The sequence below is a fragment of the Styela clava genome, chromosome 11 (assembly GCF_964204865.1).
Source record: "Styela clava chromosome 11, kaStyClav1.hap1.2, whole genome shotgun sequence".
Lineage (NCBI taxonomy): Eukaryota > Metazoa > Chordata > Ascidiacea > Stolidobranchia > Styelidae > Styela > Styela clava.
Genome location: NC_135260.1, coordinates 12707156 through 12838053, shown reverse-complemented (window position 1 = coordinate 12838053; position 130898 = coordinate 12707156). Strand labels below are relative to the sequence as shown.

At 34.6% G+C, this 130898-nt stretch overlaps 13 protein-coding genes, 2 long non-coding RNA genes and 1 pseudogene across 17 annotated transcripts; 10 read left to right on the top strand and 6 right to left on the bottom strand.

Moving 5' to 3' along the window:
- Positions 1-22182: 22182 nt before the first annotated feature.
- Positions 22183-25793, bottom strand: LOC120347910 (uncharacterized). Its single transcript, XM_039418022.2, has 4 exons — positions 25464-25793; positions 24687-24828; positions 23929-24041; positions 22183-23448 (listed from the first exon to the last, which is right to left on the bottom strand). Exons 1-4 carry the CDS (start codon positions 25713-25715, stop codon positions 23203-23205), a joined length of 753 nt encoding a protein of 250 aa, XP_039273956.2. The 5' UTR covers positions 25716-25793; the 3' UTR covers positions 22183-23202.
- A 3407-nt stretch (positions 25794-29200) lies between these two features.
- Positions 29201-31858, bottom strand: LOC120347612 (uncharacterized). Its single transcript, XR_013479044.1, has 5 exons — positions 31840-31858; positions 31340-31454; positions 30951-30976; positions 30212-30345; positions 29201-29668 (listed from the first exon to the last, which is right to left on the bottom strand). It is a non-coding gene; the product is annotated as an uncharacterized LOC120347612 (long non-coding RNA).
- A 5022-nt stretch (positions 31859-36880) lies between these two features.
- Positions 36881-39846, top strand: LOC120347495 (putative G-protein coupled receptor No18). The gene is made up of 3 exons (XM_039417504.2): positions 36881-37553; positions 37696-37832; positions 38322-39846. Exons 1-3 carry the CDS (start codon positions 37089-37091, stop codon positions 39325-39327), a joined length of 1608 nt encoding a protein of 535 aa, XP_039273438.2. The 5' UTR covers positions 36881-37088; the 3' UTR covers positions 39328-39846.
- A 1105-nt stretch (positions 39847-40951) lies between these two features.
- Positions 40952-44846, top strand: LOC120348015 (uncharacterized). The gene is made up of 4 exons (XM_039418127.2): positions 40952-41238; positions 42677-42821; positions 43158-43267; positions 44222-44846. The coding sequence occupies exons 1-4, from the start codon at positions 40987-40989 to the stop codon at positions 44471-44473; spliced, it is 759 nt and encodes a 252-aa protein (XP_039274061.2). The 5' UTR covers positions 40952-40986; the 3' UTR covers positions 44474-44846.
- A 2713-nt stretch (positions 44847-47559) lies between these two features.
- LOC120347959 (uncharacterized) lies at positions 47560-60006 on the bottom strand. The gene is made up of 4 exons (XM_039418071.2): positions 59721-60006; positions 57880-58027; positions 57265-57374; positions 47560-47854 (listed from the first exon to the last, which is right to left on the bottom strand). Exons 1-4 carry the CDS (start codon positions 59970-59972, stop codon positions 47609-47611), a joined length of 756 nt encoding a protein of 251 aa, XP_039274005.2. The 5' UTR covers positions 59973-60006; the 3' UTR covers positions 47560-47608.
- On the top strand, positions 48185-49054 carry LOC120346269 (uncharacterized). The gene is made up of 3 exons (XR_005569973.2): positions 48185-48610; positions 48759-48815; positions 48896-49054. It is a non-coding gene; the product is annotated as an uncharacterized LOC120346269 (long non-coding RNA).
- On the top strand, positions 49494-56378 carry LOC120334515 (uncharacterized). Its single transcript, XM_078117962.1, has 2 exons — positions 49494-56162; positions 56311-56378. The coding sequence occupies exon 1, from the start codon at positions 49494-49496 to the stop codon at positions 55122-55124; it is 5631 nt and encodes a 1876-aa protein (XP_077974088.1). The 3' UTR covers positions 55125-56162; positions 56311-56378.
- Positions 60007-62881: 2875 nt separating the features above from the next.
- On the top strand, positions 62882-65426 carry LOC120348116 (uncharacterized). Its single transcript, XM_039418239.2, has 4 exons — positions 62882-63170; positions 63623-63770; positions 64052-64161; positions 65000-65426. Exons 1-4 carry the CDS (start codon positions 62919-62921, stop codon positions 65276-65278), a joined length of 789 nt encoding a protein of 262 aa, XP_039274173.2. The 5' UTR covers positions 62882-62918; the 3' UTR covers positions 65279-65426.
- Positions 65427-69727: 4301 nt separating this feature from the next.
- LOC120347515 (uncharacterized) lies at positions 69728-73843 on the top strand. The gene is made up of 4 exons (XM_039417533.2): positions 69728-69982; positions 71155-71302; positions 72135-72253; positions 72543-73843. The coding sequence occupies exons 1-4, from the start codon at positions 69731-69733 to the stop codon at positions 72795-72797; spliced, it is 774 nt and encodes a 257-aa protein (XP_039273467.2). The 5' UTR covers positions 69728-69730; the 3' UTR covers positions 72798-73843.
- Positions 73844-79362: 5519 nt separating this feature from the next.
- On the top strand, positions 79363-82207 carry LOC120347912 (carbohydrate sulfotransferase 10-like). Its single transcript, XM_078118038.1, has 4 exons — positions 79363-79487; positions 80385-80463; positions 80530-80669; positions 81512-82207. Exons 1-4 carry the CDS (start codon positions 79395-79397, stop codon positions 82205-82207), a joined length of 1008 nt encoding a protein of 335 aa, XP_077974164.1. The 5' UTR covers positions 79363-79394.
- A 949-nt stretch (positions 82208-83156) lies between these two features.
- LOC120347890 (uncharacterized) lies at positions 83157-94555 on the bottom strand. The gene is made up of 11 exons (XM_039418004.2): positions 94167-94555; positions 93603-93750; positions 93296-93411; positions 92800-92911; positions 86770-86912; positions 86264-86395; positions 86000-86151; positions 85520-85638; positions 84793-84994; positions 84479-84658; positions 83157-83976 (listed from the first exon to the last, which is right to left on the bottom strand). Exons 1-11 carry the CDS (start codon positions 94416-94418, stop codon positions 83778-83780), a joined length of 1755 nt encoding a protein of 584 aa, XP_039273938.2. The 5' UTR covers positions 94419-94555; the 3' UTR covers positions 83157-83777.
- Positions 94556-94754: 199 nt separating this feature from the next.
- On the bottom strand, positions 94755-97689 carry LOC120347915 (uncharacterized). The gene is made up of 4 exons (XM_078117994.1): positions 97267-97689; positions 96336-96483; positions 96027-96142; positions 94755-95655 (listed from the first exon to the last, which is right to left on the bottom strand). The coding sequence occupies exons 1-4, from the start codon at positions 97516-97518 to the stop codon at positions 95413-95415; spliced, it is 759 nt and encodes a 252-aa protein (XP_077974120.1). The 5' UTR covers positions 97519-97689; the 3' UTR covers positions 94755-95412.
- A 5434-nt stretch (positions 97690-103123) lies between these two features.
- LOC120347916 (carbohydrate sulfotransferase 10-like) lies at positions 103124-108456 on the bottom strand. Of its 2 annotated transcripts, none has more exons than XM_039418027.2 (4): positions 106526-108456; positions 105819-105897; positions 105611-105750; positions 103124-104755 (listed from the first exon to the last, which is right to left on the bottom strand). In XM_039418027.2, exons 1-4 carry the CDS (start codon positions 106616-106618, stop codon positions 104060-104062), a joined length of 1008 nt encoding a protein of 335 aa, XP_039273961.2. In that variant the 5' UTR covers positions 106619-108456; the 3' UTR covers positions 103124-104059. The 2 variants fall into 2 exon arrangements, with proteins under 2 accessions (XP_039273961.2, XP_077974060.1); XM_078117934.1 differs by having other exon boundaries at positions 106535-108456.
- Positions 108457-113402: 4946 nt separating this feature from the next.
- Positions 113403-115792, top strand: LOC120346910 (uncharacterized). The gene is made up of 3 exons (XM_078117893.1): positions 113403-113710; positions 114387-114471; positions 115066-115792. Exons 1-3 carry the CDS (start codon positions 113558-113560, stop codon positions 115719-115721), a joined length of 894 nt encoding a protein of 297 aa, XP_077974019.1. The 5' UTR covers positions 113403-113557; the 3' UTR covers positions 115722-115792.
- Positions 115793-117550: 1758 nt separating this feature from the next.
- Positions 117551-127334, top strand: LOC120347917 (uncharacterized). The gene is made up of 17 exons (XM_039418028.2): positions 117551-117983; positions 118559-118725; positions 119116-119234; positions 119664-119932; positions 120433-120664; positions 121051-121185; positions 121590-121745; positions 122274-122534; positions 122954-123412; positions 123491-123554; positions 123826-124047; positions 124474-124622; positions 124864-125750; positions 125829-126240; positions 126317-126358; positions 126475-126652; positions 127076-127334. The coding sequence occupies exons 1-17, from the start codon at positions 117837-117839 to the stop codon at positions 127143-127145; spliced, it is 3969 nt and encodes a 1322-aa protein (XP_039273962.2). The 5' UTR covers positions 117551-117836; the 3' UTR covers positions 127146-127334.
- Positions 127335-128193: 859 nt separating this feature from the next.
- Positions 128194-130605, top strand: LOC120347514 (ethanolamine-phosphate cytidylyltransferase pseudogene; annotated as a pseudogene). The gene is made up of 2 exons (XR_013478969.1): positions 128194-128729; positions 129288-130605. The product of XR_013478969.1 is annotated as an ethanolamine-phosphate cytidylyltransferase pseudogene (transcript).
- The last annotated feature ends 293 nt before the right edge of the window (positions 130606-130898 follow it).

Sequence of the window (130898 nt, the reverse complement as noted above, 5' to 3'; positions counted from 1 at the left end):
CAACCAATTAATAATCTCATGCAGAAGCATGCAAAGTTATTTAGCTCAAATAATACCACCCACATCGGCTAACTGGGTGGAAATTCGTCTAATATCTCAAACCGAACACCGCATTTTGAGTAATTATATCCATGAACGGCAGCAGATGAAGTTACATGGATTGAACAAAGCTGAAACCTATTGCGGGGTGCCAGCATGGTTTGTGGTTTGTTACATTGAAATGTAAAATAAAAGTAATGAATTGAATTTCAAACGCTACACTTTCGTTAAAGATTAAAATTTTGAAACACAAAAAATGCGCAATTATAGACAATCGCTTTTACAAGAACCCACAGGTTGTATGCCCATAAACTTACACACGCACATTTTGCACAATTATTTTCTCATACAATATAAATATTAACAAACATTTCACTTCTACAAGATGTGCAATTGGTACACTTTCTTCTTTTTTAGTATAGATGCGTATACATCTAAGTAACTATCTCAAACTTGTCCATTGTCGAGTATATCCAGGTCTACAATGTGAGAGAGTAAACTTTTAACACCGCTCTGCTATTCTAGGTCGCGTGCCTGCGACAAATACTTCCAAGTAACAAACAGCTTCTACTTATATATAGAGCGAATGTGTGCACATAATCGAAGATATATTTAGCGTGCCTGAAACGTACGTCAGATATTTATGCCGATAAAAATCATCATGCAACCCTAACGATTCCTCCTACGCATTTTCGACTGAAAGGGCATCAAACTAAAAAACTACCTGGGGCGGTGTATTTTGATGCTTTTCCAGCGAAATTGTGGTATTTTGCCACTGGTGCCCGGTTTCAATTCAGCGCCACATCAAGATAAAGGAGCCATAGAAAGTGAGGTCACGTCTTTTGTTCGCTCTGATCAAATGGGCGTTATTATAGACATTTCGGCAGGTAGTAAGTTATTAACCAGTCACCGCCTCCACGCTGACTTTTACCACGTAAATACCTGCTAAATTTAAATTACAAATTGATAATGTCATAATAGAATCGTTTGTCAATCAAAAGTGTTTACGAGGGGTAAAATACTCTGGCTGTTAGATTTCTAAGATAAGAGAATTCAAATCGGTTTATTGAGCATACGCAAATAACAAACCGCCTATTTTCATTGCCTTTTATTTGGGTGACTTGGGGATAGCCTGAAATTCTGTATCTTCGGTTATTCTGTAAATTTATACATATTAAGATAAGTTTTTACAATGTTTGATCCTCTCGATTTTATTGTCATCTATTTTGGGATAGTTTGGTGGAACAGAACATTTTAATTAAGCCGAAACTTTCTCAGCAGCCATGAATTAAATAAAAACTCTTACTCCATACGTGAAAAAATATTAATATTTTGAACATATTTTCCCATAATATTACTTGTAGGTATTTGTCGTGACTTAACAATACATACCCAATTCAATGCGGTGGTAATAACTGATGTTCATGAATTTAAACACATCATGGATTATTTGACATACAGAATTAGAATGTCGAGATCGATGCCTTGACCACCATACTATTACTACCAACCGCGAAATATTTTGTGCATAATTATACTTGACCCGGTTTCTCGATTAGATCTTTTGTTTAGTTATCATGACAATTTCTGTCTATCTTCTGATGTTATCTGTAGTTCAATCATACTCTAAATTATAAATTATTGCGCTGAATTTCTACAAATTTTATGAATAAAAATGGTACCTCTGTAGAATGTGAACCAAGATGACGGACACCGAAACTTAGTATGTGTACCAGGTTAGGGTTAGGCCATAATTTTATTCCAATTTTCCTTATTCTAGCTCTATTACGAGTTCGAGGACTAGCCAAGTGACTCCCGTGGTATTTGCACTTGAAATTATGGCCTAATCTTAACCTGGTACACATACTACGTTGCGGTATCCGCCATCTTAGTTCACATACTACGGGAGTGCCATAAAAATTTTGCTTGCTTCTATGTTTTTGAGTTATAAATGATCAAAATCGCAATCTCAATTAACCTTCACTATAGTTTGCGATGATTTTCATGACATTATTGATTCAAGAAAGATTACTGAAAGGTTACATATTTTCAAAAAAAATACAAAAATTCTACTTCTGAAATTGCAATTATCTTGAATAAAAACATTCGGTAAACGTGTTGTGCTCAACATTCCAGACACAAAGGCGTGTAACCTTGTCAAATATGAAGTAACCATATTGATATGAAGAATGATAATATAAACAAATATTAAATGAACATGGTAAAGCAACCCAGTTCATCTTCATCTGTGGCTTGATAATTACATAGGATTTTACCAAATGAGGTAAGAACTCCCGAGTTATAATTTGGATTGCGAGGCTCTGAGTTTTATCTTTATAAATATCAAAATGGCTATGGCATGTTTGTAATTGATATAAGATTCTTGTCATATTGTTAAACAATGAAACATGTATAAAAACTATACAAATGCTATCTCAACTGAACTTTGTAGTTTCAACGGGTTAGTAATGATTTAAAAATTTGAATTTTCAGCGCCATCTGTATTCTTAACCCTAGCCCTAACTGGAAAATCACTGATTTCTTTTTTAATTTTTAATCGGTGCCTTGTATGTTTTTTTATTTTTAGCGGGGGCTTTCTACAAAATATTCCAAAATTTAATGAAAGACAAGCAACCCGTTCAGAATTTCACTATGAATGACCGCTGCTAAATATATATATATCATGCATCAAACCAAGGACAAAGTAATTTAACCAGTAAAAGCTGTAATACAGCGAGTCAGTACAAATCTAAATCTAAATCTCAATCTAAGAGCATTTAATTTAGAAATTATGAAATTATGATTCATGTGCATTATCGAAACTAGTTTTACATTTGCCGGTCATTCTGCATTAATGGTACCGACCGCTCATCGATCGAGTCGATTGGCTGTTAAAAACCGCATGTTCGAGTTTGTTTCGTTGTGAAGTCACTCTGATTTATAGTCAGCGAGCGACTTTGTAAGCCGTTTGCATCCTTTCATTGATAGATTGCAGAGTATAATTGAAACCATGGGTGTTGAGATACCGTATTTAAAATAAAAAAAAGTGTAAACGTGTGACATGCGTGTATATTCATAATGAATTTGCCACCAAATAAAGATAAATTTAATATGTGTATGACATTGACCCGGAAATTGGGTTTAACGACTTCCGCATAAGGTCATTTGAACATGACCCAATTCAAAAGTTATTTTTCAATCACATATAAAACCGACAAAAGATGACTAATATGACTCGCGCGATCAGGGTACATTGCTTTTAATTCATAATGTTTTTGAATCGCGGATTATCTGTGGCTTGTGTTTGATATAATATCAATTTCTACTTTACCTTTCTCATCATAGTTTGATGATTATTACAATGTCGGAAATGCCATTTTAAACAGTGGCCGAAAAACTTTAGTCATAATTGGGAGAAGAGCAATAAAATAACGTTACCTGCATTTAAAATATTTTCATACTGCTACAAAAACAACAAAATGAATACTGAATAACTACTATGAAGGTCTAACCAATATGAACAAATCTGAAACAGCCCAGGAATAGCGTACAATTCAAAGTATTAGACGTATAGAAGTAAAGTACTAGCCTAAAAAGAACGATCTAACAAATAGTACAGAATATCTTTCTACGCGTTCTGACCTAGTAATTACGCTCTACAATGGCCTGATGGTGGTCTCATCGCCACAAACTCAAACTGACTACTGACTTAGAGGGTCCCCGTACAGCCTTGTATAAAATTGTTTTGTTTTATTTTCTGAACGCTTGAAAGTTCCCATATATTCTGTTCATTGTTTACAGTTTAGTTCTCGAGTTCCAGGGTATTGAATTAATGAAGATTCGTAGCACGAGTCTATGTATGTACGATCTGTTTGTTCTTTTTATTAGGTAGCGACGAATAACAACTGTCCTTACCCTTCAAAGGAAAATGCCGTGCTGTTTGCTGGGTGAAAATAACTTACTGTGATGGACGGCGAAAGTTGTATTGAGTGGATTTTAGACAATGTCGATTAAATAAACACGATAGCTCATGGCTTTGTGAGGCCTATCCGAAAGCGGACATTCCGTTAGATGAAAACACCAACGGAACTAGTGAACAAGTCATCACACAAAACTATTAACACATCAACATACCAAAGAACAAAATCACCACGCCCAATTAAGATACGTCATTAAATCAATTCGGTAGCAGCTCGTTTATCTATTACGTTTCAAAAATCGAATAATACCTGCCTTTCGATTTGAATTATCAAACATTTTATACATGTAATTAGAGTGAATTTGCAATGCTAAATTTCGACGAACTGTCCAACACTTAAACTGATATCACCAGTACCATTTTGGTTGGGTACTTATTAGACCAAATTGCGTGGTGCATTGCGAAATATATGTACAGTCATAATCTCAGTGTTAGAACTTTTCACTGAAGCTAATGCATAGGACACCTTATTGGAAACCGGCATAATACGAAAACAACGTTAATATTACCACAATGCAAGTCTCTGCCTGCTCGAAAACGGCGGTAAATGAGGGTTTACTACTTCATACTCGAACATGTAAAATTTGTAAATTATTGAAATATTTTTAAAATACGATATTACGATCACTAATAATAATTAGACACAATTAAAATAAAATATAATTTTATTAGTGCCTAGTATGGATATGACATAGAATGATATTTCTGTAAATTGTTTGTTATGAAAACGTCACGCCTAAATCCGACTCGGATTATATTTTTCTATGAAACCGCTTACAGGAAAGTGGTTGGAACAAAACTTGTCTTTGCGTTCTTATTATCTGTATATTGAATAATTGACTTTTCTAACAATAGGTAGCATATAACCTGGTAGCAGATGCTTCAGCTAGCAGATTTTACTCAGTATAGAGTCCCGGGAAATCAGTCACCCTAAGACAGCAAACTATTTCGAATTTCAACGAGCGCCTACTTATGGTAGTGTTGAGCATGGGCTATGAACCAGAGACCTATAACATTCTTCGTTAACAGGCAAATTCAAATTGGTCACTACTATTACAATCTGCACAATAACTTTTCCAATATAGATTTTGCTGAAATTTCTTACTTCACGCGTAACTGAAAATTCCTCCCAATCGACGATTTCCAATTGTTTTCTTAGGTAAAATACCACATACATCTTTGTTCCAGAAATAGAATTAGGATTAAATTTAGCAATATTTTATCAGGATGTTATGTGCTTTATGACACAATAGCTGTCTACTTATCGCCTTTTTATCTAGGCGTATCTATACATAGCCCAATTGGAATACGAAAAAACGATTGAAGAATATCGGATTTCGCATTATTGTCAGTCGTCCATCCGCATTAGGATTTTCTCACCTTCGCGTGCTCTTACACTCATTAAATCTACCTGTATAGGCAGGTCCTGTCTATACCCTTCGCTCATACCTTCATCGCATTACTATCACAGAATAGTAAGTAGCCTCTGGGCTCTGCATATTTCACGTTTTTTCCTTTTAACCTCGATCGGTTTTGCGTTTATTTACTAATGTTCAAATATATCATATACGCATCCCCGCCACGATTTGTTTTTGTCAAAAATGATTAGTGGATCATTTTCGTCCTCAAAACTTTATCATTTAGTCAGAGATGAATCGTGTGTTATATTACGATATATCTTTGCACCTTGTCGATGTCAATGCAAAAATTTTTGTTTCTGAGGTAATCTGTTGAATATTCAAGTTAATACCGGATTTCAGTGGAAATTCCAGCAATTGGCATGGGATATTTCTATGACCTTTTGCGCAAAAATCAAAATTTTTGTTTTAGATTATTATAAGTATGTTGTGTGTATAACCTATAACTGAAATTTTGAGGCATTTACAAAAACCACATACGACACCGATTCATCACACAATAAAGCGTTTTTTGTTTGTATCATATTTTCTGATCTAAAAAATACACTTACGTTGCAATCTTGACACATCTATCAATCCGTGGTGGATTCGCGGACAAACAAGGTGAAGACAATGACATTAATTTTTACAATACGTCAATACTAGGATTTGCAATATTTGGAAATTTCACCTTCATCGTGACGAGAAAAATGGATCTAATGTTAATATGTTCAGGATCAATAAACGAGTCTTGTATCAAATTTTTTTTTTCAGAAAATAAATGGCAATCTCAAATCTTCAAACGCTTTAACTAAATGGCTTTATATTTGAGCATGATGCCAATATTTAAAGACTGAACACGGTCCGATTCGAAAGCGCGAGTCTCATATACAACATTATTTATTTGAAGTCTCCAGTCATGGAGACATCTGATTAAATAGCGTAGGAAAGACCTTTTCAACTTCTACTACAAAGTTTTTATCTTACATTTTTACTTTCAACAGTGTTTTTTGCTGATTTCAAACTCATAACCACCTGTCCCGAATATCAGATTCCAACTTTGTCTTAAATTTTAATATGTGTACTGATTACCTGCATTATCTATCATTCTACAAATTGTGCTTTCATCCTGGTTCAATGATATATTTTAGGTTGTGTAAAAATTCTAGCTAGATTTTCTCAACAATTTGAAATATATATGGTTTATACACGTTAAATCAGAACAAGACATAACTGAAACAGCTAGTTCGTGTATGTTTAGCTCTTACTACGATTGCAAGTATTGTTTACGGCTTATAATCATATATGTTCACGGCAGCATCGATCCACGTATCCAATTCACATATTATGTTATTCTCGGCCTAGAGTAATACTGAACGAGTTCCTAACTCCGTGTATATATATATATATATATATAAAGAAAGGGAAAGTTCATCGAGGGTGATTCATAACATGTATCATTCATGAGAAAATAACAACCTGACAAGCTGGTAGTTAGAAGAACAGGATTCGAAATTTTTAGGTCCCACTGAGTATATGTTTCTGTGATTTCGTAATAGATTAACAAGGACTTGAAACCATCAGAATGAGACCACCTTATTCAACGCTCCCTTAATCTATCAACATTAAGAAAAAATGTCACGCCAAGAGAAAAAAAATCGATGCGATATATAGATGAGATTAACAGATAAGTGCGAAAATGTTAGAACTCTCATTTGATGATATTAATAAAAATATGTAAATCCATGATTTATGTTTTTTTTTTATAATTCTTAAACCAGGGGTGGACATTTAATTTTTTGAGTTGGCCAGTTACAGAGAATAAGACTTGGTTATTGAGTCGGAGCTGCAAAAATGTATATGAAACTTATAAATATTTCAAAAATTTCTGTCGGGTCCATTGGGTTCGTTTTTCGTGGGCCAGTTACGGATAATAGACTCAGCTATTAGTCCGGAGTCGCAAAACTGTATATAAAACTTACCGTATTTATTCAATTATAACGCGCACTCGTGTATAACGCGCACCTTTAAATTTTGAATGAAAATTGGTATAAAATTCTTTTTTTTATTTTTTCTCCACTAACTACTGGTAAGCACATAAGGTAACAACTCACAGCATGAACAAAAATTTATTAAAAGCACACAGTAATTCAAAACTCAAAACTCAACTTCAAAATCGGATTCAGTCTCTGGTTCACCAAACAACTGTTCGATTTCTGTTTGGGTTATGTTTAAATCAGTGTCCCAATCGGCGGGAACATCACTTTCAACCTCTTCTTCTGACCCTGATTTTGAATCCCACAACAAGTCGTCTTCTGTACCATCCATACTATTGCTAATGCCCGTCTTTAAGAAACTTTTGATGACCATTTCTTTTGGGATGTCCTCCCATGATGGGATGGGATGTCTTGCCATAATAGATAATGGGTAATATATAATGAGTATCTACAGTACAGTACGATAATGGCAAATAAATATTCTCAACGCAGCGGGAATGTCAAACGCATGCTGAGATGTCGCATGTGCGTGTGCTTGCACGAAATCGAACGCTTGCACGAATGTCAAACGCACGCTGAGCTGTCGCATGTGCGTGTGCTTGCACAAAATCGTCCTGCGTTGGAATGTGCATGCGCGAGCGCACGCACGTTTCAGATGTTTAAAACCACATTTTCAATACCGCATTTCTCAGACCTCGTGTATAACGCGCAGCATTGATTTTTGCCTAAAATTCAGTTCAAAATTTTGCGCGTTATAATCGAATAAATACGGTATATACAATTTTAAAATGTCTGTGAGGTCTGTGGGATTCGTTTTTCACTTCGACATTTTGTGTGGTGACGTCAATAAACTAAAAAAATATTGTATCGGTTCCGCGACCGCATGTCAGCGAATCGCGTGCCTAGCGAAAGTCGCGGTTTAATGCGGTATGGTAGTATGGGGTAAGGTACCGGTACCAAACAAATTTGATAATACAGTTGCGACTCGGATTATTTGGTATTTCAATTCACGTCGAGGCTGGAAGCATGAATCACCATCGCCACAGGACATGGAAAAACTAGGACAGTCCGGTACCGGTATTGACTCAAGCTTTGTTCAGGATATGATTTTCGGAGAATTGTTGGTTCGTTTTAGCTTTCGTGCCCATATATTTGAGCAATGCTTCTTGTTTACATGTGCGGAAAATACATGGGGAATCATGTTGCCCCCATGAAACACTTTAGTGGTCCGGATCCGACCCGCGGGACGTAATCTGCCCACCCCTGTCTTAAACCCAATCAATTAAATTGAATTCTTCAATAAGCCACGTACCAAATCTTCCTATTTGTACAGTCTTGGGACTCGTTTAAATCTTGGGTGGTTTTTATTGTTCAGATTGTGATCCTTTTTGGACACGAAATGGACCTCCGGACATTTTTATGTTGTTTTTTTTGTCGGTATTTTTCGTCTTGTTGTTACCGTATAAAACATTAACATATTCTCATTAACTAATAGACCGATTGCTTTGAAATTTTCAGTGATTAAAGATTGTATTGTTCGCTAGATGTCTATTACTTTTATTTATTTCAAAACTTTCTGTGGGCTCCAGGTGATTCGTTTTTCACTTTGAAATTTTGTGTGATGACCTCTTGAAAATTTATACAAGTTGTTTGTAGCGGTTCTTCGACCTTTCTCGTGCTAATCACTTGCTACGCAAAAGTCGGATGTTTTTCGACGGTACCGTTAAAGGTAAAGTTAAGGGTGGGGTTGAGGAATTTCTGTCCGTCCGTGAGGGCGGAGTGGCTTCGGTGCGTATATCCTGATTCCTCGTCTTGGTTGGACATCCTCGTATTGACCCAGTCTCCTTGAAATATTTGAGCATCGGTCTCATGTTCCACATTGTGATGATTTGCTTCACCTTCGTGTACATATATTTAAGCATCGCTCTCTTTCCCCAGAAAATTCCGCAACAAGTATGTCCTATACGTGACGTCTCATGATCTTGAAGATATTTAAATCGGTGTTTATTGCAATGAACCAATATTTCTCGTCAGTCTCGAGGACAATGTTTATTTTGTGTGAAAATATCGTGAAATCACTAACAAGAAAAATAAATACCAGTTTCATGAAAATCCGGGATAGGCCTCAGTTTTCTTGGATAATCTGTTTACATATGAACCTAAACACTGCTGAGTATATTCAGTAATTTTACTTGCATTCACCAATATTATTTTCCCAAATTTGTTTGTTATAACAGTGATTGTTGAATTATGAATGGTGTTTTGTTACAGTTATCACTCTATGGTCTGGCTTGCTGATTAACATCCATCGAAGCATAAAACTTTTAATTGTTCATTCATCCTTATATTTGACAGTTTATTTATTATCCAGCAGCAGTTTAATCTACATGTATCGCACAATTAACAGGGTTTTCAGCTTGGTATATTCAACTACATGTGTATGGTAGAGTATAAAAGTTCACCTAGTTTTCACAACGTTCCTAACAACGATTTGCATCAGCAAAAGGAGATCAGTTATATATAAATCAATGAGCCAATTTGTCCATATCTCTAACCTCCTGTTAAATAAGATTATTGGCGACATGTCGTGTACCTTCCCTTATTAACGTAACGGAACAACTGGTATTCGAGCGCGAGGGTTCCATTACATTTGAACCCATGACAATTGCACCTGCATACTATTGCACCTATGGAATTTTTTTTGTTTTACGGATATTTGAACCCATACTAACCTAACCCCTGAGTTTCAGCACCCGCATATAGATTGAACCCGCGGATATACGCATGGGTTCAAATGTACGTGGGTTCAAATGTACGGTCACCGAGCGCGAGATAACAACCTTGCTAATTGATATCCCTATATATATATATATATATCACACAAACATGTGGTGACCCAATGAAATAGTCATAGCGATTCCAGGCACATAGAACGAGTATTTATAGATTACTGATCGGATTTATGACGTACTTTTGTTTTCTGAGTTCCTTTTTTTTAAATTTTGCTCAATGGTATCCAGATTTATGATCTACATTGGTTTGAATACATCTCAGTTCTAAATTGTATTATGGGCAACAGTAGATGCAAGTCGTTGGATGTCTATTGTCAGATTATTCATTGACAATTTCTAAAACATCCTACTCAAAAAGTACGAATATGAAGCTGCATAGCGTTTATTATAAAACATAATGAAATTATAATAAAGAAGTTGGAATTTTGGGGAGCTTTATTTGTGATACCGTAACAATGTGGGGTGCGGGGTAATTATATTTAAAATATAGTTTTTGATTTTAATGCCTAATACAGATATTCTTCAATATTTCTTCAATTCTGTATTCCATTGGGACGAGAATCAAACATGCACACGGTCAGGAATCAATCCGTGCAAGGTGCTGCTTCGATCAGTGCTGGATCACGTATAGTATGGTTCATTACGTATGATTCATCGACAGATCATGCCAGAACCAGACATTATTTACGTATCTCAAAGTTAAATATTATTTTCCATAGTAAAATTCTCAAAATATTCCATAGGTATGAGTATTAAAATTCCGAACTCCTTGTCGACCTTATACCGCGGTTACCTTTCCCCGAATTGTTTTTCCAATATAACAAGGACATGACCCAAGAAAATTACGGTATTCTTACTCGGGGGTGTCCCCGCGACATTCCATAATTATGTCATTTATTTATCCACTGTAAATTCAATCTTTTATTGACGTGGTGAATAAATATATACTCTGGATATATTCACGTTACTACTAGCCAACATTAATCATTTATAAGGGATTTATTTATCTATAAATAAATTGACTTGCAACTATTCAAAAAATGTTTGTTTGGTAAACAATGTTGTGGCAGCAACATGCGTGTTGCTAGGTGCGTGTGTAGGGTTGATAAGGTTACCAGGTTTGAGTAACCAAGAGCCTGAATTTCCCTGAAATTTGTAAAGGCTCATACACAGGGGAAAGTTTTTACGAGGAGCCATAAACTCGAGTTTATTTGACGCGTTTGACAATGTACAGACCGCTTTTCGCTTAATTTTATGGACCTGTACCTTTCTAAATGCTCAAATCAGACCCATTTTGACCCAAATTTTGACATATAGGATTTCTTGTCAAACAATATAATTATTATGTGCATAGGAAATTTTGGTATTTGCAATTTCAATGAGTTTTGACATATTTTGGGTCATAATTAAGAGTGAATTAAATTTCGTTCATAAAACAATGGCCAGAAGTAAAATATTGAATGTTAAACATTAATGATAAAAGACCAAGAATATATATGTTATTAAATAAATATATACTGGAGCGCCGTGAAATCGTAGAAACGGAATGGTTTTTCATTTTAAGAATCCATATTCCAAATAACCATGCTTTTGAAAAAGACAAATCAGAATAAGTAGTGCGAAAAATTATTCCCCGAAATTGTACTTTTATTTTATAGCTTTTTCACCTACCCTATATATATAACATATTAGACAGGACTGGACCCGGTTTACCAGTACTAACATGGTAGGTGAAAACATTTATTTAAAAAAATTATTTCAGTCACATTTTCAGAACTAATGGCTTCGATTCGCCGCAGTTTAAGTATGGTAATCGTTGGACTGATTCACTTTCAAATAAAAAAGTTAAGGACTTTATGGGTTTGTGAATGTCGTTTGAAGTTCGTAATGGGCTCGCATTCGCAATTCCGTGCTATTTCAACTTATAGGAATCGCTTAGTTTCCGAGAAAGGGAGAAACAATTGAATTACTGTTGTACAAAGGACATTCATTTTAGCTTCAACAAGTAAAATAGTTGTTTGCTCTTGAAATTCTTAATGCTATAAATATCCCCCGGCCTTTAGTGAATCGAGAATAATCGTCTTCTTGCCGGAATATCACGGGCATTTAACAACTTATACTTAATCTTCAATTTTCTTTGCATTTGCCTACTCAATGAAGGCCTACCTAAAAGAGTCGATTTGTTTAACTACTATTACCATGAATGTTTCTAACAATAGTATCGTGATATATTTTTAGATTTTATAGGGGTGTGAGAATTATTACTTTACCGAAATAGCCAATAAACTTTTTTCCCCATTTCTTAGAAAACTTATTCGAGAAATACAGTTACAGTAAGGCATACCTTAAGGAACAATTCCCCATGTCATTTCACAACTTAAGAATATTAACAATGTCCAACGCTCACCGTTACTATAATTATTGATGAAGAAACATTACGGTTACTGATATTAACTGAACCTTGGAGAAAAAATTCTCATCCATATCCCTGAAGGTTCCAGATTCAGCGTTTCGAAATATATAGATATATATCACCGATAAATGAAATGGCATATCAGGGTATTCAAAAAAAGTAAAATCAAGAAAGTGCAAATGATATAACATATATGTTATTTAATCGGCGATTGGCTTTTTTAAAGGTGGTACAGGAGCGAATCTTACCAAGAAGTTTCTCGGCGCTCCAAAAGTGTGTGTACCAATATGTACCTACTTTACATAAAGTTGTGTGAAGGGACTGAAACCTATGGGCAGGGGGTATATTCACTTGGCTAACACAGACAGTCCCCGAACTAGTAATAGAACTAAGATAGGGATATCGGAATAAAATTATGGCCTAACCCTAACCTGGTACACACATTACGGGAGTACCGAAGATTCACTATCATTTGCATGATTGAAGTATAAGAATAATAAGTGATAGGTACGAAACAAATGCGTTTTGATGCAGGACTATTATATGTTATGGTAGATATGTGACAGTTTTTTTATAATTCCAAAATACCAGTGAAAAATTGGATTTTAGTAATACACATTACTTATGAGAGTAGATATATAAGTGAAGTCCCCCGACGCTTTGAAAAAACTCTAAATAAGGTATATGATTTTGGAACATACTCAAAAACTTAACGTTTTGATTTATTATCTATATCAGCCAATGAACCAGTGGTGTTATTAAGAACGTCATTATTGGCCAGGTCATTAAGAAGGCTATTCTAGTCAGCTGTATTCGATTAATCTCGTTTCCAATACAAGGCGGTACTCGACAGCCAGACACGCCCATTTGTGGCCACTCTTAAGGACAATGTTTGGTCGTGCCAACAAATTACGTAATGGTATTTAAGCTTTTGTTTGCTGTGTGTGGTAAATAATTTTTTATTAACTGAGAAATGTGATATTACTGAAGCCCACGCTTCTGTGTTTAGCTTGCGAATACATGATCACAAGATCAAATAAAAACACCGCCTTTTATCTCATGCGTTTTCCCATTAACGAAGCCTCTTGAAATATGAATAGAAACGAACACACAAAATAATTAGATATCTGTGTGATACCCTTTTGATTCCGATGATGGAAAAGAACTATGGCAACTGATTACTGTTGTGATTGAATTGAATTAGTAAAAGCACGGTGGCTCTATTCCACAACTCTGTAGCAATTTGGATTTTAATTTGCAACATACTGTAAGCTGTTGCAGTAATCGAAAGTCAAAATTAGACAGCCACTGCCATGCACTATAAAACTAGAAAACATAGCTGAGAAAAGATTTGCTAGCGACCACCAAAGTCCTGGACGAAATACCATAGATTGATATTAGGATAGCAGTGTTAAATTATGAATTATGATTTGAAGTGCTACACAATGTGTAAGAAAGATCTTGAGTGGTTATGTGTGCATACATTGGCCCAAGAAAGCACGATATATCAATAACACATGTCGTATGATAGAAAAGTTGCCTCTTTTTTTTTGTTGTATATATTGTATATATGCCTCTTTTTTTTAAACATCGCTGTGTTTTGTGGCTATCTTACGCCACCTTGTGAGACGTCAGTACTAAAATCCAAATTAATAAAAAACACATAGGATATGACGTTTCAGTTCTACTATTGAAGTCATACACTTGACCTCTTTTAGGTATTCAATGTCTCCGTCATAATCACAATACGGGATTTTCAAATTGTTTCCATTACTCCCAGGCAATTTTGCTTTTGATTGATTACTATATCTGTCCTTCGTGGAGTATAAGGTTGGCAATTTTAGACAACCATCGAGTATCTACACTGTAAATGAAAAAGGTGGGAATTCCCACCGACATATTTGGTTCACAAGGTTTTCTACTTTTTCCACCCCTTGGGTAAGCGTTTAACATTTCCACCCAACAAATCCCACCCCAATCGATGGGAAGATCAATCATCTTGCAAGCCTGGAAACCTACTGTAACCACCCTAAGATAGCATGAAACCACAACGGGTTTTTAAAATTCATACAATTTATTAAAACAGTAAATATTCAGCGAAATTGACTACTAAAGGTCATAAAAGAGACTGAATACAGTCGTAATGAGAAAGTTGAGTTACGCTTTTTTTGTTTGTTGAATGGTAATTCGTCATTTGGTATAGATGCAGTAGGCATGTTGTGATAAATGTCAAGCTTTTCTCTTCTCTTATTTGTAGATTGAAAATCCAGTAACAAGAGTCCATCACTGCCATTTCTTTTGTGTAATTAAAGCTTTCATTCGAAATGTGATCTATTGATAATTCAGAGTTCATCATTGGTGTGGTACTTACAATCTGAAAATACAAAAAAATGATTAGATGAGTGAGTCTTTTGCAGTAGAAAAAGGGTCACACGTTAACTTCGAACATATTCAATGAAAATGTTCTCAACTAAATTGGAGTCCGAGTACTGGACACGTAATTTATGATAGGTACCTCCAGGGCTAGGGAGCCGGAGCTGGAGTCGGAGCCGAGACATTTTGGTGGAGCCGGAGCCAAGTTTATCAAAACAGATGATGAGGATGGAGCTACCAAAAATTTTGGTGGCTCCAGGCTCCAGGCTAATCTCATTTTTTTCAATTTCTGATACGTTACAAATGATAAAAACTACCGTATACTTTTCAGCTTATAATTCATTTTATAAATTTTAGTTCCTTATATTAAGGTAATTTAAAAGTTATTCTGTATCATTATATGTTTGAAAGTTTGGTATCAAAATTTGAAACGGTTGCTTATTTTATCAAAATTTTGATTTTCATTTCCGCTAAGCTGCAATTTTTCATGATTGTGGTCAAGCTCAAAAACCCTAATGGCCAGGGGTGTATCCAGGATTTTCAAGAGGGGTTTTGAAATTTCAATGCAACATATTATGAGCTTTTCATGGCATAAAATATCCAATTCATTTCAAAAGTGTTTAATTCTGTTCAGAATAACTCGTGACTGAGTCGTTATGGGACAAACGAAAGGTTTTACTACTCCCAAATACACCACAGCAGTCTCTGGGCATAAGAATATGCGGCAAAGTGCCTGATTATATCTTGTTTTGATCCATATTTTTTTCGTATTCCTATTCACATTTCTACAATTATGAGTTGTCATGAATTCGCTCTATCGCAATGCTGCAACTCATTTTATTTTAATTATCTCCCTGTTAGAAAAAAATTTATTGAATATATTTTCCATAAATTATGTCATATTATGTTCTGGATAAAAGTCTCATATGTTTCTTTCGTTATTTTTAAAATAAATAAAAATATACATCGCGAGCACGATTCAATTGTATTGAGATTTATTTCAGTGACGGTATGATTTCCAAATTTTTTGGGGTCAGCTCGGACTGCAAATCTGGCATAGCAACACTTTTATTATCATATTTGAAGTTGCCGCATTTGGGTATGCATCACGAGTGAAGGTCTATTGCCGAAATTATCACATGTGCTTTGCATTTTGTGACAATTGCCGATTTTTTTGGTCGCCATAAACATTACGCCGTAAACAGCTTTTATTTCAGTGCTTATTTTTCCCTGAATCACAAATTTTTCAGACATATGTTTTGTCTCGCACATCATACTGTGATAATACGAGTTAATATAGATAATCAACGGTGACGAAATGCTAAGATAAAAAAAGGATTGATTACGCAACCCAAATTTTCTTGAATAAAAAATGGCATTATAAAGTACTAAAAATAAAACAGGAAACACCATTGTTTTATGAGAGCCCGTGACAGATTAAAAACGCTTTTTTGGACATTGCAGATCGCAAAATTTTGTGTCCTACAACTGCCGAGGGGACCTGATATATATGTACCAAACTAAATATAATGGACCAGTTCGTGTTAGTTACATTATTATATCCCTAGATTGCCCTGTTTTTTTTTTAATCCGCTTTTCAGTCCAGAAAACTTGGATTGCATATTTATTCACTCTTGGTTGCCAATGATTAATGCTTTTATTTGGTCGAAAGTTGCCACGATCGCGAGTCATGTTCAACACAATTAAATTAAAATAGCAAGACAGCAGTTGTCAGGGATTGAATATTATGTGGCAGGAAAAGTCGCTATTTTACCAAATGCGCGAACGCGGCGACCATTTCAGTGGTCGATTTTCCCGTTCGTTTTATTGGGGGGTTGTATGCAAAACCCATTTTTGTACGAACGTTGTCTTATTTGCTGGGTAGACTTATTCGCCGGGAAATACGATATATTATAAATCCCATTGAATTCACAAGTTAAGGGCAAGAACAAAAGAGGAATTAACATGACACCGACTTAAGGTGTTTACAGCCCGAATAACACGTCACAATCGGCAAAGTGCGTTATTGAGCTGCACCACTGATAATGGCTATGTAGCCAGCTCCGGCATAAAAAAAAATGAAGCTTGAGAGCAGGAGCCAAAGTTTGAATACACTGTGACTCCGGAGCCAGAGCCATCATGATTTCGAACCAGCTCCCCAGCCCTGGGTACCTCAATATATAAGTGGTGATCAACACAGACTAGCTCATTTTTTTGGTTCGTCTTCTTACCAAGGTCATATTGAATTGACGAATTTTCATAAACTAAGTTATATCCCAATCCACTAGGGCTAGACATAAACATTGGTTCTAACTCTTCATGATCTTGCAGCATAGAGTGATATTATACCTCTACAATATACAGTCAAAGATTTTAACAATGTATTTGCATCCAAATACAACACACTAGATTAACCCTGCTAAAACGCTTAAAAAACATGTACCATTATTAGACTTGCATATATTAATTGTACAAAATAAAAAGACTCATCAGTTGCTCACTGCTCATCTGCTATCTTTCCCCCATTTCAGCATTTAGTTCCTCTGCCATTAGCTGCTTGTGATTCCCAATACTGTGATCATTCTTCATGTTCAAGAAAATCAACATCCTAAATAGAAAGTTATGTGCTGTAGGCTACTCCAATAATAACTCATAACAATATGTATGCTTGCTGTTGTGTACAGTAATTCCAAGTTTAGCACAAATGAAAAATAAACTGTTCCCTGTCGACTCACCAAACCAAACACCACAGGCTAGTGTCATAAACAGATAAATAAGCCCAATAGCCTATACACAGATATGCCAGTACACCTAACAGTTTGCATAATTCTTTTGGCAAATCAAAATTAGTTGAGATAGCTCACGTCACGTTACACGTTATTGTTTCAAACTTTCAGGTTATACAAACAATATATCTAAAACTTGGAAACAAATTTGACAAATAATTGACGGAAAATTTAAATCAAATAAAATGCCAACATGTCTAAATTGTAATAACTCGGAAATTAGGGACCACAGTATGATTTGTTATGGGCTAAGCAAACATTTTGCTGATGTAGGAAAAAATCTTGCTTCTAGAATCAACACAAACAATAATGAGGGCATTCACTTTAAACACATGCTTGGTCCTTGTAAAAATGAATCTTTTTTCTAACAGATGTTTCTGAATGTGAAATTGTTATTCTACTGACTAAGTTGGATGAAAAAAAAATCAGCAGGCGCTGATAATATTCCCATCAAACTAATAAAAATGGCCAGATATGTTATAGCACCTGCTACAGATTTGATCAATGATTTTTTAGGGTAGGTATTTTTTCGGATATCCTGAAACTTGCCAAAGTTGTTCCATTGTACAAAAAGGGATGACCCAAATAATTATCGTTCTATATCTCTACTATCTCAATTTGCAAAAGTCATTGAAAAAGCCCTGTACAAAAGATTGATAAACTTTTTTGACACATATGATATTATCAGTACCTCCCAACTTGGTTTCCAAAATGCGCATTCTACAGAGCTTGCTGTAGTCAAACTAAAAGAATTTTGAATAATTTATCGGATAATAAAGTATCCTGTGCCATTTTTTTAGATTTGGCAAAAGCATTCGATACTGTTAACCATAATATATTATTATGCAAATTGTCCCACTATGGCATACGCGGATTGCCTCTTCGGCAATATTTAATGAAGCGTCAACAATTCATTGAATCAAATGGTTATAAATCTTCCCTTCAATGTGTATCTTGTGGAGTTCCACAAGGTAGCACTCTTGGCCTCCTCCTGTTTCTAGTTTACACCAATGACCTTCCCAAGGTCAGCTCGTTCGATACTACGCTATTCGCTGATGATACGGCTCTGCTCGACTCTGCTACAAATATTGCAGATCTCCAAAACACTATGAATATGAAAATAAAGCGAATTGACCACTGGTTCAAACTAAATAAATTGTCAATTATTCGAAAACAAAATTCATGGTTTTTGAATCTGAGTAAAAAATGAGGAATGAAAACTTTAAATTAGAAGTTGGCACAATGAGTTTAGAAAGAACGAGTAACATAAAATATTTGGGAATTAGTTTGGACGAGAAACTATCATGGAATTATCACATAGATTACCTTTCAAAAAAACTTTCTCAATCACTTGAAGTGCTATATGAAATGAGAAGATTTGTTAATCTGGAATCTCTTAAAATAATTTATAATAGCCTGGCCTTTTCATATCTACGATATGGTATTTTATGATGGGGAAATGCGACAAAAGTGTTCTTAAACCTCTTGCTATTGTACGAAATAAAATGATTAGATGCATGATGTACGAAGGGTCACCTAAACAAATACGTATTAAAAATACAAAGCTGTATCATCAGTGCGGATTTCTTCAACTGAAAGATATCTACATAAGTGAAATTGGAAAATTTATGTATGGTTATGAAAATCTGCTGCTGCCAGATTATTTTCAAAACTACTTTGTCAAAATTTCCCAAGATTCACACATATGAGACAAGGAGTACATCACACAAGTTGTACTTTACCCCGCGATATCAGTCTTCAGCCATGAAGAAATCGCTTAAGCTAAAGGGCATTGAAGTCTGGCAAAGTATTCACCAGAGTATAAAACAATGTTCCCTAAAATTGTTCAATCGCTAATTAAAACAAAATTTGTTAGCAGAATATGTGACACAATGATGAGCAAATTTCAGTGTATGCTGTCAAATCCTAACAATTGATACGAATTCACTATTTCATAGCTAGTTCTCTTTAGTTTTTGTAGAAAATTATTGAAAATTCTATTAGGTTTTTTTCGTGTACTTTCTGACGTGTAACATATAACTTTTTTCTTCTATTCATATAAATTGCCTCGTTCTGATGATTGATTGACTATTTGTCTAGCATGATGTAAGACCATATTGAGAATTTTGTATTTATCCTTAAGCCCATCTTAATATTTTTCTTTTTCTCATGCATAACTGTTCCTTGTGAATTTCCATGTGATATTCTTCTATTTTTCTTGTCATTAATATTTTTTTGAGCAATTGATTGACAAGGCCTTTTAACCAGGCTAAAAATACAATTTTTTCTCTTACTATAATACCCATGAGTATAATTTACCATAAGACGTATCCATAGATAGAGCGCATGTGTTCTTAGAACCACAAACTTTGCCAAATTAAATTTAAGACAGTCTTGATTAATATATGTGAGATTATTAGACCGATTAGCGTAAAATATTGATAATTTTTCTTGGTATTTATTAAACCGATGTATAAGACGCAACCTTTTTTTCGGTGGCAATACTAAGCCTCAAAAGTGAGTGTTGTACACGGAGAAATGTGGTAACTGTGCTTTTGATGGAGTCACCTAACTGCATACCTAACGAGTCATGTAATAACTTCTAGTTGAGAACTTTTAACATAATTTTGGTTGACTGAATATTAAAACTACGTTACTGCATGTTAATGTTTCAATATCTGATAATAAAAAACACCAATCTCAGTTTTGGCTATGTATATTAATCAACTACATTTGCTTATGGAACTTGCTGTTCTCATCAAGTTTTCAACATTTAGGGAATATTTTAAATGACTAAAGAATGTTTTTTTTATCCTCCAAATTGAATAAAATTGGATTTCTGATCTGATCTGAGATTTAATTAAAAGTTTCAGTTGACTGTACTATATTTTTGAAATATGTATCTATCTTTGTCATTTCTTTTTATTTCAAATAGTTCCTATTTCAAAGATTGTATTGTGTTAGCTAACTTGTTAAATAATCCTCCTTCTTATATTACGATATCTTTGGAACTGTTATGTGTAATCCATCAAATAATTGTTGTAAATAATTAAGGTAAAAATCTATACGCGGCCTTTTTTTCTCATGACTCCTGAATGACTTGTCCTAATAGGAATTTTTCTTTTTTTCAGGGGTCGGTCGACATAGTTGACCTTGTAGTCTTACCCGCCCCTCCCGTTTATATTCTATGATTGTTTTTTTTTCACATTTATTGTAATTTTATTGATATATTCTGAAAATAAATCATTATCTCTACTGGTACCTAAGTTACCCTCGCAACATAAGTTACTGATAACGTTACATTTCTGTATTTATATAGTATCAAGTCCTAGTCCAGTAATAGTAAAAATGGATTGACCGATCGATGTTTTAATTATGACTATACGGTACCGGTACTATAATTTCGCTTTTGTTCATCAGCATCAACTTAATAATTAGAATTCTTACCTGTGCCAGCAAGCTCAAACCGCTCCGCACGATGTAAGTTTTCCCCATATTGTAGCTTGAGACAAGCTCAACAGAAAATGTGCCCACCCACTTATTCTGTCTATTTAAAATTGGAGTTGAATACCTCACACAGTCTGTTATGCGCAGAGTTTCATCGAAGCCTCGGCAGAATGATAAGTCAAGTCAGCGCGCATAAAAATATCGAAACGATTTCAGCCAATAGCGCTCAGCCTTCTGACATCGTCATAACCACCTCGATATCAATGACATGACTCGTTCATGCTTTTCCACCAAGTTTAGTGGAGAAATGTTTGGTAACACACCCAGTGAGTGCATTAACCTTTTTCCCCTCTTTGGGTGGTTAACGAAACACGATGTATATAAAATAATACAACGAAATAAGGTGGAAAAATTATCACTCCACCACAATGGATGAGGTGGAAATGACAAAAATCCTCTTTTTCTATTTACAGTGTACACTACAATCATCAACAAGAACTCGAAATTTACCCCAATTTGAATTGAAAACTAGGAAAAAAATAATCAAATATTTCTGGGTTATCAACTTTGAATTTCGTAGGATCCAATTTTACGACTTGAGTTTTCAGAAATATCTCTTAATTCCATTATCAAATTAAAATTTCATTCTCAAATTATTATCCCACAAACATAAATGTATATAATGTACGTTCCGATCGGCACGACTCACATAAATACTTTATAATTATCTCGTAAGAAGTTAATAGGAACTGTTGGTGATGTGAGAATCACGTTCGCTTTTATTATTTATTCGCTGTTAGATTAAAGTATTTACACTGTTTGATATATTTTCTTGAAGGTTTAGAAATCAGAGTTTTGATTGAATTTATATATATATATAACATTTGAAATTCACAAGAATATCCATAAGGATGTTTTTATCTTCCTCTTATTACCGTTGAGGTGATCCTGGACAAGAACTTTGGGTTCAGAATCAGTTCATGAGTTTTGGACAAAACCTTTTGTCAATGAAGCCTGGGACATCTTACACAATTCAGAGGAATAATTCAAGTAATATGGTATAAATTGATACTCATCACCACATCAGCCTCACCCACATCCTACACGAATGTGTAAGACGTAAATGTAGGACTATAGAAGTTGTTAAAAGTAAGATATACAAATGTAAGACTAAAAAGAATACAACAATGTAGAAAACAAGATATTATTTTATATAATGAAATGCAGTGAACAATAAATATATATATCCATGATTTGGGCTTCATTGACAAGAAGAACATGCTCACATATTCATGTCATCGAATCTGTTTTCAATTTTCATTTTATTTATCTAATTCTAAAACAATGGTCGGTTTTAAGTGATGCCCAAATCGTGAAACGGAAAAGGTTTCAAGGCCCAACAATTTCGTTGGAAATTTCTAAATTTGAGGGGATATTTAATTTGTTTAGTTGAAATGAACGTATACGTTCATATGTATGATCGTTTGATATATGAACAAAAACATTTGGCAAAAAACTTCTATGTAATGTTGAATTTATAGAACTTTTTTGTGTATCACTGCCATAATTGAGTTCTATTGGGCGCACACCAGAAAATGCTCGGCGGCCCACAGTTTGCCGACTACCGATCTAAAACCTTTTAATGCCAGGAAAGAATATAACTGCCAAATATATATTAATTACAATTAGATGAAATTAATTAACACGATACATATGTTACACAGTTTGTTTTCAAATAAATATTGGTTTTCAAGTCCCAAGAATATCATTTTCCTACAATAATAGACTCAAAATGTTTGTACTGCTATTCACGTGTATAATTTGATCTTGCTTTACAATATACGACGACAAACTATATTTTTTTGCACTGTTTTAGATAATTTTCTAATTAAAAAAGGAATAAATAATGAGCATGAATTTATCAGAGCCCTAAATTTGTTGTTCAGTTTATTCATTTATCATGCTATTTCATTAGGTCATTATGCACAGGCAATAAGGATTATAACAACAAAAATTAGCAATGTAAAAACTAGTAAAAATATGGAAATCATTGCTTCATTTTTAATGCGAATAAATGTCCTTTTTTGTGTATATTCTGTAGATATATTTCCTTCAACATTTTTTCGAGGGAATGTTCCAACTGGTTCTGGTAAGTTTAAAAACTTGCAGAGCGGTCCCCATCCGTCTTTGCAGTTGAATATAAGTAGTTGTTCAGGTGGACAGCACTAAAGAAAATACAAAATGTATTTAAAATATTGAATTAGCGAAATGATAAACCATTCCAGTAAAAACGTATTAAAAACTAAATAAAATGCAATATGCATAGAAACAATTCATCCTCGTACAATTTTTTTTTGTTTTCCATTTAGAAAAAGAAATCTATGCATTTATACAAAATGTATGAAGAAGCCTTTGTCAAATTGAATATGTCCTATTGAATATGCTATATCATACATAATTTCCAAACAACGAAAGTCAAGAATCACTATACCTTAATGGTTTGTGAATGTATTGTTTTTTTTAAATTGTTTTAAGGCTTGAAAGGTCAATGATCGGCAGTTAACGTAAAAAAAAGTATTTTGATTCGAAATATTATATTAAACAAAATTATCAATCAGGAGTTCGATGGATTCGAAGCACATTTGAAATTTTCGTTATTTTGTGGCTTCAATTCTCATTTTTAAGTTAGTTTAACTACTTAATACCTTTTCTACATAGGCGTTATGTCTCCGATAGCACATCTTCAGTAATTCTTCATTAAGTTTAGGACTGACTGTAAAAATATTTCTTCCTATTTTGTTGCAAAATACTCTGGATCCTTTGGTATAAATATTGAAAAGCAAGAAACATACAATTAAAATATATTAATTTATTCTACATTTTATGTATGTGGCACTAATGTATTCCAAATTTTAATAACATATAAAATATATTATGTCAAGCTTTGACAGAGAAGTTCGAGAGCCCTGGCAAATTTCAGATTACAATACTTATAAATATATTATTTGGCAATCTCTACAAAATACAGTATGGTTCCAATTTTTTCTCTTCATATACTCCAAAATAAGTACATTTTACAGTAAATTAGTCCTCCCAGCGAACGTGTACAAAACGGTATTTACGCAAAAATGAATATAAAAAAGAAAGAATAACCCGAAGGAAAAATAGATTGAACATGTAATCAAATTTTGACACGTCAAGATGACAGAAAAAACATGTAAGAAAACTGTTTATTGACAAATTTGATTTAAATTTTATTACAAATTACCAACAACCTACGATGTACTTGCAGTAATAAAACGCGCCTGGCATTCGAAATTTGTGAAGATAAATTTAACAGACCAAAATTGAAAAATTTCGACAAACTAAATTTTTTGATTTGCTACTTGTTGTGGCGTACCACAAAATTGATTCTACTCACATTTTATATAATTGTTCAGTTAAAAAAAAATGAAACACTTGCCTGCATCTTCGCAAAAGTTTAAAAAACGCCGTAACGTTGGTGAAAATAGAGTAAGAAACTTGAATATTTGGTTATTTTTCCTTAATTGCGTTTTCATGCTTTCGCAAAATTTGTCTTCGTCATCACGAACCGTCAGTATCACCTAGAAAAATACATTTGAGAATTTTTCATTGATAAGACCCAAGAATAATCGACGATCAAAATAGAATTTTTGATCATTCACAAAAAGTAGTCTATATTTTCAGTCTATCTGAATTTTATTAGATAAAAAAAAATATTTTATGAAAAAAATTCAGGTATATTTCCCAATTCGTCATAAATTTTCCAGTACTTGCTTTATTGTCGCACACTACCGTAGAATATCACGTTGTTATTACGATCTAAAGATTTTTGTATAAATATTTGTATATTCTTTTATCTCGGAAATGTTATCTCGAAGTCTTGTTTTCCAATTACCTTCGTATGAGAGAGTATTAGAGATCTTAGCAAACGAGCTTTCCTATTAGAGTGACTTGATGTGATTATGATTAACTAAATCGATGATGCCTCCTTTTCGCGATGGTACACTGAAATTCAATATTATTAATTGTTCGCATCCGGTTTCATATGTACCATGTCGAGGGTATGCTTTAAACATCTTACGTAAATATGCCCCTAAGCTTTCACCCATTCTGTTAACGTCACATACTTGAAAACAGATATTAAAAAAAGGGTTTAAAGTTAGTTGAATTGAGTTTACCGTTACCGAGGAATGAGCGCTAGCTTTATAAGTTATACCTTGGCATCCGGGAAGGCCTCCAAAATCATTTCCCAAAATGAATAAATTGGAACGTCCATTGCTGCATCGATGTCTTTATACATCGCTCGTATTTCTTCCACTCCAGCTTTGCCATCAATTATTTTTCGCCATTCCTTGCCAAATATTTCGAAGTTTTCTAGTAAATCATATACTTTGTATCCAAGTATATTGAGAGCCTCATTCATAGACTTGGTGCCCGTTTTGGACAAACCAGCACAAATAACTTTCATATTATACCTTACAAACTAACTCTAAAAATCAATACTATCATCAGGCATTTGCGAGGAAAAGTTTACTTTCACGTTGGTATTTGATTATAGTTAACTCAAAACGAAACAATATTGAGACATTTATTACTTTCTAGTTTTTTTGGATGACTTTGAAGCAGAGAGTGGGATTTGTAAAATTAACCAAAACTCTTCCATTGAATTTCCCGAAAGTATATCAAGTGTAGTTAGTTGAATATTGTGCGGCCTGAAATAATTATTAATGCTATATGTAATCAGACTAAACACAACTACTTTCATGTAAATTGAAGCACACCTGAAAATGTCTTACTTACGCTATAGTCTGCCTCGGAACACAGTTTCATAAACACTGCTCCAGGGAGAATAACTTAATATTAGACCGAGCAAATAGTCACCATGGCCTATCACAGGATGTAAACGTTTTAATCCTACACTTTGTATTAATTATTGAACGTTAATGGTCAATTAAATATTTTCGAAGATGATCATTTTTATTATAACATTACATTTTTTTTTATATACAAACGTTTTCTGGAATGCTGATAGTTTCTGTATAATAAAAACTGTTTTTGTACATGGTATTTGTTTGTTGTTAAATATGACTAGATAGACGGTTTCGAAGGGATTGGTCAAAATTTCATTTTTTAATATTTATTTCAAATATACTCAATCATTTACGTTACATACGAGTACGTTTTTGCCTCATTAAAATTCTCCTCAAATAATCATAATTTTATATTTTTTTTGGAGTGTATGTTACTTATATTTCAATTTCAATAGTTGTCAAAAAGTTTTGATGCTGAAATAATACCATTTTACTTTTTTAATTGCAGGTCTGAAATGACTATCACACTCGATCGTGTCTAAGTAGATAATTCATATGGTCTGAATGCATGATCTATCTACCATCTGCTAATAAATTCACCACCATTCACTCGATGCTCAAATTACTAACGACAAACTAAACTAAACCTCGGAAACATTCTACTATTATGAACCACATTCTACTTATTCAAGACTTATGAATACTGGTATAGTATTGATAGTTTTATTTATACTTGACGGCTCACGGTTGCCAAGAAATCTCGAAATAGTTTATGATGCCGAAAGTAATCAATCGGTCCAAACTTTTCGATATATTAATTCATAACGTTCAAATGTCATTGTTTCGTGAATTACTTGCTGATTTGCTTATATATTTTATTTATAGAAAGGAAAATTATTTCGTGTCAAGAGCATTCGATTTCCATTCAACACATTTTGACAAAAAGTAAGTTTTGCTGCTATTTGCTATGAATTTCATTCTTTAAATATTTTTCGTTCCGATGAACGCAAATTTGGTTGCGCTCTCAAACACATTTATCATATTTAGCAAAGTCCAAAGATCTTAATGCTATTTCTTGCTCTGATATTCGAAACAGGCCATTTGGAAAAAAATTGATCAACATAAGCTAAAATAACTTGGGTGATAAACGATTATACGCCTAGAAATTGCTACGAAATATTATTGTCAAACTTTTAACATGATTATCTAGAATTTTTCCCTGATTCTAAATATGATGTTACTTTATTACTATCGTTCTATATTTGAGGAACTTCGAGAAAAAACGATGACGAACTCAAATTATTCCCAACCGTTGGAAACTAAAACGTGATTCGTTTCGTGAAGAAACACAATAAATACAGTTGAAGTTCGATTTCCTCAAACACTCTTCTAGTGCATCTGTACTGATATTTAGTTTAGTAATGATTTTGGTTAGAATTTGCATACCTGAGAGTACGAATAACATTCCCTTTATCAAAACAACCTTAACTTCATGCCATTATTTGGCTAATTTGATATTAAGAATGATGTACTCAACATTATTGAATACGTCAAGCTTTAGATTTATAATTCAATGTAAATGTACACATATAGCTGATGACTATATTTAGAAAACTATGATAAGGGTGAAATCAGCTATGATCTCAAAAGCACATCCAACATTGGACGTCGATGTGTATACAACTATATAGTAACATAATATCCCTATTCGCGGGAGTTGGTATTGCGGGTCATGTTCCATCTCTTGTTCGTGTCAACGACAGGGTTTGTGGTAACTAGATAAGATGCCAGATACGAAATATTAGAGTAGAAATTGAATTAGTTATATTAGTTTTTTTTTTCTAACACACTTGCAGTAAATGCTCTAGGTCCATAAAGATTTGGGGTTTAATAATTATTGTATTGAATTTATTGATCTATATTATGTTAAGTCAACGTAGTTTAAAAACTTTCAATGAAATTTTGCATAGTTGATCACATAGGCGGATATGGCATAGGTCAATTGTAATATATTCGCTGCAATAATTCCCAGAAGTATGATCGTATTACTTAAAGCCATTTTTCTATAGAAAATACTTTACGATTTGAAAGCCAATACAAGTATCCAGGGTCAGTACACGGTCATCCCTTTGTTTTTCTGTAAAGCATTTCTTTCGGGCTGAACGTCAAAGTATATTCTGTCCTTGATAAAATTAATGGGATAGAAAATATATCGAAAATAGATGTGAGATTCATAAAGTCTTGTATTTCAACATTCAATCTTTTTATCTGATAGATACAACAAGAGAGAAATGCTCAAATTTATGGACACGAAAGCCAAAAGCGAAGTAGTACAGTTATCTAATCGTTTACCGTAAACCGCAATCTTCACGACTTCGCCTGACCACCAGATAGCGACGTTCGCGAAGGCAAACAGAACCGCCACAAAGTGCTGAATTTTTAATTTGATGAATTCATCGCGCCCAAAAATACGAATCCCATAGAGCCCACAGAAATCTTTGGAATAGATAAAAGCAATAGCCCTCTACTGGCAACAACAATCGTTAAAAACCGAAAATGTCAAAATCAGTTGGTCGAGTAATTGAAGAGATTTTTTTCATAACAACAAGAACAAGCTTTCGAACAACAACACCAACAACATAATACCAAAAACATCTATAGGTCCATTTAGTGTTCAATAACAATGCGTGTTGTTCTAGCGTATTACAAGCGTTATAAGTCATTGGCGGCACTGTTATAAATTTCAAGACGAGGGGTAGAATGCCAGAAACTTCCGCGATTTTCACATAAAATGTACCAATGTAGGTAATCGAACAAAGACGCGTATTAATATTTTGACGTTGAGTGAAGTTGAAGCCACTGAACCTTGTGTTAAAAAAGACAAAAATTCACTGACTCTGAAAATACTTGACAAATATGTCATGGAGAAACAGAAGGCGGAATGGTGCTTTGGTGGTGAGTACGCAAATTCTAACGAAACTCTGGCCGGAGAACCTAATTGGATAGGGTAACAATACTCCATGCCAAAATGTATACTGAATTTTTACAGGCGAAGTATGCATTCAGGTAATAATCAGTTTAAGCTTGACAGATAGTTTGGGATTGCGAAGGAGACTAAACAAACATTACCAAACCAATATGCTCAGATTAGTGTAATATATATAGTACACAAATATTAAAAAAAATTACATAAAATTTCACGTTCCACTGTAAATAAAACGGTTGAAAATACCAGAAATCATTCTATATTGTTTTAAATACCAACGTCTTTTGGTTGAATATTATAAGAATTGAACATAGGTCCATCGTTAAAATTATTTCTGACTGAAATACTTAAAATCATGCCACAATTTATGCAATAATATTATAATGGATTGAATAATACATTTCCTGTAAATTTGTTCTAATGTGCCATCTTATATGGAATTTGTTTTGCAATTTATCGACGAAATATTTTGTAGTGAAAACTTGAAATAATAAGCATAATGCAGAATAATTGTAAAAATTCAAGATTTGTCATCATTTCGGTCATGTCATCAGCTGATATAATCAATATTTTATCATTTACTATCCATCGATTGTGTCACACTTTCCTTTGAAATATTTGAACCTGTAAACAATATGCACCATTATGTTATTTGATGAAAGATATCTATATATTATTAACATAAAATACACATGCTTCATTCTTTCTTCAAGAACGCAGGTTTAAACTATATTTTTCATCCAACATTGGCTGGGGATATCAAGTTTGACCAAGAATAGTGAAATTAGTTTAGCAAAATTGGGTTCCGTATCAGTAGTTTCTTTTAACCAAAATACAGGTTTTATTATTTGAACCTGAATGTGTTGGATAAAATGTAAAACAGAAGCCTTATTATTCAATCTGTATGTTCAATGTTATCCTGAATAACCTATTTTTATCTGAACCATGTAAACGGAAGTTATCAGTGACTTGGTGACTCGAAGATACTGACCTTCGAATTTTGAAGAATTTGTCGGAATTCATAGAAGAATGAATAAATTATACAGTAATATATGATATATGTATTACTTGTTAATGGGCCACATAATACTTAGTTTGATTTAAAGTTCACAGAGTATAAAATGATAAAAAATACTTTGGCGTGCTGATATAAATGAGAAATCTCACTTGTGCTTCACTTGACAGTATTCACAAGGATTGTTCAGATCAATTTTTTCAATCTTTCCTCTTTTCTTTTTAATAACGCAAGCTGGGTCTAAATTTCTTGTGCATCTTCCTCTTTTTTCCATGTCCGTGCAGGTCTAAATAAAATTATGCCCATTAATTGTGAATGAGTAGTTATCCTTTCGAATATTTTAACTTTTTCTGTTCTACATTTTGATGAGTTAAACGTGTTGTAGTAAAAATAAACGCAGGGATTTGAAACTCAACGCGGAAAGCTTTCAATTTTTTGCTATCTCAACACAATACCAGACGAGTGTGATGAAAACAATCTATTTCAGCGGAAACTAGTCGGGTGAATAGAGATATTCCTATTATTTGCGGTATTATCGTGCTATGAAAAAAAAGGTGCCACTTTGGTATGTGGTCATAATTGCTGAACGCGATCTCAATCATATAAAGACATTCTCAAAGAATTCAAATCCTAACCTTAACTTAAATCACTGCGATTACTGAACGCTGAGATCGCATACCAAAGTAGCAACAATAATCATTGATTTACATCTCAATGATTGAGCAAAGCAAATCAATTCAAATTAATCACTTCACATAAAAAATAAATGTTCCAGATATTAGATCTAAAGTCATTAATTAAGTGAATATCAGATTCCTAATATCTAGTCGTAGATGAATATTTTTTGGCGCGGGATACGATCGCAACCAAAATATCTGCTTCATATATTACCTTCCGTATTTTCTTTGGCTTGCAATCTGGAAAAACAAACAAAGATGCAAGTATATTAAAGATATAAAAGAGACAAACTAATTATTCTATAAGCTGTACTGCATCAACGTACCGTATTACCAGACTCTCACTCTCACTATCACGTCAAAGCCTAAGTAATCTTGGCATAATATTAATTCAATTATTATATCAATAGTTACTGCAAGACGTGAATGGCAAAGAAAATAAAAAATGCAATGAAAATGAGGCATACACATGTTTTTATTCATTATTATATCTGTTTATGAAATATCTGTATAAGTATTTCAGGTCCAGGTTCCAGAATTTTGTATGAATTGTACGTCTTACAGTAGTTTTAAGAGGAAGAAAAAAGTTGGTAAATCACTCACCCGCCAGAGCAATGCAGACGACGATCAATAAAACAAGGAATAAAATCTTGTTCATCTTGAAACTAATTACAGATTGTGACACCTTTAAAAACTAGTTAAACAAAAACTTGTTTATCTAAGAATTATTAAAGAAAAGTAATTCAATTTCACCTAAACGCGAAAATATTAGAAATAATGGTAGCAAACATGCAAGCCGATCAACGAACAACAAACTATACAGTGCGGTAGAAACTCTCAGAATATAAATTAACGCCAATTCATGTTACTAAACTGCAAAATTAGTTTCAGCAATAATGCTCTTATGAACATGTCGACTCGACATCAATAAGGTTGTTTACTAAACTCAAAACGTTCAGATATTACTAAATGAAATCACGCAGCTAAGCACTAAGTTTGTTTGCGTTGTTGGGTATATTACCAATAAACCACATTCACGGAATTACAAAGTATATAAGAATAGGTCGCGAGTTCACACGCCCTTATAAGTTAAAAACACTTACGTTATATAGCTGGGCAGCCTTTGCCTAACCATCAAAACAAACAAGTCGATCTTTTTGTCAGGTCAATGAAGTAGATTTTATAAAAAGTCTTTCAAAATGTACATGAGATTTAACGGTGTTGATGACATAACCGGACATCGTATGGGTTAACTATATTGACTCTTATAATGAATGAATTCACGGAAGCGAGGTCGTACTAATATATAACGACAATTTTCTATAGCACATACTTCGTTTCTTTATAAACTCTAACAAAAATATCCAATGTCAGTATATTGTCAGTAATTCAATTGGTTTTCAAAGGGCTACTTCCTTAGTCACCGAAGTATTTCCTGCATTATATATTGATATTGAAAGCTAAGTGATTTTTAAGTGTTTACTGAGTTCAAAACTTCTTTCTACTTGTTCGACCGTCTACGACAAATTGTTTTCTATTTCTGAGAATGGAAAGTTTTCAAATCTATATTTTCATATATTCTCAAATATGAAATGACTTTGCCTCAACAGGAAAATACAAGGCGAACGATTGGTATATTGCTGTTCTCTGTTCAAGGTGATATATACGCATTCCATGTATACGGTTCCATTAACTTTGCACCCGAGTAAATTTGCACACAGGACATTTGCATCTGAATATTTTTGTACCCGCGGACATTTGTACCCAAGTACGATTGCACCCATATATTTGCACCCGCAAATTTAGGCATCCAGTTACAGACTGCATCCATGAACATTTGCACCTACTGACGTTTGCACCCATAGATGTTTTGGCGCTTCGAAAGTATGTGCACCAAGATGGCGCACAACCTGAATCCTAACCTGGTACACATACTATGTTCAGGTTGTGCGCCATCTTGCTGCGCATACTTCTGGAGGTCCGATATTTTCACCTTTTCACCCACGTACACTTGCACCCCCTGATATTTTCACCCGTGGATATTTGAACGTACCACGATATCATCCCCGTGAATCGTTGAGCCTGTCAAACTTGAACCAGATAGATCGATGGATAGATAACCCATACAATTGAGAGGTACAATTAGTCTCAAATTACGAACGAGTCCAGATGAAATGTAAAACATTAACTAGAGCGTCGCAGCAGATATTCCTTTTCAACTTCTGGAAGTTTGAAAGCAATTGTAGGTTGGAAATGTAATGTACTCTTGCAGTGCTTTTTTATCACTAAAAACATCTTTCCTACATCTCATAGCTACGTAATTTTCGCGCATAAAACGGAATTTTAACAGCAATTTCGCATACAGCGATTGAAACAGAATTTTTCATATTTTTCCTTATTTTAAAGGCATTATATATTACGTATAATTGTTTGTAATGCGCACAAATATCACGCCTTATTTATATGTATGAAATGAAAATATGTAGTTTTGAAATACAAGACTTTCTGAATCTCACATCTGCTTTTCAATATATATTCTCTCCATCATTCTATCAAAGACAGAAAATACTTCGACGTTAAACCCCCAAGAAACGCTATACAGAAACCAAATACATTGCTGGCCGTGTACTGACCCTAGATATTTGCTTCCGTTCTTAGGTCATGAAATATCTGCTATAGAATATTGGCTTCCGCATAAACAGGCAGAGGTTATTCAGTGCTCTCGTAAACGGAATTTTAACAGCAATTTCGCATACAGCGATTGAAACAGAATTTTTCATATTTTTCCATATTTTAAAGGCATTATATATTACGTATAATTGTTTGTAATGCGCACAAATATCACGCCTTATTTATATGTATGAAATGAAAATATGGAGTTTTGAAATACAAGACTTTCTGAATCTCACATCTGCTTTTCAATATATTTTCTCCCCATCATTCTATCAAAGACAGGAGATACTTTGACGTTCAACCCCCAAGAAACGCTATACAGAAACCAAATACATTGCTGGCCGTGTACTGACCCTAGATACTTGCTTCCGTTCTTAGGTCATGAAATATCTGCTATAGAATATTGGCTTCCGCATAAACAGGCAGAGGTTATTCAGTGCTCTCGTAGTATGTGAACCAAGATGGCGGACACCGGAACGTCATGTGTGTACCAGGCTAGGGTTAGGCCATAATTCCAGGTACAAATACTACGGGAGTCACTTGGCTAGTCTCCGAACTCGTTATAGAACTAAACACGGAAAATTGGATTAAAACTATGGCCTAACCCTAACCTGATACACATAATACGTTCCGGTGTCCGCCATCTTGGTTCACGCACTACGGGAAAACCGGTTATTTATTTATAGGGTTAGGAGTTTTACAATAGGAGTGTTAGCAAACTCAAGGCCTATACTAACTTTATAGACAATATAAATATATTGGTTATATACGTGTACAGAAACGCAAACAAAATTGTAGTTAGCCGAGTGAAATCATTCCCAAATACCCAAGCGCATTGGGTTGTTCCAAAAATCTCGATGCCGAAATGCTTGCAAACATCAGCTCAAAAACCCCAATTTTTCCTTACTATACTGTATGAGAAATCACAATGATTTTCAGTAAAACCTCTTACATATCTCAATAAAGTCAGTATACGGTGGTCACTAAACCCCGAAATAGTATAAACCTAGAATGTTTGTTACAAATGTATTAGGGAAATTAATAATTCAATTCCCAATTTCAAACCCTGTGGACGTTAACACAAACAAAAGATGTAATATCAACCGACATATGATCTTCTCCGAATATGCATATTGATCTACATGGTACTGGAATACAGATCGATTCAAAAACCAAGTCTGTAACGTTGAGTATGAGTTCTGGTGTTGTGTGTTAATTTACAGAAGCAACGCCCTCATTATCATTTTTTTGAATAAATTTGCCAAAAACTTAACGTATGCAAGTTCGATGTTGATCATATGTCATATCAAATCAGTCAGCGTTTGACATAGCGTAAAAGTGGTTTTGCTAGGGAGAATGATCCATGGATTTTCATATTCCCTTCTTGCAAATCCTTACCAAAATTATTGGCTTTCTTCGGTTGTATATCAATGCTTGCTTACAGTTACAGCATTATAATCGCGTCAGAGAGTTTGGTACTGCAGTATACATGAAAATATAGTATTTGAGTGGCTACGCACCCTTAAGTAATTCAATATGGTGTATTGGGTGACGGTCATCTTGTACCTTGGTATAATGATTATTAAACTAATTTATTTTTTGAAAAACGCTATTTTTTATAACTTGAAGTAATGTGAAAAAATGTTAATATCTGGGAATCTATAACTATTTCATATATTTAAAAATAAGATAGCTCAAATGTAGGGATCAAATCTTTTATTACACTCGGTATATGTCATCCTTGTTAGAGAATAGATTTAAATCTGAAACAAAGATATGCATTCATTCGGAAAATATATTATATTATCTGAACTTTCATGCTAACCTGGGCTACTCATATTCTACCTACGGACGTTGGCAATTAACCGATTTAATAGATATGGTTATTGTATGTTGACATATTTTATTTCCATTTTTAAATTTCATTTTGATAAGGTTGCACGTCTAGTCAGCATACACAAAATTGGACGCTCTCGTAGTATTCGTACCAAGATGGCGCACAACCTGCTAATCCTAACCTGGTACACATACTATGTTCAGGTTGTGCGCTATCTTAGTATGAATACTACGAGAGCACCCAAAATTGAGCCGTCGAAATATTGAATAATGAAGAAATGCCAGATTTTAATATTTGTTTCTGCATAATATTGATTGATTCAAAGTTAAATATGAAAAAATATTAAATTTAAAATTAGCACAGGCAGGAGTGAAATATTGAGTAAATATTTAATACAAAAATTTGAAATTGATTATAAATAACGATTAATTGAAATTAATAAACAAAAATGTTTCAAAAACGCCATTTTTTAAGTGTAGTTTTCAATAGTTTCGAATTTTTTTCAAATTCAACACCATGCGGTATTGTGGCCAAATTTCATTCGTTAGAATTCAGATTTTTCAAATTCGAAGGAGTACGCTGTTTCGATAACATTCTTGTTACTAAATACCTAACCTAAATTCCTACAGCAATGATTTCTTTAAAATATAAGCGTTGTTGAATGATTTTAACCGATTCGAGCCAAATCCAAATATATACTAATTCTCAGTTCTCTTTCAAAAAAATAAATCAAGTTGCTGAGTATTAAATTTTGGGTTTTTGCATTGTAATAAAATTGGATTCCTAAATCTTATACTAAATAAGACTACAGGTTTTGATGAAGTAAAGGATGTATTAGGGTGTATAAATACATATACTAAATTCGAAAAAAATGATTCGAAAGCCATATCTTTATTTGGGCCACACTGTTCATTTAATCAATTATAATGTGCATAGTAACAATAAAGAATTTGACGGCAGATTAAAAATACTTCTCGCGGATTAATTGAAGCACAATAAAAAAAGGAGGGTAATGAGCCTTATTTTTCCAGGCTGCTGAACATAGTTTCAACAAGTAATAATGTGCTGCATTCCGGCTAATTTTAGTATAATTTATACATACATTGTTTTCATAGTGACTCACGCTCAGCTTTTTTTGAATCCCTTTTTACGGCCGGATATGAAAATTTTGGTGCTTCAAAAGTATGTGCACCAAGATGTCACACAACCTTAATCCTAGCCGGTACGCACATACTATGTTCAGGTTGTGCGACATCTTAGTGAACATACTTCTGGAGCTCCAAAATTTTAATATTTATTAACATATTGTTTATTTTATTGGATATTTTAACAAGAAAATTAGAGAACCACGACTTTTTATTGGAATAATATTGTGACTGCATTCAAATAGTATTTTATGATATTATTTATTTTATAATAGGCTATACATATCACAATAACAGATGCATACTCCCTTATAAAATTTACTTCATTCTGGTAATAAATTGGATCGCAGTAACAGTATATTTTCATTAGTATAAGGACAATACCTCCTAAGCTTATTATGCTGCTGAAGTGTGAGTGAACGTGGTTTTCAAGTCCTCAAATATTATATTGCAGAGAATATAAGTAAAATAAAATGTATCATACATATAGAGACTGGATTAAAATTTTGTATATGAGAAAGAGGATATAGAATATCTGTTACTGGGAATTAGTCACGATTTCAAAATTTGGTGAAACACGCGTAAAAATTTATAAACATTGTATATGTCTTAAAAATTTTATGAAAAAATTCTAGAGAATCAAAACTATATATTTAAATGACACACTTAACGAAGCATTATCAACGTTTGGTGTAAAATGAAAGGCTTGTTACTATTATGTATTAGCCCGTTTTTGCCATTATGTTTAACGTTGGAGATGGACAAGTTCTTAGACAAAGATTGCAGCAGCAACAACGATTTCCTACACTCAAATGTAGAACTTCGGGAATCCTGTTGCAGGCAACTGTTTTTCAGCGCAAGAGAGCTTGTGCAATATATGAAAAGAATGGAAGAATGGAACTGCTCTAGATTGACTTCAGAATGTCACCGGAGAGATTACGCTTACACTTCATTTTCGAAATGCGTTTATTCAAGATACTGCAACAATTCAAATTTCAGAAAGGAATGTTCTTCAACTTTGCTAACTGCCTTCAAATATAATCGAAAAAATTTCAGTGATGAAGATCCGGAATCGATAACGAATAAAATGTGGAACGAAATGATAACTCCATTAGGAAGAATAAGCCCCAATGATGGCTTATTCTCGGAATCATGCATACAGGTGGGCAGATTCACATGGAATAGTTCATTTATATATAAAAAAAAAAATAGTTTGTGACAATCTGGATTTTACCTCATTCACTTTCAACATTTTGAAGAGCATGTCAATTAATTGGTAATTTTTAAAATTTGTTGTTTTTCAGGTTGCAACGTATGACTTGCCCGGAAACTACGAAGTGGTCGTTAGGAATCTTCCTATCTGTGGTCCCATCTATTGCAGAATCGAACAGATCGATAAGTCAGATGGAAAGATTTCATCTTGGAAGTGTAGTCACACCAGGTTATAACGATAAATGTTTTGTCACCTTCTAAGCAGAAATTTATAAAAGTTTTTCTCATTTTCTATGTATTATTAGTCGAATCGATGTCACTAACCCCCATAGAAGAAAATGACTTCAACTTACGGTTAATTTATTGGTGTGATAGCGACGCAAATAAACGCCGCTTGAAATTGAGTGTTCGGTGTTTTGAATAAATAACTACATTTGGGGATGAATTAACGCTCAAAAATCATGTTATTATCGACCATATGGACTTTTATCGTATATATATACATCAGCAAATTGTCTACATTCAAAATAATATTTCGAGTCTCATTGGTAAAAATGTGATTGTGTATTCATATTGTATGCTATCCTTGTAACAGTAAAACAATTGATAATATTTATTACCTTTCAATTTAGTGACAAATTATTACAAATTTCCAAAAGTTGTTGAATACAATAGGTGTATATATTTTATTTATTGACAAAATGTTTTCATTTCAAAGGAGGTGCCTGATCAGTTCAATTGTACTAATTAGTGCTTTTGTAATTATGAGCGTCCTGATCGGTACTTCGAATTTGATCGTGATTATCGTCTTCCTGAGAAACGAAAGAATGGTGATGAGATCTTCAAGAAATAAGAAAGTGAAAAACAGCCAATCAGTCTACAAGCTCTCCATTGCAGTCTCTGACTTGGCAGTTGGATTGTTTGTCTGTCCTTGCTTTATTCTTATGTACGGACACGTATTTCTAAATGCAATACAAGCCGCTGAATACTACTTTGTTTTGAGTTTGACAGCCTCGATATCATTTTGCGTGTCGTGGCTCACTTTGACAACAGCTGGGCTGGATCGAGTATATGCCATCATGTATCCCCTTAGATATTCCCAACACAATGGCATACGAACCGCAAAAATGGCGGTTGTCAGTATATGGTTTGTGTGTATTTGCGTGTCCGTCTTTCCCTTTCCTATCAAATCAGAAGACACCGTGAAGAGGATGTCTAAGGCGTTTGTCATGATTTCTGATGACACATCATTCATCACCGTTGCTTGCATACTTCTCGGAATAATCTGGTCAAGCGCGTTTGCAGTTTTTGCCGCCGTTAAAAAGCACCGGAAGGCAACTCTGGACCTTCTGTTTTCGTCTGACTCCAATACACACGCGATGATGCAAGCTCAAAACGCAGAAGTGGAAAAGAAACTTGCTATAACGCTTTGCATCATGATCGGAGCATTTACTGCAAGCCTTCTTCCTACTTTAATGCTGCATATACTAAGCATGGCTTCGATGCTCGACAACCAGTCATTTGCCACCACGACCACCCTCGAAGCATTCGCATTATTGATCTTAGTATCAAATAGTCTATGGAATTGTATTGTTTATAACTTCAGAAACAAAGAGTTTCGAGACGAATTCAAAAGCTTCTTAACCTTTGAAAAGACAACGCCCAAGAATAAAGATGCAGGATCCAGTTCAATTAGCTCTCAAAATATCGTCCAATCAAGATAGAGAGAGAGATTTCATTATGAAGAGTTTATGTTTTTTTGCTAGATGTAATTTTGTATAGATGTAATTGTCGTTATTTGCCACTAAAATAATTGCACTAAATAGAATTACAACCAGTTATTCTATTTATTTACAAGTAGCTTGGAGCTATAAAATAATACGATGTTTCAGAGTTGAAATCGTTTTAAAAAAAATGCTCCAAACATGCTATGTAATCAATTCGAGATGAGGATGAATACTTAATATGATTTAGAAAAATTAAAAAAGTTTGAAATCATATTCATTATAAATAATAAGATATGCTAAGTAAACAACATTTATTTAATAAGTAACAACAGTCAATTTATATAAAATTTTTAGTAAGCATTGATTGTACGTGGCATATAATTTTCTGAACTTGATTTAAGTTTATGTTTCAAAGACTATTCCTATAATTTGTAATTATTGTTGAAATGCTGCATTTTTGTGTATATTTGAATTGTATTATAATTGTATTGAATAATTCGATTTGTAAAAGCGTAATGTATTATGATGTATACAATTTGCATCAGATTGATGTGGTCCGCGTTTTCCCAACACTCTATATTTGAAACCATACATTGAAGTAGGATTTGAAAACAGGAAAAATGTTTAGATGAGAATGAAGAATTAGTCAGAGTAGACTAGAGTTTGAAAAAAAGTAAAAGAACCTTGCATACGTTTCAAACTAGATATATATCTGGCAAACTTCGACTATCAAACATCAAGGTTATGCAAATTTACTTTTTAAACGCGGCACATTATTTTAATTGGGTATTTGGTGTAAATAGTCTAGTCATAATGACGTGGCATATAAAACATGTACAAAATTTTACATGTAAAAAATAGTACAAGAACTATTTGAAATAATATTATAAAGATAGTTGAAGCTTCAACAGCAATCGCTAAACAGTTTAATTAACAATTGTTTGATTCGAGCAATTTTTTTTAAATGAATCGTTGAAATTATTGGAAAAAATAAAGTATTTGTAATCAAATATGATAAAATTTAAATAAATGATTTTGTTTTTTAATATTGAATATTAACCTGGCCATCTTTAAACTTGAGATATGTGAGTAATTTCCAACCTATTCCAAGATTATGATAAAGCAAAGTGTTCAGTACAAGAACATATTACTATCAATAAATCGTACATTAAACGGCTTCGTGTAACTTTAAAAGTACTAGTCACGGAAATTATTTCAACTTATGTACTTAGTAAATTTTGAAGTGAACAGTCTTTTCACTCCTTGTTTATTCTTTGTTAATAATTAAACTTTCTGCTCGGGATACAGAGAAGACAAACAGTTGTACTGTATGTTAGATTTAGCAAGTGAGTAATATGAGGCGAACACCCCAACCACGTAAGTGAAAGACTTATTCTGAGATTTTTCGATATGATTCAGTTTGCTCTTATAAATATCTGTCTACGGAGAAAGAGGGAAAGGGTATCATTTGTCTAATTTAATGAGTAAATAAAAAAATTTGAATGAATAGTATTAACTTATAGTTGGAAGATATGACTCAATCTGTCGCATTTTCAACACGCAAGCAAAAGCGAAAAGCTTATATCATAAATCAATTCTTGTTATCTTTTGAAACAGCAGACCGTATTTAGTGTCACCAAATTTCAAACTACCAATATGAAAGTTATTTGTGCCGGATTTTCTAAAACTGGCACGAAGTCAATGAATAGGGCTTTGACTGTGTTAGGTTACAAGGTGTTTGATTATATTGAAAATATTGAAGAGCATGGAGATAACTGGGTAAAAATAGCTAAAAACGAAGCTGGACTGGACCTGCTTAAAACTATGTTTAAAGACATTGATGCTGGAACTGACCTACCTATATATTGTTTCTGGGAGGAACTATTACAAGCTTTTCCGGACGCCAAGGTAAGTCAACTAAACACAGCACTCACAGCACTGAATTTTACGTACAAAATATCGTTTGCGCTTCAGGTTGCAATGCACAGGTTTGGTACCAGTAATGCATGGCTAAGAATACTATAGTGTGATAATGGGCCTCAGAAATACTAACTTTTTGGTAATGCTTTATACCAGGGGTAGCCAACCTGCCTTCGGTCGCTATCGACTGAAATCTTCAAAATAGCTCGCGATCGACTGATCAGTAATAAGTTCATACACAGAAACCATTGAGTACTGAATATACAGATAACTGCACACACACAGAAAAAATTTGCCGGTGCTCTGCGGGTGCATTTTTAATGAAATTGACACAAAAGTTTTTATTTTTTATGTTCCATTTATTTGTTAATTTGATTATGTAATTGTACCCGGAGTAAATTTCGCAAAAAACCTTGCCGAGTTTCCATATATAGTATCTAAACAGCGATAAGTAAATATTCTCAAACCATAAATGTTACATGACTGCTCAAACTTCAGTGTATAATTCACAATTTCCTCTAAGTCCGATTCATCGCTCGCTTGGAATTAGAAAAAATTGGGCATGTTGGGTGCGAATGTTTTCTTGCGAATACAATTTATAACACTACTCTTTTCGCATACTGCAGAAGTTTTTGTAGGATTGTGTCTTAGTCGAGAACACGATATTCATTTTAAAACTTTGGCAGCGACGAAATTATCATTTGTTAGGTAATAATATGCTTTCTTGAGCTTGCTCAGGCTCAAATACTGTATGTGTGTATGTGTATCATATTTTGCGCATGTACGGTACTGTATTCTTTTTGTTTTAAACTGCGCTGCACGAAGCTGGTTCAAGGCAATTTCTCGGGTTATGTTATTAAATTCACTCAACATCTGACGCGATCGACTACTCGAGACGTGTTGGCCACCCCTGCTTTATACTATAGCTATACTATACTATATGAATGACAACCAATAAGCTTCAAACTGCGGAAGCTCAAAGCAGAAATGTTACACCAGGGAGATAAATAAATATATTGCGCTAAAAATATCGAGACCTACACAGTTATTTTAATTTGTGAAATTAATATCCTAGGAAGTATTGCATTCCAAGGATGTGGTGAGGGTTTGTATATATACTATGCCAATAATTTACCAAGCATTGGCCAAAATATGGACAGTCAAAATATTAAACAAGATCATTTTCTCGTGTAATGGCTGACAACTCAAGGAAATCGATGCTTAATTATTATAGTCTAGCTTGATAATGCTAGTAAATTGTTCAATGTTTTAAATGTTTTATTCGCGTCACCTTTGTTCTCTATGGTAAAATTCATGAGAACTCTTAAGCGATTGCATTATGTTGATTTTCAAAAAAGTATGCAGCTAACATGCACAAATATTGTTTTTTTAAATGTATGTAAAACATACACAAACATTTTTCAAGGTCATTCTAATGGTTAGAGACAATGAAGATCAGTTCTGCGCAAGCATGATCGGTCAAATTGAAAATAACCAAGCGCTTATTGGAGTTTTATGTCAAATACTTTCTCCATCATATCGCAAACTTATGGAAATGAATAAATTGCTTGGTGAGATTGGTAATAACAATGCCTGCTTAAACTAATGGAAACAAGCAAACCACTTTGAATTGGAAATTGTATAGAATTGTATCGTAACTAAGTGATATATCCGTTTAAATATATGTATAACGAGCCTTTGTTCGCCCTGAAAACTTTATCAATATTACTCGCCAAAGTAAGGTCGTTTTTGGTGAACTTCCTCAATTTTACAATTTGCAATTTTAAATTCTATGTAAATACTACTTGCTTATTTTCATAAAATTCCAAGGAGTGTAAATTTGTTCTTCTCATCTGTAACAAACGAGTAGCAGCAAATTATAGGCCAAATCATGTTTATCATTTCAGCTGAACCAGGTTTTGGATATCTACCAGAAAAAACTTTTCAGATTGGATACAAAATTAACGAGTTATGTTTGAAACAGGCATACAGACGACACAATGCTTTTGTACAGGAGGTATGTATCGAATAGCGTGGCGTATAGCAAAATTAAAATTACAAAAAGACATCCAGCTTTATTGTTGTCGTATCTTTCAATCTGCTGCGTTATAGTTTTATTTTTGTAATTACATATAAAAAGATAATATTTTGGTGTACCTTTGAAATAACATACCGGTATTGTATTTGACAAATTTCCATGGATTGCTGAATGAAATTAATTGCTGTAAAAGTTTAGGAATCCCACTAAATGGGGTCAAGTTTAAATTAAACAAGAATCGTTTGGATTCTCAATTGCTAGCAGACAAATTGATTTGCCCTGAACATAACTCCCGTGAGTACATTCAAGTATGCAACGCGGTTCATGGGGATATGGAAACAATTTTTTTTCTATGCTAACGAAGGTCTTAATTAAAAATATATTGTTGCGCGCATCTGATGTTACATAAAGTCAATTATATATTTCAAATCCTTCGTCCTCCATTTTAAACAGTTGTATAGTTACAATATTTGACGATGACATACTGTCCAATTTATTTGTGATGTTCAAATAAAATCATTGAGTAGGTTAAAGATGTGATAATATATAAAACGAAAAGGTATTCCAATGTATGACCAATGAGTACTAGTGTAGTATGTGAACCAAGATGGAGGCCATCGGAACGTAGTATGTGTATCAGGTTAAGGTTAGACCATAATTTCAAGTACAAATACTACGGGAGTCCCGTGGCTAGTCCCCGAACTCGTAATAAAGGTAAAATATAGAAAATTGAAATAAAATTATGGCCTGACCCTAACCTGGTACACATTTGATGTTTCGGTGTCCGCCATCTTTGTTCACATACTACGGCAGCGTCGACCAATGAGCGTACATAGCTAGATTCATTCCCCGGAATCACAACGCTGAACCTACGTTACATAGATTTCTCATACAATCTTTTTTAATCAATGTGCAATTAATTTTTTTTAACAGTGTTGTCCAAAAGATCGCCTGTTGGTATTCAACTGCAAAGAAGGATGGGACCCTTTATGCAAGTTTCTCAATCTTCCGGTTCCTAGCGAACCATTTCCCCATAAAAATATCAAAGGCGAAATGGCCAAAGATATAGTAGAAATGAAAACTTTTAGGAAGATAAAAGCCGAAGTTTTCTTATCTTCTATTTCATTGGTTCTTATGTTTGGCCTCGGATCCTACTGGAGTTACCGAAAGTTTATAAGATTTTGAAGTAATAATATATATATATATATACAATTAAACCAGTGATTGTTTCTGATTTACCGCAAAACTCATCACAGTTTATTGTAATTTAGTAAAAAATGAGACGGCATTGACGACGCGAGTAATTGGTCAAATTACCATTAAATATTTCGCGAAGGAGATATTTCATTAAATGAAATTAATTTGAATCAATAAACTATTGATATATAAAAAATGTTTTATATTTTTTGGAAAAGATATTTCAAGTGTATATGGTTGATTAGTTCATTAGAGTAGCGTGTATTCGACTGCTGCTGCTTTTTCTCTGCCTTCGCATTAGTTGATCCATATACAGCAAGGAAACTGCAACAAGAATCAAAATGGTCGCTCAAACATCTGGCATCGCACTTTGCACAAATTTTATTCTACAGCGTTTCATCTGAATAAAGTTAGACTTCTGAGAAAAGCAGTTCATAAAAACGTAAACTGATAGTTGTGTGAATTTTACAACTATGTAAAACTGTTTGTCTGAGTGAGAAAGTCTGACTTTGGTCACACAAAAGCGTAAAGAATAATATTTTGCCCGATGTAAGATATTTGAACCACACAAAATATATTTTATTCTATTATCTGACTAAAATCTGCTTGGAGATGGCGTAAATTTTGAAAATTTTATCAAAGGGTTTTCAAGCATGAATTAATGTTTGTTGGAGATGTAGTTGTACAATAAAAAAATGCACAGCAAATCGTAGCTTCAGAATTTAATAATTATTTGTCCAAAATTTGTATAGCGCTCATTAGTAGCTTGTATAAACATTATTTAATAAACGATCTCTGTTTAGTTTAACGAAGTTCTGAAATACCACTCGATACCTGTGGCACATAACGTCTGGCTAATGTTATTTAATGACGTATTCTGATTATCGGGCTTGTCCATGAAAAACGTCACATGGGATGGGAAGGGACAGCACACATTTGTATTTCCCATGGGACACATGGGACACGGCATTTTAGAGAGAAAGTGGACACGGAATGGACTTATGGATCGTTTTGTTATTATTTTGTTGTTCTTATTGTTGCTCTTATTCTTGTTGTTAGAATTTTTCTTCGTTATAAAAAAATCACCTTTCTCTTCAATAATTGGACCAATTGCTTTGGAATTTTCAGTGGTTTACGATTGTATTTTTCAATAGAATTTTTATGTATTCTTAAATTTTCTATAAATCCCATGAGACCTGATATTTCATCCAAAATTTAGCTGTAATAGTTTCATGTAGCATAGATCATCTTCACTGGACCTGGAAAAGCTAGGACAATCCGCGTACCGTTACCGGTACCCTGATACAGGTACTGGTAAGTTACCGTTGCTGTTCAGGTTCGTTCAGGATACCGTATGATTTTCGGGGAACTGATAGTAAAACATTTTCTTATGCATTTCTTGTCCATATATTCGAGCATAGCTCTCTTGCTAGTTATATAATGGTTCTGATTTTCTAAAGTTAACAAAGTCAATGAATTTTGCCCTTTTGCATGTCTCTTTGTACATGTAGTCCTAGTTAGGAGACGCCAAACCTAAATTTTACAATCTTTATTGAACTGTATTCCAATGGGAATGCAGTGGAATGATGTGGGATGGGACAGAAAAATATGCCCCATGAACAAGCCTGCTGATTGTACAACAACCGGGGTCACAAACAAATGTACATCTTCTGCATACATGTCGAAGAATTTTCGATGGGATTGACAACTGCTTACATTTCATAATAATCATAGTTTCAATTTACATCGCTTCTATAACGTTGATGTTCCAAATAATGGTCATTCATGGTCACACATGTATTTGTGGAACAATATGTATATATATCTATATGATAGGCAAAGACAAATTACGGACCATCTTATACTGATTTAATTTTAGATCGTTATGGAAATGTGGAGACTCGTGATAAAAATTCATATTGTCATATCAGAAATAAAATTGAATAGATTCTCAACTATTTCGGGAGTAATTTAAATATTCGATATTATATTTTTATTGCTATGTGTGTAATCTAATTAAAATTCTAATACTTATGAAATCAAGGAAAAATGCACAGACAAAAACCGCATTTCACAGAAGAATTTTAATTTACTGAGATTATATTATACAATAATAAAATGCAAATAGTTTTAATTAGTCAGGCAATTAATTTCAGCCTAATATATATATTCGTCGATTAACTATCGATTAACTTCTTGAGATTACGTGATAACCACGATCATGATTGGCCATGTGTAATCAGAACATACTTCACAATGTGGCCATGGTTATGTATATCCTAAAAATACAAAAATAACATTAGAAAATTTAGTAGAAATTGAGCTAGCGATGCAATTAGTACTATATTTCGGAAACGAAGGCCTTAAACCTGTTGAGTTTCCTACTATATCTTTGTTGGAGATTTTGGTATTGTTTTTGAGTACATTTTTCTTCAGATAATACCATTAGTTTTCGATGGCGATTCGATGTTTATTCCTAATTTTGCTTCGACCTAAATGTATGACGTCTTCACAGTGCCACTACGATGCCTACCACCTTGTGTCGACAGAGAAAGAATTGATCTCACATTTTTGCGCCTGTTCCGCCGAAAGACGACCCATTTCAGGAAACTGCCAGAAATTCTTCATATTAAAAAAAACAAGGCCTCAGCCTACGAATATCACGGTATTTTTTTATTGGAAATGAAGTGAGCCTATGAATCCTTTTGTTATTATAATGTTGTTAGCATTTTTTTCTTATTGTAGTGAAAAATTGATTTTCTCATTAACTACTGGACCAATTGCTTTGAAATTTCCAAACATCCAATTAGCTGGCCTATTAAAAATGAAATAATCAGCAACGGTTCTGATTTTATATGAGGACTATAACCACAAAACATTATTGATCCTTTATTTGTCTTGTTGTGTGGTAGAAGAGTCAGATATTTCAACATACGGCAAATTGTTGTCAGGTATTTGCACAAACGAACAATAATATTTATTGATTGGTACTAAATCAGTTCGCAGAAAAATGTAAGGCTACATGATAAAGTAAATTCCGTTTAAAAAAAAAGAAAATCATGTTTAATAAAATGAAGAGAAACATAATTATTTCTAGACGATTTGCAACTTTACTGTGAGTGATTATGATAAAGTGAACACATAATACGCCACGAGAGATATCAGAACAAATATGAGTGAAGTTGTGATTTTGACCTCCATTTTAATTCTTCGAAAAACAGGACTTTCTTCCATAAAATCTTCCAAAGCTTCACCATTCTTGTTTTTGTGTGGGAATGCGACATCTGGTATCGGTTTGTTGAGAAATTTGCACAATTTCTCCCAACCTTCTCGAGGATGAAACTCAAGAAGTTGATCTTTCGGAGCGTTCTGTAAAATCCAATGTTAAATGAATTCACTACTATGAATATTATCATAAACGAAGAGTTTGATAGTTCCCCTCATAGCTGTATGTGGACTCGATTTTTGGGCGACACGTGCGTCCGAATCTGTACACTCCTATTTTTGAATAATTGAAGTCATCAGAAAAATAAAATAACCCCATCGTTTTAATAACGAATTTCTGAAAGACACAAAAATACCGGCATGCCTAAAGCGGGAAGCCATGAACACAGTTATCTTACCGACAATGACTTATGAAGCAGAAACTCGAAAAAAAATTATTATCAGTGGCCCAAAGAAGTATGGAGAGGTCTGTTAGATCTCCAGCGCCGGTAGTGTCTATTTCTTTATTGCTGACACGTTTGCATCTTTTCGTTTGTCAACGTCGCAAACGTCTCAATTCATTACTCGCATTTGATGTGTTTCTTTATTATCTGTAGACCGAGCCGAGAAGGTTTCTGTCTACTGCAATTTGCGTGTTTACATCGTTATTGTATCGCCTGGCGTTAGAGCCGAAATTATAAATGTGCACAGCTAGTTTGCTGTTGCAATGCGTTACTTCTATGGCGATTTATCGTTAGGAAAGCTGTATCATATTATTTATAGTGGGCTAATTATGGTTTTCTTTGTTTCATGCTTATTCAACTTGCTAATAGTTTAAAATTTGCTGCATTGAACTCTGGATTATTGAACTGCAATTTGTGAATCTGTCCTGCGTTTTGATTGTTTTGTGAACAATTCTTGGTGAGTTTTCGGTATTTCATTTCATTTGGCTTGTTATGTAGTAGTCCTATTTGGATGACATACTGTTGGTATTATATTTATTGCCACAATTAATGCTGTAGGGTTAAGTACTGTTACTGTAGTGCTTATTTGTTCGTGTTTATTTCAGTGTTCTGCAGTTACATAAAAGATTCGATATATTGTTGACCTTGGCTAAAAACAGTCGGTAAGCGATATAATTTGATTGCATGTTGGTTATTTATGCGGCAAATTCATAGTATTTATAGTGTATTTTGTTTTCTTTAGAAAACCTCTCTCTTTTTCTCTCCATCTCAACTCAATCTATCTGTATTCGTCATCTGTTTCCGTGATCTATTTGGCTCCATCTGACATCTCGATTTTATAATTTATGCTGAGCAAGTGCTTGATATTTCCACGACATATTACAATTCTCCTGTGTTTGAAGTTGTGTATTGTGGGCTTGTGGACTTCAGCTTGTTTATCTCAGTTATAAGGCAGGGATAATTTGGAGAGGATTGTCTGGACCGAACATAGACTGATATTGCTGTATTGGGATAGACTACTAGAGCGTTTAGACTGGAAAATATTGGCGCACGCTTCAGCGCCCTTCGTCTTTGTGTAGCAAGCAGGGTGCATAAGGTCACACCCCGTCAAGCTTCTACATAAAAAGTTTTCGACTTCTGCAAGTTTTCGACTTTTGCCTTTTTGCTGATTGCAAAAAGTTCAGACTATTGCCTTTTCTGCTGGGTGCAAAAATTTTTCAACTAGTGCCTTTTTGCTGGGTGCAAAAAGTTTTCGACTCATTTATTGTGTCTTGCAACAAGACGTCGATAATTAACAAGATACTGTTCAAGGTTGCAAGAATTTCATCGTTCAAGCTATAATGGAATCCAAGGCCAAGCAGCAGTTGGACATTTTGCGATCTGCTTTGCAGGAAAAGTATTTGATAGCTGAACGTTTGATGCTTCAACGTGAAAACGCTGAAAAGTTGTCAGTAGTAAGGCTAGAAGTTGATGAAATGTTCCAGCAGCTAATCTCTTTAATTGACATGATTCCTGAAAGTGCAGGTAAAGAGATTACTGACTTTCCCGTGACTAATGATTTGAAGCGTGAAAAATCGGAATTTGATTCACGCATCTCGGAATGGTTCGAAAAATTGAAAACGCATTCAACTGTGCAACCAGAAAATGTATCGTCAAAGTATGCGGGTAGTATTTGTTCTGACAATACATCGAGAGCATCCTTCAAGAGAAGATTGCAGTGCAAAGTGAAACGCGATCTAGCAATTGTACAGCTTCGTCACACGGAAGAAAAGCTAGAGGAGGAAGCTTTGAAACGTAAAATGGAGCTTCGTGATGCACAGCGTAAAGTGGAATTGATTGAAGTGGAATTTTTATTGTGGGATACGAAATCAACTGGTGATTCAATAAAAGGTGATGAAGATTTCAATAACTTGAGTCCTATTAATGTGTTGCCAGGTACGAGCAGGGCAAGTGATAAAAAGCCTTCAGTGCCATTGGCGAGCCGCAGAGAAGAGACTGCAAGTACTGAGCAAAAACCTTCATCACCCAAATTGGTGAACTCACTCCAGGTTGGTGATAAAATTCCTTCTACAACTGTGCATAAAAATGTAATGCAAGCTGATGTTTCATCCTTGAACAGGCGTCGATCTGCTTCGCTACAGAATGAAGCCACACATACTAGAATAAATACCAACCATGATGGCTATGCTGCCTCTGATTCGTGTCATGAACGAGTACGTTTCGCAAGGTCGCATAATGTACACACATATTCTCAGACTCCATTGAGAAGAGATGATAATGCTGTTCCAAATATAACTGGAAATGGTCAAAGCTATAACTTTCAGCCTGTGAATCGTGCGATAGCTCAAGAGTGTTCATTTGCGGCTGAACCAGATGGAATGGCTGGCCGTGAACACCATCACATTTTCCGAATAAATGAAAGTAGTGTCAATGAGTTGCCAGATGTGCAGACTCGTGGATATAGGACACTTCAGGAAAATCGTGAGTCGGTTAATGATTATGTTTATGAATCTGGGCCACAACATTATTCACAGCGGAGAACAAGAGAATCATCTCCAGTTATACAGCATCACCATTATCATGGACGTGAAGAATTCTTCTTTCAGAAGCCTAAGTTACCTGTGTTCAATGGAGATCCTTTGAAGTATATGTCTTTCATAACAAATTTTGACATCCACCTGGCACCGAAACTAGAAACAAATAGCCAGAAGCTTGTGTGTTTGTTGCAATATTGTGAAGAGAGAATTCGTGCACAATTAGAATACTTCACCAAGAAGCCTGAGAATGGATACAAACTTGCTAGGCAGAGGCTGTTTGAAGAATATGGTCAGCCTCATATTATCGCTGGTGCATGTGAAAGAGTTCTAAAAGAGTTTCCAAGTGTGCGTGATGACAAGCCAGAGCAGCTATTGCAAATATCACAAGTAATGGAGCGATGCCTGGGAACTCTAGAAGACATTGATGAATTTGCAAATGTAAACACCCTGGACACTATGGGAATGCTGATGGCTAAACTTCCTGAAGATGTTCAGGATGGCTGGCCACATGAAGCCCTCAGAATTCAAAGAAAGACTGGTCGTCAGGCAAAATATTGTCACTTGGTCGATTATGTTTGTAATTGGGCGGATGTGAAAAATTCAATGTATGGGAAAAAGCTTAATGAGATTCGTCACAAAAAGATTCCTGTGAGTGTGAGGAGAAACAGAGCTGCAACCTATAATATTGATGCTGAGGCCAACAGGGAACACATTGATCAAAAACGGGATTTGGGATGTGTATGTTGTCTCAAACCGCATAATTTGTGGAACTGCCCGGACTTCAAGAGTAAATCGCATGAAGAAAAGGTCAGTCTTTTGAAGGAGCAGAAATTGTGTTTCAAGTGTCTGTCTCATGGTCATCTTGCTCGTAATTGCAAGAAGGCCAGTCAGTGCAAAGTACATGGATGTAAAGGAAATCGACATCACACACTGCTTCATAGATTTATTGAAATTCAGGAGAAATCGAAAAAGCCTGAAGAGGGACCTGCTGTATATTCATTGGCAAAGTCGTCAAAGTGCAATGGGAAAAGTATCGGGCAAGATGTTTATTTATGTGTGGTGCCGGTCAATGTTCGAAATGGTGAAAAGACCGCTCAAACATACGCCTTGCTGGATCCGGCATCTACAGTTACTCTGTGTAGTGAACGTTTGATGGAATATCTCGAAGTAACAGGAAATACTAGAGATATCACATTACGCACAATTGGACAGAGGCCAATACAATACAAGGGTATATCTGGCAGTTTAGTTGTATCGCCGCTAGATGGTGGTGCTGAACATGAAATCACAGATGTGCTCTCGGTTGAAAAAATTCCTGCTAAGCCGAATAAAGCGCCCGATCAAAGGTGCCTTAAAATCATGCCGCATCTTCAAGATGTAAGATTGCCTATCTTGGAAGGAGGAACAGTGAATCTTCTGATTGGGGCTGACAATGCGGAACTCGTCTGTTTCCAAAGTGTTCGAAATGGACCGAGGAAAGCACCTAAGGCAGTGAAGACTGTTCTTGGCTGGTCGCTGTTCGGACCCAGTTTTGAGTCGCCATCAGATATCAGAGAAGTTCATTTTACATCTGATCATTATGTCAATTTCGTCAAGTGTAAGGATTTGGAAACACAAAAGGAAATTGAAACTCTGTGGACAACAGATTTTGGCAATGAAACTTCAGTTCTTGATATTCCAAATTCTCGAGAAGATCGAGCAGTGTATGAAATTATGCAAAATTCGGTGAAACATATTGGTGGTCATTTTCAACTTCCTTTGCCATGGAGAACCGGGATGCAGTATCTACCGGATAACAAAGAGATGGCAAAGAAAAGACTTTGTAGCCTCAAAAATAGACTGATGAGAGATTCCGATTTGCATAAAAGGTATGTCGAAGTTATTCAAGGATATATCAAGGCAGGATATGCCAAAAGAATTTCATATGCCGAAATTGATACGTCTAATACAGTTTGGTATCTTCCTCATTTTCCTGTCATGAACCAGCATAAGCCTGGAAAAGTTCGTGTAGTTTTTGATGCTGCAGCCAAATATGGAAATGTGTCTCTGAATGATTGCTTAATGTCCGGACCAGATTTGGTATCGTCACTCGTGGGTGTAATTTTGAGATTTCGCAGGGGACGAGTGGCATTAGTGGCCGATGTGGAAGCAATGTTCCACCAGGTTAGAGTGGCACCTCAGGACACGGATGCACTAAGGTTTTTATGGTGGGATGACGGGGACATTTCAAAGGAACCCGTTCCACATCGTATGCGAGTTCATATATTTGGGGCTGCATCGAGTCCGTCTTGTGCTGCATTTTGTTTGAAACAGACGGTGGTGAAATTTGGAAACGAACACAAACCTAGAATTTCAGAAATTGTTAATGAAGATTTCTATGTCGACGACTGCTTGACAACTGCTGAATCGGTCGATGAAGGCATAGAGATTGTCAAGGAATTGACACAATTGATGTCAAAAGGAGGATTCAACTTGACTAAATGGCTCACCAATAATGATGAATTACTGTCTATGATTCCAGATGAAAAAAGAGCTAAATGTGTTCAAAATCATGTCATTGATGGCAATGTCAAAGAACGAGTTCTTGGTATTCAGTGGAATGTGGCAAATGATGAGTTTGGGTTCAAGGTTAATATTGCTGACAAACCAAATACCAGGAGAGGTATACTTTCAATTGTAGCATCTGTTTTTGACCCACTTGGTATAGCGGCTCCAATAACGCTACTTGCCAAGTTATTGTTGCAAGAACTTTGCAAGCAAAATTTGGGATGGGATCAAGAAATTGCAGATGATGATGCTGTTAAATGGCGAAACTGGCTACATCAACTGCAAAGCTTAGAACAGGTGAAGATACAGCGATGCTATCAGCCATTTGATTTTGAAAAAGTTGTTTCCTATGAACTACATCACTTTGCTGATGGATCAGAATTAGCATATGGAGCTGTTTCATATCTACGAATAATCGATAAAAATGACCAAATTCATGTGGCATTTTTGGTTGGAAAGGCAAGACTTGCTCCATGTTCTCGTGTAACTATACCCAGACTTGAATTAACAGCTGCAGTTCTCGCTGTAAAGTTGAATCTTGTCCTAAGGAAAGAACTGAAGATGAATGAATGCAGTTCAACTTTCTGGACTGATTCCACAGCCGTACTTCAAAGTATAAGAAATTCGAAGAAACGATTCTCCACATTTGTTGCTAATCGTTTAGCAAAAATTGATAGAAATACTGATGTATCACAGTGGCGCCATGTTCCAACGAAGATGAATCCAGCTGATGATGCTTCGCGTGGTCTTAGAGTTGATGCATATTTAAAGTCAGGACGATGGATCAATGGGCCCGAGTTTTTGCGTCTTTCTGAAGACAAGTGGCCAAAGATGCCGGACTGTTTTCCTGATCCACCGTCTGAATTTTGTCCAAAGCCAGTTCCAGAAATAAAGTCGGCATTTGTAATAAAGGAAGAGTCTTCTGTCATGGACAGGTTCATAGGATTCTTTTCTACATTCTACCGTTTGAAGAAAGCAACTTGTTGGCTCATACGATTCAAGAAATATTTGTGTTCTCATAAGAAGTCAATAGACAAGCTTACTGAACTGCCAGCAAGACTGACTGTGCAGGAACTGGGCTTTGCTGAAAGAGTTATTATTGAATATGTTCAAAGACAAAGCTTTCGTGAAGAAATGAAATGTATATTAAATGGTAAATTTATCAGTAAAGGTGATTGCTCTCGCCGGATGTTGAAACTTAATCCTGTTCTAGAAGATGGTTTGATGAAAGTAGGAGGACGCTTGGAAAATGCACCAATTATGCATTCATCAAAGCATCCCATCATATTGCCTCATAAATCACATCTTACGGATCTAGTCATCAGGGATCATCACAACAAAGTTGGTCATTCAGGTATGGGTCATACATGGACCTCATTAAGAGAAAAGTACTGGATTATCAAAGGTGGAGTTGCAGTAAGAAGGGTCATCGGAAATTGTGTTTCTTGTCGAAAGCGAAATGCCCGCCCTGGAAAACAATTTATGGCAGATCTACCTTCCTGTCGACTGAAATCGGATGAACCAGTGTTCAGTCATGTTGGTGTTGATCTATTTGGACATTTTCTTGTTCGACAGGGAAGGAGTGATGTGAAAAGATGGGGTTGTGTGTTCTCGTGTATGACAACTCGTGCTGTTCACATCGAGGTGGTAAATAGTTTGTCTGCTGATTCTTTCATATGTGCACTCCGACGATTTATTGCTCGAAGGGGTCATTGTACTCATATATATTCGGACAATGCTGGTAATTTTGTATTGGCAGAGAAAATACTTGAAAATTCCTTGAAGATATGGAATGATTCTCAAATTCATGGATACTTACGTCAAAAGGGGATAACATGGCATAAATCACCGCCTACAGGTTCAAATCATGGAGGTGCATGGGAATGAATGATTCGGTCAATTCGTCGAATTTTCAATGCTGTTACTCAGGGTCAAACTATGACAGATGAAGTTTTTAGGACCGCTTTGATCGAGTGTGAATCATGCTTGAACAGTCGTCCAATTATTCCTGTAACATTTGACCCACGGGATGAAGAGCCTTTAACGCCGAATCACTTGTTATTACTTCGGTCAAATCAAAATGTGCCTCCTGGAGTTTTTGACAAGAATGATTGTTATGTTGAACGTCGATGGGCGCAATCTCAATATCTTGCAAATGAATTTTGGAGAAGATGGATTCGAGAGTATCTGCCTACGATTATTGAGCGACACAAGTGGTTTCAGAAAGAGAGAAATTTCAAGAAAGAAGATGTTGTCCTGGTGGTAGACGATTCTCAACCTCGATCAAGATGGGCAATGGGAAGAATCGTGGATGTGTATCCAGACAAGAAGGGACTGATACGAACAGTGCTTGTTAAAATTCGTAATAGCTTGGTAAAGCGTCCCATCACCAAGCTAGTTCTTGTTGTTGAAGGCACTAAATGACTATTGAGGCTTGGAAATCATGTTGTGTTTTGAAATTTATTTCCTATGTACATAAATTTGTGGGGGGGAATGTTAGATCTCCAGCGCCGGTAGTGTCTATTTCTTTATTGCTGACACGTTTGCATCTTTTCGTTTGTCAACGTCGCAAACGTCTCAATTCATTACTCGCATTTGATGTGTTTCTTTATTATCTGTAGACCGAGCCGAGAAGGTTTCTGTCTACTGCAATTTGCGTGTTTACATCGTTATTGTATCGCCTGGCGTTAGAGCCGAAATTATAAATGTGCACAGCTAGTTTGCTGTTGCAATGCGTTACTTCTATGGCGATTTATCGTTAGGAAAGCTGTATCATATTATTTATAGTGGGCTAATTATGGTTTTCTTTGTTTCATGCTTATTCAACTTGCTAATAGTTTAAAATTTGCTGCATTGAACTCTGGATTATTGAACTGCAATTTGTGAATCTGTCCTGCGTTTTGATTGTTTTGTGAACAATTCTTGGTGAGTTTTCGGTATTTCATTTCATTTGGCTTGTTATGTAGTAGTCCTATTTGGATGACATACTGTTGGTATTATATTTATTGCCACAATTAATGCTGTAGGGTTAAGTACTGTTACTGTAGTGCTTATTTGTTCGTGTTTATTTCAGTGTTCTGCAGTTACATAAAAGATTTGATATATTGTTGACCTTGGCTAAAAACAGTCGGTAAGCGATATAATTTGATTGCATGTTGGTTATTTATGCGGCAAATTCATAGTATTTATAGTGTATTTTGTTTTCTTTAAAAAACCTCTCTCTTTTTCTCTCCATCTCAACTCAATCTATCTGTATTCGTCATCTGTTTCCGTGATCTATTTGGCTCCATCTGACATCTCGATTTTATAATTTATGCTGAGCAAGTGCTTGATATTTCCACGACATATTACAATTCTCCTGTGTTTGAAGTTGTGTATTGTGGGCTTGTGGACTTCAGCTTGTTTATCTCAATTATAAGGCAGGGATAATTTGGAGAGGATTGTCTGGACCGAACATAGACTGATATTGCTGTATTGGGATAGACTACTAGAGCGTTTAGACTGGAAAATATTGGCGCACGGTTCAGCGCCCTTCGTCTTTGTGTAGCAAGCAGGGTGCATAAGGTCACACCCCGTCAAGCTTCTACAAGGTCCACCTTGATTATTGCAAAATTATCGCATCAGAAATGAAGAAGTAAGGAGAAGAACTGGAGTTGAAGATATACTTAAAAGAAAGGCCGGTGGGTAGGACATCTTGCCAGAATGGCAAATACAAAATGGGCCAAAATCCCAACAGAATTGACTCCAAAGGAAAAGAATACAAAGAAGAGGATGGAGAGACAGCATAGAGAAAAAGTGTCGCATCACTTTGATGCAACTTGTTCAAGAGAGGAGTACCTGGCGTCAATTGTGAAGGCTATCTGACTGCAGTGGCATGAACAACTAACGATGAATAATGATAAACATCTTGTATTGAGTATTTATATCTGCTGCAAACGAAAACGTCAATTCCAAATGTATCTTACACAGGTATAAACCCTTCCCAGAAGAGCATTAGTATTACTCAGTCCGAATTCCGTTCACTCACCATGAGTACATTAGCGTTGTGGTTTCGGTATCGCTGTTTAGCTATAGTTGGATTGACATCTGCAAATACTTTGAAAAACGATTCATTCTGAGTTCCAAGTGTCACACGAGCTGAAATACAGCAGATCTCAATGATTAGAATAGTAGATAAAAAATATATATATTGCATTGTAAAAACGCAAATATGGATTATACTGACACGTACCAAAGTTGTCACAAAAATTTTGTCTCTGTCCTTTCCTATAAATTTCCTATAAAGTAATTTATCGCAAAAAAAAAGAAAATCAATAATTTTAAATTAAAAATTAACATGAGCCAATCAAAGTTATTACATTTTGTAATTGGTACATAAGTCCCACATAAATTACAGAGCGGGATCATTCCGCACAACTGCAGTACAAATTTTTTCTATTTCGGGAAATTTTTTCTTCTATAATGTCAGCGTAATAATGGTATCATAAAGCCATTACGTTACATCATAGTTGTCAATTAATATGTTTCTACTTATCCAAGATACACCTATATGCTGTGATGGTACCTCAAAAAACAAAAAGTTACAAAAAATTAATATAGAAAATAATTAAATCTGAATTGCTATTATTTAATTTATACTCACATACACAATGAAGCTGATGACGGAATGCATTCGCCGTTGGAGACAAGAATGTGAATAGACGGAATAAATAATTCCGTTGCATTCTCTTGCATGTTTTTTCAAAACTTTTCCACCAATTTTCTTCGCTGTCTTTCACCATAAATACAATCTATACAAAATAAAGCAATCAACGGGATGAAAAAGTAATGAATAATCATTGTTTCTTTATTCTTTCAAAATATTTTCATGAAGAGTCAATAAGATTAGCGCATTCAGATGTTTGACAGAATACTACTTTATCAAATAATATTTAATACGTAATACAGTAATACGTTTGTGTCAGTGTGCAGCAAGATTCTTGAATTAAATATAATAGTCATCCTAATTCTTGCTACAGCATCCTTGCGTTATAGGCATACGAATCCATCTACGCAAAGGCATAGAGCAAGGAAAGGTAGGTTGTCTCGCGTAATACCAACCGATCAAATAATCTATTATAATGTGGTAAGATACTTGGATCTATTGTGTTATTGGACACTTAGTGGACATAACGATCGTTTCAATATTATGTTGTTGTTCTTGTTATTATTCTTCTCCTTCGTCATGATCGTCTCCTTCGTCGCTTTTCTCTTCGAATATTAGACCAATTGCTTCGAAATTTTCAGTGGTTAAAGTTCGATTTTTTTCCAGAAGGCCATTACTTTTATTTATTCCTAAATTTCCTATGAATCCTATGAGATCTGATATTGCATTCAAAATTTCGCTGTTCTTAAATTTACTCATGGGAACACTGCTTTGAGATTTATTTCAAGCGGTTGCGTGATCGAACCTGCAGGAACGGTACTGCTCAGTTACCGGACCACAGTGAAATTGACCCATTCCTTTCGCGATCTTACTATTGCAGTAATGTCAAATGTAGGTTTTCTAGCAAATCTAGCCTACCGTATTTGTTAATTTTGATAAGAGCAAATTGAATTGAGTTTTTATATCCCAGAGAAGAACCGTTCCCGTACAGCAACAGTGGTAAGGTACCGTACGCTCTTTGAATTACGCTCTCATCTTTTCGTTACAGTTCTGATATAAACAACATAAATTTTGTAGCCTATCTCTTTTTTTATTTGATAAGAGGAAATGAATTGAGTTCTTATATGACAAGAAAGAACCGTTCCGCAAACGAATATCAGATACTGGTAAGCTACCGTACCGCATACGGCTATCGGTGAATCGATATTTTTTTCTTATTTTGTCCTTATTTATCACTAAATTGCTCCACGTTCAGCAAGCATTGTTTATTGGAGGTCAAGTATTTCTTATGGAGAATTGTTATTGTGAAAAAATCGCTTTTCTTTTTCGCCGAATGGACCCGAAATTTCAACTGAAATATTAGTGTTTTATTTTACTTCAGGAAACAGTTTTATATGACCTTTACTTTGTATGACCCTCAAATATTTGCGCATTGTTCCCTTGTTGTTTTATTATATCAGCTAGTAATAAAATTTCATTCACGTGGTTTATGAAGCAAACAAAATAAAAATAAACCCCATGACATATATACATATCTTTAATGAAACGTAATGTAAAAACAGTACAAAGCATCATCATTTGTTTTATTTTGGCTGCTCCTGAAGTATGCGTACCAAGATGGCGGACACCGGGACGTAGTATGTGTACCAGGTTAGGGCTAGGCCATAATTTTAGATACAAACACTACGGGAGTCACTTGGCTAGTCCCCGGACTCATAATAGAACTAAAATAAGGAAAATTGGAATACAATTATGGCCTAAGCCTAGCCTGGTACACATACTACGTTCCGGCGTCCGCCATCTTAGTACTTGATGATAGTACCTTATTTTATATTAACCTTTGTATCAGGGAAGGCTTCCAGTATCTCGTGCCAAAAATGCGACGTTGGTCCATCAACACTCGCATCCACGTCCTTGTACATCTTATAAAAATCATCTTTTGTTCCACCATGTTCGACAATTTTCATCCATTCCTTTCCAAGATAGTACAAAGTTTTGTCGTAGTCGTACGTCTTATAGCCAAGCTTCGCTAAAGCAACTCCAAGAGATTTTGTTCCCGTTTTGGGGAAACCAACAGCAAGAACTAACATCGTGACAACTGTATATGTACGAACAAATTACAACTCTGAAATATAAAAAAGTAAGGTGAAATGATGGGTTTCATCCTGAACATTTCTATCTCATCTCTCAGATTGCGCTTATATATGATTCCTGTTTAATACATCCGACAACTATTGATTTGGTTGTAGCTAGCTACCAATATGTCCAGGGTGAAAGGTTGCTTGACACACTTAATATTCCGGGAAATAAACTCGATACACCTCAATGGTTTGTCATTATTCTACGCCATTTGACTGGTATTGTTAAATAATGCGTCAATAACTATATATATATATATATATATATATGTGAATTTCCAGTGATTTTCAATAAAATAGAGTATTTTTGTTTATAAATGCATGGAAAACATACTACTGCTCTGTGACATCAGGTTTCTAAAAAACCCTATATCCGCAAACCTGCTAGGTTATAATAATTTGCAGAAAACACTAGCCAGTTCATCTTGCTGAAATTGGTATGTATATGAACACGAATAGTTCATGGACTTAACCTTCAACTTCATTGTTAAAGCTTACGAGCGACGGCGTCTAAATAAAGCTTTATAAAGAAGGAATGGCGATACCAATGCAATGATTTTGTTGAGTATTTCATCATAAAATAGTTTATAGTTTATTACAATATTTACATTTCTTTTATCTCTCTCTTCTGCACTTGATATTTATCCTACCAGTCAGCATAAACGTTGTTAACATTGATAAAGTTGTTAACATCGAGGTCAACGACAGGTAAACAGTCTACTAAATTTTGTTGGACTAGGAGAACGCTCTCGCTCAACGAAAAAATATTATAATTGCGTGCAATGTTCGGATCGAGAATCTCGACGAACAAGAACCAAATATTTTTGCTGGGATTGTGATGTTGCTCTTTGCCCCGCACCATGTGCAGAGTTATATCACACGAAAATACATAATCGTCGATAGCACCTTATCATTGTCTACTGTTCCTTTACCTCAATTTTCTGTTTATTTTCATTCACCCAAGTTTCTTTTATTTTTGTACGTTTTATTTCTTCTGGTGTTGGTGCAATATATAATTGGTCACCGCATCAGGACCAAAAAATAATCGCTATTTACCGTTTAACATTATTATTGCGGCTTCGCAAATTTTGTACATCCCTTTGTTCCTTTTACTTGCGCCACCATGTCGCCATAATCGCGCGTTGCGTAGTAGTGTCAGTTACGTGGATCGTGCGTCGACGTGACCTTGACGAATACGTAAGTTACGCAATTTAATCGTATGAAACCATGAAGATACCAATGACATCCAAAAATGGCAAACTTAATTGGCTATAACTCAGCGACAAATAAAGATAATATTTAAACAGTGCACATTTTTCTAGCGAGTACTTTGCTCTATCCCGCATACATTAGGATATAATTGCGTATGAACCAGGCATAGTCAATATTGATTTTTTGTGAAATTCTCCGGTATATTTTGCTCATTTTCAGTCAGGAGTCAGCTTCATGAGCCACTATAGTGGCCCGTGGCAGCGAAATTGTTAATTTTATGATACATTTTCCATGTTCGATCACACATTGCTTGAAAACAGAGGTCAAAGTTTGAATATAGAATTGATAGAAATGACACATTAAGAGATCTCTTCGATGTATAAAGGATTTGGAATGGCAGCATATGCTCAATTTAATAAATGCTGGTTGTTGCAGTAGCCAAAGAGATACGAAATAACAAGGACCTAATCGATATGTGATAAGGAACACCAATTTGTTACTAGCGCAACATATTTTACGTGCACATCCACTGTGCGTGTGGGCTATACATATATCATTTGTCAAATTGTTCAAATATTGTCCTAGACTACAAAATAAACCAGATGTGACATAGATATATATATATATTTATAAAATAAACATAATCCGTATGTGATAAAGAATTGCTACACCATTTATCGCTTTCGTTTCTCCTAGAACCTATTAGTTTTCTTGTCATAAACACAAGCTATGTCAAACGTGCAGCGGGAAGGCTGTTTTTTCAGAACACAAGAGCATTCCATGTTATTTAGTGGTAGAATTGGACTTTATTAAAGAGATCAAATGTAAGGTAATATAAATTAAAGAGGTGCAGTTAATTTTATTGGATCGCAAAACGAAATAATTAGTTTACAGGAGATAGTGGTGAGATAGATTTGAAAGTGAGCGGCGTTCTTACCCACTAAACACAATACAAAAAACCGCGAAAATGTTTTTCAGTTCCATGCGATGACAGGGAATTCATGAAATGAGTGACCATTTTCACTGCCGTCTTTATTTTATGAATTACTGATTCAAATTGAACTTAATGGAAATTCCTAATGGGAGTCCAAAATCAATTCTTAGTTGCGCACGTTTACAATTTCACTAATTTTGTGAGCCTTTCGTAACTGCAAAGGAAATTTTTTGCAGGTTTTGTTCGATTAAACTTTTTGTTTAATTTGATGTTAACTAAGTAAATAAAGAACCGTGTAATCCTTTCCACGGTTGCGAAATGCCCTACGATGTTCTGCGTGGTCTTCAAGGTGCCTTGTAGGTTTGACGCTTTTGAAGTTGTGTGTGACTTTGAACATGTGTGGTCGTGTGCCAGTACTATACAAGACGACATTCTCCATATAGAAAAAAAAATTTGCTATCCAAGTGCCTATAGTTCTGCTAACCAAACTGTTGTATCGTTCAAACTTCAAACTTCACTGTTTAGGTTAGGAGTTCAGGTTACGGGTGAAATATGTTGGATTTATGTGGACCATAACACTCATCACACTTATACAAAGAATTATAAAGAATTTGATTTTAAACAGACCTCATATTTTAACTTAAAAAAAAAACGCGTATCCAAAGTGTATTATGATTGAAGATTTGGTCAGATGCTGTTAAATTATATTTATACAGTCTTTAAGCTAAGTTAGAACAGAATAATAGGCAGAAATGAAAGTGATCGTAGCCGGATTTTCGAAAACTGGGACAAAAACAATGAACGCGGCACTGTCTGTTCTTGGTTACAAAGTGTATGATTACGAACATAATTTTTTCTACCTTCGGAAGGAATGGATAAAAATCATGACGAGTGGTGGAACAAAAGATGATTTCTATCAAATGTATAAAGACGTTGATGCGACTTGTGATATACCAGCCGTGATTTTTTGGGAAGAAATTGCTGCAGCTTTTCCGGAAGCCAAAGTAGGTTGTATGATGAAAAGTAATGCGCATTGGGGACGTTTGTGTCGAGTTTGAATATGAAGAAAAATATGCACAAATTTGTCTAAAACATTAATCATATTCGCTGCTAAAATGGTAAACTAAAATTAATTAGATTAGATAATTAAGCTATAGGCTATCTTTTTCATCTCGTGAGTGTATATAAAATTCTAAATCATTGATTGGCACATCTTTCAATAAAGAAAAATACCTGAAATGACTCGGTTTTAGTTAATTTTTCTACGAGGCTGATGAGATGTAAAAAAAAATTTCGTAGTTCTTTTCTATTAGATTGAAGTCTCCGGATCAGGCTGAAAGTTTGGACTTTCTGAATCCACCTTATCTTGGTAATAATTCCTGGACAGAATGTCGGCATTTACGATAATAATTAAATATTGTTACACGAGAAACGTATTCTTAATTTCAAATCACAGATAATATTCATGCAACGTAAAAGCGAAGAGGATTGGCTTCGTAGTTGGGAAAGACAGGCTAATGAATTGAAAAACAATTGGCTAATGAAAGGATTGGCGTTTGTATCTTACACTGCAAATTCAATATTTTGTTACAGCCGACACGTTGGTAAGTATGAATAACGCTGCATTTCTGATGATACTTTCGCCTTAACAAATAATTACTGATGTTTCCATTCCTCAAATTTTCTGTCAAAATAAATTGAATAACATAAAATACATGTTAATGACAAATTGTGAAAATTCGTTTTATGACAGTGTTATTTGAAATTTTTTGTGATAATTTTATACAATTATAATTAACTTAATGTAAAAATTTTACATTTAAAAAAAATAAAACAATCAGTAAGATCAATTCCAAAGTTTCATCTTATACTGAATTTTATACAGGTCGAATAGCGTTCAGTGCTCCACCTCAACCATTTTGGGCAGCATTTCGAGGTATAAGTCCCACGGTTGCGAAGAAAAGATATCGGGATCACAATACATCAGTATTGACGGTGAGAAATTCAATAATAAAATAAAAAACAATGTATTATAGGAAGAAATTGGGTGAGGGGTTGTGATCTGATTGTAAAAGCTTTCACAGTAAGGGTGACGTTACTCAATGGCATTAGAGGTCGTAATGAATCATTGTGTATTTGCGTTCAAAAATTTGCACCAATAATTACTTTGAACTGCCGTGTGTTTTCTTATCTGCTCTCAGCATTGTTTTAATCATACTGCTTAAACTAGCACAAGTAAGCAGGGGCGGTTTCAAGCCGATTAGACCGATTTTATCAAATTAGGCCCCGCTATAGTGGGGGTCTTTTTCTGTATTATGATGTACAAAATACTATTGGAAACATAAAATAAAAAGTGAAATAATCTTTCTCATAATACTAATTTCTTATGCACGGTAAATTTAGTGAATTGTCGTTATGTCACCATTAGCGATTAAATTCTTCTGTTCTGTTTTATTTCAGAAATTCAGATCAACATTTTTGTACCGTTTTCTAAAAAAGACCTTGACTTTGAAATATTTTGAATGATTTTGCTAATTACAAGGATAGAAAAGCCTTTTTCTAAAATAGTATAATTTAATTGCTCATTTTGGCTTTTTTGATGTTAAAAGTAAAACATTTAAAGCATGCACATCATCTTAAATTTGTTTTATAACAAGTATTAAATGTCTACTTTTTGGTTTGTATGTATGTTTTTTTATGAAACATAAACATAAATTTTACTACAAAGAGTAGAGGCCCCACCATCAGATTTTTCATTGGGCCCCGCAGTCCATAGCACCGGCCATGCAAATTAATACAGCCTATTATGATTATCCATATTTTCACATTACAGAGAGCTCCAGAAGATCGACTACTCATCTTCAGTATATCAGACGGATGGGATCCGATTTGCAAATTCTTGGGATTGCGCGTCCCTGACATTCCGTTTCCTCACAAAAATCAAAGAGGATCTCTGGTTGATGATTATCTAAAACACAGTCCGATATTCCAACAGATGAAAAAAGAAATGTACATCACATGCGCCGTAGTGTGTTCTCTTTGTGCAGTTGGCGCAATTTACAAATTTATGACACCGTCTGATTTAACCGTGCCTACACTAAAATTCTGGTGATATTAACAGATGCTATTTTGAAAGATTCTTTCCTAATTTCAAACGTATCTTGCTGTGACGAATGCTTCTAACGTCTTCGGAAGTATCTTTTTTTCCGAATTAAATCACTCAAAACTTACTTTTTTATGTTTATTCTTTCTGTAAAGTCGAAAAGATTCAGATGCCAAAAACTTTTTTTTTTTTTTATTACAACACTGTAACTCAGTGTTGATGTTGCTCATATCCCATTTCTTAACTGTTTCAAGTTTTGTGTTAAGAAATTTATATCTTAATGTAGTTTTAAAAATTATACTCCTCATTCAAGTTTATATTTTTAGTGCGTACTTATATAATTGCGTTTAGCTTCGCTTGTCGAAGCGTCTGAGTAAGATGGAAATCGAGCGGACTAGCCGATACGTGGGGTTTCTACTGATTCAATTTCAGGCAGACCCTTAGGAGGAACCAAAAAGCATAATAATAATTAGTGCTTGTATAAATTGCAGTGTTTTAGTAACATAGCATCTGTGTGTTATATTTCTATACGAATCCAAACCCCCGCTGTGTACCAGTCAAAGATATAACACCCTCATTTTTGGTAAAATTAGTGGTAAAATTAGGTGGAGAGCGAAATGCAAAAATTAACTTTATAAGCATAAACATTTAATGAGAGGTTAGATTAAGATACAAACTCATGTGCATATTTAGATGGATATGTAACCCTGATATCACATTATACAATTCAGTAGAGACAATGGCATATGCAATCAAACAGATGATGGTGGAATTAGGTAAGAAGTACATCAATGAAGTTGAGAAGAAGGGAGATGTAAGACTATAAAAGTCTACTTGTGACATATGATATTGTAAAATAAATTAAAATGTAAACGTACACGTTTACAACGCACACACGCGTATTATAATAATGCCATTTAAGGTAGGGTTGCCATACTGTCCAGAAAATTTCGGACACGTCCGGAATTTAGGGTTAAATTTTGCGTCCGGGAAAAATTCAAAAAAACGCTCAAATGTCCGGAATTTTACTGCATCTGCACTCGTACTGTGCACACTGCTAATACAGAACATTGTTATTTCGTACCGTACACATATTTTTACTACGAGGTTGTATGGAATTATAATAAGTATATGGTAAGTTTATTTCGACTTATTATGAGGTAACAGAGCGTTTCCCTTATCACTGATGTTTACCACTTAGAACTTTCTGAACCTGTTGACCGTTGTGCTGAATCCGAATTGGTTAGATATAGCACATGCTGCGAAAATTAATAGAACATTCCAACAGTCTATAAAAGCAGGCGATTTCGCCCATATAATCAGAGATTTACTTGAAATGTCATAGAGATACCAAGTTGGAGAATGTATATTTAGCCTTGCCTGGAATATCTTATATCATAGGATATAAGTTTTTTTGTATGCTGCTATTTCAAAAATCTTGTTTCAAAAAACACCCAAACTTACTATTGTCTCCTATGTCTATGGGAAATGCATTTGACATTTTTGTCCTGCCGATGCATTTTATTTTGCGTTATTTTGCGTCAGCATGCGCCATCTGACAAATTTCTAATTTATCAATGTTCAGAAGGATGGGAGCCAATGTTTGAATTTTTAGGAATGCCAATACCAAACCAAATATTTCCGCATAAAAATAAGGGTGGAGATATTGTCAAGAAAGCACTGGAAACTGATCCGTTTTTAAAGAAGACACAGAAGGAAGTCCCGGCATCGTTGTTAACAATCGGAAGAATGTCCATTGTCGGAGGCTACTACCTGTATAGAAAATCACCGTGGAGGCAAATGTGGTCGCTAACTTTATTTGGCAACTTAATCAAAACGTTTGTGTAAATACAGTCTATGCAAACTGTGCAAAATTGATATAATATTATATTATTATGCCACGTTTTGTCTAAACACACATATGTATATATAATTCCTCTTTTCGCGGTAGAAATATTGTGCCCAAAAGCCAAGGAAACTATAAAACCAACAAACTAATGACGTACGTTTAAAATTAAATTGAAATGCAGTATGTAGTTGAATGATATAAGAACAATACAAATTATATTTATCATTTTGAGCCATTCTAAGTAGTAATTACTTATCGATCTCGATCGGTAAGTATGTTGATAAGTATGTGTCTGTCTGTCTGTTAGATGCACGCGATATCTCACGAAAGCGAGTTTGAATCTGCTCCAAATTTTGCATGTGCATTCATCATAACTCGGACCAGAAGCCTATTGGTTTTGGATGAATTATGTTGTATGATCAGCGAGTTATTGATTAATTAGTGATGGTCACGCGCTGTCGCTATTGAGTCAGAGCGAAAGATAGGATACACGTCGCTAGATCGATAAGTCAGCGGTCTCCGATCGCTATCTTGTTTATTACATTAAACAGTGTATTTTTAAAGAATCTTTCGTTTTTACCAGGGGTTCTACAGACTCATTTAAACATATATCATGGTAATCTAGTCACAATCTCTATGAAGTTCTCACTAGTCATTTTGATTTTAAATGAATAAATTTCATGTATAATAACAGTTGTGAGACTTCAGTTTAGTCATTCCTGTATCAGTATGAACTTCCTTTTTTAATCAATCAATTTTATTTTGGTCACTCTGGCATAAAACAAAACAACAACAACCGGTAACTTTTAAATGCAAAACAATGAAAACTTCAGCCATTGTGCAGGCCGAAACAATCCACGGGTCCACTTTCGAACGATGAATAAGTCGACTTCATGTTCAGAAGAAATTCTGCTCGAAGTAGCCACATCCGAACCCGACTGCGGTCGGACGTAAAAGTTACATTTTTATATACGAAGCATCTTTTGTTTCTGTTGACTATTATTTTAACTATTATTGTATTAGACTCTTAAATCGGAATTCTGACATACAATGATATATTAATTAAAGCTAAAGCATTGCTCATCTGGCATTGTCTGTTAATTTGATATAACACCTAAGGAACGGTTAATTTACCCCTAATTATTGTAATGCTTCGTTTAATAAAATACGATTAAACTTAACAATGATAAAACTAGAATTCGGTTGGAAACCGAAGACTTGTCGATCGAAGATTAGGGGATCCCCCAAAACACCGCGTGTCCCATCACTAATTAATTAATAACTCGCTAATTATACGACCTAATCCATCCAAAATCAATAGGCTCCTGATCCGAGCTAAAATGAATGCACATGCAAAATTTGGAGCAGATTGAACCTCGTTTTCGTGAGATACCGCGTGCATCTAACACACAGACATACAGACAAATACCTATCAACATACTTACCGATCAAGATCGATAATTAATTACAATTATTATACCTTTTCTTTATTTGGCAAGTGCGGCTATCTTCAGTTGCTAACTATTTATGGTGCATGCGGTTGTGTTTAGGTTAAGATTGGCTATCAGTTTTTGCAGTCATATTTTTTGTTTTTATACAGTATAATAAATGAACTGTCACAACAACAGAGATAAATGAATATTTACGCGATCATCCATACGCATTGATTAATAGTTGTTTTGTGTGAGGGGTTTTCCAAAATATACATAACAGTATATCAGAATCTATACTAAAATATTGCAAAATCATTCGTATGTGAGCTGCAATAGTCGCGTAAAATAGTCATTAATAATATGCATCAATATGCAATAATAATAGTTTCATTCCAAAATCGATATTGCAAGTTGGTATAATGAATGACACAAACGTGGTAAACGTTACGCAATTGCGCTAATAATAAAGTAAATCATTTTATACATCATATTGATCAAAAACGAAGTTTTATTCTTATCAATAAGCCTTAATATCTTGCATTTTTTTATGTTTTGCAATCATGGTATTTATTGAAAATAAACTTCAGTTACTAGTTTCATCTCATTCCACGGCGAAAAAGTAAACGTTGCTATAGTTAGAAATCAGTACAATAGCGTAAGAACCAGATATTGGATATTATTTAAATTCGGTTTTGCGGTTTCAGATCGCTACGAAACTGCTAGAAAAGCCAGCGTGTATTAAAAGTTTCAATAGTTTACATTTGCCAACAGGAACAGTTGGACTAGAAGTAACTTTCCTTGCTGACCTTGATAGTTGAATGTATGAGAACTCACGTGCACCAGGAGCGTCGTAATGCATAATAAAAAGAAATGCAAATCACGTTATCAAATTTTGAAATAAAAGAATTTCAACAGCTTAAACGTTTAAAATTTCAATTGATGTAGTGTATATAAAACAATAAAAATATTTAACAATAAAATTTATATTATTATACCAACTTTGTTCTAGTTCTAGAATTAGGAATTATCTCCTAATGCTAAACAAGTAGGCTCCTATATAATGGAGATTCATTCCATTACACTGAACGAAATAGTAGTTCATAATAACATATCTTCAGATAAAAGTAAGCTAAAAGATATCTCAATTTTCTCAGCTCAATTCCACGCAGGACATACACTATGAAAATCATAGTTGCTGGTTTCCCGAAAACCGGAACAAAATCAGTGAATCTCGCTTTAAGAATTCTTGATTATACGGTGTACGATTATATCGAGAATGTGACAATTTTGAGAAACGAATGGCTGAAAGTATTCAGCGAAGGCTGGACTAAAGAAGATTTCCTAAATATGTACAGAAATGTAGACGCTGTAACAGATACTCCAACATGTTTCTTCTGGGAAGAAATACTGGAGGCTTTTCCGGATGCCAAGGTAATTAAATTATTTAATATGACAAATTTGATTTCACTGATGACACTCCACCATCCTACTGATTTTTCTCCGAGATTGTTATTTATGTTCAATGAACTGTGTGATCTTCTGTGTTCAATATCATAACTACTGCATAATCAATAGTTATTCTTTTACATTAACCCGTACAAGCGATACAGGTGTCGCTGCTTGAAGACTCCTGTTACACAAATAATATAATCAGTTTATTTATATGATGTATCGATTCCTGTACACTTCTATTTTTTTTTATTCGTGATGACAAATAAACGATCGCAAAACTGACTGACACGTTGACAAACATTAAGATCTTTTGTACAAGGCCCCCGTCAATAATGCAAAAATGGGAGATTTGAGACAAACGCCCTCGCCACGTTTGAAAATGACAAATTAGTAAATATTCATCAAGTTAAGAAGTATTTGGAAGTTTAAATTTCCAGCGCAATCTATTTCCTACCCCTTACCCTAATTACTACTCGATCTAAGATCGGTAAGTGTGTTGATAGGTATTTGTCTGTTTGTTTGTTTGTTTGTCTGTTAGATACACGCGATATCTTACGAAAACCAGGCGGATCTGCTTCAAATTTTGCATATGCATTCATCATATCTCGGATCAGGAACCTATTAATTTTGAATGAATTATATCGTATAATTAGCGAGTTATTAATTAATTAGTGATGGGATACACAGTGTCACTATGGAGTAAAAGCGCATGAATCGAAACCGCATTTTCCGTTTTGGGGATCCCCAACTTTCGTTCGAAAAGTCTTCGGTCCTCGACCGATTTTCTCGTTAGATAATAACCATTTTTTTTCGAACGATAGCGCGGGTGTTTTTTTTGGCGGGGGCTTGTCAAAGATCCCAGCGATATGCCATCGTCGCGTATTTCATAATCCATTACGTGCTTACTAAAATTACCCCAAGATAATAATAATAATTCCAGAAATAGACCGCACAATCTTTAACACGATTTTATTATGTGGTTGAATATTATTCTTTAACAGCTATCCAAAGCTACCCACAAACGCTTTGTGTTGTAAGTAAGATATTGTTGAATAGATTGCGGATTTATTGTTTCCGCACGTTTGAAACAACTGGAAAATTAAGGAGTGGTAAGAATGTTAATGACAATACGGACCTTTTATATTCAACAGATCATTCTAATGACAAGAGATGATGAGAGCTGGTATAGAAGTGTTCATAACCAATTCGAAGTTAATAAATCGAACCTTTTACTAACGATGATGCGATTTTTCTCCCCAACGTATATCAAGTCAATGACTGCAGTTGATTTGTACATCTGTAAGTCATAATTTTGTTTAATATTTCACCCACAATTTCCACAAAATCATACCTGAACGAAGCTGGATCTATGGAAGACGGCTTCCGTACCTGTGGGTTCAGTGTCGTTTAGTATCACAAGTCCTTCTAACGGGCGTCATAGTCACCTCATAGAGCATGCCAAAGTTAAGCGACGATCGCCTGTATTGGCGTCTGTGACAATGAACTCACTCAAGCTAGGTTCTTTCCCGTATTGACGTGATTGCGACACATCGCAGGTTTGACGTTCTCAAGTGGAAGCAAGGAATGACATATGCAAATATTGTTACACCACGCCCACTAGAAGTACATTACACTAAACATTGCTACTTTCGCAAAGCACGAGTTTGTAAAATTGAAATTGAGGACACCCTTGGCGGAATGAAACCGTGTTCCAATCGATAAAAATAAAACAGCATAATTTTTGAATGAAACATCAGATCTAAAAGGATTTATAGAAAATTTAGGACTAGCGACACCAACAATCTTTACCCACTGAAAATTTCAAAGCAAGTAGTTAAGGTGAAAAGCGATTATTTTTACAACAACCAAACGATCCATAGTTTCATTTTGTGCCCAAAACGTCAATGACACATTGGCACATTTGACTTTTGTAAACTTCAAGCAAATTTAATGCATGGGTTTGAAATAATATGTACATGTCAAAACCCGCTGACAAATATAGCCCTATATTTTTTTTAAATGGGGTTAGAATTATCACTCAGTTGTCGTATGGGGTTCTTTCTAAAAGTACTTACTTAAAAATGAAAAAATGTTGCCAAATCATTAGGAATACAAACTATACTCTTCTTAGATCCAATATTATTTGGTATTACAAATCCAACACCATGGAGAAGGCTGTTTGGAAGTCCAAGTTTGAACAGACTGATTTCAAAAAAGAAATTCAGAGAGCATAATGCTCATGTATTACAGGTAAGATCGAAGTTTGAATGGGTTTAGACTTTAGAATATAGATTGTTTTGAATGAAGAACATCTCGTTGGTTGCTTTAAAGTAAGTTTAAAAGTGTAGCAAACATGCGTAATACATAAATAAATCGACAAACCTTACTCTCTGTAGCAACGCTAAGATGTTGGGAGATATTGTGGAAAAAAATACTGAAAACTGAAGTAAAAATGGTATTGGCATTTTACGTTTATGTAGTCGTAATCTAAGAACCAACAAGTGATTATTACGATACGGTAATAATATTCTACCTACAGAACGCACCGCGGGACCAATTACTTGTTTACCAATGTTCTCAAGGATGGGAGCCACTGTGCAAATTTCTTGGGGTTAGTATACCTCAAACGGCATTTCCTCATGAAAATAAGAGAGGAAAAGGGATACCGCAATTAATCGCGAATGATCCTATGATGGAACCCATGAGAAGAGAAATGATGGTCTCACTCACTTTATTGTCGACAGCCTCAATTTTGGGTGGATTGCTTCTGCTTACAAGATTGACAGGTTCATGAGTTTGATATATCTCACAAGGAATTAAAAAATTGACTTGAAAGTTGATATGCTTCAGATATACGAGAGACACCTTTGTGCAAGGCTTCCTGCTGGTCATGGCCAAAAGCTACGTCGAGAAAACCGTATAAATAAACAAACAATATGAAACAAGCTTACAATTTTCCGACGGTTGCGACGAATCTTGTGCTTTTGTGCCGTGAGGAATCCGACCCTAATTAGTCTGACTAGTTTACTTTATATTTTGTATCAATTTGAATAATCTTCGAATTTTTAATTTTGAAAGTTTTCAAGTTTTTGAAAGGTTTGATTTTCTACACAACGATATTACTGCTATTATCTGCGACCACTATACTGCGACCTTTATTAATTTTCTCCAAGTGCGACTCGTTGTGGTATAGAATATTCATATTTCATTAAATAAGCATCTAGTTGCTGCGGTTTAACCCATATTTTTTAATGTGCCAGGCGCGATCAAAGCTGCTTTTCTATTCCTTTTTATACTTGATGTCATTTATCCTGATCCACATCTGATCTCACAGAAATTACCCCCTTCTGATAGCCAACGCTAGCAATAAAAAAGCAGTTAGGTAAACAAGCAGATGTGATTGTCGATAATAATAACGATAACTCATCGTTGTTTTCAATAAATCAATTACCGATTTGAATCATGACTGTTGGCTGTGGAAACCGAATTTCTGTATTATAACTGATATATTCGCAATTGAAAGCCTTTTTATTTGAAAGGCAAACTGATTATGATATTCCATACTAATTTGAAGTAGCTTATTGTTGGAAATAAATACCATTTCATGAGCCCATGAATGTATTTGTCAGTCTATGCTCTGTTAGCGTTAAAGATGTGTAGTATGTTTTTGTTCTCCACTTTGCGTTACTAGCAGCTAGTCCTAAGGCCCCGATTCCGGATCCTACACCTATATCCTGAGTCGCCTGTCAAGTTTATCGTTGATTAGCATCGAAAAGATATTCCTGACAAGCGAGATGAAAGAAGCTGTCGTTTCGACATTGGTCCACAGAGAAGGAGCGATTGAACATCGAAAACGTTGACTTGCATTTTGATAATAAATGAGTTTGATTTTGTATTATATATTTAAACAACTGTCGCTTTTCAATAACATTAAATTCAAGGGGGCCTCAGTCGTTAAAAGGCTTGATTAGTTGTTGAAAATACTGTTAAAAAGCGTCAGCCGTTAAATGTTCAAGTAGCATTTCGCGGTAATCCCCATACTGTTCAAAAGCGTCAGCCGTTGAATGTTTGAGTAGCATTGTGCTGTAACTTCAATACTGGTAAAAAGCGCCAGGCGTTAAATGTTTAAGTAGCATTTCATCGTAACTTTAACACTGTTTAAACGCGCCAGTCGTTAAAATCTTTGAGTAGCATTTCGCCGAAATGTTCAGGTAAAATTTTGCGATAATACCTAGTAATAATAATATACATCTTTGAGGGTTACCTGGTTGTGGTTAACAATTAAAAACAAATTTCACCTCTAACTTTCATCACAGATATAGGTTAAACTGTCAGCTTCAGGCACACGGATGTTACATGCCATTCGCATTCATTGCTTAAAACAGTTGACTGTAAATACAAGAGAGCAATGATCAAGTATGTTGACATCAAGTATATTTAAAAATTAAATTGCTTAATAGAACAGATGTTCAATTATTCTTTCACATCCAGGATATTTTCTTAGTCCCAAAAGCAGTTTGTGCTTCAATTTTGATTAGATTTTACGTTTCTTTTTATTTTTGGGAAATTGATGTTACATTAAAAGTATTTTGCTAGGATACAGATCGAGTCAATTTAACGATTTTTTGGATTTTTTTGAAAGGTACGCTATTAAGTTTTTTCTTAGAAAACTGATCGAGTTTTTTTTACAATTTCTTCATTTGATTGCGAAGGTGGTAAAACCATCCATTCATACCCGAAATATTTTTGGACCCCAAAAGCGGATCTAGTTGAAATATAGCATAACGAGGTAAATGTCATAAAACTTTGAAAAATCGTTAAATCAACCCAAAATTTGAACAAGATCCACTTTTGGCGCTCAAAAAATATTTCCGGTATGAATGGATGGTTTTAACATCTTTCTAATCAAATAAAAAAAATTGAAAAAAAAATTGATCAGTTTTCTAACAAAATACTTTTAAGCGAATTATTATTGTTCGTAAATCAAGTGAAATACACAATAATACTGTGCTAATAACATATTTATATAATTTATCATCCGACTTCTTCAACTTTCTCTACTAATTTATTAGTTTATGCAACTATAAATGTCAGCCAAATAAAGTATGTCCAACGATAAGAAAAAAATGTCTTTGGAAGTATTTGCGTCTGAAATACGAATGCTAATCGTGTGACACAAAACCCAACAAATCCGCCGTTCTGATCACTTTTCCATCCGGCGCAAATCCTAGTTCAATTTTAGAACAAGGGGTGAAGGGTTCTCTTTATTTACCCCATGTGATCTTAATTTTCATTTCTGCTGCTAATGTATTAGTGCTTTCTCCTTCGTCATCACCGCCCGGTCTTTTACGCAGATACCTGGATAAAATGTGAGAATATGGAAACATCGTAAAATACATGAGTGTAGAATGAAGTTGACTTCACCGCGGATATTACCTACAACAGAATATAATAGATGAAAATTGCAAGTTAATTAGGGCCCGAAGCACTAACGCTTCGACGGGGTAGAACATTAGGCCATGCCCAGCCTACTAATGTAACATGTCATGTTTTTTGGTACTATGACATTATATCAGAGTTTTGAAATTTTGAGATTATTAACTTGTCTTTGAATTCAGGGTATGAGCTAAATTTGAGCATGATGACTTTACAAAATGAAATTGGCAGCTATTGGCAAAAACCAATAGGTAGGGCGTATAAGAAATGTAACATATTATACAATCTTTAGTGTTGTTACCATCTTCACCTATGAAATTTTTATGTACCCGGACGTATGTCATAAATTGGATTTAACCATCTCTTTCTGAGTCAAGCACGAGGTAATAAAATAAAACTCAGTTGACTAAAAAAGCTAACAGACCAATTTATAGGGTAATTTGAGGTAACCGACATTACATTTAAGAACAAATAACTAAGAGCTAAGATTGGATTCAGTTGACTATATATATACCTTTGAAATAGTAGAATCTTGAAGTATAGCATTCAGGATTTTGCGTCTCAAGATTGCGATTTCGCGTCCGTATCAGATTTGGTAATCTATAAAGGTATCAGGGAAGCGTTTTTTAGCAGTCTATACCAGTTGAAATTTGCACATTCTTTTATGGAAAAGCAAATGGTAATTAAATACGAAGCGGACCTAGGGATCGTTTTGTTCATTTGCTATTGCTAGAATTCTTCTTTTTTATAGTTTTATTGTTAAAAAATCGCGTTTCTCTTTGACTACTGGTAGTACCAAATTGTAGACCATAATCGAAAATCGTATCCAGTATTGTCCGTGAAAAAAAAAATCGCCGAGCATATAGTAGTATTCGATTGCTTAATTTCATACAAGTGACTGTTTCAAAATATTGGTTAGATTACCTATGAAATCTTTTGTGCGTAATGCAAACGTACGTACGTCGTTGCCGAAAAAATGAGATATCTCTAAGGTAAACGAAAAAGTAAGAAATTTTTTTAATGAAATCGTATTTAGTACGCTGCATAGTGATCTAAAACTCATTTTCCATTCCAAGTATATATTTACCGCCAGGGCCGGATTAAGACGATGACAGAGAGGCCCATAGGCCTATGCTATGCGATTTGTGAGATCCCCTTTAACAATTACCGTATTTCCCGGAAAATAAGTCGTTTTTCTGAACCCAATTTTTTGGCCTGGTTTAGGGGGGATCGTCTTATTAGGCGAGTATGATAATTTTTTTGGTGTCGCATTATTATTCAATTCGTACCATAAAATAATAAATAGCATCGGAGATAGCATCCCCACGTCCTCATCCTTAACGTGTTATTGGACACGTTTAGTGGCCATAACGATCGTTTCAATATTATGTTGTTGTTGTTGTTGTTCTTTGACACGTTTTTAAAAAATCGCTTTTCTCTTCGAATACTGGACCAATTGCTTTGAAATTTTCAGTGGATAAAGATCAATTTCTTCGCTAGAAGGCTATTACTTTTATTTATTTCAAAATTTTGCGTGAATTCTATGAAATTTGATATTTCGTCTAAAATTTTGCTGTATTATTTTTTATCCATGGGAACAAGGATTTTAGTCAGTGTCATGACTGGCTGTACGTTTTGATTCTGCAAAATTCTTGCTACTGGAAATTCAGAACTTTTTTGAGGGTACCGGTAGCGTCAAAGGTACCGGTAAAGACTGATTCGCTCTGGTCTAACGTGTCCATATATTTGTGCGTAGCTCTCTTGTTTTCTTATATGGAAATGTTCTTATATGGTGGACGCAATCTCAAGATAGGTTGAACACAATTAGATTGAAATTGAAAGACTGTTTGAATTCTCGTAGTTGTTATGGATTGAATATTAGCCTCGTCTTATTTACCGGGTAGACTTAATCGTCGGGAAATACAGTAGGCTATATAACAAATTCCTTTCATCCATTATGACGTCATAATCGAGATCCATTTCCCGAAAATGCATTATGGCGTCTTTAATAAAATTGGAAATTGCCTGAATACGAAATCTAAACACCCAAGTGGATTAGATAGTATGTGGAATTTGTTTGAAAGCATAATACTGTAGTTAAAACTGCATGACGAGTCTTGAGATCCCTAGGCTTCAGCCTACCTTTCCGAATGGTAAATCCGGCACTGAAAACTGCCTTCGACTTTCCTTCAAGTTTTAATCCTACTACTAAGATGTAGTCAAGTCGGATTTATTTATTCCAACTAGTAACAAATCAATCGAACACAAATTACGAGAGAATTACACGATTTCACTGGGTCGCGGGAACCAAAGCTGGTTATCGAGCAGCGACTCCCAGAGTTCTAATTAGAGATGTACCGATACCACTTTAGTCGCCGATACCGATACCGATCCGATACCAGCTAAAAACGCCGATACCGATACGCCGATACTATAAGAAGGCTGATATTACCGATATTCCGATACCGATACTATGTAAATATTACTTAATTAGGGGTGCTGTGTAGGGTAGACGGGTTAAAACAATGGTCTTTGAGCGTTGTTCATAGTACACATTATTTCAAAAAGAAAAAAAAAGATATATCACATAATATAAAATTAATGTTTGGAGTTTGCTTTAACTGATTAAGATACATTGTACAATAACGCTAGTAATCTCGGTGTTCAATTAGAAAACTCATAAGCCTGGATGTCAAATTTGAATTTAATGTTAATATCGCGACCTTCGAATATCGTTATTCGTGTTTAAAAGAATATCACCCACATATTCTAGCGCCGCCGTCCTACGTTCAAATTAAAAGCATTTTACAAATATTGTATTTCGTGGCTAATCGTAATCGTCGACGCAATAAGTCAAAGCCAACATGAATAAAGAATATCAATCAGCACCAACAAAAAGAAGGCCTACCTATAACCGTCGAGGAGGTTTTTTTAGTAAAAATAACATGATCTCTTCCAACGAAATAGATTTTATAATATTTTACAATTGCAATCATATATTTTGAGACAGTCTAGGGCTAGGCCGTCATGTCAATATATCTATAAAGTAGTTGTGTAGTTAAACAAAATTAAAATTAATACCTGCGTAGAGAGATAATTGTGTCGGAATTTAGTTTATCGATGTCGACGGACTAAATGACACTCGTACTTGACGACAAACAGTCAGAATTTATACCCGTGCCAAAAGTCTATGTGCCGTTAATAAGGACCCCAATTCCACTGTATGATTTAAAACCGGGCGCCTGATTGCTTTTTGTTATGTGCTGTGTTGATATATTTCTTCATAATTACTATGTAATATTAAAAATGTCAATATAAAAATTTGACAGCGAAAATATCTAAATTAGTTGAGCTAGTTTGGCTGATAAATAGCTAAAAACACGTGAATATTCTCTCACGGGGGTGGGGACATGTATGGCTCATATCTCACAATCTCTCCAGACAAAAAATAAATTAAAAAGTAGTATTCCAACTAATCTTCCAAAACATTCTGGACCATATCAAAAAGGTAAATATATCGGAAATATCGGCCTTAATCTAACCGATACCGATACATGGCCGATACCGAAAAAATGGCCGATATTGCCGATACCGATACCCGATACCGATACATCGGTACATCTCTAGTTCTAATATCTAATTTAAAACATTTGGAAATTTAGAGTTATGAAACTACTGATATTGACGGTGAGTATCGTACAAATTAACCAACTAACATTGCTTACCAAAGATTATATTAAAGAACCATTCGAGACCAATAATTAGACTATTTGTCATTAAAACGAACTGACTACAATTTGGATGGGGCTGTAAACAGACATTTTTCAGGTATTTTCACTCAAAAGTTTTATTATTTGTTAAATCATCTTTTTCAGATAACGAATATTTAAATCGATTTGTTTAAAAAATATTATACGCGAGAACATATTTTCTAGGAAATTTTGTGCAAAAAGTTATGGGACTACGTGCACATAAAGTGTTACTGATTACTGCTGCACTTCTTTTGGGGTTATACTTGATCGGACGAACTTTTCAACGGATACAGAAGGTATTCTGAGATTTTTTCTCCGCAAATAGTAGAGCACTCAATTCAAAATATGACGTACCCAAAGACTGAACGAGACTTTCAAAAGTTTCTGCATTTTATTTTCCTTCCTCAGTCTTACGAAATACGCAAAAATTCATCCAAACTTTTACTGTTTTTTTTTATTTTATTTCAATCTATGGGCGCAAATTTATATGAGATTTAGGAAACACCTTCACACAATATTTATTCAAAATTTGGCTCAAATGTTACTGATAGTCAGTTGCGGCAGCCAGTTGATCTTGAAAATAAGCAATAGCAACAATACTCCAAATTAGGTGTTCTGAGTAATTTTCAGGAATTCGTTTACTTTGTAATAAAATGTATGCTAAACTTTGAATGCAAATATATTGAGTGTAGATCGTTTTTTTTTCGCCATTCATTGGTTAACAAGTCCGGCACTGTATAAAAAAAAATTTCGTTCTCTTGCTTTTTTTTTCTGATATATATACCAAAATCATGTCACTAAAGTAGGTGTTACAGTAACGTAAGAATAGAACTCGTTGAATGTTAACATAAATTATCTCACTCTTTACTGCCATTAAAAATCAATATTTTTGCAGCGATTATGACTTTTAAGATTTGCCATAACCATAAGCTATACGAATCACCATTTCTGGTTTGCCTACAAGCATTATAGTGCACTGTACACACACAGTGTTTGAGAACGATAATAGTCATTCAAATATCCCTGAACCAACAGATAATAGAGAAGATGGTTTAATGCTCGTCAATAATAATTATTCTCCGGAATAAAAAACAAATATTATCTGATACAAATAAATAACTACTAATTTATGATAATTTTATTGTGATATAGATTCATTTCATTAAAGAAATCACATTTTATATAATATACAGAGAATCGAGAGTGGTACCCCGGAGAGATATGAAATCTACAGGTCCCAGCTCGACCATAATTCCACCACATATCAAGCAGGTATTTGCATCATGCTTTATATAATATAAGAGCCTTGCACTTACTTAAAAAAGTTTTTTTTTCAAGAGGGAAGTATGAAGTTTCGTCGTGAAATGATGCTCAGTGCTTGTCGTAAATATTCGAAAAATAGGCCATCCTCTTCTGAAGAGACGTATGTAAAAAATCCATTCCTAAAGACAAGCTTATTCTTTTCTGACGAGTTTAAGGTGAGACATTTACAAAATATCGAAGTATTAACAGGTCTGTTTTGCACAAAACTTAATGTTAACTACTAATACAGTGTTTTGCATTAGGAACTACTGTTCTCGAACAATGTATCTAAGAGTTATTTATAATATTAATATCTAGTCTGATAATTGCCACTTTAATTATTGCGTACTGATTATTGATACTGATACACTTTTGGAAAAATAATATCCTATAAACATAAAGATGCTTGGAATTTAAACGACAAAACATAAACTATTTCTTTGCCATCGCTAGTAGCAGCAAGGTGTGATCAGAGGACTCATTCGAAATTAGGGCCTTCGTTAACAACATAATATTTACATTTTATTCTTATGCAATATGATTTCATTTATTTCTTCTAACTAAGTTTTTCTTTCTAGTTAAAATGTGTATTCTATTGCAAGTTATTTCAAATTCTATCTTATTTTGCATCCAATTTCATGTAAAATATGTCATTGGACTGACGAATTTGCTTAGCCATTAAGACGTCTTGCAAGTATGCTCTATTTTTGAAAACAAAAACGGCTTTTCATTTTTCTCCACTTATAAACTGAAATTTTACCTTTACTTTGTGTCCTATAAATCGGGGGGTAACATTTTCAAGGCTTCTATTATACTATGTATAATGATCAAATAATAATAAAACAAATATATAAGTTGATATTGAAATATAAATATTTAATAAACAAATTATGAGAATTTAACAAAAGAAATAATAATAATAAATAAATTGATCGACAAGGAAAAACATTTTACGGAAAATTACTCCTTGCTATAAGTACGGTATGTCACCATTTGGAAAGAAATGTAATGTTTGAAGGTTCTATTCTGTCAAATACCAAAATGTGCCACGCGCAGTCAAGCGAAGTTTCTGGCAGCAGCAGACGACCTCATCAAAGAGTCAGAAATGGATACTGTTACAGAAATTCGAGCTACTTCACTCATAGAAAAACATCTTTCTGCAAGACGCATACGAAATATCGACGAGATTGCTCGAAGAATGAGTACATACAGCAAAGTTGTCATTGTTCGAGAACCATTTAGTCGCCTGCTTTCTGCATATCGTAACAAACTGGAGAACAATAAAAGAGGTGATGGTTACGCTGGTGCAGCTAAAAACATTCACAAAAAATATGGCGGAGGGCACGGAGAAGAAATGGACGGTGCACCTGTTATAACATTGAATGATTTCGTTTCGTATTTGGTAGACCCCAAGTCGAATGCGCAACTAGACCAACACTGGAATTATTTCCATAGACTGTGTTCCCCATGTGAAATCCAATACGACTATATTGTTCATGTAGACACTATTGATGACGATATGGCCTTTATAATAAATAAATTTGGATTCAAAAATCTGACTTTTCCACCTTCTTTCAACAGTTTCACTGACAATGCTAAGGTGCAGAAATATTTTGCCGACGTATCCCCAAATTTAGTGGAATCACTCTATCAAACTTATAAAAAGGATTATGAACTATTTGGATTTATGAAACCTTCCGAATTTCAACGATAAAAACAAGTAATCACCTAGGTAGGCTAATGTGCCCAAATGTTGTAGTGAGTGGCAGCAGCTGGATTTTTTTATTCGTTTCGACACCAAAAATAAGAAAGAGATGAAACTAACGTTTTCGCATTTGCCAGTTTTTGCGTCTTGACTGCTATTTCAGTTTACTATCGAAACGAAACACCCTGTGATTGAGTATCTGATAATGCAAATTCTCATTGAATTTATCATCAATGTAGATATTACGCAAGTAATGCTCAAAATATGTGTCTAAATCTATATGCGTTTCTTTATTTTAGTCCAATTCTAGAATATCCGTCTCATTAATAGTTTATTACGGTAAGTTAATCTACCGGTACTGTTTTTTTTTTACAAATTTCATGATCGTTTTCTACCCGTCGTATTTTATTTGCTTTATTGCAGACATTTTAATAGCATGCCGGAATTGTTTGCAATAGAGTCTTCGCTGTAAACTTATAGAGTCTGGTAATTTCTCTCTTTGTATTTGGTATACAAGTCTTCAAAAGTTCATTCGTTATGCATATTTTCGTGCGTATTGTTTGCCTTTTTTTAATTTTACATTTTGCCTTTTCCACAATGCCCTTTTTTTAGATTTTTTTTATTTTGGCCTCCTCCCATTTTATGTTTTACAATGAATTTATCCGAGATAGTCGTTGCATATTTTGGTTAATCTGCGTAAAGTTTCAAATATATTTACTGTCGAAACTATTGGTATTCAGTAGTTGTGCTTCATCCAGTTAATTCCCATACCATGCAACCTGTATCTGCGTTGTAAGTGTCGCTACATGAAGACCTCACTAGGTCCTTCGCGGCTCCTGTCACATGATTAACAAAATTAGTATATTTATTTGCTGTATATATCAGTTTTCTAAATACTTGTGTGTTGTGATGACAAGTAAACGATTGATTGATTGAATAGGGTCAAATATTAAACAGTTGTATCCTTAAACGCGTGACTTATGCGAATCATTATTGTTCGTAAATCAACTGAAATACACAATCATATAGTGGTATTAACATATTTATATATTTTATTATCCAACTTCTTCAGCTTTCTCATAGCAATATGATCTTGTTTTATTACTAATTTATTAGTTAAAGCAACTGTACATGTCATTTAAATAAAGTATGTATAACGATAAAAAACGACTGTCTTTGAAAGTATTTTTGTCTGAAACACAAAACTGATAAGATTTGGTATTTTATACCGCATAGATCGTTTTTTAATGAATGATATAATTTAGACAATTTTGCCTAGTAAAAATTGAATACCCACCCATTGCGAGCAACATCGAACTTCAAATTTAAAAGTTAAAAAAAATAATAGCAACATTTGGTAAACTTTGGCGAATGTTGAAAAAAGAAAAATCAATAAAATGCCAGAAAAAAAAATGAAATTTTGAATTCAAAATTGTACTAATGTTAGTGTATCCTGGGAAAATCTTCATACCTCTGCAATAATAGGGACAATTTGAGACTATAAAAGTACATAAATTATGTGTCTAATGATTTGATCTTGCTCTAACTATCATAATCTAATTTAGTTTAGTTCCCATTGCTAATCGTATGACTTGAGACCCAACAAATCCGCCGTTCTAATCATTTTCCCATCCGGCCCAAATCCTGGTTCAATTTTAGGACGAGGGGGAGGAGGATTCTCTTCATCTACATCATGTGATATCTTAATTCTCATTTCTGCTGCTAATGTATTAGTGCCCTCTCCTTCGTCATCATCGCCTGGTCTTTTACGCAGATACCTGGATATATGTGAAAACATGGCAACATTGTAAAATACATGAGTGTAGAATCAAGTTGACTTCACCGCGGATATTACCTATACAGCAGAATTTCGTAATCGAACATTGTTAGACGGATTTTTAATTAGGATTGTAAGCGTTAGAGTATCGAAGGGTCTGTCACTAGATCCTATCAAACCGACTAAAAACGCCACATTTTCTGATACTATGACATTTTATTAGGAGTTTTGAGATCCTCAACCTGTTTTTAAATTCAGGCTATGAGATGAATTTAGACGTGATGAGCTTACGAAATGAAGTTGATAGCCGGTTGAAAAAAACAAAAACCTTACTTGATCACAAGTAGAGAGATAATTTTCACTCCTATTAGGCGCGGTTGTTCAAAATACAGCCAGTAATGAAGCATATTGACTGAATTCAGCCATATTTTTTTCAGTAAAAATACCTCTCCGTGTTTCCTGAACTTATTTCAGGAAATTTTTGGTTTCGAAATTCAACTAACCTGCATTTCCCCAAGTCCGTCCAGCCATGCTGCATTGTCTTCATCATAAGTTCCATGGAAAAGTTTCGTAAAACTGATCTCATGAATGTTGTTCTTCTCTTTTTTGGTTTCTTATTTTCTTCTTCTTCCTGTTTTCTCCTCGCTTCTTCTTCTTCCGCTGCTTCATCTTTCTTCTTATCCCTAAAAAAATGAATACTTATTTATACAACTTTAAAAAAAAATTCTACGCTAATTGTTAAATATAACAGTTGTCATGTTAAACGATAATTATCATGATTTTTTTTTAATTTTTAGTTATAAATAAATATACAAACCAATTAATGATCGCATCTACATTGCGAAAAAGTGTTTTCTTTTTTGCTTCTAACTCTTCATGTAATAATCGAATATCATAGAGTTTAAGTTTTCTTTGATTTTCGTAAAATTGTTGAGGCTTTACATTGTGCAACTGATCGAGAAGACTTTCAAGGCTGGGTATTATTTCCTCCAAATCGGCCGAATCAGGATCTTCGTCTCCTGCAATATACAACTCTCAAATATATTTGGGAAATGATAAATAATATATTTAATATATTTTTTACAAATTTCTGCTGTCAAAATTTTTTCAACACTGCTTCATCCATATTTTGAATAAATGACAGAAAGCTATTTATCGGTTTAGGTTAAATTACATATAGCCTAAGAATGTGATGATCAATCAATTGTTGACATCAATTGTTTCAAACCTGCCTCACGCTAGATAACAGCCACCCTCAGTATTTCGAGTTATCGTATCTTAAATCTCCATTTTTTTTTATTTATTTATTTTTTTTTCTTAAATCTCCAATATATATATAAAGTTTATTGTATGAAAAATGTCAAACGACGCTTCAGCCGATAACATTGTCGGCTTCAATTTGGATTTCGAGGATTGTGTCTGGTATAGTGTATGTGTAACAGAGAGAATCGCAAAATATTTACAATCAAAATACCTCATGAAAAATATCAAAGTTTATTGTCACCCAGAGTGCCTTCAATGGACCAATGCATAGGCCTACTTACCTGGTTTCTCTCCCAAATTTGGACAGGTTTTAGGTCTTTTTGTATCATCTTTGTTAAACAAATCATTGCTTGACGATGTTCTTTGACCTTGCGAAGTTTGACTGTAATTTTTCCTCCCTCTGTTAATAAAGAACACATAAGTATCTTAATAAGGTTTTCGATTTTTATACAAAAATGAATTATCGATTTTACTCTCATTGTAAGGAAGTTATAAAATGAACTATTTCTTTACTAATCACAACATATTTCATTCTTCGTTAAGACTGAATAAATAAGAAAAGAGTTTTATATAATTTTTTCATAAATTTATTCAAACTAACTCAGCATATAAAGCATAATACTGATTTGAAACTTCGATAAAATTGGATCGTTTGCTTGCATGCAAATAGTGTTAATCATATTGTCATTAGGTTATAAATATTTATTGCTGGAAATATTGATTTCGCATTTTTATTGATGAAACATCAAATCAAAATATACTTCTCAGTTGAAGTTTGGTAAACTTTTTCAGAAATGTCCGTTTCATCTTGTTCTGCGACCGTTGGGAGAACTGAATCATCTTTATCTACCTCATCGTTTTCTTTCCCATTCTTCTCGATTTTTCCAGTTTCTTGTACTGGGTCATCCATTGTCTGTTGAGATAAAGAAAATAAAGTACCTATTTTTACTTCTATCATATTTTTTCCCACTATGAGGTTTTTTTCTCGTTGATAAAATTTCACTGTTAGAAAAAAAGTCTCTTACCTGATGCAAAATCTTTCTATATTTGTCTGCAAATTCTTTTTTCATAACGTCGTTCTCCATCTCTTTTATTTCATCTTCAGTTAAATGAGACTTGATACGACCCACCTTTTTTGTCAGTCTTCTATAATTTACCTGGACAGTAGCGTTATGTTATAGATCTCGAAAGCACTTCGGATTCTTTTACATTGTTTAAACGATGACTTGTTAATACGGTTTACCTTCTACTGAGACATAACCGAATAAATCAAAATAGCAAATATCTAATGAATCATCGTATACAAGAAATAAAATAGCTGAATGCTGTTTCAATTTGCAAATATGGAAGACTACGTTATTATGTTTATGTTTCTTCACTACATATTTGTTCGGAGTTTCTCGAAATTTTGATGTGGTATGTGAAATCGATGTAACAATTTTTGTTGTATAGTTAAATATATTTTTGCATGTTATTTGCAAAGTGTTTATATATAATGTTGATTCAATTAAAAACAATAAATACTGTGTACCTGTGTACTTTTTGAGTTCAAGTCAATTATTTTCATTACATATTCTTTTTCAATTCCGAGCATTTTCTGTTTTCTGCAAAGCAATTCTAGTTCCCGGTGATTTCTCCGGAGAGCAATATTTTCGTTATCCGTCGAGCCCAACCCTAGTCGAGGTTTGAACAATATATCAGATGAGTTTGAGTCCATTGCCAAAATATCATCACTTGTTTTCGATTCATTTGAATTTTTCATTTTACTGTAACTTTTTTATGTATTGATAAACGCTGAATGAATCAACATAAATATGTTGAAAGAATTACAATCATATAATTCACTATTGAAAAAACTTTTTTATATCAATTGGAATTTTCACCTTATTTTATGAAACAAAAATAATTCTCGCATTGATTCTAATTAAAAATATTTTTAAGACTATATCGTATTAGTAGCTTTTCTTAAATCTATCTAAAATATGCGAAAAAATATTTAACGCGAAAAAATATTTAATTTTTAAGAATAGCTTTTGGTGCTACACATCAAGATGTAGATGTATTTGCGCCTCCATGTCCACTGTTCGGCTTTTCATAATTATTTATTTAGATTAGGAAATTTACGGACACAGTTATACAACGCTTTAAAAAAAAAATTTTTTCTCAATTTTTATATTTTATTGCAAAATAACCTACATCACATATTAGAAAAGATTGAACGTATACCAAATTTATCCCAAGAAACTACAAAACTTATTTCCATGGAAGCACAAAATCCAATTTCTTCTGATCTGACATCGAAATCAAGATACAAGTACGTTTTGCTCGCTCAACTTTGTTTAACTGGCCAGTTTCTAAGTGTTGGTGTGTAGTCTCAACTTGGATGAGTGCGGATTTTAAATCTCAACACCACAACTACGTTTCTATTTGGACACAATTTCGTCCGGAAGTGGCAATTGAACAATGATCACCTTTGACTTCACAAGGATCCACGGTCGTGTTAGGCCTACTTGATTAGTCGTAACCACATCGATGGCATGATTTTTTGTTTAGCTATTACGTAAGTAGTACCCTCTTATGCGGCTGATGGAGTGCCCGAAGTCACTAACGATACACTTGTAGACTTGAAGAAGTTGTTGAAACTGCCGAATTGAAATTTTTACTAAACATTTTATTTATTTAAATTTCCATGATGTTTAGGTCAAGGATGTAAAATTGATCACAAAAAACGTAGTTAATTGTGTATTCTTATAGAACAATGAGGGTAGATGCCCGCACAATTGTTTCCACTTGCAAATGTTCCATAAAGTCATTTTAGTGCAAAGCTGCGACATCAAACCCAATTTAATCCGTAGAAACGCACTCCTGCGATTAAAAAAAGTAAATCTAAATTTTCTGGCACCAGTTTTGCATATATGGATAGTATCATGCAATAATATATATATACAAAAGTATCAAGACACAGATATGACAATTTGGAATTTGCAGTCTTTATTTTTGGAAAACATGATGATACTACATCCAAAAAGATTTATTTGTTTTACTCATTCTGATTGAGCCTAAATTTTCGCCTTTCTACTTTTTCAAAACGAAATCTTGTGGTTCGCTATATTCTCATAAAAATTTATGAAGAGCATGTGAACAAGCCAATCAACTTAAAAATGTATGCTAAAATAGCCGACCGCCAAGGGCGGAGAACTTTTTAAAACTTCGAGCAGTTTAATGTGAAGCCTAAATTTTACGCGATCATTATAAACGCATCGTAGCAAATTGATAGATATTCAAAAAATAGCACAACAGAATTCGGGTAGGACTACGTTCGCCAGGGATCCTAGTTGAATACAAAAAAAAATATATTATTAAAAGCCGTATAGAAGACTCTTCTCGCACCGGTATTTAAAGACAATCGCACGCAATGAATGATTTCCGAGCATCGGCTTCCTTTTTTACTTCTGTAACATTGGGTAAACACCAAAATGCCACCGGTGACAATACAATTGAAATTCCCAATAGCTAGAATTAGCTACCAGTACTTTTTATGGCAGATAGTTGAATATTCAGAATGGTAAAGTATATTGAAAATTTTTCTGGGTTTAAGGGTCGGGGAGGTGTTATATTACAACAACAACAACAAAATACGGCAATTTAGCAAACAATTTGTAGGTCTACTCGCTCCCGACGTATGTGAACCAAGATGGCGCACAGCCTGAACCCTAACCTGATACACATACTATGTTCAGGATGTGTGCCATCTTTGTGCACATACTTCTGGAGCTCCGAAATTCTATCTAAAGGGAACAAAACAACTTATGTTTAAGATAGGCTATATAATGAAGAAGAAACCACGCAAAAGTTGAAGAAGATTTTAACGTTACGTTGTCGAGATATAGGACCTAATGTCTATCGCCAGATGAATTCGTCCAAAATGAACTCTACCAGATTTGAAAACACTTCTTGCCGATATTCTTAAAATTAGCCATTATTCTATGCCCGTAGAATTAATTCTAACATTCAAATTTGATTTAAAAAGCAGTAAAAATATGGTTACAAAACAATGAATAAACATTTAGTATCCTGATATTACCATTAATCTTCTGATATTTTTCAGTTAGATACAGTCTAATCCAATGGTTCCCAAACTTTTTCGACAATCGCCCCCCTATAGTAGTTTATACAACTTCATCGCCCCCGACTCGGGTGATCGACTATCGGCTACGGCCCAGGGGACGGCAAATTTTATGTCGCTCACGGGACAAAATTCAGCGTTGCCATATTTTTTGCGGGTCGAATAAATTTTTTGAAATTAAAAACGGAACAGTGCGCGAAAACTGCGACAATTCGTGAACTCAACTCAGTCGTCTTATTAAAAAAATATTACAATGACATTTAATGTGGCACTGTCTTGTTGCTGCATCACGCTGGATAGCTTTACGACGCCAAGATTGGAATATTTTCTAAATGGGAATCACTAATCCCAGTTCTTTGCTTTAGGATATAATAAAATTTAGTCCAAACGTGTCTCACGATAAATTCTGTTACGTAAAAAAATGTAATTTACTCCTCGAGCGTAGATTATAAATAAAAAAAAAATCATCGTCAAAACCGCCGTTTGAATGTTTACCCGGACATAGACTTCCTTGTTTACTTCGTAACATTGGCCAATCAGCAAGATGCAGAAAACGTGACAATGCCCCCTTTCACATCCGCTCAGACACGCTCACTCAGACAGATTCTCAGGCGTGGTCGTGAACATTACCTCAGTTTCGCGATTTTGAATTATGTTCGTTAGTTTTTAGTTGTTTTTCAGAAATTTAAATATGAATCAAATAAATCAATGATTACTTTGTCTTCTTATGAGTTTCAGTTAAATTACAGGAATCAAAAATTAGTGTAGGAATAGCTGTGATAGACTAGGATCAAATTCTTTATCGGTACTTTTAAAAAACAGATTGTTGAATGGTGTGTATTAGAATGATAGTTTGAAACAAATACCCCATTTTACAGGCAACAACTCGCGAAACCACACTTAAAATAAACACCGAAAAATTTAAAATGGTAAAGTATGGGAAGAATTTTCCGCGATCAAAGGTCGGGGAAGGTCCATTCAGTGAATCGTCCCGGGCCAGATTATTTTACTCCGGCCGTATTTTGCCGACCACTGGGATACGCAACTACCGTACCTTACTGCGAAGACGAGTCCAGAAAACCTTTCGCGTGTGATAATCGCCCACGTGATTCAAGCCTGCGAATGCACACAGATTACAGAATTAGGTGCGCCGAACATAAAACAGGTTTCGCGAAATCGCCCCCCTATCGCCCCTTTCAACTTTTTCGCCCCCCTCTGTATCGTTTTCGCCCACTGGGGGGCGATATCGCCCACTTTGGGAATCACTGGTCTAATCCACTAACACTAATACACTAAGCACTAATCTAACAAGTGCTTTTTCGTTTATATCAGTTCATCCAACAACATATGAGAAGTGCAATATCTTCAAGGAAAAGTACTCATTTAATATAACTTCATCAGTGGACCCCATGGAATCGCGCTGTGGACCAATGAGGGTCAACCTGGAGCATGTTGGGAAGCCCTGCCGTAAACGAACCATTTCCAACATGAAGTACTTGAGCAAAACTTGACATTTTTGATTGCATTACGTCTTATTTGCCCAGCGACTTGCCATATTTAATATTGTTCAATTGTTTTACTTGCTTATAACGCTTTTGTGTGTATAACGATTTGCAGAGATTGGCGTGCGTGCGGGTCGGGTCGGGCTTCTCTATCGCTGACTTTGTTTTACATTAATATATGTTTATAAAAAATATATATATACTAAAACTATGTGTGGAATTCAAAAAACTTCTAAATAAAATACGAAATTTCTGGTTTGCTTCGGGCTCTGGCCTGCAAATCCAGTTAATTTGTCCGCCTCGGGTCGGTTCGGGTTTAATACCCACGGGCCCGGGTCGGGCCAAGCTGGAATTTTTGAGCTCAATCTCACATCTAGCGCAGACATTGTATGCCGGTACTCGTCTTTTCTTATTAGACATGAAGTGTACATATGGATACATATACATTTCTTTTTTCTATCTTCTTCTTGTGAAATTTTTTTCTTTTCATCAACTAGTGGACCAATTGCTTTGAAAATTTTAGTGGTTACAGATTGTACTTTTCGCCAGAATACCTTTCATTATATTTTAAAAATTTCAGTGGGCTCTATGAGATTCGTTTATTTGGGTGCGATGACGTCATCAAAATTGCGCACCTTGTGGCGGTTCACTGATCTGGTTGTCAGGTGAAGTCGTGAACATTGCGGTACCGGTAGTCTGCTGCGACAGATTGCATATTTGGTTGTGATCTTCGTGTATATATATTTAAGCATCGCTCTCTTGTTAATCCTGTGGGATGAAAATACGGTCAAGTGTCTTGGAAATAGCTATACCCAGAACGACGGTTAACAAAAGATAATGATTCGCTACATGATTTAGCTATTTTATAAACTTTCTGTCTTTCCGAAATAAATGCGTAAAATACTCTATAACCATCGAGGTCGCTAGTCACATCGCCGCTTTCACAGATTCAGCATTTAATAAAATCCAGAGCATCTTAAACGAGTACCTGACTAGCTAATTCACGCTTTCATTTAATATAAGTCACGGTATAAACAAGAAAAGTCCAGCACCGATTGAAAAAATTCCGCGATATTATAATCCATGGATATTTACAGCACAGCTAAATTTGGATGAAAATTCCACCAGAAAATGCAACACCTTCAAATTATTAATTCGTTTTTTTTGTGCCACATGGAGATAAGTTTCATTACACACCGGGTTTTAGTCTATTCTGCAATGTCCCTGTACTCTAAACGCCAATACAATTGCAATGTGTCACAGACTAAAATGTCCGTGTTTATGTTATGTCAATATTTTTTTATATGTTTATTGTGCAGGTCTTTGATTCAGTGCTGTTTTGTCGGGTATGATTATTGTCTTACATTATGAAATCCGAACATCCACGAGGTGTGAGACAAAATACATTTCTCTCAAATTTCGTCGGGAAAGGCTCAAGGGTAGTTGCGTTTTGAAATAGCAATCTGGAATCTTGAGTATTCGATTTACCAACCACAGTAAAAAGACCAGAACTGTGACAAATGTTATTCTAACGTAAGTGTTTGTTCATTGTATTTTGTTAGCACTTCGCGTGGTTCCGAGTAACGGGAAATCTCGTTCCTCATTAACCTATAACTATAAAGTTTTATGTGTCATGAATGCGTTAATTCAAGTCTAAAGTAGTCGTCAATCCATATATTTTGGTCTATGCGTTTTCCCAATCAAAACTAGCGCCAGATGATGACTCATTCGTATTTTTTATTACGAGCATGTCGATAAATCAATCGCTCTTGTTATATCAAATTAGAACTGTTATTAACTATCTAACTGATGAAAAAGAAATACACTACAATAGCGGTACAAATTACTATTACGAATAGTGCTATTTGAACTTCCTTTTTCATCTTTTGTACAAATGGATTCCCCTCTAATATCTCGTTTGTTAGGGTTGCACCTTTGTTTTTGTGCGGGAACGGCAAATCAGGCATCGGAACATCTAGAAACTTGCACAAAGGTTCCCATCCATCTGAACACTTGAACACGAGAAGCTTTTCCGGAGGAGCATTCTAAATCGGTTTGAATATCATTCAAATTTCTACGTAGTTACAACATGAAAAAAACTGAACGGGTTGAGCAGAAAAAGATATTTGCAATAGCTATAACCACAATACAAATCGAATAACAAAATTCTCGTAACAGACATTCAAAAGACAGCAGAATTCCGAATAAAAAAATGTTACCAGGGAATTTAGGAAAATGTGATTTGCTGCAAAAGTAATAGTTTTGAAGAACAAACTTCCATTTTGAAAACTGGCATTTTGAAAGTTGGGAAGCTAATATTTGGTCACAATTACAAAAACAGCATAGAAACTAACAACATTAGAAAAAAATTCATATGTGCACTCCATGCCCAATAACATGATAAATCAACAACATATCGGTGAATTTACCTGCAAAACATATGCGTTATGAGCCCTGTATTTCAATTTCATCAGCTGTTCATTCAGATACGACAGACTAAATGGCTTCCATAAAAATGAATCATTTATCCCAAAAGCAATTCTACCTAGGAGGAACAATACGTTAGATGATCATAAAAGGCAAAATAGTCCATAAAAGGGAAAAGTGGTTTATGATTTTAAGATTATCTTACTTTATGGATGCATCCTCAAAGAATATAAGTGTTGAGTACTACTATAATTTGTACCGAAATGACAATTGCACTGTTCCTTTCATACTGATTTAAAAATTTCTCACCATAATTTTCAAAATTGACCATCATTCTACTTCCTGTTGGAGATATCCAAGTGAATAGTCGCGCGATTATCTTGCTCTCACTCTCTCGTATTTGATTTGCTGCACTCATGAACCAGGATTCTTCATCATCTCTGATCATTAAAATAATCTGAATATGGATAGAAAAGCAATTACAATAAACCATTTCTACACGGACGTTTTCTTAATTGTCGTTTTCAGCATTCAATTGAATTCGGAATTATTTTGTTCGATTATTAAACAAAAAACTTACGCATATCATGACTAAACATACTTTTTTCCTATTAATGAATAAATCGATAATAAAAATCGTAAAAATCAACGACGCTTAGTGCGTGATTACGGTGAATTATAAACGTGATTCTCAAATAACAGCCCGTGCGTGAAATACGGAGACTGGCTTGCTTATCAGACAGGCCAAAATGGTGTCAACTATATGCAATCACTGTTGACTATGCCATCTTGTTCCTAATGCATCGAACGACACCCAGTTCACATCAGCGTTCTTGATAATAAGATCACAACATTATAATAACGTCTACAAACCTTTGAATCTGGAAAAGCTTTGTAGATTTCTTCCCAGAAACAACACGCCGGGAAGTCAGTTACAGCGTCAATATCTTTATACATATTCCGGAAATGTTCTGTTGTCCATCCATGGTGTAAAATCTGAGCCCACTCGTCAGCTAAATAGGTAGCGTTTTCTTCGAAATCATAGACTGTATATCCCAAAATTCGCAGCGCCGTGCAAACAGATTTCGTTCCAGTTTTAGGGAAACCCGCCGCTATTACCTTCATCGTGTATCACTTAATTTCATTCCTGAATGTTTGGAGCGTACAATTATCCTGAGGCTGGCTGATAATCTGTGTGCACCAGACCGTGTAGCTAACGATGAATGTCTGCTAGATAGGCTAGCTAGACTGATGTATCAAGTTCTGCAATATATCTCAAATCTACATACGTATTCCTAAAATAAAGAATGCAATTAAACAAGATTTTCCAATATAAAAATAAACTGCGGCCTTACATATGATGCGCTATGCATAGACGAAGTAGTAGAATTGAATTTAGTTCAGCGGTTTTAGGCATTTAAAACTCAATACAAACAGAATTTTGAAAAACATTTCTAACATCAAGGTTTTCCGGGAATGTGGCCATCACAGCATAAATTTGCTGAGATTACGTCTTGGTGTATTCTGCAATGTCCCTGTACTCCAAACGCCAATACAATTGCAATGTGTCACAGACTAAAATGTCCATGTTTATGTTATGTCAACATTTGTTCATATGTTTATTGTGCAGGTCTTTGATTCAGTGCTGTTTTTTCGGGTATGATTATTGTTTTACATTATGAAATCCGAACATCCACGAGGTGTGAGACAAAATACATTTCTCTCAAATTTCGTCGGGAAAGGCTCAACGGAGCTGCGTTTTAAAATACCAATCCGGTATCTTAAGTAGCTGATCTAAGAACCACAGTAAAAAGACCAGAACTGGGATAAATGTTATACTAATGGAAGTGTTTGTTCAATGTATTTTGTTAGCACTTCTCGTGGTCCTGAGTAATGAGAAATTTCTATGTCGCATGCTCTCGATAATAATATCGTTCCTATCTATTTATCTTAGAGAATAGTAGTCTTCAATCCATATATTTTGGTCTATGCGTTTCCCCAAATAAAACCAACGCAAGATGAAGCCTCATTGTTATTTTTTATTATGAGCATGTCGACAAAACAATCGCTACTATTATATTAAATTTCAATGGTTTACTATTAAACGAATATTAACTATCTAACTATTGAAAAAGAAATACACTACAATAGCGGTACAAATTACTATTACGAATAGTGCCATTTGAACTTCCTTTTTCATCTTTTGTACAAATGGATTCCCTTCTAAAATCTCGTTTGTTAGGGTTGCACCTTTGTTTTTGTGCGGGAACGGCAAATCAGGCATCGGAACATCTAGAAACTTGCACAAAGGTTCCCATCCTTCTGAACACTTGAATACGAGAAGCTTTTCCGGAGGAGCATTCTAAATCGGTTTGAATATTATCAAAATTTCTACGTAGTTACAACGTTAAACGCTAAACTGTTTAGGCAGAAAAAGAAATTTGCGATAGCTGTAACTTCAATTCGACATGGGAACAACAAAATACTCGTAGTAGACATTCTAAAGGCACCATAATTCCGAATGAAAAAAACTGTTACCAGGCATTCTAGGAAAATGTGATTTGCTGCAAAAGTAATATGCTCAACGAACAAACTTCTATTTTGAGAACTGGTTATTTAAAAGTTCGAAAGCTAATATTTGGCCACAATTACAATAACAGCATTAGAAAAAAATTCATATGTCTACTCCATGCCCATTAACATGATAAATCAACAACATATCGGTGAATTTACCTGCAAAACATATGCGTTATGAGCCCTGTATTTCAATTTCATCAGCTGTTCATTCAGATACGACAGACTAAATGGCTTCCATAAAAATGAATCATTTATCCCAAAAGCAATTCTACCTAGGAGGAACAAAACGACAGATGCTTATTAAAATGCAAAATAATCCATAAAAAGTAAAAGTGGTTTATGATTTTAAAATTATCTAACTTTATGGATGCATCCTCAAAGAATATAAATGTTGAGTACTACTATAATTTGTACCGAAATTACAATTGAACTGGTTCCTTTCATACTGATTTAAAAATTTCTCACCATAATTTTTAACATTAACCATCATTCTGTTTCCTGTCGGTGATATCAAAGTGAATAGTCGCAAGATCATCTTGCTCTCACCCTCTCGTATTTGATTTGCTGCACTCGTGAACCAGGATTCTTCATCATCCCTGATCATTAAAATAATCTGAATATAGATAAGCAATTATTTACGTGGCGGTGTGGCTCATCGTGCTAAGAGTTGGGGATACGCTCGCCATCGCACCTCCGATTACTCTGCGTGGGTTCGCAGGTTCGAATCCCATGTGGGAGTCGTTATGTGCGAGAGGATTGCTGGACTCCTCGCCGCCGTAGGGGAGTTCACGTAACCGCCGGTCGATTACGGCTTCCCCCATCATCATGTCCATGCTTCCTAGAAACAAATAACCAACTAATCCCATACCAGGCATGGAAAGGTAACCGGACGAGAGGCCGTGGTTTGTCATATACTATAGGTAAGCCGTCTTATCGGCTTTCCTCTCCCCGGGATAAATATGTAAATCCTAATAAACCTTTTTTACCTGGACGTTTTCTCATTTGCCGTTTTCAGCTCTCAATTAAATTCGGAAATATTTTGTCCGATTATAAAACAAAAAACTTTGGGCGAAAATTACGCATATATATCATAAATGACTAAGCATACTTTTTTCCTATCTAATGAATAAATTGATAAAAAAAATCGTAAAAATCAAGTGACGCTTAGTGCGTGAATCCGGTGAATTATAAACGTGATTCTCAAATGACAGCCCGTGCGTGAAATACGGAGACTGGTTGTTTGCTTATCAGACAGGCCATAATGATGTCAACTATATGCAAACAGTGTTGACTATGCCATCTTGTTCCTAATACATCGAGCGACCCTCGGTTCCAATCAGCGTCCTTGATAACAAGATCACAGCATTATAATAACGTCTAGTATAAGTCTAAAAACCTTTGAATCTGGAAAAGCTTTATAGATTTCTTCCCAGAAGCAACACGCCGGGTAGTCAGTTACAGCGTCAATATCTTTATACATTTTCTGGAAATGTTCTGTTGTCCATCCATGGTGTAAAATCTGAGCCCAGTCGTCAGCTAAATAGGTAGAGTTTTCTTCGAAATCATAGACTGTATATCCCAAAGTTCGCAAGGCTTTGCAAACAGATTTTGTTCCAGTTTTAGGGAAACCCGCTGCTATTACCTTCATCTTGTATCATTGAATTTCATTCCTGAATATTTGAAGCGTACACTTACCCTGTCGGTTGCCGACAATCTGTGTGTACCAGACCGTGTAATCAACGATGAATGTCAGTTAGCTAGCTAGCCATCAATACATATTCCTAAAATAAATATTGCATTTCCCAAGTTTCCCAATATAAAATTAAACTGCGGCCTTACATATAATGCGTCATTCATAGACCAAGCCGTAGAAGTGAATGTAGTTCAGCGGATTTAGGCATTTAAAACTCAATACACCCAGAAGTTTTTAAAAACATTTTTAACATCAAGTATTTTCGGAAATTTGCATTTTTGCTGAGATTACGTCTTGTTTGTGGATAGCTTGACATAATTGATATTATCTGGGTATTTTTACTTACTCCCGACAATATGTTTATTTTGTGTAACGCAGACTGTTCATCTGAAATTTGACTATATGGCCGATACCAAAGAAATCATAGTCTCAAGTTTATTTTTTCCATTCAGTGAATGATATAAATACAATGTTCTATGACTATGACATGCAAATTCACCTCTTTATTGTTGGCCAGGAGTCACCAACCTTTTGTCGCTCGCGGGCCAAAATCAAGGGTTGCAATCTTGACGGGCCGAACATATTTTTTAGGAAAGTTAAAAACCGAACGGGTGGCTGATAAATTACATTTTTTACCCTGATCAGAAGTTTAAATTTCAACTTTAAATAGCAAGCGAACACCGTGACGACTCGTGACTCAAGTCGTCTTACCAGGCTTAAAATGTACAAATGACATTCAATGTCACACATGTTGTTGCCTTACGCTTGATAGCTTCTCAAATTTGGATATAAACTCCCTTCAAGAAGATACTTCTTATAAAAATCAAGCAGTGACACATCTCACGAATAGAAAATAGATTTAATTTCCTCATTGCATTACATCTCAAGAAATTGCATTTGAATATTTTCAGCAACTGTATCGTTGCAACGTTGACATCAAACGAAGTAAACAGCCCGAATTAGTTTTCAAGAAAACGGAAGTCCGCAAAGCGAGAGAAAAAAGAAAAAATCGTTTCGTAACTCCCGTGTTCCAGAAACAAAATCAAAGTTGCTTGTGGGGCTTTTCAGCCGATCGTGCGTAGATTATAAAATTGAATTATGGTTAAAATTCGCAGTCGCTTTTTTGTCGCTGAATTTCAGTGAAGCATCGCGTGCCGGATTATTTAACTTTGCGGGCCGAATATGGCCCGCGGGCCGTAGATTGCCGACCCCTGTTGTATGCCAACAGCTTTGGGCGGGAGGAACGGCAGTCTGGATGATGCTGTGACAGGAGTACATCTATCCTAAACAATCTTTACAGCATTGGCTTTGATTTGTACATAAACCAGAATGAAAATATTCTCACTCGCCCCCACTTTAGCTGCACAGGCAATTTGGCGTTTCAGAAGTACCAATATGAAGGTAACTAATTTTGTGTCTCCTTCACGCCAAGTTGAGTAAAGGGATGAAAGCCTACGGGTGGTATCTTAGCTTGGCTAACACAAACAGTCCCCGAACTCGTAATAAAACTAAAATACGGGAAATCGGAATGAAATTATGGCCTAACCTTAACCCGGTACATATACTAATGGAATACCGGTAATATTACTGGGCAATGACCCTTTGTGATCCTGCTTTGTCATTAAATTTCCTTTGAAATTCGAGACGCATGTTTTATTCAGTTTCATGTCACCACACCAATTAGACTAGTATAGCTTAGGCACTTCAAGCGCTCTAGAATCAGCTTATGTACCTTCGACACTTTGGCGGTAGCAATCTCATCAATCCTGGATCTTAATGAAGTCAATTACATGCAAATTATCTTCAATGTACAGAATGGCAATAGGCTAGGTCAGTTAGGTTTTTCAACCGTGGATGATTTCAGGTAGGAATTTTACGTTGTATACCTTGCGTTGCGCGTAGTATTACTAATTTATTTTACTCGTTGGACACGGAGTGGACTCATGAATCGTTTTCGTATTATTGGACACGTAGTGAACTTATGGATCGTTTTGTTATTATGTTGTTGTTCTTGTCCTTGTTGTTAGTATTCTTCTTCGTATCGCCTTTTTTTTCAACTACTCGACTAATTTTCAGTGGTTAAAAATTGATTTTATTACTTATATTCATTTCAAATACTTTTGTGAGCTCTACGGGATTCGTTTTTTGTGTGCTATGACGTCACCAAAATTTGCCACCTTGTGGTGGTTCCGCGAGCGCATATCAGCCGATTCCGTGCTCAACGAACGCGGTGGATCTAGTGCTTAAAGTGGGAAGTTTTCGATAGGAGACGTTGGACTGTGGGACCTGGTCTGGTAATACGGAAGTGACTCGATCAGTTGGTATCCGAATTAACGTTGAAACTGAATCACAAAGAATGGATCATCGTCACGAGACCTGGAAAAGCTACGACAGCGGTATCGTTAGAAGAACTGATGAGTTACCGCATATAGTTTTGGGGAATTTATTATAGAGAATTATAGTCACTCGGATCATTTGGTATTTCAATTCACGTTGAAACTGAATTATGAAAAATGGATCATCGTCGCATGACCTGGAAAAGCTATGGCAGTCCCTGTACCATCACGCTACTCCGATTTTCGGGGAATTGGTGATAAAATATTTTGTTTAGCCCGCGTGTCCAAATATTTGAGCAGAGATCTCTTGTTTAATATTAGCGTAATGCATATATTATATACTATTAAAATGTACAGAAGCCAGAGTACAAGTGGCACGTATCGCAAGCAAACTTTTCGTTAAAGATCGAATATTAGCCACTGTCATATCCGCAAAACGCTAGCGAAATCCTGCTGCAAGTTATACGAGATCATAAAAACGTGTTTCCTCTGTGCGAAATATTTCTAATTTATAGCGACGGAGAGATAGAATTGTAAATTGAACGTCATTATGTAGAATCTGATCACACAAACCGTTTATGATCAAAGGAGCAATTCAACAAAATACATTTATTACAACAAAATAACGTAAATTTCACAAAAATGCGTTAAATTGACCCAAAATTTGAACAAGATCCGCCTTTGGGGCTCAAAAAATAGTTTGGGTATGAATGGGTTTTCTAAACATATTTCCAATCAAATGAATGAATTATTAAAAAAAATTGACAAATGAAATTTTGAAACTTATATACCAAATACAGAGAGAGAAATTACCAGACTTAATAAATTTATAGCAAAGACTATATTGCGAACAACACCGGTATGATATCATATGTATACAATGTCTGCAATAAAGAAAAGAAAATACGACGGGAAGGAAACTGTCATAAAATTTGTAAAAAAAAAACAGTGCCGATAGCTTAACTCAATAAATTATTGCGTCCCATTCTGAAGGATATTCAAATCAGGGTTACAACTATTAATGTGGCAGATATACTAGAATTGGACTTGGACCAAATTAAAGAAACGCATATATATATATAGACACACTTTTTGTACTTTTGAGCATTACTTGCGTAATATCTACATTGATGATAAACTCAATAAGATTTGGCACTATAGGTGGCATTATCTGATACCCAATCACAGTGTGTTTTGTTTTTATAGTGAACTGTTGAAATAGCAGTCAAGACGCAAAAACCTCGGCACTCACTTTAACATTTGAAACACATTAGCCTATCTAGGTGATTACCTGTTTTTATCGTTCAAATTCGAAAGGTTTCATAAATCTGAATAATTCATAATACTTTTTATAAGTTTGATAGAGTGATTTCACTGAATTTGGGGATACTTCGGCAAAATATCTCTGCACCTTAGCATTGTCAGTGAAACTGTTGAAAGAAGGTGGAAAAGTCAGATTTTTGAATCCAAATTTGTTTCCTATAAAGGCCATATCGTCATCAATGGTGTCTACATGAACAATATAGCCGTATTGAAGTTCACATGATGAACACAGTCTGTGGAAATAATTCCAGTGTTGGTCTAGTAGTGCATTCGACTTGGAGTCTACCAAATACAAAACGAAATCATTCAATATTATAACAGGTGCACCGTCCATTTCTTCTCCGTGCCCTCCGCCATATCTTTTGTGAATATTTTAGCTGCACCAGCGTAACCATCACATCTTTTATTGTTGCAGAAAGAAGGCGACTAAATGGTTCTCGAACAATGACAACTGTATGTATTCATTCTCCGAGCAATCTAGTTGATATTTCGTATGCGTCTTGCAGAAAGGTGTCTTTCTATGAGTGAAGTAGCTCGAATTTCAGTAACAGTATCCATTTCTGACTCTTTGATGAGGTCGTCTGCTGCTGCCAAAAACTTCGCTTGACTGCGCGAGGCACATTTTGGTATTTGACAGAATAGAACCTTCAAGCAATTTAACTATTTTTCATTGAAATGGTGACATACTTACAAAATTTTTATATGTGATATCAAGAACTTATTTTCCGCTGAATGTTTTCTCCAGTGTTGATTAATTCATTTAACATTATTCCTTATTACTTATTAATTATTTGTTTACCATTATTACCTTATGTATCATTTTTTTATGATTATTCGATCATTACACATCGTATAGTCTAAGTTATAGAGTATATCTTTTTTTTTAATTATTGAAGTGATTAAAAACACATAATGGGCCAAGCATACTTTATTTGGTACTTTATTTTAAAAATACAATGATAATATCCGCGGTGCAGTCAACTTGATTCTACACTCATGTATTTTACAATGTTCCCATGTTTTCACATTTTATCCAGGTATCTGCGTAAAAAAACGGGCAATGATGACGATCGAGAGAACACTAATACATTGGCAGCAGAAATGAGAATTAAGATATCATATGTGGTAGATGAAGAGAATCCTCCTCCCCCTGGTTCTGAAATTGAACCAGGATTTGGGCCGGATGGAAAAATGATCAGAACAGCGGATTTGTTGGGTCTCAAGTAAGTCAAACGATTAGCAAAAAGAGCTAAACAGAGTTAGAGTGTAATAGTTAGTGCGAGATTTAATCATTGGACACATAATTTATGTACTTTATATTCTCAAATTGCCCCTATTTTGAATATGTATGAATTTCTTTCCAGGATATATTAAACATTTAGTACAATTTCGATTTCAAAATTCAATTTCAGTTTTTTCGTAGCATTTTGTTGATTTTTTTTGTTGATGTATTTTCAACAGTCGCCAAAGTTTCCCAAATTGTTGCTATTATTTTTGATAACTCTTAAATTTGAAGTTCGATTCAATCGTTGCTGGGTAAATTGTCTAAATTATATCATTCATTAAAAATCGATCTATGCGGTATAAATCTCGTCAGTTTCGTGTTTTAGACGAAAATACTTTCAAAGACAGTCTTTTCCTATCGTTATACATACTTTATTTGACTGACTTGTATAGTTGCTTGAGGTAATAAACTAGTTCTAAAACTAGAGCATTTTACTACAAACAAGTTCGAGAAGTTGGGTATTACAACTTATAAACTACGCTAACAGCACAATATTATTGTGTATTTCACTTGATCAACGAACATAATAATTCGCTTGAGTCACGTGTTTAAACATACAACTATCGAATATTTTACACAAAACAAGAAAAAGTAAGTTGTGTCATAAGAGCTCAAATATCAATCATTCGTTTATTTGTCATCACGAAACACAAGTGTATAGAAAACTGATACAACAAATAAATGTACTGATTATGTTAATTGTTTGACCGGAATTGCGAGGGACCTAGAGAGGTATTTATTCAGCGACACCTAACGCTGATACAGATTGGTTTGAGAAATTACCTGAATGAAGAACAAGTACTGAATACCAATAGTTTCGACAGTAAACATATTCGAGACTATTTCGCAGATTAATTAAAATATGCAACTATCTCGGATAAACTTACTGAAAAACAAAAAATCTGACGGAAGGCAAAATAAAAAAATCTATGAAAAAAATAATTATAGAAAATGCAAAATGTAACGCTAAAAAAAGGCAAACAGTACGCACAAAAATATTTATAACTAATGAAATTTTTAAAGACTTATATACCAAATACAAAGAGAGAAATTACCAGACTCTAATAAATTTATAGCAAAGACTAAATTGCAAACAATACCGGTATGATATTACATGTAATAAAAAAAATAATATACGACGGGAAGGAAACTGTCATAAAATTTGTGAAATAAAAAACAGTACCGATAGTTTAACTCAATAAACTATTGGATATTTAAATTAGGGTTACAACTATTAATGTGGCAGATATTCTAGAATTGGACTTGGACCAAAATAAAGAAACGCATCGAGATCGACACACTTTCTGAACTTTTTGAGCCTTACTCGCGTAATATCCACATTGATGAAAAATTCAATAAGATTTTGCATTATAGATGGCATTATCTGATCATAGTAAACTGTTGAAATAGCAGTCAAGACACAAAAACTTCGGCAAATACGAATACGATCGTTTCATTTTTTTTCGTATTTTTGTGGTCGCAATAAATAAACAAATCCAGCTGCTGGCACTTACTACAACATTCAAACACAACACTATGTAATTACTTGTTATTATCCTTGAAATTTAGAAGGTTTCATAAATCCAAATAGTTCATAATCCTTTTTATAAGTTTCATAAAGTGGTTCCACTAAATTTGGGGATACGTCGGCAAAATATTTCTGCACCTTAGCATTGTCAGTGAAACTGTTGAAAGAAGGTGGAAAAGTCAGATTTTTGAATCCAAATTTGTTTATTATAAAGGCCATATCGTCATCAATGGTGTCTACATGAACAATATAGTCGTATTGGATTTCACATGGGGAACACAGTCTGTGGAAATAATTCCAGTGTTGGTCTAGTTGCGCATTCGACTTGGGGTCTACCAAATACGAAACGAAATCATTCAATGTTATAACAGGTGCACCGTCCATTTCTTCTCCGTGCCCTTCGCCATATTTTTCGTGAATATTTCTAGCTGCACCAGCATAACCATCACGTCTTTTATTGTTCTCCAATTTGTTACGATATGCAGAAAGCAGGCGACTAAATGGTTCTCGAACAATGACAACTTTGCTGTATGTATTCATTTTTCGAGCAATCTCGTTGATATTTCGTATGCGTCTTGCAGAAAGATGTCTTTCTATAAGTGAAGTAGCTCGAATTTCAGTAACAGTATCCATTTCTGACTCTTTGATGAGGTCGTCGGCTGCTGCCAGAAACTTCGCTTGACTGCGCGTGGCACATTTTGGTATTTGACAGAATAGAACCTTAGAACAATACAATTTTATTTCAAATGGTGAAATACTTATAAAAAAAATTTACATAATAGCAAGGTGTCATTTTCCGCAAATGTTTTCTCACTTGTTGATCAATTTATGTATTAATATTATTTCTTTTATTAAATTCTCATCATATATTTATTAATTATTTGTCTTTCATTATCAACTGATGTATATTATTGTTTTATTAATATTCAGTCATTACACATCGTATAATCGAAACCGTGAAAATGTTCGGCTGAATGAAAATTTATAGGACACAAAGCAAAAGTAAAATTCATGTTAGAAAGTGGAGAAAAATTGAAACAGTTTTTGTTTTCAAAAATAGAGCACGCTTGCAGGATTCCTTAATAGGTAAGCAAATTCGTCAGTTTAATGACATCTTTTACATGAAATTGGATGCAAAATAAGATAGAATTTGAAATAACTTGCAATAGAATACACATTCAAACTAGAAAGAATAACTAAGTTAGAAGAAATAAATGGAATCATATTGCAGAAGAAAAAAATGTAAATATGATGTTTTTAACGAAGGCCTTAATTTCGAATGAGTCCTCTGATCACACCTTGCTGCTATTAAGGATGGCAAAGAAATAGTTTGTTTTGTCGTTTAAATCCCAAGCATCTTTATGTTAATAAGATATGATTTTTCTAAAAGTGAATCCATCAGTACGCAATAATTAAAGTGGCAATTATCAGACTAAAATAATAATAGTATAAATAACTCTTAGATACATTGTTCGAGAACAGTAGTTCCAAATGCAAAACACTGTATCAGTAGATAACATTTAGTTTTGTGCAGAACAGGCCTGTTAATACTGCGATATTTTGTAAATGTCTCACCTTAAACTTGTCAGAAAAAAATAAGCTTGTCTTTAGGAATGGATTTTTTACATACGTCACGTCAGAAGAGGATGGCCTATTTTTCGAATATTTACGACATGCACTGAGCATCATTTCACGACGAAACTTCATGCTTCTCTCTTGAAAAAAAAAAACTTTTTTAAGTAAGTGCAAGGCTCTTATATTATATGAAGCATGATGCAAATACCTGCTTGATATGTGGTGGAATTATGGTCGAGCTGGGACCTGTAGATTTCATATCTCTCCGGGGTACCACTCTCGATTCTCTGTATAATATATAAAATGTGATTTCTTTAATGAAATGAATCTATATCACAATACAATTATCAATAGTAGGTATTTATTTGTATCAGATAATATTTGTTTTTTATTCCGGAGAATAATTATCGACGACTGACGAGCAACATGCCACCTTCTCTATTTTCTAGTTTGGTCAGGGATATTTGAATGACTACTATCGTTTCGAAAATAGTCGTAATCGTGGCAAAATTATTGATTTACAAATAAAGTAAAGAGTTTAGCTAATTTACAACAAGAAGTTTTGTTCTGACGGTACTCGAATACCTATTTTTTTTTATTTAGTGACTTGATTTAGAAAAACAAGAAAACAAAATAAAATTGTATACATTGCCGGATTTGTTAACCAATAAATTGCTATTGCCTATTATCAATGTCAACTGGCTGCCGCGACTGACTGTCAGTAACATTTGAGCCAACTTTTAAATGATTGTTGTGTGAAGGTGTCCTCTAAATCTTATATATATATCTAAATGTACGCCCATCTTCGGATGAATTTCGTAAGACCGGGAAGGGAAAATAAAAAGCAGCAAGTTAACTTAAAATTTTAAATCGAGTGCTTCATTAATTACGCAGAAAAACATTTTTCAGAACTACCTTCTTTACCATTTGAAAAGTTTGTCCGATCAAGTACAGCCCCAAGAGAAGTGCAGCAGTAATCAGCAAGACTTTATGTTCACGTAGTCCCATAACTTTTTACCTCGCTTTGCAGAAACTTCATTAGAACCGCGTTTAACACGTATAATAATAAAAAGACAGCAGCAAATTTTTCATTAAATTGAATTGGATTCTTTTGCACCGCTTACTTTTGCACTAATTGCATTCTTTTGATTATGTTTCTTGTTCATGACACTTTTGGTTAATTTTGAAGGTCCGCCGGTCCGCAAAATTTGTTTTGAAATTTTACCGGTCCGCGAACTGAAAAAGGTTAAAAAAGAGCCACTGGTCTTGTGGCTCTTCAATATGATCTCTGGTAAGCGATGTTAGTTGGTACGGTACTCAACGTCAATATCAGTAATTTTATAACTATATTATTTCAAATTAGATATTAGAACTCTGGGAGTCGCTGTTCGGTATTCAACTTGGGTTCCCGCGACCTCATCGTCTAAATCCGGTTGGAATGGAAAATGAACTTCAGAACGCTATGCAGCGTACTAAATACGATATCATGCAAAATTAAAACCTATTTTTATTTACTTACTATTTCGTTTACCTCGGGAATATCCCATTTTTTTCGGCGAAGATGTATTTTGTCCGTACGCTTATATTACGTACGAAAGATTTTATACACAATGTGACCAATAATTTGAAATAGTCACTGAGTTTAGGAAATCAAATACTACTATATATATGTTCAGCGATTATTTTGATTTCCGATTATGGTCGACAATTTGGTAAAGAGTATCATCTATTTGTATTTATTTATTATTCCAATGGGGCGTAAAGTTGTTCTCGGATGAGTTGCGCCGCCCAAGTATGAGATTAACTCTTGCATTACGACACGAGTAAAGACGAAAACACCTATAGTTGAGAGCATGAGCAATGTTCAGCATACAAAATAGTGGTTGATCATACTAAAGCACAGGATATACACCTGGTAATAATACATCAGTAATTTACGTGTTGAACTGCAGATTAAGAAATCTCGTTCGTAATATTATATCGCAACAGTTGCTCATAGAATAGTCAAATGAAGATTGTGGGCGTTTTTGTAACGACTCATAACTATAATTTGACCACAAGGTTTCATTACATTTGAACCCACGTACATTTGAACCCACGACAAGTGCTCCTGCATGCCATTGCACCTATGGATTTTTTTTGGTTTTACGGATATTTGTACCCATACTAACTTAACCCATGGGTTTTAGCACCCGCATATTAATTGAACCCGCGGATATACACATGGGTTCAAATGTACTTGGGTTCAAATGTACGGTCACCGACCACAAGATATATTGCAAGAGGGCAAACTATTAGAAAGCGTTATAGACGTTTCTCAGAATATTATCAGTTCATTATTATATCATATGAATAAATATTTTATAATCAACTCTAAAAACGTCTAGAATTGTTTTATCACTGCGTTTGGAATCTTTAATTTTACCTGCGTTATTATGGATATAGTCACTCTCCTATGAGCAAACTTTGTCTGATAACTCTGTCTATCTATCAGATCTGTTCATACTATAACTAAACGTTGCTTTTTTACGTAATGCTTCGCTGTTGCTTTTCAACTATTTGACTTCACTAAATATAACAGATTGAAGGCCTGGGTACAAAAAGGTGCGAGTCGCATAAAAAGCAAATAACGAGTAAATATCTGAATAAAGAATAAGGCGCGAACAGTGAACAATCATATAGCCCAGCTGAAGAGAGGCAAAAATAAAACTAGCATAGGCAAATAATAGCGTACATTCGCTAAAAAATCGGAATCAGTTTTCTGTTTAATGATGAGATACGGGATAGTATTATTTCCTGCGTATTCAAAAAACCATTGTTTGCAAATGAAGTGTTGATAAAAGAGTCTACAAAAAAGTGAACGCCCCGTTTTGCACACATGAATCTTTTGTGTCGTCACTCAATAAAGAAAATTTCGAAAAAGATAATTTGATCAAATACTTGCTCAATAGAAGAATATTTGCTCAATATCGATTGACGCTTGAATTAAGCAATGTCAATACGGTCCCGAAAACAGCTATGAGGTATACATTATATTCAACGTACACTAACATACTAAAAAAAAATTTTTATCTGTCGCTTTGAGTTCGGTGGGATAGGAACAGGCTGTACTGCTCAACTTTTCAGCTAAAGATGTTGGCTGCCATAGATGCAAGAAGTGCATTTAATTCACTAAAGCCTAATGTCACAATGGTTGCGAAAGCCTCAGATGGTCGCTTGCGATCTGTACTGAATGCCAAAATAAAAGATTTAAAAGTCAGGAAAACCAAGGTGCTATGGTTAGTTCTCTAATGCTAAGGGCATGCTGTTGACGATGATGACAAAAACAAATCATGATGCTCGACTCGCAGCTCTCTTTGCTTCTTCAAATGAGAAAATTTCATTTCAATCAAACCAGAACTTATGATCTCTCGAAAGGGATATAATTTATTAGGCTATCTGGGTTTACACACCTATTTTCAACCTGATCTTGAACTACTTGAATTTTTGTTAGACCTGTCCGTGACGAGTTTTTAGTTTGGAATCAAATGCCTCAGACCACGTAATACTAGTCAAAGTTAAGGTCTAGTTGTATACCTTTTTCGAACTTTGATTTATACTGAACTACATAATATGCTATATGCTGTTCTATAGCATAAAAAGGCATCTGTTTTATACGATCAGTCGGAAAATAGACACATGTATTCATGCAAGCATGTTAATGTATGAACATACCTTCATATCTTGAACTCCGGAAAGTTAATAATTAATTGCACCTAGGTTGTCTAACTTCGTACGAAGATAGATTTACTATATTCTAGTAATGACAACAGCAATTCATGTCAAGTCTTCTACGAGCCCAAATCTGGATTTTTAAGATGTCTGATCAATGTTAGATCAAGGCAACTTACCCTTGGGAGAAGTTGATATTGATTTTAAAACAGTGGTTCTCAACCTACGGTACCTTATTTAGTTCCAAAGGCACATTTCGAACCTTAAGTTGTAAGGAGCCGCATAAAAACAAGGCAAATTAAAATAGCAACCAAACGATCGCATTTAAATGACCGATTATATATAATTATAAAAAGTTGGCTTGACATTTTGACTTGACAAACTAACAAATAAATATTTTGATCGAAAATACCTAAACTTCGCACAATGTACGTATGGGATATTCTTCTTGTGATTACTGAAAACGATGAAATAAGTGTACTGAAACGTAGGCTAAACATTGTGGGAAGAAACACTATGACACCACAATAAATAGTTGAACCACAAACTATCTAATGGTTACAATAACATCAATTTAACTACTGCACTCAAGTCTTTCAATTTCAAGTCTTCGATTAATTTTCATTGAAAATGAATAATTTTAAACGATAATGAGAGCCACAGAAAAAATAGTTAAGAGCCGCATGACGCCCTTATAGCCGCGGTTGAGAATCACTGCTTTAAAGAGTCCGTACATGATCAATATGAAAGATATATGGAAGATAGCAGAGCAATGCTCAAATATACGGACACGGAATCAAAACGAAATTTTTTACCAGCAATTCCCAAGAAGTAGCGAATTCATCAGTAGCGACACCAGCATACCCGGAATGTTCTAGTTTTCCTAAGTTCTGTGACGATGATCATGCATTCAGCTTTTTAATTTTAATCGAAATGTCAATTAATTCAAATCTTTCATAGTAATGGTAAACTACTTTCAGCTTTTCAAAAACTCAATCGGTAACATGCGGTCGTGAAACCGTTGCAAGTAATTTTGTTGACGTGACTGGACAAAACATGAAAAACGAATCCCGTAGAACCCACAGAAATTGTTGATAAAATAAAAGCTATGGGCTTTTAGCGACAACAACAATCTTCAACTACTGAAAATTTCAAGGCAATGGTCGAGCAGTCAAAGAGAATTTTTTCAAAACAACAAGATGAAGGAGAAGAATTCTGAAAACAACAATTTAGGACCGCTTAATGTTTAATTATCGTTTGCTTTTCCATAAGAATATGCAAATTTCGACTGGTATAGACTGCTGAAAAATGCTTCCTGCGTCCTTAGATCACTAAATCTGATACAAACGCAATCGCAATATTGGAACGCAAAATCCTAAACGATCTAATTGTAAAAAAATCTGTTTGAAAGATAATAACAATGGAACTAATACAATTATATAAAGGTCAATTTTACTGAATCCAATCTTAGATGTTCATTATTCGTTCTTAAATTCCAGTCCAGTTAGTCCAAATTACACTATATGAATTGGTCCGTTTGCCTTTTCAGTCAAGTTTATTTTATTCCTCCGTGCTTACCTCAGAAAGAGATGAGTAAATCCAATTTATGACATACGTCCGGGTACAATAAAATTTCATAGGTGAAAAAGCTTACATCACTGAACTTCTTCACAGATCCACAATGAGTGAGGTGGTGTCAATGGGATTTGAGATCAAATTTTATCATCCTAGTTATACTACACCAAATCCTTTTGATAAATCAATATGATACACCAGATCCTGTTATTGAATACTTCATTGAATATATAATTGCAAATAAAACATCATTTTCTATTGAATAATTGAATTTGAGGCTGTAAAAATTCCATTATGTCGAACTAGATTTCGCTAAACGACGTGGAAGAAAATGTACAATTGAAAATTTCGGACCTCCAGAAGTATGCGCACCAAGATGACGCACAACCTGAACTAAGTATGTGTGTACCGTCGGGATTCAGGTTGTACGACATCCTGGTGCGCATACTTCTGGAGCACCAAAATTTCCATATATTCTAAAATAGTATCGAAATATTTTATATTGCAGTCACTATTATTAAGCGCATGTTGTAGTTGTCATTAGATATGTGTATATCTCATTTTTACATAGCAGCTGGCTAAGGTTAATTATAACGGTTTTAATCGTTGATATTATTGTTTTTGTTACAGTCGGTAGAAGTTCGCTCGCTGGAAATCAGGATGGCCAATAACCGAGCCAAATCAATACAAAGTATATGCGTCAGTTGCTCGAGATTCTAGCAAGGGATAAAGAATTGGTTTGTTGAATATGGGTTAATATCTTGAATAAATGTCACAGTTTCTGAAGGGTTGCTAAATGATAGAATTTTTTAAGTACGAACGCCCTTCTGTTGAGGAAGGTCTGAAATAAACGTATAGGAAAAGTCTGCGTTTCTATTTTTAGAATAGACACTACTTCACAACGCAATCGTAGTCAAGCTAATTTCTAGCTTACGTCTGAACTACGAAGTACTTTGTTTTGAACGAGGGTGTAACATCCAGCAAACGTAATTTTTATTGCAACACAACTTGCCATCATCTAACAAAAACATATTTTTAAACTGAGTACAATGTTTAAACTAAAGAAGTTCCTCCCTGTCGTGAACGTAATTATTGTTTTAGTGTATGCAAGGAAAAGAATAGTCTTTGAGGTAGCAGATGCAACTTAAGCAATTCTATACGATTCTAGTTTGATTCCCCAAGTTCTTCTCAATATACAATTATACATTTTAAAGTCATTGTGACATTGATAATATTAGGGGCAGCATGTAAGTGAATGATTTTGCGTAAAATCTCAACGAATAGTGAATTTTAGTGAGAAGTACATGGCAACTCCAATTCCTCGTGCTTCCAAGCTTTTTCAGCACGCGTACCATGGGGATTTTCATGCACAAGATACCCACAACGAACACAAGATATTTAATCACACTACCACAGCATAATTAATTTTTCAACAATCATACCGATTATCATACCTATAAATTGTTTCATTTTGTTCCTAATCTAATTTCTTTATCCCTATTCTAAGCAGCTTTCGCATTGGGGTTAGGATTTTATTACACCCACCTACCAATCTGAAGTACTCCAAAGCAGAGAAGTATAATGTTATAGATTTATAGAACAAATGAACATTATAACCATAATTTTATCATAACGCTTTATTATGACTTGGTGGGAAAAATCAATAATACTTCCAAATCAAGGCTTATTACTAGAAGAACATCACAAAGTTGCCTATTAGGTCACACGTGAAAATTTGTGAACAAGTATCGCTTTTAGGCATAATGATTTTTTAATTCATCTTGGGTTGCTGTCTTACAATGTTCGGCATCGGTCACGGTGTGAGGAAGTCTGAAACAATATCGAAATGCGTCACACTCAACCAAATCCTGTGTAACATAATATGGCTTGAATTAAACCATGTCATTGTTGTCTAATATCGATTAAACATCCATTTGTTTTTTCAAGGCTTCGTTCAACATAATACAACACTTATTTGAATTCATGCTCGATATGATATAAAAATATCGGCATATTATTATTTTCATGTTTATTCGAGTACGATGTGAGACTTGCAACTCGTTGGTGCACAATCAAGTGGTTTCGATATTCCGTGATATCATCTTGACCTTATTTGAGTTATAAATATCTTTATAAGAGATAAATACAACGAGAAATTCAACGATAATCTGAATTTCAACTATGATGTTTATTAGCCAATTTCTATTTTCCAATTTATATGCTAATTAAAGTATATATGCAAGAAGATAAAAGCTTCAAAATCAACATAGTATGTTTAACATACAATTCTTCATCACTTTGAATTATTGTTAAATTTGGGCAGATTCATGGTATTGTTCTGAAAGCGTTATTCGTGACATGATATGCGGTGCTGGTCAGGGTCTGCTCAACGATACATGGGTACGCTACCGTTCCAGAATGGTACTTACGGTTTCGTAAAACGAAACAGCCTAGAATTGCTTTGTCTAAAAGGGCAAGTAAGTGTCCTCAAATCTATGACGTCAAATTTTTAGTCGGGCTTAGCGATCGGAACATGTAGCACTTGAAGCCGAAAATTTGTGGAATAAAATCCGGCAAGTACAACATCGATTGTTTTTTTACAGTCGATTACAAATGCTACTGGCAACTTTGCCAATTATGTGATCAAAATAGGTACAGATAATGATGGAAAATATGTGTGAGAGACAGAAACTTTGCAAGATACCAGCTTATTCCACATCCACTCAACCAACACAAAATCAAGACGAAAACGATAACACGGAAACGTTATTGCTATCTGGCGGAGGAACTTCGGGGCAACTGATTTTATCTCATGTAAGTATTCGTCGTATTAAAACTTGGATTTATTTGGAAAAAATGGGAAAGATCTATGCACATATTCTTGAATTTTACAACTGGCGTGTATAAGTCTGAATGTCTTAATTAAAGAATGCACTCAGTTTAATGATAAAATGAAATTTGCTCGTCTTTTGTCACAATGCAAAAATTTGTTACGCGATTTCTGTATTGATAAAGCGACACGATTTCTGGTATGAGTCTATTTCAGATCATTTTGCATATTTAATACACTTTGTCAATAACAGTTTATAGGGTCTGCATGTGTTATTTCAGTAAGAGTAGGCTTTGCCGGAGTTTATTCCAAGTATATAATCTTGCAAACGTTTAAAATAAACGATAAATAATTGTCAAATAAAGAAACATTTAATGACATCTCATGATCTATCAATAAAAAATAAATTCCAAAATACGTTACGAACCTTTATTATTTTGTTACGGCAAATGACAGCTACAGTTTTGTTACATTAATTTTGTCGTTTAGGATAAAAACTATAAAATAATACCCATAAAATTTCAGCACGTTTGTGCTACTATAATTTTTTTTTCGAACATTTGTGATCGCATAGGGGAGTATTAAGTTGAAAAACCATGTTAATAAACAATCACCTGTTTATCAAACTAACAACAAATGTTTTTATATTTGCTTTTGTAGAATAATGCCTCATCAGAAAAAGAAACAAATACAACGTTGCCTAACTTATCTGAAAACAACGTTGCCAGAATGAGGTGGTTGGAAGGTATTTACATAGTTTTATTATTTGACATAGTATTTTACACGTTTTTACATTTCGGCATCAATGTAATCACATACAATCTAGGGCTAAAAGATAATTTAATTTGTCTAAAATTGGTTGTATGGCGATATGCATCGAACAATTCTAATATTTGATAAAAAAAAATCCATTGAAGTGTTAAACAAAGTACGACCCATAAAACGGTTAAGTTGTACATGGTTTTTAAATAAGTTTCATGATCATCTGCGTGTTTTCAACCACTTTTTATTCACTTTTGCTTCCTTTTACACCCATTTTTTAACACAAAGTTCCCATTACTACTGACCGCACCATATGGCATGCACTAATTTCGAATTATTGATATTTTATAAGACACAAAGTGTTATTTTAGTTTCAATTTTTTCTTTTTTGTTAATTATACGGGGACCTATATTTCGACCAAAATTTAGCTGAATTTTTTATATTTCACAAGCACATCTTCATATGATATCCGGTAAAAAAAATTTGGACCTTTGGCTGGTTATCATTTTGCTGACATCACAGTAGTCATTTGACCTTCGTTTCTATGTATTTGAACATTGCTCTCTTGTTTTTAAGAGGATGATTCGGACGAAGATATCGACTACAATTATCAAGACAATATCAGTAGTAAACACCACCAAATCCACACTGAAAATATCACTCCAAGATTTGCAAACACTAGAAAAATGTTGCCAAAAATATACGATTCCGCAAAAGTCAGAACAAATATATTCAACGATCCTAGATCATTGTGTAACAAAATAAAGATGTCATGCAATATTAGCGCATTTGGCACAGGCAGAAGATCTTCGTACACAGGGATATCTGGAGACGCAAGTGCAGAGGAATCTCTGATATCCAGTAAACCCAGCATCCAAGGTACCGCTTTACTAAGAAAAAACAGAGGCGAAAAAGCTCAACTGATTGATGCTGATGATTTTATGCATTCAGCAAAAGAAATGCCCATTCAAAGATCTATCGAATTTAAAAAGCCGTGGTCAAAATCAAGAATTTTCGTTGGTCGTCCGCAAAGTGGACAGCCTGTAATGTCGAAACGTTCTATGTCAGAATCATATGGTTCAATGGAAATGACATGCGTCGGTTCAAAAATTAGAACCGATCTGGCTGAACCGCCAAAACTAAACCCTGAAAATAGAGCTCAAAAAGCAGCAAGAAAATTCAGAAACATTCGTGCTAGGAGCGCTTCGCTTGTAGAGAAAACGCTGCAATAGGTGAAGGATATATTGCAATATTATCGAAGACATTGGTGATGGTCAATTAAGTGAATTCCACTTGATAAAAATATTTAATAGAATTAAAGAACGCATTCAACATTAATACCCATGGATTGGAAGACATGGCAGCTTTTCGTCCGTGTTATGAATTCATAGAGAAGGGAGAAAATGTTGGGAATGAGTCTGAAAGATGAATCCATTTACATGCTACAATAAAGCCCCTGGACACGAAAATAAAGACGGTGAGATAAAACACTGACTTTCAACTTGACGCAAGACTGAAAACGAAGCACGCAGATTCAGTCAATGTTTGAATAGTTTAGCGTTACTTTGGGTTACAAACATGTTTGAAAGACCATTCCGAGTCACCATTATATATAGATCAGGCCCATAAGTTGGCGATACTGTGGTCATAATCTATATGAGGCAAACAAACAAAACTATCAACATATTTATTGCTGAATCAAGAAGTGCTTTATGTGGACATTTAAATTGAAGTCTTGTTGAAATTTGCGCCAACAGTCTAGAACTCTGTCTTGTACGTCTGTCTTCATTTGAATGAAACTGCTTTAGTTGAGAGTATTTTATTGTATGATTAATTTTAAAATAGCACGTTCTTGTTTATATTTCGCGGTTTGCTAATAAATATATTTGCTACGCTTGTCAGTTGTCATACGCATTGTTCTCTAAATAAACATATAGATAAATATAGATGAAAGCTGATTTGCGCTACTGTTCATCAGATTAAGTGCATTTAGGCCAGTTACATTTTATAAATGTATATTCTAGATAGCACGGCAATTGTTTATCGAACGTCTGGGGCTTCAGTAATCATTGGCCCAAAACCAACCAAAGAAACTTTGTTCAATCATGTATTAAAAGAGAAACTGGAACTTACGAAGTAGGCTGAGCCTTCCAAGCACTTTTACTCACTAAATCGATATTTTGTTTGTTCAGTCGCATTATGAGATCCTCCGTAAATATATAACGACAGTACGTGCCTTCAAAGATCGTCCGACGTTAGGAATGTAAACAATTTCGATTGGCCAAAGTTTAGGATGCCAAAAATCAAGACTTCTTAGTTTATTTCGTATTTAGCTTTAAATCGTGTATAACAGCTATATTCAACCTTAACAAACCAGATATTGTAAGTGAGATGTACTCAAACAGTGAGCAAAAATTATTTACTGAGAGCTTTTTTTCTTGAAATAAATTGAGTCAACTTTAAGAAAAATGAACTGATAAAAAATCTTGGATTTCGTATTCCCAGTGCCATAGATTTTGAAAGAAATGTCCTATTTTCGGAATGGCAAATCATATTTTGATATCACGGTATATTTCTGTGAGAATGATATTATGGCAAATTGTTGCCAAATACATAGCATAATTCCTCGACTTATATAAGACATATTGAATGTCAAAATAAGTCCAAAATTTAGAGAAAGAATATTCAGAATGGATTAAATATGTCAAGAAAATTATCTATCAATTTATTGTGCGCCTCATTTTCCATAGTAAAGATTTGTGTAACTTGTTTAAGACTGGTGTATGGTAACAAATACAAAGAGTGTTGAATTACTTAGCCTTTTGCCACGGAAAATTACACCACACATATTCGCCCGAGCGATGTTGTCAGCGAGTGCTTGAGCTTTTGTTGCTAGCCCATCGTGGCCTATTGTTAAGGACGATTAAATACACTTAGGGGACAAAAGTGACTGACTCAGAATTATCCTAATATCAAACATGTTTGCAGTAAAAAACACGTGATATATGTGATAAAGTGTGGTTATTACATGAATTATTAAATTTTATGAGCAGTCGTTTTTCGTTACCGTGACGGTACACTTACAAGGTAAAGTGGAAAGTGTCTGTGTGTTTATTGGCTCGTACTTGACGTAAGACAATTTCAAATTGTAAATATTAAATCAACGACTTGAATAAAATCGTAAAGAACCGAGATATATTTGGTAAACCTGTATATAACTTCATATTACCAAGAATGTTTCTTTTCTGCACGAAAGTAAAGTATGAATATATCAGTTGGTTTGCATTCTTACAATAAGATATTATAACTATATTCTGAGTTCAAGCTGAAAATTATTTTGGATTGAAATGCCGTCAGCGCAAGAAGATGCCGAAAAATTAGAATATGCGGCAAGATTGTCCGGATTATTGCTCAATGAAGGTACCGATGTTATGAGATGGTTTCTCATGGATAATCTACCTAGACGAATTGACGAAAAGCCGGACCTCGCTCAGGTAACATATTCGGAGTTGTGTGGAGAAGCGAGCTAATTAGAATAATTCAAAATACAAGATAGGTCTTTGTATAGAAATTTATTCGAAGCAGAATTTTAAAAAAATGTTTCAATATTAAAATCAATATGTTATAATATTTGCGAGGCTGGCGCTCTAGGCGTATGGCAGTCAACAACGCTTTTCATTGTTTGCCGACTATAATATAACGTAGTACACCAAGATAAGGAATGTTTCACGTTTCTAGAACTTTAGAAAATTTCAGTGATGAGTACTGGTTTTAAGTAAATTATGTAATTGTTTTGATTGTCTGTAATTCCGGCACATAAACAAATTAAAATTGAGTGTCATTTTGGACAGCGATCTCGGCGGTGTGTGATCTCAGTTATTTCAGTATTAATCCAAACCGAACGACGACATGGTGAGGACTTGAATTCTGTAAAAAATTCATTATGCGATTGAGATTACGCTAAGCAAGTGAGATAACATACCAAAGCAGTTTTAAGGCGCTAAGATTGCTTACCGAAGTGGCATTAAAAATTGGGTTGCTTTAATAAAATTAATAATTTGCTGGATAGTTACTTGCAGTAAATCAAAAATCTTTCCAATCTTTGCTACAAACTGTTGATGAAAACTTCGACGAACAATATTTTGGACACGAAATGTTTGACCTGCTATACCCTTCTTACGACGTGGAAATTGATGAAGAAAATATGGAAATTTCGCTCATATTTATCCTCATAAGGTAAATTACACTTCAATTACCTTCCCTTGTGACATACAATTAGTGTAATGTTGTCAAGCGTGAGAAATTGAGTCAGATAATGTTTACTATTCGATGAACAAAGTGATGCAAAATATCATAGATTGAATAGAAAAATATGCATACGGGACTCAACCTCTCTTTTTGGCACAGTACGTTACATAATTCATTCACTGATCTTTAAACGTCGATGGTATGGCCTGATAGAGTAAATTTGTTGGCACTGTTGGATAATCATTCCGAGTCTCGTATGTCTAACACAGTAAACATATCAATTCTTTAAACCACAAACCATTGGATTCATATATGCAAGATGGTACACTATTAAGCCGAGAAACCGATTAAGTATTCTATTACCATTTTATAATCTAGATTTCTTTGCAAAATCAAGCATGCTACGTGGAAATGGTGGGATGAGGAGCCCCAAGTCCACCAAACAGCACCACTATTTGACATCATCAGATTATTCAGATTTAAAGTTCGAATGCAAAGTGAGTACTCATAGATCAAATATCAACATTTGGACTTTGAAATATTACATATAATCATCAAATTCACAGTTATATTGAGATGAGGCCAAGATTCGTATTCTCTGAATCTGTCAATTGTATCAGTAACGCAGGGGACACGTAAATATTTGGTTCACCTTTAGTTTATTCTGGGGCCCTTCCAAAGCCATATTTTATTGAAGTTTATAGCGCACGAGCAGCATATATGCCATAGGATAAATGAAAGAACCAATATCAGTAGTGATGTAAAGCCAAGCAAATAGCAATGTCTTCAAACTTATTCCAAAAAAACACCGTTGTTGTCGGTTCGCTCCGCGGCTGTCTCTTTTCGGTTTCCTCATGTATCAGAAATACCGAGTTCAATTACAAATAGACGAAGTAAAATTTCGTCTGTATAACATTTGTGTTCAGACATAGTCCACAAATACGAAATAAACAAGGAATCCTTTGATGCTTCCTTGGCCTACGCCACGAAGATCATAGAAAGGCTGCGCGGATTCAAAATGTCTGCCAGGAGATGGAAACAAGACGTTATTACCTACGAAGAAAATGAATCTGTTACCAAAAAACGAAAAACGTTAGACCTCGTTGCAGTTATGAGGTGGCAAACCCTACCAATGGAACAACGAAACGCAACATATTTGGTTATGAAGAGAAATTTTAATGATAAAATATCTAAAGTGAGTATAATAAAAGTTTTTCAAGTCGAATTGGATGTATTTTTTAGCATGGATCATGAATGACAATTGTCACATTGTCATTGGTTTGCTTGGCTTGTAAATGAATTGTTCAAAGTAGAGCAAGTAGCGGTAGCCACGACTTTTGAACTATCTTGTGAATCTTTTCTTTCTAATCCTTTATTAATTTTGTGGCTATTTAGTTGTTTTGAATCAGGAATGGCTGCTACAAAATATTAATTTAAACAGTGAACGTAAAGGCAAAGGAGGTGATCTCTGGATTCAAGCGATACAGACGCTTTCAAAAATTACAGCCAGAAACTACGTTTAAATACCGATTAACACAAAAGTTGAAGTAGCGAAAGACTTTTGTTGTAATGTTTTGCCTTTGGTACATTGACAATAACAATTTCAAAAGAATCAAAACTGGATTTCCGGTTGATTTTTTTTTTCAAATTAACAAATTAACATCCCTCAAAAATGATATTACTTACATATCTCAGTTTCAAGACACTGGAGATGCATGGAAGGATTTCATTTCATGTTTTGGTCAAATGAAAAACTTGGATGTAAGTAGAATAAACGACATAGAGCAGTGTGGTGAGGATAAAAGAGTACTCACGCACAAAGCAAATGATGTTAGCCACCGTGATTATCTAAAGATTTCCGAATCTCCAGCAAAGATTCTTCATTGGCATTTGGTTCATGATAAACAATGGAAAGAAATGATAAATGGTAAGAATAATTGGCAAAACCTTAGGCAAATGAATGGTTCAAAAAATCGAACATAATGGGAGTATGTGTTTAACAATGTAATTAGGGGTTCAATAAAGCGACCATATCGCTTTGTTTCCTAGGATCTAGTGATGTACAACCAGCAATAGGCGCGCAATATATATGATAAAATCGTATTCATTCAAAATAGTTCTCGCGTAAATGAATGCCCCCAACCCCCCTACAACAATTGCTTATGGAATGATCCCACGATGCCAATTATCAAAATGGAAAACAATTTACTTTCTTTTGATTTAGAACCTTACTAATATTTCATAATATTATTACACCAGGCATGAACAACTCTTACTATCTTTCTACTAACACAATGAAATATACAATTTCAGGTGATCACAGTCATCAGATTGACGGAATTTCGTTGTCAGGCATAAACGAAACTGATAAAAACAAGAATAAAACAAAATTAACAACGACAGAGAAAAGCATTTATTCGTCTATTGATGACAGAATTTACATTCCAGGTTTTTTCTCTCACATATCGTGATTTTGCTGATAAAAACTAGCTTGATATCATAACATTACCTTGTCTGAATCTTTGTCATTATGATAAATATTATTTTGTTTACGGTAATTTATTATAGATGACCGTGCTGTTTTACTTCTGCTGACAAGATATTTAGATATATTTGAACGGCATTATTTTTATGCCTATTCTACTGATTTACAGAAAATAATACTGAATGTATATATCATTTCATGTTACCCGCCAATACACAAAGAATATAGTTTGTGATATGAAAAAACTTTTTGGCTGTAAGTATATCACAGTTGATTTGAAAGATATTTATATTGAGCAGAATTATAACCCTTAAAGATATTTTTAGGTATTCCTATATTTTAAAATAATTTGAATTTTGTTTTCGAGACTTAAAACCAGAATCTACTTTTACAACCTCACTGAGGGAGGGCTGGAAGAGAAAGGTCATAAACAGTTTCAAATACATTCTATCATTTCCTTGGAAAGAACGCTGTAAAAGAAAAATGGACAATGTTCGAATTCGAGTTCGTCTTGGTGATTCGAGTAAATCCCAAATTTATTCGTTTTTTTTGCAACAAAGTTATCGTATATCAATAAAGTAGTTAATTTGAACGCATAAAGTAAACATAATAATGTCCATTCTAATAAAAACTAATTTTAGTTTTTAACATTTTTTAATATCAAAAAGAGTGATTTTCGAGCGTGAATCAGAAATCAGAATTTAGCTGTTCTGCTAATAAATATTTAGCAATTTTATAAATATGCTAATATGTGCTCATGAGCTTTAAAGTTTGCTAGATTTCAATTTCAAAACAAACATATTTCATGTTGGGTAGGTTCAACTAGTCGCATGTTAAAGACGTTTCGTTAGTTTACATCGGTCACCGACCAATCGACAGAGTCTTTTAATTCGCGATGCAGTCGTCCAACATTAAATCATGCTTAATATGAACTTTCAAATATTTGTTTATGAAATACTTAAGTTTATCATGTTTAAAAAAATATGAAAATAACTCACAATTTTTTTCATTTTGTGGAAATGCTAGTAAGAATTCTTCTAATAAATTACAGGAAAGCATGAAACATTAAACAATTGGACGAACATGTTCCCAAACAGTAATAAAGATCCAGTTCGCATTTTGCTGCGCGGAATTCGTTCTTATGGAAAATCGACCACTCTGCACAAAATAGCTTATGAGTGTGCAACAAGAAACAGTCCAAGGCTTCAAAACTATGACTTGATATTTTACATCGATTTAACAAAAATACAACTTGAAAAACCGTATACAAGAATATCGGATTGCATTAAGGTGTTATGTTTGGATGATGAAGGTAGGATTGGCGCAATATTTGAATAAAGCAGGAGGATAAATGTAAACTCTAATGTTAAAACCCTTACAAAATTCAATTGAAATCTGAAATTGTATTCCCTGAATTATGAATATATATATATATATATATATATCAAAGGCTAATGTTCTAACATGAGCTTATCCTATTCTATGCTTAATGTGAAAGTTTCATTCCTTCAGACATATGTATCATATTTATATATACGAAAATATTTTGCGAAATATTAAGATTCGTTATAACAGCAAATTTTATGTTTAATTTTGTATAACCCAAATTTTTATTTTATATAGGTACACACTTGATAAATTAAAATGTAAACGATAATTTACCCCCAATTTTTTTAATAAGATGTTTTTATAATTTAGAGACAGTTTTTAATTTTTTCAATATTATCACAGGGTCCGAACTGCACGTGGACGACATTGAAAACCTTTTCAATACACGTAACGGGCGAGGCGTATTGTTTCTCATGGACAATGCCGACTGTTTAAAAATGTGTGACGAAACATCAGAAATAATTGACGTCATAAAAGGAAATCAATGGTCGGAATGTGGTATTGTTCTCACAGCGACAGATTATGCTTACAAGAGTGATGACACTTTTCCAGGATGCATCTCGGAGTCACGAGTGTCGTGGCAAATATTTCACGTCGTTGGTTTTACTAGCAATGACGTAGTTGAAGAATCTGGTAGATTGTTCAAAAGCAGAAAAACAAACACGGGAGCTATCTCTGCAGCTAGACATGTTACTAATTTAATAAGAATCAACCAACGAGATATTTATGATGGAGAAGGATCGAGTCCATTGTTGGTTTCCATTTTGTTAGAAGGTTGGATGTCTTTATCAGAATATTTGGGTGAGAGTTGTTTTTATTTTATTTTGAAAATATGCATAAAAACAATACTCAATAATTAATATCAAAAATACGTTATAGGTGAAAGACAAACAATATGGATGCCAGAGACAACTTCAAAAATAATGGAGAATTTGTTTTCAAGGTAAAATATGTAAGAATGTTCAATAGGTGGGTGCAAATTAGGCATACGCATTTACCCACTTAGTAAAAGGTTGTAATACCGTTTCAATAAAGAAGTGATTTGTGAAAGTGTGTAAGGTACAATTCCATCGATTAACCACAATAACATTAAAATTCGTAAACACTTTTAGATACATATAATTATTAATAAAAGTATTCAACAATTTTACTTTAAATCTATAATTGTTATATCAGAATACAAATTAAATCACTTTTGTGCTATTCGTTTGCAGATATTTCTCCTCTTATCGAACAGACCAACTGACTGAATTCGAAACCGAAGTTCGAGAGGAAACGTTATTAAACGAGACCTCCTTTTTCACATTACATTATCCCCAGGATCAACAAGTAAATTCGCTTCTGAGATCTGGAATTTTATTAGTGGCAGAAGAAAATGAAAATAAATCAACAGTATTTTTTTCTCACAAATTACTCCAAGATTACTTTTCAGCAAGGTACGCACGATCATTCTTCCAGATTTTTTTTTTGTTGCTGTGAATTTTTCGCTGTTGTGAAAATCAAATTAATAAGCAGATGTATTGGGCACGAAGGGAACATTGGATTTTCTTTAAATTTTATTCTGCCTCCGGGGCCCGTTATGTCAGCCAAATTGTTGCTGTTTTTTTTTTCAGTTTGTTGGAACAATACATTGAACAATTTGTTCAATCAGGTGATCATATTCAAGATGCAATTTTTATTTTAATCACAATTGATTGAACAAAGTTTATGGGGGAGATTTTGTGTAGGGAAGAACAACAGATCTTACCAGGAACTTTTGAAAATATCAAGTGTGATATCTAACGATAACGGCACTTTCGATTTGGGGAATCGTATTGCATTCCCATAATTTACTATTTGTTCACTGTTTATTAAAATTTTAGGGTATTTTGTGATTCGCTTCCAATTTCTGAGATAACGAAATATGCCAATAAAATTTCGGATGTAATTCGATTACGCAATTTTCTGCTATTCTGTTGCGAAATACTATCCGAGGCTGCGGAAAGTATACTTGATACTTTGTGTGAATTAGGTGAGAAATTACTTATTTGCATTCATACCTTTCTTTCATGCATAAATCAATATAATCAGTGCTATGGATTGTACACAATTTCGAAGCTGAATATCAATCAATTATATTATCATAAATAGGCAATGACAAAAGCTGGCTATAAAAATACATGTTGTCTGAATTTACAAAATAGCATCAAGGTATTCCAATTGATATAATTTTGAATTCGTTACGCTAATATTTGGATTTTATTTTCATTCAGCTGCTTCAACTGAAAAACGAATCGACCAGGACACTTTTATACTAAATCTGTGTATGCAATGCGTATATGTATCTTCAATTTCGTACCAGAGCAGTGGCTATCGGAGTTTAACTTCGTCATTCGAGAATCAAAATGATATAGAAAATAACAATGAAGTGAATACCTATTTCAAAGAAGATTACGAAAATTCAGATTTAATTACTGCTAGTTTAAAGATTCTGGACCCTCATAAACTGACATCAAGAACTAAGCAATCAATACTGAAGTTCACAAGTACATGTAGACCTCCTCTAACGCGATCCGGCACTGTATTTCCACTTTTAACTGGTGTTACAAATATTCGAACAACAGCGTTCATCAAGCGTTTGCACATTTCGGGCATCAAAACTAATCAAGTGATCTTCGTATCTGCGGTCATTCGCAACTTGCCATTTTTATATGACATCACTTTGACGGGCATCGAAGCAATCACCGAAAACGATTTCAGGACTATTTGCTCTGGTCTGCAATCTATATCTCAAAACATGCTATCACCTCTTCATTCACTAACCTTTATTTTCAAATGTGCAACTCATTTTGATCGCATTCAGGTGCCAACATATGAAGCACTTCGGCCAGTTCTTGAAAACTTTCAATTTTTGGAATCGTTCAACATTGAGCCACTCTCATATCAACATTTTTTATCTTTTTATCCCAATACCAAATGTCTAATTCCAATCAAAAATATCAACTTGTGTGGATCAAACATAACGGAAAATCGATGCCATTTCTTCTCTCAGCACCTTGCACGATCACCGTTCTTAGACAGCCTGAATCTTTCTCATAATCCTCTTTATGGAGGATTGAAATACTTTCAGGAACCCTTCAACGAATTTCGATGCCTGCAGGTAAGTTCTACAAGTGTTACTATGCACTACCATTCATATTGAGAAATAAATAGCAGCAATTTTGAATACTTTGTTCAGGAGCTTCAACTCGGACAATGCTGCCTCTCTCCAACTAGTCTCGCGGCTCTCACCGTCTGCGTGAAGTCATCTCGTCTGGAACGAACTCTGACCTCATTAAATCTACGAGCTAATCATATTGATCACCAAGTGTCTCTGTTGTCTTTTGCGGAATCATTAGGTCATCTAAAGGCGTTGCAGAAACTTGATTTGAGTCAAAATTTTCTTCGTAATCGAGTTGTGTGTGTATTTTCCTCACATTTACGTAACTTGCGTAGGTTGCGAGATCTACGGCTTGACTACGTCGAAATGGGAGAGGCTGGATTCTCCGCTTTACGATGTAATATCTCATATTTATTACAACTGGAAGTCCTGAGCGTTGGGGAAAATTTATTGGGCTGCGATGCGTTGAACTACATTGCCGATTTGCAAGGTATTAATTGCTATGTAAAAATATTGAAGTAAATAGTATGGCTTTTTTGTTGAAATTCACTTTTTTCAAACTCTAGGTACCAATGTCAGAGAAACCTTGATTGAACTCAACCTTTCCGGTGAGTAGAAATAATGTGAAAAAAGCAGGGTGATAAAACATAGATTTTAAATGGTATTTAAAAATGGTATATTCATAAACACATTCAATATAAGTCTCTATGCCATCTGCATAAAGGTATAAGTTGCGAAGTTTCATCAACGTTAACTGGTAAAGAAATAAGAAAAGTTGTTGAGTCATTGAAGCAATTTCAAAAGTTGAAAGTACTTGATCTGAGAAATACAGAAATCAAATATTCGGATGCCATAACAATTTTAAGAGCAGCTGAAGATCACAAGACCCTAAATGAAGTCAGGTAATCACAGACTTCCTTATAAGACATATTAAGCATTTTCAAAATACACCATGAAAGTGACTCGTAAATAAATAACTGTACATCTCCATCAACTACTTGGCAACATTTCTCAGTAATGTACGACAATGGGATGGTATCAAAATAGCTCAATTTTAAAGTAATATAAAAATTTATTCAGTTCTCTGTTTGACTATATATACCAGTTACTAAATAATCCAGTGCATATTCAAAATTACGAATTGGTATGGTAACACTAGTCAATATATTTCAAAGAATAGACCAGAAAAAGTAACCATTATTTTCTGCACAGAATTAAGTTTCTACAAAAAAACGGGTTTATATAAATTGGATGAATGAGAACTATTACCATTTCTACTTTGCAATATATAAACAATATATTTCCATTATTCGATTATTCTACAGATTGAGCGACAAACTCACACTTCTGAATGATGTTGAACGCAAAACATGGAGTTGTTTAAAAATTGTTTGAGAACGATTTCTTTCTTAATCCTTCATTTATAATTAAAATTGTTTTTATTATTCTTATTTTTTATTAATTACTTGTATAACATTTCTTGCATTAATTAAATAGTTTTTCTAGGAAAGCATGCGCTGATTGCATTAACTTTACTGCCATCTAAGACATATTTTGTCCCAGTGAAGTTCCTTGCACTTATGGTGCGATAAAACTGATTTTTTTAGATTTATACACTAAACTGAAAAAAATTGGATTTATATATTATTAAAAAAAAAGAATCGATATTGTATAATTGTGCAATATTGTATATTATTGTTAAAATCAACAATGGCCGATGAGACATATTAGTGGCAGGCCAAGACAGGCAGATCAGCACTGAAACTATTTCACTGGAAATTTGATTGATGCTTACCTAAATTGAAGTAACCTCTGAATCAAGATGTCCCATTAACTGATATTAATTAGTATATTCTATGTCTGATTTGAATCCGACGCGAAATAGCTCAAAAAATGTATATTATGTAATAGTTACATGATTAAAGAGCGAGATTGTGCTATGAGATAGCCATGTCAAAACAACTACATGTTGGAATTGACGTTGAATAAAAAAAGCATTTGATATTTCTATCTATAGTCTCACAATCATATATTAGTGGTCGAAAGAAAGATAAGTAAAAATGAAGTGAATTACTGAAAATATATTACACGTCTGTATCGTATGATATACACAAAACGAATAGTGCAGAAGTTTTCAAAAGCCGAATGGACACAAATATTCATTCAACATTCTTCAACAGAATTTGCTGCAGAACATATCAAATTGTGTTCACAATATGATGAGACCGATATGATAAATTGTTTATTTTTGTTTCCTGTTTAATTCAATCATTTCCGTTTATCGTGCTGTTTTAGTGAAGTACGTGTAGCTTTCTGCAGCGCTTTAATTTCCTTGTTGCCCTGTAGCAGGTGAAAGATAGATTAAGCAAATATTGTGAAAAAAAGAGGCCCAACAGTAGTCAAAGAGTATAAGTTACATAGCGTTCAGCTAAACACTGAGTTTGTAGTAAAGATGTGCAAACAAGCATTGCAGAAGTGTTTCAATATATATACCATATTATTCTTTTATGGTTGTCGTAAACAAAGTGTACCTATAGATGTTAAATTATTGTTTTTGTTCTTATTAGCTGTAGAACTGTTGTTGTTAATGAGAATCTATTTTCTCCGTGAATAATGGGACAATCGATTTTAAACTTCCGTCACTGGGCGCTACTTTTATTTTATCAAATTTTTCCTGGGTCCTGAAAAATTAGTGATTTTGATTTATTATAGCTGTTATTGTCCATGCCATGTTTTTGGCGAATTGACCAACCGACGTCGTCCATAGAGCCACCAGATGGATGAGGTGTTTTTCACCTGAACTGGATTAGTAGAAGCACAGAGTGCTCCTGTTATTGAAAACAATTCGAAGAACTTTTGAAGATGACCTAGCCATACACGTGATAACAACGGTGAAGTGTTGGACGATGCGCACTAGCACTGTCCGCCGATCTTTAAAACAAACTATGTGCTCGAGTAGGTTCCACATCATAGTTCAAGGTAATTTTCATAGCTAGTATCTAGCTCTTAGCATTATGCGCCCACATTTAAGAAGACATCATTATGAGTGAAAAGTCATATGATGAACAGATACGTATGAAACTAAAAATATTCAGTGGGTGTCCAGCTAAATTTAAACTTTGCTGTAATGACTTAGCTTATAACGCCTGCGCACATATTTTTATATTTGAGCAAATACCTAGCACCGCGTTGCCAACTCTTCAGAGCATTCATGGAGTATACATTTCGTCAAAGCAGCTAGTAATGTTTTCCCATTTTTAACGTGTGCCAAAAAGCAATACCTACCGATAAAGGTTTTGCTAAGTCAGCCTTTTATACTAACAGTCGTTCAGAGTCGCTTGCACGTTTTTTAAAGTAAAACGGGTCACCCCTGCTTGAACTTCTCTAAATTACTTGCAGTAACTAATGTTTCCAATGGTCTTGGAAAATATGAGTATTTATTACCGAACAGAGAATATTTAGAAGACTTCTTTATTCCAATAGTACGAAAAAGGGCTAGCCTACAATTTATCGTAAATTTTTCATTTTTTGTTGCAGAAATTTATTTCAAAAGAGATATCAATAAAGCGTAGATGCATGGATACAAAGAAAATCATTAAGAAAGCTCGTGTTTGGGTGGACGGATGCTTTGATATGGTTCATTTTGGTCATGCAAACGTATTTCGCCAGGCAAAGATGCTTGGAGACTACATCGTGGTTGGCGTCCACAGCGATGAGGAAATTACAAAGGCTAAAGGTCCACCTGTTTTCAACGAAAACGAGAGATACAAAATGGTTCGTTCTATCAAATGGGTTGATGAAGTAGTTGAAGATTCTCCCTACCTCCCCACGGCTGAATTACTCGACAAGTACAAGTGCGATTTTGCGATTCATGGAGAAGATATTAGCCTAACTCATGATGGTCATGATGCGTACCAGAACTTGAAAGATGGCGGTCGATATAAAGAAGTTTGTCGAACGCAAGGTATCTCTACGACAAACATTATAGAGCGTATGCTGAAAATTGGAAATCCGGACAAAGGTCGCCCCAATACAAAAGAGGGTAACAATAATTTCAGCAACTTACAGCAAACCACCAGTACCGACACCGCACCACATTTCTTGACAGTAAAAGAGATTGCCGAATTCACGACTTTCCGGGAAATAAAGACATCCGATAAGGTGGTATATGTAGCAGGGGCGTTCGATTGTTTTCATATAGGCCACTTATCGTTACTGGAAAAAGCTGCAACTATTGGCAGCTATATTATAGTAGGCCTCCACTCGGACTCAGACGTTTGTAGATACATGGGACATAAGTACCCCGTGATGAATTTGAACGAACGTATGCTGGGCGCTTCAGCGTGCCGGTACGTCGACGACGTTGTTGTTGGCGCGCCGTACGTTATTTCGAAAGAGCTTCTGTCATATTTCAAAATCGATGTCGTTCTCCACGACAACAATATACCCATTCCGACCAAGAAATTATCAATAGATCCTTATGAGGAGCCGAAACGACAGGGTATATTTCAGTTAGTGGATACTGAACAATCGCTTACTACGCCAGAATTGGTGGCGAGAGTAACTGAACAATGGGAAATGTATCGAGGTCGAAATTCAAAAAAGCAATTGAGAGAAATTAGAATTCATGGAAATGGAAAAAAAAATTCTGGACACATTACTGGCTAAAAGGCTCCTTAAACAAGTTTACACGCAATTGATACCTTCAAATAATGTATTCAATGTAAGAAAATTGTATTTACATCTGTTTCAATGTGCTATCTATTTGATAACGAAGTATTATTTAACTGGTTTTAAAAATATATTACTTACGTATTTATATCTGAACGACAATTTGGAATAAACCTATTATTGGATAGAATATCTCGATTGAACCTGTGTGAGAGAAAAGCCGATACGACGGCTTAACCCATACATGACGAATCACGGTCTCTTGTCCGGTTACAAGTCCATGTCAGGTATGGGAATAGTTAGTCAGTTATTTGTTTCAGATGCATGGATTTGATGATGGAGAAGTCGTCCCTGACCAGTGGTCATTCGAACACCCACCCCTACGGTGACAAGGAGTCCAGCAATCCTCCCACACATAATCATCCTCCATACGATTCGAACTTGCAAACCAGCGCAGGGAAATCATATGTGCGATGA

Coding starts and splice junctions, on each gene's coding strand:
- LOC120347910 (XM_039418022.2), bottom strand. CDS start 25,715: ATGAAAGTTATTTGTGCTGGTTTGTCCAAAACGGGCACCAAGTCTATG. Junction 24,829..25,463: donor AGGCCTTCCCGGATGCCAAG/GTATAACTTATA, acceptor GTATTTTTCTAG/GTGATACTGACGGTTCGTGA. Junction 24,042..24,686: donor AAACTTTTGCGAAGATGCAG/GCAAGTGTTTCA, acceptor TTTATACCAAAG/GATCCAGAGTATTTTGCAAC.
- LOC120347495 (XM_039417504.2), top strand. CDS start 37,089: ATGAAAGGCTTGTTACTATTATGTATTAGCCCGTTTTTGCCATTATGT. Junction 37,554..37,695: donor TCTCGGAATCATGCATACAG/GTGGGCAGATTC, acceptor GTTGTTTTTCAG/GTTGCAACGTATGACTTGCC. Junction 37,833..38,321: donor TGGAAGTGTAGTCACACCAG/GTTATAACGATA, acceptor TTCATTTCAAAG/GAGGTGCCTGATCAGTTCAA.
- LOC120348015 (XM_039418127.2), top strand. CDS start 40,987: ATGAAAGTTATTTGTGCCGGATTTTCTAAAACTGGCACGAAGTCAATG. Junction 41,239..42,676: donor AAGCTTTTCCGGACGCCAAG/GTAAGTCAACTA, acceptor ACATTTTTCAAG/GTCATTCTAATGGTTAGAGA. Junction 42,822..43,157: donor GGAAATGAATAAATTGCTTG/GTGAGATTGGTA, acceptor TTATCATTTCAG/CTGAACCAGGTTTTGGATAT.
- LOC120334515 (XM_078117962.1), top strand. CDS start 49,494: ATGGAATCCAAGGCCAAGCAGCAGTTGGACATTTTGCGATCTGCTTTG.
- LOC120347959 (XM_039418071.2), bottom strand. CDS start 59,972: ATGTTAGTTCTTGCTGTTGGTTTCCCCAAAACGGGAACAAAATCTCTT. Junction 58,028..59,720: donor AAGCCTTCCCTGATACAAAG/GTTAATATAAAA, acceptor TATTTTGTATAG/ATTGTATTTATGGTGAAAGA. Junction 57,375..57,879: donor TCATCAGCTTCATTGTGTAT/GTGAGTATAAAT, acceptor GCTGTATTTCAG/CTCGTGTGACACTTGGAACT.
- LOC120348116 (XM_039418239.2), top strand. CDS start 62,919: ATGAAAGTGATCGTAGCCGGATTTTCGAAAACTGGGACAAAAACAATG. Junction 63,171..63,622: donor CAGCTTTTCCGGAAGCCAAA/GTAGGTTGTATG, acceptor TTCAAATCACAG/ATAATATTCATGCAACGTAA. Junction 64,162..64,999: donor ACAATACATCAGTATTGACG/GTGAGAAATTCA, acceptor TTCACATTACAG/AGAGCTCCAGAAGATCGACT.
- LOC120347515 (XM_039417533.2), top strand. CDS start 69,731: ATGAAAATCATAGTTGCTGGTTTCCCGAAAACCGGAACAAAATCAGTG. Junction 69,983..71,154: donor AGGCTTTTCCGGATGCCAAG/GTAATTAAATTA, acceptor TATATTCAACAG/ATCATTCTAATGACAAGAGA. Junction 72,254..72,542: donor ATAATGCTCATGTATTACAG/GTAAGATCGAAG, acceptor TTCTACCTACAG/AACGCACCGCGGGACCAATT.
- LOC120347912 (XM_078118038.1), top strand. CDS start 79,395: ATGGGACTACGTGCACATAAAGTGTTACTGATTACTGCTGCACTTCTT. Junction 80,464..80,529: donor TTCCACCACATATCAAGCAG/GTATTTGCATCA, acceptor TTTTTTTTCAAG/AGGGAAGTATGAAGTTTCGT. Junction 80,670..81,511: donor TCTTTTCTGACGAGTTTAAG/GTGAGACATTTA, acceptor TAATGTTTGAAG/GTTCTATTCTGTCAAATACC.
- LOC120347890 (XM_039418004.2), bottom strand. CDS start 94,418: ATGAAGGTAATAGCGGCGGGTTTCCCTAAAACTGGAACGAAATCTGTT. Junction 86,396..86,769: donor TGAACTCAAAAAGTACACAG/GTACACAGTATT, acceptor GCTACTGTCCAG/GTAAATTATAGAAGACTGAC. Junction 84,995..85,519: donor AAATTTGGGAGAGAAACCAG/GTAAGTAGGCCT, acceptor TGTATATTGCAG/GAGACGAAGATCCTGATTCG.
- LOC120347915 (XM_078117994.1), bottom strand. CDS start 97,518: ATGAAGGTAATAGCAGCGGGTTTCCCTAAAACTGGAACAAAATCTGTT. Junction 96,484..97,266: donor AAGCTTTTCCAGATTCAAAG/GTTTTTAGACTT, acceptor ATCTATATTCAG/ATTATTTTAATGATCAGGGA. Junction 96,143..96,335: donor GGTTAATGTTAAAAATTATG/GTGAGAAATTTT, acceptor TGTTCCTCCTAG/GTAGAATTGCTTTTGGGATA.
- LOC120347916 (XM_039418027.2), bottom strand. CDS start 106,618: ATGGGACTACGTGAACATAAAGTCTTGCTGATTACTGCTGCACTTCTC. Junction 105,751..105,818: donor TTCCACCACATATCAAGCAG/GTATTTGCATCA, acceptor TTTTTTTTCAAG/AGAGAAGCATGAAGTTTCGT. Junction 104,756..105,610: donor TTTTTTCTGACAAGTTTAAG/GTGAGACATTTA, acceptor TATTGTTCTAAG/GTTCTATTCTGTCAAATACC.
- LOC120346910 (XM_078117893.1), top strand. CDS start 113,558: ATGATGGAAAATATGTGTGAGAGACAGAAACTTTGCAAGATACCAGCT. Junction 113,711..114,386: donor GGCAACTGATTTTATCTCAT/GTAAGTATTCGT, acceptor TTGCTTTTGTAG/AATAATGCCTCATCAGAAAA. Junction 114,472..115,065: donor CAGAATGAGGTGGTTGGAAG/GTATTTACATAG, acceptor CTTGTTTTTAAG/AGGATGATTCGGACGAAGAT.
- LOC120347917 (XM_039418028.2), top strand. CDS start 117,837: ATGCCGTCAGCGCAAGAAGATGCCGAAAAATTAGAATATGCGGCAAGA. Junction 119,235..119,663: donor ATTTAAAGTTCGAATGCAAA/GTGAGTACTCAT, acceptor ATTTGTGTTCAG/ACATAGTCCACAAATACGAA. Junction 123,413..123,490: donor GTCTTTATCAGAATATTTGG/GTGAGAGTTGTT, acceptor AATACGTTATAG/GTGAAAGACAAACAATATGG.